The 144,179-nt window shown below is 39.9% G+C and overlaps 3 protein-coding genes and 1 pseudogene across 8 annotated transcripts in view; 3 read left to right on the forward strand and 1 right to left on the reverse strand.

Annotated features, from left to right (window-relative positions):
• Positions 1-815: 815 nt before the first annotated feature.
• On the forward strand, positions 816-24,555 carry LOC124266256 (phosphatidylinositol 5-phosphate 4-kinase type-2 beta-like; the record flags this gene model as incomplete). Its single annotated transcript, XM_046701070.1, is given in 7 exon segments — positions 816-970; positions 3,028-3,174; positions 20,990-21,028; positions 21,724-21,837; positions 23,015-23,100; positions 23,102-23,286; positions 24,024-24,555. Coding segments are annotated over 7 exon segments (902 nt in total), but the record flags the coding sequence as incomplete, so codon positions are not given.
• A 6,424-nt stretch (positions 24,556-30,979) lies between these two features.
• Positions 30,980-86,583, reverse strand: LOC124266257 (phosphatidylinositol 5-phosphate 4-kinase type-2 alpha-like). The gene is given in 13 exon segments (XM_046701071.1): positions 30,980-31,177; positions 31,179-31,223; positions 31,225-31,268; positions 32,000-32,066; positions 32,068-32,154; positions 32,157-32,273; positions 33,444-33,557; positions 34,257-34,295; positions 50,329-50,475; positions 52,370-52,519; positions 56,227-56,323; positions 68,385-68,482; positions 86,287-86,583. Coding segments are annotated over 13 exon segments (1,320 nt in total). The 5' UTR covers positions 86,404-86,583.
• A 26,964-nt stretch (positions 86,584-113,547) lies between these two features.
• Positions 113,548-117,235, forward strand: LOC124266250 (annotated as a pseudogene).
• Positions 117,236-119,304: 2,069 nt separating this feature from the next.
• LOC124266251 overlaps positions 119,305-144,179 on the forward strand; it is a 42,991-nt gene continuing 18,116 nt past the window's right edge. For 2 of the 6 annotated variants that reach the window (XR_006895693.1, XR_006895692.1), the window contains exons 1-6: positions 119,305-119,721; positions 122,211-122,301; positions 127,282-127,370; positions 131,413-132,432; positions 133,792-133,923; positions 139,300-139,427. The gene's annotated coding sequence lies outside the window, so the exon portion shown is untranslated. The other 4 variants (XR_006895694.1, XR_006895695.1, XR_006895696.1 and 1 more) reach the window with 4 other exon arrangements.

A 144,179-nucleotide genomic window follows, 5' to 3' on the forward strand; every position in this document is an offset into this window, starting at 1 on the left:
TCTTTTTTTCACGTATTGGCTAAGAACTCGCACAGGGCTAACTGGCAGCGCTGTTCTATTGATGTGTCTGCCCCCAACGTTAAGGCGAGCGTTACCAGAAAAACAAATGATAAAACAGTTTCATAGCCGGCTTTACGTTCCAGATTAAATATCTTTCTAAAGTATTTTAATTACATCTGTGATTAACGTAAACCATGTGAGCGTCGCGATTTCTACTACCAACGTGTATGTTTAGATCAGTACATCCAGGCGAAGCTGAGTAGTCTAGCGACATTCCACGATTGCATTTGTGGGAATGTAAACATTAGCGGCGTTACCGTGGCCGCTGAAAACTGCGAGTCTGAAATTGGGACATTTGAAAAAGTCAGAAAACATAAAGCGTAATGTTTCCACCAGTGATGTTAGGGTGAGTGAAGCAACTGCAAACCAAGAAACGGGATGCAACGCAGTAGTTTACTGTAGGAGGCTGTACGAGGCGATGACAACTGACATGCATCGTGACGTCGCTTACATTGTGACGTAATGTAAAATGGTTCGATTACGAGGGGGCACGCTAGAATGGCGCAGTGACGGGATAACGTCATTCAATTGTTACGTCATCAAAAAACTATACCTTTATTGTCTGATAATGTATTTTTTTTTCGATTGTTCTAACCGCTAGGCATCTTAGAAGCTACATTATCCTCATGTATGTGTCTGATATCTGTGTTTCCAGCCACTGTTCTTACCCCAAGACCATCTTCTGGTCCAGCAGCCTCAGTCAACAACTGCTGAATTTGCTGTATCTGTAATTAAGATTTATTTAATGTTGACAGAGTTCGCTGACCAAACAGCCCCACTACATCGACCTCACCGGGTAGAAGTGGCTGGGATGTTAATGTCCCAGGACAAGAAGTTCTTTGTAAAATCACTGGTCAGTGAGGAGGTGTGGAGCAAGATGCACCATGTAATTCTTAAACAGTACTACCAGGTGAGTGCACTATACTCAAGCGATGCACATTCTGCATCAACTTCATGCCAGATTTAGTGTTGGGAATTGGTTAAAATCTCATGTAATGGATGATTGGTTCATTACAATCGATCAATCATCAAAATAATTGGTTAGCCGTCGTAATGAAATTGTTAGTGCACATAAAAATAAGGAAAAAACATGTAGTTCTTTTGGGTTTTTTTTGGCAAACTTTCACATCTTTAAAGGATGACTAGTATGTTAGGAACATAAATTTGTTGGAGTCTTTAAGATAAAATTCAATATGACTTGAAACGAGCTTGTAGTGCTTATGAAATGTAACAGACAAAACCAACCTTGTGAAAAATATTGTTAATGAAAACAAGTGTTCCAGAATTGTTTGTGTTCGATTATGAGAAAACATGATCGATTGCTTGGTCATTTAGTCACTGCGACCAATCTTAGATTATTTCAATTAATCGGACCACCACTAACCAGCATGGAAACTGAAGTCTAATGAACAAGTAAAATTCAGGGTGTTACATTTTTGTTGCAATTTTGTGCCTTAGTGTGAATCGAAATGTTTTCTGTAAAAATATCAATTGTTAACAATGATGCTGCTCTCCATTATTGATTTTATTGATAGCTGTCAGAAGATGGTTGTGACTGACAGTTCCACTTAACCCTTCCTTCATATACCAAACCTACCTAGAGACATGAAGGAAATCAACTGAGAACCTATGCAAGTATATAGTCAGAGCAATCTACAGAACCTAGGGGAATTAGTGATAACTTTTACCGTCACTTTGAATAATGCAGGGGACTGGATAGAAGTTTTCAACCTGTAATATTCAGGGCCTAGATTTTGAAGCTCTCTTAGCGCTAAGATAGTAGTAAGTGCCATACAATAAAATTAGCTTACAACTATTTTAGTAGCTAAAGAGAACTTCAAAAAACTGCTGAAACAATAGATCAGGACTATAGATGCAATTAGGTCGCTCAGCCAGGTATGACAACGGACCGTCGACTCACTTTGCATGAAATGCAATGTAAAGCGCCCACGGCACAAGGGGTCATCTCAAATATATTTTATGCTTTTCATGTGTATTGAATATGTCTCTATTGATTGTCTAATCTTTAGCTAATATCCCTATCCTCCAGCCCAACCCTAACTGCCAGTCCAGCAACACCCGTTTGGTTTTGCTTTTTAATGACCCCTCCACCTGTTTCTTTATGATAGCATAGACTCAATGGTATCTACATGCTTAATAGTTTTAGTATTGAAGTTGTTATTTTTTACGTCTGCAATCCTTTATAATGAAGCCTAGTCTAATTTCACAATGGACATTCAAAAAGTGTCATTTGTTATACAATATCATCGAACACTAATTTGCATAAAGCCATGGTCTGCTCCAAATAAGTTGCTTCGGACTTTGAAACCCCCCTCATTGCTCATTTCTGCACTAATATCTCCTCAGTAAAAAATCCTTCTTTACATTCCTACCTCCTCCAGACTGTAGTTAGTAGTTAAACTGAACGTTTAACAGATATGTTTCACTTTCACATATTAACTACCTAAATTGTAGATATAAATGTGAAAAACAGTTATTTTCTATTTCCGACAAGTGCTGAAGCAAGCACCTCCGCCACAACACAATCACACACACACTCACACATATGCACCCATACTTGTGTCCTCACACTCGTTCCCTGGCACACAGGGCAGATGGTCTGTTGTAATATAGAAGTCTATATTGTATAGAAGCCCATGTCACAACTTGGTCTTTATTGTATAGAAGCCCATGTCACAACTTGGTCTTTGTTGTATAGAATCCCATGTCACAACTTGGTCTATATTAATATTGTATAGAAGCCCATGTCACAACTTGGTCTTTATTGTATAGAAGCCCATGTCACAACTTGGTCTTTGTTGTATAGAATCCCATGTCACAACTTGGTCTATATTAATATTGTATAGAAGCCCATGTCACAACTTGGTCTATATTGTATAGAAGCCCATGTCACAACTTGGTCTTTATTGTATTGAAGCCCATGTCACAACTTGGTCTTTGTTTCAGTATATTGTGGAGAAGCATGCCCAGACCCTGTTACCGCAGTACCTGGGTATGTACCGCCTGACGGTGAACGACGTCGAGACCTACATGGTGGTCATGAGGAACATCTTCAGCCCCAGACTAGGAATACACAAAAAGTATGACTTGAAGGTCAGTACATACATATTGATCCTCTTGGCTGGTACAGCTTATTATCTCCTATTAGGAATGCTCATTACTTTATATATGAAATTTGAGTTTTTAGGACCATGATATATACTGTAAAGGCTAAGCAACTTGTTTTGTGTGGAGTTTTTTCCCAATGGAATATCATTTGGAGATATGTGGTGGTGGTGGGTTTGGACGTTGGATTGGTCCAGGGACTGACTTGGTGTACTGGCTAGGTTGGGAAGGTCTTCAGATAATCCTGTTGCCCATGGTTTAATGAGCTCCTGAAATGCAGTGAAGAGTTGTGGTCCCAGCTGTAGCAGAATCTGCTGCAATCATCCTGACTGTCATCATCTGGCAGGATTTTCTTTCCATGATCTTAGGTTTTCACTGAACAGGATTTACCAGCTGCACCTTTGTGTGGATATCTTCCTCATTAATCACACTCATTCAAATAACTGTTTAAGTGCTATTTGGAAAATCAGTGTCACATTCCTGTGATACATGGTCATCCAGAATACCCCAAAAGCGCATTGTCATGTTAGATAAATCTTGTGTTGTGGTTATGTGGATAAACCATTGCTTGAAAACATTTGCTAGATTTCACAGCTAAATTGTCTCCAAGTGAAACTGTTTGTACACTGAGAATCAGGTGTAAAGTAGCATTAATCCCACTTCAGGAAAACAAATCAAATTGATTCTCCTTGACATTGGATTTCTGGATAAAGAAGTTGCTATGGGGAGTTTTACAACAGTAAATAATCCTTTAGTAGGAAGAATAAGCTTGTGTTCCTCAGACTTACCATTACAAAACACACTCTTGTGATAACCTGTTCATGATGTAATGTTAGTCTTACAATCTGTTAATTTTGACTAGTTAAACAAGTGCGATGCCATATTTGTTTGGATATCATGAAGCAATGACCATGAAAATACTGTGTGTGCTATCTCCTTGTGAACTGCCACTTTCACCAATATCTGGTGGACAATAGCTGTAGCAGATAATTTGTGTGGACTTGTCAAAATAGAATTATGTTCGAAAAGAGGGTGTGAAAAATGTATAAGCAATTAAAAATATACAGGAAAGTTGAATCTGACAGTAAAAACAAGATATGGTTAATAGAACCCGGTAGTCTTGTAATTGCAGTGGAAACCTAATCAGGATGTTTGATTGCTTTTCCTCATTCTGGGATCAAAACTTTGCATGTTGAATATCTATCTTGGGTTTTATATAGGTCTCCCAACTAAAAATATATTTTGGTTTATTTGTTGAAATTTTGAAGAAAATGCTTAATTATTTGAAATTTAGACTTACAGCATTGTGTATAATTTGATAATTCTGCATTCATTACATTATATTGGTCCTGTTATATGCAAAATACAGGTCACAAAGCTATACTGTTAGTTTGAATGATACCGATGTAATGACCGTGAATAGGGCAAGTCTGAATTCTAAATTGGGAATTTTTTCCATCTACTGTTTGGTCTTTTTAGACGTCTGCTGAAAACGTGGACAGAAATCTGAACAAGTTTAGATAAATCCTTGCTATCTGGCCGTCTTTTTACTACACTTGTTCCGGGATAGGGGTTTGATTGGGAGTCGTGTTTACTTTCACATCGGAAATACTGAGTGCTTTCAGATGAGTATCCTTGTAATGCTTTCACTTTCTGTCGGAGTGTTTGTGGTGTATCTTGCTGATAGGCTAACACTGTGTTAATCAATGTAAATGAAGTGGCAGGTTCATGAACATGTGATAATGAATACGTGTTTATGGAGGAAATGGGGAAGTCAGGTCATGATGACCTGGCCACAATTTGTGAACTGCGTCGTCATGGATCAGCACAACTTAACACCATCACTCTCCATGGACACCATACAACATCAATAGTGTTTTAGACTGGTCTGTTAGAGCAACAATGGACATGTCCCTAAAATGTCATTTGTGTTGTAATTGTTATCTAAATTAAATAATCTGTATAGAATTTCAGGGGATAAATAAACCATTTTCTCTTCACCAAACGTCAGAGGAGCTTTGTGGTTATTGGTTTGATAATCAGCCAAACTTCAGGTAGAGTGTGTGACCAAATTAGTGTCCACTTCATAAGCTGCAGTGTTGAGTCCTACATAATACAGTCAACAAAGATCCATGTGGCCACCAATTACACCTATTCTTGCTGATATGGGGACTGACTGAGTGTTAATATGCTCAATAGGTCTCATTACTCATGTCTGAATTTGAGAATTTACCTGTTTATGACAGGTGTTTGTGTTCCATAACTTCACTACTGGATTCAGAGATGTGTGGGTGGTAGGGCAGTCATGGGCAAAACCTTAATACAGTTAATCTTTTGTCATTAGGTATGGATTGTTAAAGGTCACATGCAACTAACTTTGCAGATTCTGATACATTTCGTATGGACTTGGTAATGGATTATCAGTGCAACAAATTATCGAAAAATAACGCTTGGAAATTCACACTAAAGTTGAAAAAACGCGACGCGATGCAACACACACACTACACACACACACACATGAAAGGCAGTTGAGGCGATTCACTAATTTCACCCCAGCTAGGGTGAAAAGTGGTTTCAACAGCCGTGCTGCGCTGCTTCAGTGAGTGATTGGGTTCGTGGCTTTGAACCGGAAGGCGACTCGTAAAAACAGCAAGTGATGCGTGCAAGGATTATCGCTGTTGGAGAACAAAAGAGAAGTTGGAGAACAAAAGATGTTTCTTGTGATTACAAGCATCTTTGGTCTGCAGTAATAAAAATACACTGGTCCCATACTTTTTCTTATATATGTTTTCACATCTTGCTTTTTGGGGGTTGGCAGATTTGCAAACCAAGTTTTCAAGAAAGTGTAGCATTAGAAATACTATTTTCTTTGTTTAAAATTGCTCAGCTTGAAAACTGAAATGTTTTAATACATGTCTCTGGAAACAGAAAAATATGTTGATTGTGATAAGCAGTCTCTGTCACAGACAAAACTCAATGTCTGTTTTATTGACACCTATCTGTCTGCCTGCCTGTCTGCTAATGACAATATGCAATACACAACTTCAATCATTGACCACATGCAATTTGAACTTGAAATGTATCCCGCTATACACCATAAACAAAATACATTGATTTATGACTCTGAGTTCTGTCTCTGTCACATTATGTAATTACACAGACAGGCAGGTGTGATACTTGTACACATGACATGTTATTATGTCTGTGGGTTGCAAACAAACAGCATCCATTTTTCTCGTATCACTGGATCGGACGGAAACCGGTGCAAACTCAGATTGTCAGTTTCAAGTCCTGCTTTGTACTTGAACGAACGACAGTTTCCAGCCACGCAGTAGTTCACCATCTCAGTATTTGTTGATTGGATAAAACGCAAATGCAGAAAAAATTATTTACAAGACCCAACATCTCTATATACACACACACAATGAACCCGTGAGGGCATCGGCAAATGAACCAGCCAATGAAAGGCTTCGTTACACTTGAGTGCACACCCACCGCTCTGACTGGGTTCGGTCTCCCGGGTGCTTCGTTTCGAGGGAAGTAAACCCAAGTACCAAATATTGCACTTTTGATTTGCGATTGTACGCTTATAATTTTGTTTATATGTTTTTTCATAATCAGCAATGTATATTACATGTCATGAATAAGTGATAATTGTGTTTTAATTATGTTTGTTTTTTTGGTTTTAAAATACATCTGTTGTTTGTCATGACTAGTCTTTCCCTAAAATTCTTAACAAAAGGACCACATTTTAACTCACATTTTCTGCTATCTGTACACTGTAAGTCAACCATGGTAGGTCAGAAATGTATAGTGAGCATGACATGCTCATGACCATGACCTGGGTTCCTTCTGTATCAACTCCTGGTTGCAGGGAGTATGCATGAAATAGTCCTGCTCATAGTAACCAACATCACGTGAAAGAGGGAAGCATTTGGTGCAGCAGTATCTAAGATGTAACATGCTCTAACTTTTGCCATGTCATAAAAAAATAGCAAGAGTGTTATGCATAAAAATAACAAGTAAGCATTGTCATCAGCTTGTATGTTTCTCAAAGCATGGTCTTAAGGCCAAAATGTATCGATCATGAATGTTTTCAATTTTCACTAACTATTTTCCTCATTTTGCACTCTGTCTTCTGTCTCAATAGATTTTGGAAAAACGTCTTCAGGACAATATGATTTACAGTGCCCTGACCTTCAAGTTCTCTTTTCTTTTGTGACTGAAGTATGTGTGACCTTGACCTCTGTTCATTTGTCAGTGTTTGCATACCATCCCGACCTTGAGTTTGGTTTGGTTCGGCCACTCACCCTCCAAACTGCCATAACTGCCACTGTTGACTGAAACCCTGTAGAAGTATCATCAGTCTTTTAAAGACTTCCTTTCATTTCTTGCTGGGTCAGGTTTTGATCGATGCCATCATACATGGCCGTGTAATTAACGCCAACAGTGGCATTGCTGGTGTACGGTTAATGAAACTTTCAGCTGAGATTGGTTTCAGGGAAGAGGACAGGAAACCTTTTGATGTTTTTTCAGGGTCATTGGGTAGAGGCTTTCTTAGACTCTGTATATGTCTTTCTATTTATCAGCTTGATGAGGTTGAAACTTGACCTGAAATGACTAATGTGTTAGGAAACAGTATCAGCCATGGAGTTAACAAATCTAAAATGGTTTTGTCAAATAATTTTCCAGATTTCACATCTTGCTACTAAAATAGCCTCATACATCATGGTTGATGAATAAAAATGTCTTGAAGATTCTACCTTGTAGAGCAGGAGGAGTTGTGGAACTTGAGTCAGTTTCATGGTCCCTTGGTATGATTGGGATGTGGATGACATCATATCAGTGTTGGAGGAATGGTCGGGCAGCCTTGTGACAGTGTTTGCTTGTGACATTGGAAGCTTGGGTACTATTTCCTTCAAGGCTACAATGTGTTTAGCCCAATTCCAGGGTCCCCTGACATGTTTCTGGAAGTTTTCCAAAAGTGGCGTAAACCTAGACTCAGCTGTAGCGATATTGGTCGTCTTTGAGATGTTCCTTTGTGTTAATAATTTTCACTTTTCTAAATCCCAGAGGATGAGTTGACTTGTTGATGTAACACAGATGTCCCAGGGTAGCAGCTAGACTCATAATACACATTGTCAGAACTCATGGTTACACCTAATGTGATCTGTTAAACAGTGGCTGTCAATGAGGGCGTGGACCACCTCTACATAGGGGTGGAAATAACTTTAAATTGCTAGTGTACTCTGGAACAGTGGCACATGTAAAATCACTTGCCCTGATAACTTTTCCACTATACCGGCCGTTTCTTGTTGACTTTTTAAAATAAACAACATAATTAACATTGGAAAGTCAATTGGACACCGTTACAGTGTGATATCCAAATTTGGTTGCCCGACAGGAAAAAGCACTGGACTCGGACCTCGGGCAACGGGTAATTTCCACCCCTGCTACATCATGGGGAAAATGGTGTTCAGTTCTGTTGAAACATGCTGTTAGTAGTATTATATAAATTGAAACATACAAGGAACGTGGCCCTTTAAAGGTACACGTAATAACCCTGATGTTAGAAGTTCAACATTTGAGGGGCCTCTTGATTCAAATGTAAAAAGTCCAAACTTCAAGGACAAGAGCCACATCTCCTTCCTCCCTCTCCCTCTTTATGTATTACCATCACTTTTCTCCTCTTGCCATGCCACACACACACTACCACGCCACGCCACGCCACGCCACATATAATAATATGGAGCATTGTCAAAGCAATAGTGTTGCCTGCAAACTGAAGCTGCAGAATGCAACCATATTTATGCCATCTTGCACCCAGTGCATGTTCACATTTTCATGGTCAGCTTGAGAACAGAATAATTTTGTTATAATGATGTTCTGATTAATTTTACATTGAGCAGCAGGTGCAACCTGTTTTTGTCTGGTGCAATAAGGTCATGGCCTAAAGTTACGTCAGGTGCAGGTATATTTCATTTCCTTAAATCTCTCTAAAAATGGTGCAGGTCTCAGTCAGGCAGATGGGTTGTACAGGCAAAGATAAAATGGGCATGCCTTTAATATCCCTGAATTCAGGTTTTCATTGAATGCCCTTAATGTAAGCAAATTGACTGAGACTATGGTTCATCATCTTGGTCCTGTATATAGGCCTTGGAATGGATCCTGTCTTGTCAGGGCTACGCGGCACAATACAAGCTTATTGACGCAGACTGATGAGATGCTGTCACTCTTAAGTGTTTTTGAAGACAATGGGGAAAGTTCAATATCCCCATAATGTCATTTCCAGTGCAGTGTGTTATGCATCTTAGCCTTGGGTCAATTTTCTGGGCAGTAAATTGCTCAGACAAGGCAATTGATGGTAACCGATTAGCTATTAACGAGACTTTCAGCAAGGGTTTGGTAGAGATGCAGTGTTAAAGGCCGCTTATTAACATTGTTGATTTACACTGCTCTCGTGTCAGCAGGACATTCAGCCAGTTACTAATGGTAGTTGGACAGAATTTACTGACCTAGTTCAAGGTTATCATATTTGTGGCCTTGTGATACTGGACCCTGTCAACAAGGAAAACTGTTCATATTGTCTTCTTGAAAATATCGGAATTTGTTTGAAGATGGTTTAACAATATGGTACAGTTTTGAAACCCCCAGCTACTGCTAATGAATGAGACAAGTTTTTAAGTTAAGCATGAATATCAAGGTGATGTTATATAAATCAAAATGTAAAATGTTAAATATGTATAGGGTATCTGTCATTCATTCCAATTCTAAGCCAGACCCCAGTACTCAACTTCATTTTGAACACTGCAAAACATGGGTGTACTAATCCCATCTTAACACAATATTAACTAAATCTGGTGCAGGCATCTTTAATGGCTGGTCTAAAAGTGAACTGAAATTTGAAAGACTTATTTATGCCCTCACAATCAAAAACATCTAATAATATTGTACTTTTGACAGTTGGGTATTTATGTATCTGTCATGAGTGACATCCATGAGTGTATGATCAGATCGCCTGGTTACCTGTTCTTTGTATGTAGATGAATGAGTAGATGTCCTTGGTAAACGAATGACCATGCATCTCTGATGAAGGAGCCTGCAGATAAAAAACTGCCATTGTTCATGCTCTAGTGTCGATCAAAGTTTTCTATCAAGAGAATGTGTGTGATAGAAGGTTGTTCAGGGCCACTTCAGCTGTGTCACATCAGTTGATATGTAGCAAGTCTATACCAGACAAACCAATGGTCAGTTGGTTGAAATACAATTTACTCAATGACTCTGAAACAGCGGAGGATAGGATGAACTATACTATAGTTCACTTCAAGAGACTCTGTCAGTGCTACTGTTACATTTTCTGTAACAATTTGACAAAGTTAATTAAATAAATACTTTTCATTTAAATCATCATTGCATTTAAATGAATACATATCTACTTACATTGCTGTATTGAAATAAACTATGAAGTAGCAAAAATTGTGACCAAAAATGAAATTACATTTTCGTAACTTATGAAGTCCCTGATCATTTGGTCATGTGATCTAACTCGTGATGTCTACCTGATTGAGGTCACATCAGTTCCCTTTGTGTTTCAAATATTAACATGTGTTGGAACAGGTGTGTACTGAAGACTGTTGAATAAACACACTCATAGTTTAACAAAAATAAGCCCAGGAAATTGAAATTGAGATAACTGATGATTAAATTGCAGGGTATAGACTCTCTTCGTATCATTTACTTCAGGACTTTAATGAACGGATTTGTTTACTGTCATCAATTTCGTGTCACACCATGTCAAGGAACAAAATGGCGACTTGTGCAGGAATTCTATGTGACCAAGCATTATACAAAACAGCAAGGAAGTCAAATACGTTTTTGATGCAAATATAGGTGAGGTGAAATTGGGTTTTACGTCGTACTTGAGAATATTTCGCTCATATGACGACGTGCATGCGTGTGTATGTGTATGTGCGGCTGCTTGTACTAGCCCAGACTTAAGCTGGTTTTATAGTTCTAGCCCACTGAGATACCATGCCGCAGTGAAGCATGAATACCCCACTCAGACACATTATACTGACTCCGAGCCGACCAGTCCTTGTTGTACCCATTAATGCCGAGCGCCAGGCAGGGACCAACAAGTACCATATTTTAATGTCTTTTGGTATGATGCGGTCGGGGATCGAACCCACGACCTTCCACTCTCCGGGCGGACGCTCTAACCACTACACCACGGAGGCGGTTTGATGCAAATATAGTGATTTTAGGTGTGCTGCTGATGATGTAGCTGTATAGCTAGGATCCTCAAATGAGCATCGACTTTGAAGATTTATGCAAGGGGTCGCTTTATATTTGGTGGTATACGGTACATTTTTTTACGAGAAGACAATGTCTTTAAAATACACTGATCTGAAACCTTGGAAATGCATTCATGTTCTAATGACATTCCATCATTGTAAAACAATGTTGACACACACAGAGGCAGCAATAGCGTATCATTTCCCAACAATCCCATGGATTAGCACTGCAACAAAAGCCCTCATTACCCAAAGCCCCAAGTGCATCAATATGCTGCGTAACTACTCACATGAAGTATGCTCTGTCAGACTAGCAGGAATAACACAGCTTTCATGACAACTCTGGAGTGGAAACCATTGCCCAACTCCCCAAGTATGTCAGTGTACAGAGACCACGGCCTGCCATCATCTATTGCCTGGCTCCCCAAGCATTCTCCATCACCACTGAAGTCTATCCACATATAGTTGCCCACCCCCAGGAACCATGCAGGGAGAGATTGGTTACATTGATGTGTACACAGAGAGCAAGCCATACCACCATCTATTGATTTTGCTACTGCAGGAATATTGAAAGCCGGCGATCAGACCATTTAATTTGCATGGCATGTGTAGCTATGGTGGTGGTATTTCCCACTGTGGGATATGTCTGCTGTTGTTCCATCAGCAGGGAGACTGAACATGTTGAAATATGGCAGGGAATGCAGACTTGTTCTTTCAAGGGTGGAGCAGGGCCTCTCCAGGAATATGTTGAATTTAACAGTTTTGACAGAGTGGGTAATAGCAGGTGGCTAATGTGGTGATAATAGATGGTGATTGTTGGTAGATGGATAATAGCAGGTGGCTGATGTGGTTATAATATATGGTGATTGTTGGCTGGTGGCTAGAATGGTGATAATGCATGGTGATTGTTGGCAGATGGATAATAGCAAGTGGCTAATGTGGTGATAATAGATGGTGATTGTTGGCTGGTGGCTAGAATGGTGATAATGCATGGTGATTGTTGGCAGATGGATAATAGCAAGTGGCTGATGTGGTTATAATATATGGTGATTGTTGGCTGGTGGCTAGAATGGTGATAATGCATGGTGATTGTTGGCAGATGGATAATAGCAGGTGGCTAATGTGGTGATAATAGATGGTGATTGTTGGTAGATGGATAATAGCAGGTGGCTGATGTGGTTATAATATATGGTGATTGTTGGCTGGTGGCTAGAATGGTGATAATATATGGTGATTGTTGGCAGATGGATAATAGCAAGTGGCTAATGTGGTGACAATAGATGGTGATTGTTAGCAGATGGATAATAGCAAGTGGCTAATGTGGTGATAATAGATGGTGATTGTTGGCAGATGGATAATAGCAGGTGGCTAATATGGTGATAATGGATGGTGATTGTTGGCTGGTGGCTAGAATGGTGATAATATATGGTGATTGTTGGCAGATGGATAAAAGCAAGTGGCTAATGTGGTGATAATAGATGGTGATTGTTGGCAGATGGATAATAGCAGGTGGTTAATGTGGTGATAATAGATGGTGATTGTTGGCTGGTGGCTAGAATGGTGATAATATATAGTGATTGTTGGCAGGTGGGTAATAGCTGGTAGCTAATATGGTGATAATGTATGGTGATTGTTGGCAGATGGATAAAAGAGGGTGGCTAATATGGTGGTAATATATGGTGATTGTTGGCTGAAGGATTATGAAAGATGGGTAATTGGTGTTAATATATGGTGACTGTTTGCAGATGGATAAAAGAGGATGGTAATATGGTGGTAATATATGGTGATTGTTGGCAGATGGATAATAGCAGGTGGCTAATATGGTGATTATATATGATGATTGTTGGCTGGTGGCTAGAATGGTGATAATATATAATGATTGTTGGCAGGTGGGTAATAGCTGGTGGCTAATATGGTGATAATGTATGGTGATTGTTGGCAGATGGATTATGGAAGATGGGTAATTGGTGTTAATATATGGTGACTGTTTGCAGATGGATAAAAGAGGATGGTAATATGGTGGTAATATATGGTGATTGTTGGCAGATGGATAAAAGAGGGTGGCTAATATGGTGGTAATATATGGTGATTGTTGGCTGAAGGATTATGGAAGATGGGTAATTGGTGTTAATATATGGTGACTGTTTGCAGATGGATAAAAGAGGATGGTAATATGGTGGTAATATATGGTGATTGTTGGCTGGTGGATTATGGAAGATGGGTAATTAGTGATAATATATGGTGATTGTTGGCAGATGGTGATAGCAGGTGATATGGTGATAATATATGGTGATTGTTGGCAGGTGGGTTAAAACAGGTTGCTAATATAGTGATAATATATGGTGATTGTTGGCAGATGGTGATAGCAGGTGGCTAATATAGTGATAATATATGGTGATTGTTGGCAGGTGGGTTACAAGAGATGGGAAACTGGTTATATTTGATTGTCATCAATTTTGTATTTTTGTATTGATTTTGATAGTGAAACATGTTTGATTTGTTTCTCTTTTCAATGGTGCATCTGTCATTTGTCTCAATGACATTTTGAAATAATGCTTTTTCTTTAACATGGCAAGATTAAGAAATATGATTAATTGATTGGACTTCCATGTCAAGCTTGTACAAAGTGCAAGTAGTCACCCTGATTACCATGCAAAATTTAACAATATGATGTATTGACTTGAGTCTGCTGTAATACCAACAAAACTTTCAGTTACAATTAGATGTTTTTGACCATATCAAAACATAAGGTGGTCTAAGTGTTTGAAAAGTACTGGGTTTGTCATGTTCACTAGACCCAATAGAACAGCATTGTAAGTAGTACTGAGTGAGAGTTATTTGGTATGTATCTAGACCCTGATGGTCTATGCAGTAGGCCTCTACACAGACTGAGTAGATTAGGAGATAAACAGGTTGTTTCGGGTTGCTTCCAGAACATACAAAAACAAACAGAGATGGTAAATCTAGACTCAGTCTCTCTCTGCCAAGTTGTGGAGCTTTATTGGATCCACCTGATACAGAGGAACACTCTGCCTATACTAAACATTGTGCAGCAAGTGTTGTGAGGGAAGTAGCATCCTGCTACGAACCAGATGAGGAGATTGGTCAGATTTTTGGATCAAATTTTCAATCAAGCTGGCAACACATTGCAGGGAGTCTACCTGACAGGTGTTCGGTTCCAATTGTCTACCCCAATATAATGTAGAGTTATCTCGAAAGAGACTTTAAGAGGCGTAAACAATTTCTGAAATGGTAATATATATCTGATAAAAAGTTGTTTATGTTTGTTGTTTATCTCTTTCAACACCAGGCAAGTCGCTGGGCACCATAGACTCACAGGTAGTCATGTTAAACATTATATATTCTTAGTAACCTACCTGTCATATGATTCATTATTAAATCTATCAATTTCACACTGTCTGGAAACACATATTTCATATCAATTCACCATATTTTATTGATATTTTTAAACTATGCAATTTTATTGAATAAACATTTATTGGACACATGCAGGGTCTGCATCTAAACTGTCAAATATGAAAAAAGAACTGTTTCAAGCAAATCTTAAATAAATTAAATATAGGAATAAAAAATATCAACAAAAGTACTTATGAAAGTTGTCAAACATGTGAGTTACAATTTCCATCTTTTTGTGCGACCGTGTAATGTAAGTCCAGTGACATGTCAGGTTTTGTCGCCTTGCTCTCGGACTCGGACTCGATGTTTAATGTGATAATATATGCATGAGAAATGTTTGTATCTGGTTGCAACCTAGTACGAAATGCCCACAAAGTTCTATGTCTTAGGTATAGGTATCGATTTACTTCTTAAAACATTTAGAATAGTGCAGTTTAACCAAAAACTTGTAAAACTAACACTTCTCCTCCACAGGGACAATATCCAGTGCTCAAACATCAAACAATTCTCATGTGTCATTTAAGCAAAACTTCGGAGAGGTTATTCCTGGTGTTTTCTCAGAAAGCTACTGTTTATCGCCATGTGTCATTTAAGCAAAACTTCGGAGAGGTAATTCCTGGTGTTTTCTCAGAAAGCTACTGTTTATCGCCATGTGCCATTTAAGCAAAACTTCGGAGAGGTTATTCCTGGTGTTTTCTCAGAAAGCTACTGTTTATCGCCATGTGTCATTTAAGCAAAACTTCGGAGAGGTAATTCCTGGTGTTTTCTCAGAAAGCTACTGTTTATCGCCATGTGTCATTTATGCAAAACTTCGGAGAGGTAATTCCTGGTGTTTTCTCAGAAAGCTACTGTTTATCGCCATGTGTCATTTAAGCAAAACTTCGGAGAGGTAATTCCTGGTGTTTTCTCAGAAAGCTACTGTTTATCGCCATGTGTCATTTATGCAAAACTCGTCATTTAAGCAAAACTGAGAGGTAATTCCTGGTGAGAAAGCTACTGTTTATCGCCATGTGTCATTTATGCAAAACTTCGGAGAGGTAATTCCTGGTGTTTTCTCAGAAAGCTACTGTTTATCGCCATGTGTCATTTAAGCAAAACTTCGGAGAGGTATTCCTGGTGTTTTCAGAAAAAATCGCTTTATGACAATTTTATCTACATTGGTAAGAGGATATTATGATATTGTACGACTGGCAAAAAACATCACAATTTTCACAGCCTGTGTGCTTAATCTGTGTTTTAATTGTGTAAGCTTATTAAAGACAAAGTTACTCCAGTTGTAATTGTATTATTTGATACTGTCATAGAATAGCTGCATATTTTTTAGGACACTATGTACTTTCACTACATTGGTGAATGTGTAAGACCTGCATTACTTGAGCATTCCTCCAGTGCTGACGCTCCAAGTTAGTTGTGTTTGATGACGTACTGAGCCATGTGGTCAGGCTCACATCATTGGACCATTGTTGCCTCAAATACAAGTCACTGGATTGTCTGGACCAGACAGCTGAGTGTGGTTCTAAACAACAAATACACACACAATGAATCCAAACACTGACATAACATGATATAACTCAAACATTGTACAGAGTCATGTTAAACCCAATTCACTTGCTCTGTCCTAACTCACAGTAGTTGTTGAATTCGGGTATTCATGAGTATGTGTACAGCCTCAGGACCTCCATCACTTGGAGCAGTCTTCAAATTATGCTGACATGCCTTGACACAACGGAAATACTGTAACATGAGGGTTAACGCCAAGTCAATCAATTTGTGGCTATTGATCTGAGTAGGAGTTAGTTGTTGAGCTCATGAGAGTATACAGTCTGACAACTACTTAAGTCTTTCCTCATGGAAGTACAGTACCATGATATTCACATCATGTACAGGACCCAGACCAAATGCACTGTCAGCATAATGCAGTCCATTTGCAACTCTTCATTTGCTTATGATCGACGGATGAGTGTCCATGTAAAATACAAATGAATTAACATAGGCTATGTTGTGCTACTTGTACAGAGACAAACATTAACCCTAGCCTGATTGTTGCTAAATGTTCACCATTTTTGCTGGCCTAAGCAAACTTTCAACACGAGTACACTGACTTGGGCAGCAGGGTTAAGCAAATTTCTATTCGTGTACAGACATTAGTTGTTCTTCAGCAGGTGAATCAGACAAGGCGTGTCTGTTCTGAGTAGACAGGTAATACCTGTGGTCAGAACATAAGCTGACAAAGAGGACTTTGTGTGTATTGATCGAAGCAGAGTCGAAAGGCCAATCCTTAGCCAGGACCCCAAAGCCTCTAGTATCACTGACACTTTCATCCATACAGAGTTTGAATAAAGGGGGCGAGTGTTTGTGTATTAATATTTACATTTTATGTATTTATACAATATCAGAAACATGATACTATTCAGTCTGTTGAAATGGGGTGTGTGTCATCAAATCAGTTGTGTGAATATATTGCATATATCAGTGTCAGGAAGAATGATAGAAGTATTGAAGAGCCTCCAGGGGACCTTGAGATTTGATACTATTGTATTGGGTTATGACAAGGACTCCTTGACTTCCAGGTAGTTAGGGTGGTGGAATTGGGTTTAACGTCGTGTTTGAGAATATTTCGCTCATAAGACGTGCATGCTGTGTATGTGTATGTGCAGCTGCTTGTACTAGCCCAGACTGAAGCTGGTTTTATGGTGCTAGCCCACGGTGATACCATGCCGCAGTGAAGCATGAATACCCCACTCAGACACATTATACTGACACTGAGCTGACCAGTCCTTGATGTACCCATTAATGCCGAGTGCCAGGCAGGGACCAACAAGTACCATATTTTAACGTCTTTTGGTATGACGCGGTCGGGGATCAAACCCGCGACCTTCCGCACTCCGGGCGGACGCCCTAACCACTACACCACGGAGGCGGTCTAGGTAGTTAGGGGCACAGGTGGTCCAAGCAGCAGTGGTACTGTATTCTCTATACAGGGCTGAAATCCAGAGACCAATCCTTGTATCCTCTTGTCTTGGTTCACCTGGGGTGGTGGGGTAGCCTGTTGGTTAAAGCGTTTGCTCATCACACCAAAGACAGGGGTTCGATTCCCCACATGTGTACAATGTGTGAAGCCTATTTCTTGTGTCCCTTGCCGTGATAGTGCTGAAATATTGCTAAAACTAAAAGTGTTGTAAAACTAAACTCACTCACTAACTAACTCTTAGTTCACCCTGATAGTGGTTGTTGATATGTCAGCACTTTATAATGAATAAAGTAATAAAACTTTTCAACACTGTAATATGTTTTGTCACTGCTGATCAAATGTCTTTGTTTCAGTACATCAGAGGTCCATTATATAGATAAACAGATCATATATCGATATCAATAATATCAGGCTAAATTTGTCAATTCTCTTTAACATTTTGTCTTTTTTATATGTATCAATTATCCTCTTGAGTGTCTCAAGAAGTTGATATGTCAATAAATCATTGATCTGGAGATGAAGAAATTGATTAATCATAAAGTAGGGCACTAAGTAGGCAAGTAATGATCTGTTGAACTATCGTGAATAGTTGTGTACCGTAAGATAGTACCATATCAATAGGAATTAATAAATGCCAATAGCTTCATTGAAAGGATGCATAACAATCGTGTCAATGGTTGCAATAAGTGAATAACTTATAAATAGAATTTTGTGAATTTCCAAATGGCCTTGGGGACGATAGGCAGGATGTCAACAACTTCAGATTACAGCTACTTCCATCTGGTTCCAAGAAGCAACAGGGATGAACATTTCAAACTTGCCAAGATTGACAGCAATACTGTATCCTGTTATGTTGATTAATACAATTGTTAAAGGTCACATGCAACCAAAAAATCAAACATAATTAAAACACAATTACAGTGGAAACCGCCTAAGTAAAGACCGCTTAACTAAACAGACCTGATAAGTAAACACTTTTCTTTGGTCCCGGCAAATTTCTTCATGAATTATCACTATTAGAGTCTGGTTAACTAAACTCGGATAAGTAAACAATACCGCTTAACTAAACGTCTCTCACGGTCCCTGGAAGTAAATTACTTAACAAAAGATACTGGATAACTAAATTAGCGATCACCACATAATCCAACATGAGGGGCAGTCGTGTCAGTCTCCAGTCAAACAAACATCCTACTTACAGCTCGCTGGCGTCAAGCAGTTGACAATACACTGACAACTGGAGGCCAGCCCTGATAAGTTGTTCATTGTTACATATGGATACATATACATGCATATGGTAGTCATTTGCAGGTTTTTATAAGTTTGGATAAGTAAAATACCTGATAAGTAAACAATTTTGGCGAGTCCCTTGAAATTTTACTTATCAGGTTTCCACTGTATCACTTATTCATGACATATAATATACATTGCTGGTTATGAAAAAACATATAAACAAAATTATAAGCGTACAATCGCAAATCAAAAGTGCAATATTGTGTACTTCGGTTTACTTCCCAAGAAACGAAGAAGCCGGGATACCGAACCCAGTCAGAGCGGGTGGGTGTGCACTCAAGTGTAACGGCTGGTTCATTAGCAGATGCTCTCACGGCTCATTGTGTGTGTATATATAGAGATGTTGGGTTTTGTAAATACATGCTCATTGTTTGTGTATAACATTTTACAATCAACAGACATCATAACATGTCATGTGTTCAAGTATCACACCTGCCTGTCTGTGTAATTACATAATGTGACAGAGACCGAACTCGGGCCATAAATCAATGCATTTTGTTTATGGTGTATAGCCTGATTGGTGTTAAGTTCAAATTGCATGTGGTCAGTGATAGCAGCTGTGTATTGAATATTGTCATTAGCAGACAGGCAGGCAGACACACAGGTGTCAATAATACAAGACATTGAGTTTTGTCTGTGACAACGCCACATCTATATCACAGTTAGAAATTCTGTCAACGCTAAATAATGACATTGCTTTTAAGCATCGAACTGAGAAAGTGACTCGTAAGAAGAACGCAGGTGAAATAGACAAATGAAATTATATAAACAGTTAATTTACTGTCATAACATATAAAAAGCTCGCGCCTGTGAGATATCAACAAAACATTAGAAAAATAGCTCACACCAAAGCCTTCACTGAGTATTCACCAGACAACCCGCTTCCAGTTGCTAAATCCCTATTTCACCGCGCACCTGCTATGAGCGCAGCCCAGCTGTTGAAACCAGTTTTCCCCCGAAAAGTCAGGGAAACTTAGTGAATTGTTTGAACTCCGATTTCGCATTTTTTTTCATCGCGTTATTTTTCAACTTAATAAGTTGAATTTGCATTTTTGATGATTTTTTTCCGTAAGTCCATACCGAAAGGTATCAGAATCTGCAAAGTTGTGTTTTACGTTGCATGTGACCTTTAAGGTTTAATTACTTTAAAGTTGATTTACTTCTGTTAGGATACTATTTCAATAGTCAGTGTTCACGAATGGTGTTTCAAAGTAACAGGACATTGGGTCCTGTAAGTTTAAGATGTCTGTCTGACCCATTGAAAATTCACAGGACCCATGGAATAAAATTAAACACACATTTCAGATTTAATATTTCTTATAATTGGCTTTGAAATTATTAACAAACAGAAGAAAAGTTAAGATAAAATAAACAGCAAACAAGTGTCACATGTCACATATAACAACTTCAGTCAAAGTCATTGTGAAATATACAGTCGGACACAAATGCCGGTGGGTTGTAGACTTCTATCGGACCATTGGCTTAATCTGCCGGATTTGTCAGAGGGCCAGACACTATTCTCGTAACACTGAATAGTAGTGGGCTACTATTGCCATACAGAGTTGTCTACCTGGGTTTGAATCCTCACCTACTGCAACTTATTCTGAAAACATCCTGGGTGAGCCGCCCAATTTATTACATGGACATAGGCAGAAACTAAAGAGAGGGAGTAACACGCACCAGAGTCACAATATGAAGATCCTATGATAGATTTACACCCACCCCTTATCTACCTGCATCCACTCCACTCCACTCCACCTCGATAAAGGTTATACTCAGTGTATGTTGCTTTGTTGTTTAACAATGCATTTTATTGTTTCATCTGTTTCAGGGTTCTACAGTTGACAGACAAGCAAGTGACAAAGAAAGGGTATGTCATCTTGAAAAGTCCATTCCAGGGCGATCTAGGGTGTTGGGGTAGCCTAGTGGTTAAGCATTTGCTCATCATGCTGAAGACCCCGGGTTTGATTAATCACATGGGTGTGAAACTAAACTCACTCAGTTGTACCTGAGCTTTATTCTACATGAAACTGACACACAGTATATATTACATATTAGCATTGAAGCCCCCTCACTTCGTTGTCATCATGAGAGAGAATAGTGTCACTAGTCGACCTGAATGTTACAGATATGTGTGCGCGGCAAGAGAGAGAGAGAGAGAGCATAAAGAAAATATGCTGGCCGTAAGAGGTGACTTAACCGGCCAAGTGGTCAGGCTTGACTGACACTGAAGAAAAGGGGGTTGCTCCCTCCTGCCTTGTCATTGTACCCTGATTGCATGGATCTTTGCTTACAATATCTATCACTGGATTGTCAGGTCCAGATTTATCTACAGGCCACCATCATTCAACTTGAATTTTGCTGATGTGACAATAAACATGTGCACATACTGTCGAAGTATTTCAATAAATTCACTAGTGTTGTCATATGTATTGACTGTATAAGATGTATGTGTGCCCTCAGTTCTAAAACATATTATCTTCCAGTCATACAGATGTTAACATTATATTCAAATTTGGACACATTTTTATCCATGATTTGATGGTGGTTGTTTATGTTCTACAGCAAAAGAGTCTGCCAACGTTAAAAGATGTGGACTTTGTGAATGATGGCGTCACAATTCAAGTTGGACAAGAAGCCAAGGATAAACTCATGCCGACATTAACAAAAGACGTTGAGGTATTGATACACAGTTGCTCAGATGTGATGACTTATCATAGTATTCCCAACATGTTTGTGCTTGACCATCATGTATTCTGTGGGGAGTCTGAGAAATCTTTGAAAAACAATCTTCCAAGGATGCTTATGATGATGTATGTTCCGTAATATACACTCGCGTAACTTTGATTCGTGGATAAAAGGGAAGTTGCGACGAAATTCATATTTTAAATGCATGATTTCATTTTGTATATGCACTGATTATTTTATTCATTGATTCAGCAAATTGAAAATGCCTAATATTCCACTCGTGAATGACACATTTGTTTACGGAAGCCATTTGCTATCATCACCCATTCGTGTGCCCACAAAATGTGACGTAACCTTGTTTCGTGCATTACGTAGTCGGTTACTTTATACCACTATGTACGACAAAACACTGCAGTAAGTATTGACACCAAGGAAAGCAGACAACGAGAAGTGCGAAGGTTGGAGCTAACGGTATCTTTTTTACTTGAAATTTCGTAAAAATATAATTTGGTAATGGTGGTATTAGTGATCTGGTGCTATTTATCTCAATGCTGGACAATTATATTTAGTGTACTTGCGTGTAATGCAGAGATTCAGAACTTTTTTATCAGCGAGGCGTGGCATTGTATGTACATCAAAAGCGCCATGGACGCGGACGCCAGTCGAGACTTAATTTACGAGCTAGTTAATAATAATATCCTCGCGATCCACGAATCAAGGTTATCCACGAATTTAGGTTACGGTTCTGTATGTCTTGTGGATCTTTTGAGAATCTTCTTCATATTTTACTGAGAAGATAATTTTGTCTTGTCTGATGCTGGAACTTATTTGACCTTGAGTCGGCCGGTATAGTGGAAAAGTGATCAGGGCAAGTGATTTTACATGTGCCACTGTACCGGAGTACACTAGCAGCTTTAAAGTTATTTCCATCCCTGAATACCCCAGAGCATCCTATGCTGCCATTGATTGCTGTCATCGTCTAATGGTAGCTCCATCCAACTGAGATGACTGTAGGTACTAGTCACCTATCTACATATAAAGTATATGTAAAATAAGATTTGTGTCACTGACTCTTTCACCAGGCAGCTTAGTTGGGTAGAAATGAATATTTCATACCTGTTTTCATTTTCCTAGTTGTTAAAGTACAGTTTGAAATCTACTTTTTCAGTTCTTGGCAAGCTTGCACCTAATGGACTACAGTCTCATTGTGGGCATCCACGACCCTGAGAAAGGTGATTCAGATCAGACCGACTTGCCAGCCCCCTGACGATGGGGAGGAGGGGGCAGACGAGGAGGAAGAGAATGGGTTGGAGGAGGAGATGACTGATGGGTATGGAGCCGCCCCACCCCACCGGACAGCCCCCCAACCTGCCACACCCACCCCCTTCACAGGAGAGCTGGACTCCAAGCTGGAGCAGTATGCAATTAAAAGTAGTGAAAGTAAGTTTTAGTTTTGAGGAATCCCAGGGGGACTGGTTTAGAACTTCTACAAACACTGGTGACCCATGAAAATCCAGGTTACAATTGGTCTTCAACCCATACCTGTCTTAAGAGGCTTAATACGGGATTAGGTGGAGAGACTTTCTGAAGTGGTTAACACATGTCATTGTATCCTAATTGGCGTGATTGATGCTTATGCTGTTGATCACTGGAATGTCTGGTCCAGACTCGATTATTTACAGATGCCATATAGCTGGAATATTGCTGAGTGTGGCATTAAACAACAAGCAAACAAACACTGGCCTGTTGTTCGTATTTAAGGAGGGATGACAGTCTGTGCCAACACCAGTCTGTTCCAATTTGACTCTCAGCATTAATTTTAGTATGATTTGATGGTACTATGTGGACTACCAGACCAAAACAATTTTGATGGATTTGGGCTTTCCACAAGTGGATGAACTCAGTGACTGGGATCACATCGGATTGTGAGTGAGTTTACTTTAGCCCAACACTCAGCAATATTCCAGCTATAGGCCAGCAGTCTGTATATTGGATAGAGTGGTCAGACCTAACGTCTGGGCAGATTTTGTCCTGTTGATCGCTGCTCTCCTTGTAAGTCACCACTTCCACCACCACCACATAGCTTGGATATTGTGTTAAGCAACAAACAATGTCATTTCGCCTGAATTCCTCCGATAGCAATTTCAGCTCTCATACGCCATCATCTTCCATTCCAGATCAAGAAATCTATTTCATGGCCCTCATTGATGTCCTGACAAAATACGGTATGAAGAAACGGACTGCACAGGCTGCCAAGACAGTCAAGCACGGGGCAGGGGCAGAAATATCCACGGTCAGGCCTGACCAGTATGCCAAGAGATTTCTGGAATTCATCTCCAAGAGTATCGAGTAAGCACAAGCCTACAAGGTGCACAGTGCACAGCCTCGTCCCAGGGAAGAGTCCTTTTGACTGTAGTACTGCAGATGAACTTACTGTGTAAAGGGTCCAACTGTCCTCTAGGTTGATACCTGTGTATGCATGGTCACCATGAAGGTGTCATATGGATTGAGAGTGTATGGACTTACGGTCTCAGTAGCAGTTATTTCAGTATGTGATATTCTGTTTTCTAAGGTTTTTCATTTTGTGATTATTTAGGTCACATGTTGGTGGAAAGACTTCTTCAGGGACTGGATTTTTTTAAAGTATGAACATTACTTCCTTTGTCATTTGATCTTTGAATTCTTTTAAAACCAGATTCATTTTAGAGTATTCCCTTTTATCCTTGCCATTGTGGTGGTTGACTCCTCCAGGAGAGAAGCAAACACACAGTATCTTCCATGTTCATGTTGTGTGCATTTATGTATTTCAAAACCAACACTCTCATTTCACATGGAATCTTCCTGAATGTAGACGCAAGTACAATATCGTAGTGCCATTTTAAAACTGTCGCATTGCCTTTTAGGTATTTCTGTTTCACCTCCCAAATAATGAATCAGATATCCAAGAACTAGTTATTTCTAATATCTGTCTGTTTTCACCTCTCAGTTTTCATAGGGTTCAGAAATTGTAATATTTTCATTTTTTACATTTTTTCTCGTTTTAAAAATGAAATTATTCTGCAAATGTGCAATGAAAACTGATTGTGTTTTGTTTTTCACGTGACTGTTATCTGATGTTACACATGGATAACTACAATCACAAAACAAACATGAAGTTCCTGTTACGCTATCTTAGACTATGTAATGGTAATGGTTATACAGTTCATAAGGTGACAAAACAAACATGAAGTTCCTGTTACGCTATCTTAGACTATGTAAAGGTAATGGTTATACAGCTCATAAGGTGACTTATATTCAGAAACTCTTGACATTTTGTGTTCGGTACAACTTGATTATGTTTTGTTGTATGGGACCTTGTCCCGAAAGAGCCATGAGGGTGTTCTGCGCTCTGTTCAAAATGGTTATGACAATGGTTTAGATCTGGACCTCCTGCAGAATCACCATGTTTAGAGTTGGCCCTTGATTTGTAATGCACTGAATGTCACCAGTGTGCTGGATCTGTCATGGAGGTTGTATGTGGGAAGGTTTATCCTAAATACTCCTGATGAAGAAGATGTGCAGTTGCCCTGTCTATCATTTTGCAGAGGAATCATGATTCACAAGGTAGAAATGAACCTGGAGAAGACCCAGGAGAATGTTATTCAGTATATTCAGTAGATGAGATCTACAACGTATCATGTCCAGTACTACCCACACTTCTTCCACTTCTGTCGCCATCCTTAATGACACATACACAAGATAAGTTGCCTGTCTAGTAGTACTAGTCACAAGGGCTTTTTTTTCTGTTAAATGTTATATTCATGAGCATAACGTCAGATACCATTGATACAATGGGTTCCTTCCCTTGATAGTTTGCTAGAGTTCTACAAAAATCAAGCTGTGATGAAAGTGTTGTTGTCCTGACAAACACTTTCTACATAATCACAAGTTTGGATGACCCTTGAAAATTATCAACAGAATAGAACCTGTATATTTCATATTTCATTCTTCATAGTTTTTTTTATCATATATGCCAAAACACATTCAATGGAGATGTAATTCCTTTTCTCATTTTTTCTATGATGCTTGCTGACAAAGTCTATTCTTGTCAGTGCTTGTGCTTGAAATTTTGTCATCCTTTTGTCATGAAAACTGTCTTGTAACCTCACTTCACACACAATACGATTGTGGTTACCACTGTTTCAGTCTTAGGTAGACAGATGATATGATCTTTGCAGGAGTATTATTCTTTGTTCTTCTTTTCCTTTCTGTTCATGCACTTGGCTAAGTCTATAACCTTTGATAGACAATGTGCCTGCAGACGCATCCCATACACTTGGAGGCACTCAGGTCAAAGGGAGATAACTCTGTGAAAGACTACATAATAATTGTAACAAAGGCTCAAATGAAGAAAGTGAGAAAATTCAAAGATGTCTTTATTGTGCAACATTGCAATATCTTTGAATTTCTTCAGTTTATGGATTCTCAGTGTATTAATAAACATGTTTTACCAATGTGCTACTGTGAAGTTTGCATTCCTGTCAACACAGGTGAACTGGGGATGGAACTCAATTAGTTCTTGGATTATTAAAGGTGAAATACAAAACCATATTTCAGAGAAGTCTTCTGAGATCTCTGCCATTCTCTACTAAATGGCAGGGCACAATTAAAAGTCTTCATCAATAAACAACCTGCCAGAATGTGTATCTATGTTAACTGATAATCATTATATGAGCTGATGGGCACCAGATTATGTAACAACTTCATTAAGTTGAGGTGCAACCTGAGTTTGCTTCCTTTGAATTATTTCTCACACAAATTTACACTTATCTGGTTACAGCATTCACTGTGTATGTGAGTTTCATTCCCCCATGGATTTATTTGTTGATTGCTGGTGTTACCCGGCATGATGTTGGTGGAATACAGCTAAAGTGGCGTAAAACAATATTAACTCATGTCTGAAGCTAATATGTGTGCATAAACACATCTTGTGAAATTGAAGTATCAATTTGTGATGGCCAGCTTTACCTTTTATTATGATCAACTTTTATTTAATGGTTTAATTAATGGTAGAATTTGGGAAGGGGCTGCATACTTACTTTATGACCAGGGTTAGTAGGAAAAAACATACCTCAACTCGATTTATGTCATGTGATGATACAGGTTCTGAAGACATTAGATAGTGCTCACTGACGACCTTCTTCGATCCAGGTTTGAAGGTACAGAACACATGTAGTGAACTGCTTGGATTGCTCAATGGATTCCCTACTTACCTATACAATCATGTATCGCGGTTCTGTTTAGTTCATTATTACACACTATGAATGTGAGTATATCACAGGATCGCGGAAATTCTTGTATTCACATTTCTGAACAAATTGGTTGAGTTTGTAATGGCCAGAGATCAAAATGTTTCACAGAGACTTCAGTTTTTTCAGTGAATCATGAGAAACGGTCTTCACTATGAATCAGGTATTTGAATGAAATTTGTGACAGTTCTCCTAGACTTGCTTCATGATCATAATTTGACCTGCAGGTTGTCAACTTGTATTTTATAGACCATCAGGTACTTTTGTCAGCTTCATCCTTCAAGCCCAATCAGATACTTCACACCACCTTCAACATTTTGATGCAAAGCCCATTTCTGGTGTCCCCTGCTAATGATATTGCTTGAATATTGCTAAAAGCGGGCAAGCGAGTAAACTCACCCACTCACTCAGCAATTGGATGTCACTTTGTTGGAAAGTCTGAATCAAGTATCATCAGTAAAAGTTTCAGGCTAGTGGAGTAGTAATGTAGAATTATGTCCAAAGCTATTTCCCATTCCAACATTCTCCAGAAGATAGAACAAGGCTTAAAAGTATACCATGAGTCCAACACACAACCACATTTCCAGCCAATGTTTGTCAGTAACCTGTTGGAATGACCTCAGTGACATCCAAATGCTGAGTGAGGAGTGAGTTTACTTTCACACTGCTTTTAGCAATATTCCAGCAATATCATAGCGGGGACACCAGAAATGGGCTTTGCATCAAAATGTTGAAGGTGTGTGAAGTGATCTGATTGGGCTTGAAGGATGAAGCTGACAGAAGTACCTGATGGTCTATAAAAATACAAGTTGACAACCTGCAGGTCAAATTATGATCATGAAGCAAGTCTAGAGAACTGTCACAAATTTCATTCAAATACCTGATTCACAGTGAAGACCGCTTTCATGATTCACTGAAAAACCTGAAGTCTCTGTGAAACATTTTGATCTCTCTGGCCATTACAAACTCAACCAATTTGTTCAGGAAATGTGAATACAAGAATTTCTCATGATCCTGTGATATACTCACATTCATAGTGTGTAATAATGAACTAAACAGACACGATACATGATTGTATAGGTAAGTAGGGAATCCATTGAGCAATCCAAGCAGTTCACTACATGTGTTCTGTACCTTCAAACCTGGATCAAGGTCGCCAGTGAGCACTATCTAATGTCTTCCAGAACCTGTATCATCACATGACATAAATCGAAGTTGAGGTATGTTTTTTCCTACTAACCCTGGTCATAAAGTAAGTATGCAGCCCCCTTCCCAAATTCTACCATTAATTAAACCATTAAATAAAAAGTTGATCATAATAAAAAGGTAAAGCTGGCCATCACACAAATTGATACTCCAATTTCACAAGATGTGTTTATGCACACATATTAGCTTCCAGACATGAGTTAATATTGTTTTACCACTTTTAGCTGTATTCCACCAACATCATGCCAGGTAACACCAGCAATCAACAAATAAATCCATGGGGAATGAAACTCACATACACAGTGAATGCTGTAACCAGATAAGTGTAAATTTGTGTGAGAATAATTCAAAGGAAGCAAACTCAGGTTGCATTCCCTCAACTTAATGAAGTTGTTACATAATCTGGTGCCCATCAGCTCATATAATGATTATCAGTAACATAGATACACATTCTGGCAGGTTGTTTATTGATGAAGACTTTAATTGTGCCCCTGCCATTTAGTAGAGAATGGCAGAGATCTCAGAAGACTTCTCTGAAATATGGTTTTGGATTTCACCTTTAATAATCCAAGAACTAATTGAGTTCCATCCCCAGTTCACCTGTGTTGACAGGAATGCAAGCTTCACAGTAGCACATTGGTAAAACATGTTTATTAATACACTGAGAATCCATAAACTGAAGAAATTCAAAGATATTGCAATGTTGCACAATAAAGACATCTTTGAATTTTCTCACTTTCTTCATTTGAGCCTTTGTTACAATTATTATGTAGTCTTTCACAGAGTTATCTCCCTTTGACCTGATGCCTCCAAGTGTATGGGATCGATACGAGCACATTGTCTATCAAAGGTTATAGACTTAGCCAAGTGCATGAACAGAAAGGAAAGAAGAACAAAGAATAATACTCCTGCAAAGGTCATATCATCTGTCTACCTAAGACTGAAACAGTGGTAACCACAATCGTATTGTGTGTGAAGTGAGGTTACAAGACAGTTTTCATGACAAAAAGGATGACAAAATTTCAAGCACAAGCACTGACAAGAATAGACTTTGTCAACAAACATCATAGAAAAAAATGAGAAAAGGAATTACGCATCTCCATTGAATGTGTTTTGGCATATATGATAAAAAAAATTATGAAGAATGAAATGAAATATACAGGTTCTATTCTGTTGATAATTTTCAAGGGTCATCCAAACTTGTGATTATGTAGAAAGTGTTTGTCAGGACAACAACTCTTTCATCACAGTTTGATTTTTTGAGAACTCTAGCAAACTATCAAGGGAAGGAACCCATTGTATCAATGGTATCTGACGTTATGCTCATGAATATAACATTTAACAGAAAAAGCCCTTGTGACTAGTACTACTAGACAGGCAACTTATCTTGTGTATGTGTCATTAAGGATGGCTTTTACAGAAGTGGAAGAAGTGTGGGTAGTACTGACATGATACGCTGTAGATCTCATCTACTGAATATACTGAATAACATTCTCCTGGTCTCTCCAGGTTCATTTCTACCTTGTGAATCATGATTCCTCTGCAAAATGATAGACAGGGCAACTGCACATCTTCTTCATCAGGAGTATTTAGGATAAACCTTCCCACATACAACCTCCATGACAGATCCAGCACACTGGTGACATTCAGTGCATTACAAATCAAGGCCAACTCTAAACATGGTGATTCTGCAGGAGGTCCAGATCTAAACCATTGTCATAACCATTTTGAACAGAGCGCAGAACACCCTCATGGCTCTTTCGGGACAAGGTCCCATACAACAAAACATAATCAAGTTGTACCGAACACAAAATGTAAAGAGTTTCTGAATGTAAGTCACCTTATGAACTGTATAACCATTACCTTTACATAGTCTAAGATAGCGTGAACAGGAACTTCATGTTTGTTTTGTCACCCATGAGCTGTATAACCATTACCATTACATAGTCTAAGATGTATAGGAACTTCATCAGTTTGTTTTAACAGTATAACAGTCATTACATTGAAAAACAAAACACAATCACCATTTTCATTGCACATTTGTGCAGAATAATTTCATTTTTAAAACGACGAAAAAAATGTAAAAAATGAAAATATTACAATTTCTGAACCCTATGAAAACTGAGAGGTGAAAACAGACAGATATTAGAAATAACTAGTTCTTGGATATCTGATTCATTATTTGGGAGGTGAAACAGAAATACCTAAAAGGCAATGCGAAAGTTTTAAAATGGCACTACGATATTGTACTTGCGTCTACATTCAGGAAGATTCCATGTGAAATGAGAGTGTTGGTTTTGAAATACATAAATGCACACAACATGAACATGGAAGATACTGTGTGTTGCTTCTCTCACGGAGTCAACCACCACAATGGCAAGGATAAAAAGGGGAATACTCTAAAATGAATCTGGTTTTAAAAGAATTCAAAGATCAAATGACAAAGGAAGTAATGTTCATACTTTAAAAAAATCCAGTCCCTGAAGAAGTCTTTCCACCAACATGTGACCTAAATAATCACAAAATGAAAAACCTTAGAAAACAGAATATCACATACTGAAATAACTGCTACTGAGACCGTAAGTCCATACACTCTCAATCCATATGACACCTTCATGGTGACCATGCATACACAGGTATCAACCTAGAGGACAGTTGGACCCTTTACACAGTAAGTTCATCTGCAGTACTACAGTCAAAAGGACTCTTCCCTGGGACGAGGCTGTGCACTGTGCACCTTGTAGGCTTGTGCTTACTCGATACTCTTGAGATGAATTCCAGAAATCTTTGGCATACTGGTCAGGCCTGACCGCGGATATTTCTGCCCCTGCCCCGCGGCTTGACTGTCTTGGCAGCCTGTGCAGTCCGCTTCTTCATACCGTGATTTTGTCAGGACATCAATGAGGGCCATGAAATAGATTTCTTGATCTGGAATGGAAGATGATGGCGTATGAGAGCTGAAATTGCTATCGGAGGAATTCAGGCGAAATGACATTGTTTGTTGCTTAACACAATATCCAGGCTATGTGGTGGTGGTGGAAGTGGTGACTTACAAGGAGAGCAGCGATCAACAGGACAAAATCTGCCCAGCCGTTAGGTCTGACCACTCTATCCAATATACAGACTGCTGGCCTATAGCTGGAATATTGCTGAGTGTTGGGTTAAAGTAAACTCACTCACCATCCTGGATGTGATCCCAGTCTCTGAGTTCATCCACTTGTGGAAAGCCCAAATCCATCAAAATTGTTTTGGTCTGGTAGTCCACATAGTAACCACAAATCATACTAAAATTAATGCTGAGAGTCAAATTGAACAGACTGGTGTTGGCACAGACTGTCATCCCTCCTTAAATACTGCAACAACAGGCCAGTGTTTGTTTGTTTGTTGTTTAATGCCACACTCAGCAATATTCCAGCTATATGGCATCTGTAAATAATCGAAGTCTGACCAGACATTCCAGTGATCAACAGCATAAGCATCAATCTACGCAATTAGGATACAATGACATGTGTTAACCACTTCAGAAAGTCTCTCCACCTAATCCCGCCAGACGTCATTTTAAGACAGGTATGGGTTGAAGACCAATTGTAACCTGGATTTTCATGGGTCACCAGTGTTTGTAGAAGTTCTAAACCAGTCCCCCCTGGGATTCCTCAAACTAAAACTTACTTTCACTACTTTAATTGCATACTGCTCCAGCTTGGAGTCCAGCTCTCCTGTGAAGGGGTGGGTGTGGCAGGTTGGGGCTGTCCGTGGGTGGGACGGCTCCATACCCATCAGTCATCTCCTCCTCCAACCCATTCTCTTCCTCCTCGCCTGCCCCCCCTCCCCATCGCCAGGGGCTGGCAAGTCGGTCTGATCTGAATCACCTTTCTCAGGGTCGCGGATGCCCACAATGAGACTGTAGTCCATTAGGTGCAAGCTTGCCAAGAACTGAAAAAGTAGATTTCAAACTGTACTTTAACAACTAGGAAAATGAAAACAGGTATGAAATATTCATTTCTACCCAACTAAGCTGCCTGGTGAAAGAGTCAGTGACACAAATCTTATTTTACATATACTTTATATGTAGATAGGTGACTAGTACCTACAGTCATCTCAGTTGGATGGAGCTACCATTAGACGATGACAGCAATCAATGGCAGCATAGGATGCTCTGGGGTATTCAGGGATGGAAATAACTTTAAAGCTGCTAGTGTACTCCGGTACAGTGGCACATGTAAAATCACTTGCCCTGATCATTTTTCCACTATACCGGCCGACTCAAGGTCAAATAAGTTCCAGCATCAGACAAGACAAAATTATCTTCTCAGTAAAATATGAAGAAGATTCTCAAAAGATCCACAAGACATACAGAACCGTAACCTAAATTCGTGGATAACCTTGATTCGTGGATCGCGGATATTATTGTGCTAGCTTGTAAATTAAGTCTCGACTGACGTCACGAAGCGGTACTTTTGATGTACATACAATGCCACGCCTCGCTGATAAAAAAGTTCTGAATCTCTGCATTACACGCAAGTACACTAAATATAATTGTCCAGCATTGAGATAAATAGCACCAGATCACTAATACCACCATTACCAAATTTTATTTTTAATGTAAATTTCAAGTAAAAGATACCGCTAGCCCCAACCTTCTCGTGACTTCGCTGTCTGCTTTCCTTGGTGTCAATACTTACTGCAGTGTTTTGTCGCATATAGTGGTATAAAGTAACCGACTACGTAATGCACTAAACAAGGTTACGCCACATTTTGTGGGCAATACCTAATGGGTGATGATAGCAAATGGCTTCCGTAAAACAAATGTGTCATTCACGAGTGGAATATTAGGCATTTTCAATTTGTTGAATCAATGAATAAAATAATCAGTGAGATACAAAATGAAATCATGCATTTAAAATAATATGAATTTCGCGACTTCCCTTTATCCACTTAATCAAAGTTACGAAGTGTATATTACGGAACATACATCATCATAAGCATCCTTGAAGATTGTTTTTCAAAGATTTCAGACTCCCCACAGAATACATGATGGTCAAGCACAAACATGTTGGGAATACTATGATAAGTCATCACATCTGAGCAACTGTGTATCAATACCTCAACGCCTTTTGTTAATGTCGGCATGAGTTTATCCTTGGCTTCTTGTCCAACTTGAATTGTGACGCCATCATTCACAAAGTCCACATCTTTTAACGTTGGCAGACTCTTTTGCTGTAGAACATAAACAACCACCATCAAATCATGGATAAAAATGTGTCCAAATTTGAATATAATGTTAACATCTGTATGACTGGAAGATAATATGTTTTAGAACTGAGGGCACACATACATCTTATAGACAGTCAATTACATATGACAACACTAGTGAATTTATTGAAATACTTCGACAGTATGTGCACATGTTTATTGTCACATCAGCAAAATTCAAGTTGAATGATGGTGGCCTGCAGATAAATCTGGACCTGACAATCCAGTGATAGATATTGTAAGCAAAGATCCATGCAATCAGGGTACAATGACAAGGCAGGAGGGAGCAACCCCCTTTTCTTCAGTGTCAGTCAAGCCTGACCACTTGGCCGGTTAAGTCACCTCTTACGGCCAGCATATTTTCTTTGTGCTCTCTCTCTCTCTCTTGCACGCACGCACACATATCTGTAACATTCAGGTCGACTAGTGACACTATTCTCTCTCATGATGACAACGAAGTGAGGGGGCTTCAATACTAATGTGTAATATATTCTGTGTGTCAGTTTTATGTAGAATAAAGCTCAGGTACAACTGAGTGAGTTTAGTTTCACACCCATGTGATTAATCAAACCCAGGGTCTTCAGCATGATGAGCAAATGCTTAACCACTAGGCTACCCCAACACCCTAGATCGCCCTGGAATGGACTTTTCAAGATGACATACCCTTTCTTTGTCACTTGCTTGTCTGTCAACTGTAGAACCCTGAAACAGATGAAACAATAAAATGCATTGTTAAACAACAAAGCAACATACACTGAGTATAACCTTTATCGAGTGGAGTGGAGTGGAGTGGATGCAGGTAGATAAGGGTGGGTGTTAATCTATCATAGGATCTTCATATTGTGACTCTGGTCGTGTTACTCCCTCTCTTTAGTTTCTGCCTATGTCCATGTAATAAATTGGGCCGGCTCACCAGGATGTTTTCAGAATAAGTTGCAGTAGGTGAGGATTCAAACCCAGGTAGACAACTCTGTATGGCAATAGTAGCCCACACTATTCAGTGTTCGCGAATAGTGTCTGGCCCTCTGACAAATCCGGCAGATTCGCCAATGGTCCGATAGAAGTCTACAACCCACCGCCCCAGTGTCCGACTGTATATTTCACAATGACTTTGACTGAAGTTGTTATATGTGACATGTGACACTTGTTTGCTGTTTATTTTATCTTAACTTTTCTTCTGTTTGTTAATAATTTCAAAGCCAATTATAAGAAATATTAAATCTGAAATGTGTGTTTAATTTTATTCCATGGGTCCTGTGAATTTTCAATGGGTCAGACAGACATCTTAAACTTACAGGACCCAATGTCCTGTTACTTTGAAACACCATTCGTGAACACTGACTATTGAAATAGTATCCTAACAGAAGTAAATCAACTTTAAAGTAATTAAACCTTAAAGGTCACATGCAACGTAAAACACAACTTTGCAGATTCTGATACCTTTCGGTATGGACTTACCGTAAAAAATCATCAAAAATGCAAATTCAACTTATTAAGTTGAAAAATAACGCGATGAAAAAAAACGCGAAATCGGAGTTCAAACAATTCACTAAGTTTCCCGACTTTTCGGGGGAAAACTGGTTTCAACAGCTGGGCTGCGCTCATAGCAGGTGCGCAGTGAAATAGGTTCGCGCAGCTTGGAAGCGGGTTGTCTGGTGAATACTCGGTGAAGGCTTTGGTGTGAGCTATTTTTCTAATGTTTTGTTGATATCTCACAGGCGAAGCTTTTTATATGTTATGACAGTAAATTAACTGTTTATATAATTTCATTTGTCTATTTCACCACACGCTCTTCTTACCCGAGTCACTTTCTCAGTTCGATACTTAAAAGCAATGTCATTATTTAGCTGACAGAATTTCTAACTGTGATATAGATGTGTCGCTGTCACAGACAAAACTCAATGTCTTGTTTTATTGACACCTGTGTGTCTGCCTGCCTGTCTGCTAATGACAATATTCAATACACAGCTGCTATCACTGACCACATGCAATTTGAACTTAACACCAATCAGGCTATACACCATAAACAAAATGCATTGATTTATGGCCCGAAGTTCGGTCTCTGTCACATTATGTAATTACACAGACAGGCAGGTGTGATACTTGAACACATGACATGTTATGATGTCTGTTGATTGTAAAATGTTATACACAAACAATGAGCATGTATTTACAAAACCCAACATCTCTATATACACACACACAATGAGCCGTGAGAGCATCTGCTAATGAACCAGTCGTTACACTTGAGTGCACACCCACCTTCCTGACTGGGTTCGGTATCCCGCTTCTTCGCTTCTTGGGAAGTAAAACCGGTACAATAATATTGCACTTTGATTTTGCGATTGTACGCTTTATAATTTTGTTTATATGTTTTTTCATAACCAGCAATGTATATTATATGTCATGAATAAGTGATACAGTGGAAACCTGATAAGTAAAATTTCAAGGGACTCGCCAAAATTGTTTACTTATCAGGTATTTTACTTATCCAAACTTATAAAAACCTGCAAATGACTACCATATGCATGTATATGTATCCACATGTAACAATGAACAACTTATCAGGGCTGGCCTCCAGTTGTCAGTGTATTGTCAACTGCTTGACGCCAGCGAGCTGTAAGTAGGATGTTTGTTTGACTGGAGACTGACACGACTGCCCCTCATGTTGGATTATGTGGTGATCGCTAATTTAGTTATCCAGTATCTTTTGTTAAGTAATTTACTTCCAGGGACCGTGAGAGACGTTTAGTTAAGCGGTATTGTTTACTTATCCGAGTTTAGTTAACCAGACTCTAATAGTGATAATTCATGAAGAAATTTGCCGGGACCAAAGAAAAGTGTTTACTTATCAGGTCTGTTTAGTTGCTTTGCTCCTTACTTAGGCGGTTTCCACTGTAATTGTGTTTTAATTATGTTTGATTTTTGGTTGCATGTGACCTTTAACAATTGTATTAATCAACATAACAGGATACAGTATTGCTGTCAATCTTGGCAAGTTTGAAATGTTCATCCCTGTTGCTTCTTGGAACCAGATGGAAGTAGCTGTAATCTGAAGTTGTTGACATCCTGCCTATCGTCCCCAAGGCCATTTGGAAATTCACAAAATTCTATTTATAAGTTATTCACTTATTGCAACCATTGACACGATTGTTATGCATCCTTTCAATGAAGCTATTGGCATTTATTAATTCCTATTGATATGGTACTATCTTACAGTACACAACTATTCACGATAGTTCAACAGATCATTACTTGCCTACTTAGTAGCCTACTACTTTATGATTAATCAATTTCTTCATCTCCAGATCAATGATTTATTGACATATCAACTTCTTTGAGACACTCAAGAGGATAATTGATACATATAAAAAGACAAAATGTTAAAGAGAATTGACAAATTTAGCCTGATATTATTGATATCGATATATATGATCTGTTTATCTATATAATGGACCTCTGATGTACTGGAAACAAAGACATTTGATCAGCAGTGACAAAACATATTACAGTGTTGAAAAGTTTTATTACTTTACTCATTATAAAGTGCTGACATATCAACAACCACTATCAGGGTGAACTAAGAGTTAGTTAGTGAGTGAGTTTAGTTTTACAACACTTTTAGCAATATTTCAGCACTATCACGGCAAGGGACACAAGAAATAGGCTTCACACATTGTACACATGTGGGGAATCGAACCCCTGTCTTTGGTGTGATGAGCAAACGCTTTAACCAACAGGCTACCCCACCGCCCCAGGTGAACCAAGACAAGAGGATACAAGGATTGGTCTCTGGATTTCAGCCCTGTATAGAGAATACAGTACCACTGCTGCTTGACCACCTGTGCCCCTAACTACCTAGACCGCACCGCGGGTGTAGTGAGCTAGGCCCGCACCGAGGCGCGGAAGGTCGCGGGTTTGATCCCCGACCGCGTCATACCAAAAGACGTTAAAATATGGTACTTGTTGGTCCCTGCCTGGCACTCGGCATTAATGGGTACATCAAGGACTGGTCAGCTCAGTGTCAGTATAATGTGTCTGAGTGGGCTATTCATGCTTCACTGCGGCATGGTATCACCGTGGGCTAGCACCATAAAACCAGCTTCAGTCTGGGCTAGTACAAGCAGCTGCACATACACATACACACGCATGCACGTCTTATGAGCGAAATATTCTCAAGCACGACGTTAAACCCAATTCCACCACCCTAACTACCTGGAAGTCAAGGAGTCCTTGTCATAACCCAATACAATAGTATCAAATCTCAAGGTCCCCTGGAGGCTCTTCAATACTTCTATCATTCTTCCTGACACTGATATATGCAATATATTCACACAACTGATTTGATGACACACACCCCATTTCAACAGACTGAATAGTATCATGTTTCTGATATTGTATAAATACATAAAATGTAAATATTAATACACAAACACTCACTCTTTATTCAAACTCTGTATGGATGAAAGTGTCAGTGATACTAGAGGCTTTGGGGTCCTGGCTAATGATTGGCCTTCGACTCTGCTCTCATCAATACACACAAAGTCCTCTTTGTCAGCTTATGTTCTGACCACAGGTATTACCTGTCTACTCAGAACAGACACTTTGTCTGATTCACCTGCTGAAGAACAACTAATGTCTGTACACTAATAGAAATTTGCTTAACCCTGCTGCCCAAGTCAGTGTAATTACTGTGTTGAAAGTTTGTTTAGGCCAGCAAAAATGGTGAACATTTAGCAACAATCAGGCTAGGGTTAATATTTGTCTCTGTACAAGTAGCACAACATAGCCTATGTTAATTCATTTGTATTTTACATGGACACTCATCCACGATCATAAGCAAATGAAGAGTTGCAAATGGACTGCATTATGCTGACAGTGCATTTGGTCTGGGTCCTGTACATGATGTGAATATCATGGTACTGTACTTCCATGAGGAAAGACTTAAGTAGTTGTCAGACTGTATACTCTCATGAGCTCAACAACTAACTCCTACTCTGATCAATAGCCACAAATTGATTGACTTGGCGTTAACCCTCATGTTACAGTATTTCCGTTGTGTCAAGGCATGTCAGCATAATTTGAAGACTGCTCCAAGTGATGGAGGTCCTGAGGCTGTACACAGACTCATGAATACCCGAATTCAACAACTACTGTGAGTTAGGACAGAGCAAGTGAATTGGGTTTAACATGACTCTGTACAATGTTTGAGTTATATCATGGTATGTCATTGTTTGGATTCATTGTGTGTGTATTTGTTGTTTAGAACCACACTCAGCTGTCTGGTCCAGACAATCCAGTGACTGGTATTTGAGGCAACAATGGTCCAATGATGTGAGCCTGACCATATGGCTCAGTACGTCATCAAACACAACTAACTTGGAGCGTGAGCACTGGAGGAATGCTCAAGTAATGCAGGTCTTACACATTCACCAATGTAGTGAAAGTACATAGTGTCCTAAAAAATATGCAGCTATTTCTATGACAGTATCAAATAATACAATTACAACTGGAGTAACTTTGTCTTTAATAAGCTTACACAATTAAAACACAGATTAAGCACACAGGCTGTGAAAATTGTGATGTTTTTTGCCAGTCGTACAATATCATAATATCCTCTTACCAATGTAGATAAAATTGTCATAAAACGATTTTTGAAGTAATATATAGTCAGCCACATGCCGATAAACAGTAGCTTTCTGAGAAAACACCAGGAATTACCTCTCCGAAGTTTTGCATAAATGACACATGGCGATAAACAGTAGCTTTCTGAGAAAACATCAGGAATTACCTCTCCGAAGTTTAGCATAAATGACACATGGCGATAAACAGTAGCTTTCTGAGAAAACACCAGGAATTACCTCTCCGAAGTTTTGCTTAAATGACACATGGCGATAAACAGTAGCTTTCTGAGAAAACATCAGGAATTACCTCTCCGAAGTTTTGCATAAATGACACATGCCGATAAACAGTAGCTTTCTGAGAAAACACCAGGAATTACCTCCTTAAGTTTTGCATAAATGACACATGGCGATAAACAGTAGCTTTCTGAGAAAACATCAGGAATTACTCTCCAAGTTTTGCATAAATGACACATGGCGATAAACAGTAGCTTTGAGAAAACACCAGGAATTACCTCCAAGTTTTGCATAAATGACACATGGCGATAAACAGTAGCTTTCTTGAGAAAACACCAGGAATTACCTCTCAAGTTTTGCTTTAAATGACACATGCATGATAAACAGTAGCTTTTCTGAGAAAACACCAGGAATTACCTCTCCGAAGTTTTGCTTAAATGACACATGGCGATAAACAGTAGCTTTCTGAGAAAACACCAGGAATTACCTCTCCGAAGTTTTGCTTAAATGACACATGGCGATAAACAGTAGCTTTCTGAGAAAACATCAGGAATTACCTCTCCGAAGTTTTGCTTAAATGACACATGAGAATTGTTTGATGTTTGAGCACTGGATATTGTCCCTGTGGAGGAGAAGTGTTAGTTTTACAAGTTTTTGGTTAAACTGCACTATTCTAAATGTTTTAAGAAGTAAATCGATACCTATACCTAAGACATAGAACTTTGTGGGCATTTCGTACTAGGTTGCAACCAGATACAAACATTTCTCATGCATATATTATCACATTAAACATCGAGTCCGAGTCCGAGAGCAAGGCGACAAAACCTGACATGTCACTGGACTTACATTACACGGTCGCACAAAAAGATGGAAATTGTAACTCACATGTTTGACAACTTTCATAAGTACTTTTGTTGATATTTTTTATTCCTATATTTAATTTATTTAAGATTTGTTTGAAACAGTTCTTTTTTCATATTTGACAGTTTAGATGCAGACCCTGCATGTGTCCAATAAATGTTTATTCAATAAAATTGCATAGTTTAAAAATATCAATAAAATATGGTGAATTGATATGAAATATGTGTTTCCAGACAGTGTGAAATTGATAGATTTAATAATGAATCATATGACAGGTAGGTTACTAAGAATATATAATGTTTAACATGACTACCTGTGAGTCTATGGTGCCCAGCGACTTGCCTGGTGTTGAAAGAGATAAACAACAAACATAAACAACTTTTTATCAGATATATATGACCATTTCAGAAATTGTTTACGCCTCTTAAAGTCTCTTTCGAGATAACTCTACATTATATTGGGGTAGACAATTGGAACCGAACACCTGTCAGGTAGACTCCCCTGCAATGTGTTGCCAGCTTGATTGAAAATTTGATCCAAAAATCTGACCAATCTCCTCATCTGGTTCGTAGCAGGATGCTACTTCCCTCACAACACTTGCTGCACAATGTTTAGTATAGGCAGAGTGTTCCTCTGTATCAGGTGGATCCAATAAAGCTCCACAACTTGGCAGAGAGAGACTGAGTCTAGATTTACCATCTCTGTTTGTTTTTGTATGTTCTGGAAGCAACCCGAAACAACCTGTTTATCTCCTAATCTACTCAGTCTGTGTAGAGGCCTACTGCATAGATCATCAGGGTCTAGATACATACCAAATAACTCTCACTCAGTACTACTTACAATGCTGTTCTATTGGGTCTAGTGAACATGACAAACCCAGTACTTTTCAAACACTTAGACCACCTTATGTTTGGATATGGTCAAAAACATCTAATTGTAACTGAAAGTTTTGTTGGTATTACAGCAGACTCAAGTCAATACATCATATTGTTAAATTTTGCACGGTAATCAGGGTGACTACTTGCACTTTGTACAAGCTTGACATGGAAGTCCCATCAATTAATCATATTTCTTAATCCTGTCATGTTAAAGAAAAAGCATTATTTCAAAATGTCATTGAGACAAATGACAGATGCACCATTGAAAAGAGAAACAAATCAAACATGTTTCACTATCAAAATCAATACAAAAATACAAAATTGATGACAATCAAATATAACCAGTTTCCCATCTCTTGTAACCCACCTGCCAACAATCACCATATATTATCACTACATTAGCCACCTGCTATCACCATCTGCCAACAATCACCATATATTATCACTATATTAGCAACCTGTTTTAACCCACCTGCCAACAATCACCATATATTATCACCATATCACCTGCTATCACCATCTGCCAACAATCACCATATATTATCACTAATTACCCATCTTCCATAATCCACCAGCCAACAATCACCATATATTACCACCCTCTTTTATCCATCTGCAAACAGTCACCATATATTAACACCAATTACCCATCTTCCATAATCCTTCAGCCACCAATCACCATATATTACCACCATATTAGCCACCCTCTTTTATCCATCTGCCAACAATCACCATATATAATCACCATATTAGCCACCTGCTATTATCCATCTGCCAACAATCACTATATATTACCACCATATTACCATCCTCTTTTATCCATCTGCAAACAGTCACCATATATTAACACCAATTACCCATCTTCCATAATCCTTCAGCTAACAATCACCATATATTACCACCATATTAGCCACCCTCTTTTATCCATCTGCCAACAATCGCCATACATTATCACCATATTAGCTACCAGCTATTACCCACCTGCCAACAATCACTATATATTATCACCATTCTAGCCACCAGCCAACAATCACCATCTATTATCACCACATTAACCACCTGCTATTATCCATCTGCCAACAATCACCATCTATTATCACCACATTAGCCACTTGCTTTTATCCACCTGCCAACAATCACCATATATTATCACCATTCTAGCCACCAGCCAACAATCACCATCTATTATCACCATATTAGCCACCTGCTATTATCCATCTGCCAACAATCACCATCTATTATCACCACATTAGCCACTTGCTTTTATCCACCTGCCAACAATCACCATCTATTATCACCACATTAGCCACTTGCTATTATCCATCTGCCAACAATCACCATATATTATCACCATTCTAGCCACCAGCCAACAATCACCATATACTATCACCACATTAGCCACCTGCTATTATCCATCTGCCAACAATCACCATGCATTATCACCATTCTAGCCACCAGCCAACAATCACCATATATTATAACCACATTAGCCACCTGCTATTATCCATCTACCAACAATCACCATCTATTATCACCACATTAGCCACCTGCTATTACCCACTCTGTCAAACTGTTAAATTCAACATATTCCTGGAGAGGCCCTGCTCCACCCTTGAAAGAACAAGTCTGCATTCCCTGCCATATTTCAACATGTTCAGTCTCCCTGCTGATGGAACAACAGCAGACATATCCCACAGTGGGAAATACCACCACCATAGCTACACATGCCATGCAAATTAAATGGTCTGATCACGGCTTTTCAATATTCCTGCAGTAGCAAAATCAATAGATGGTGGTATGGCTTGCTCTCTGTGTACACATCAATGTAACCAATCTCTCCCTGCATGGTTCCTGGGGGGTGGGCAACTATATGTGGATAGACTTCAGTGGTGATGGAGAATGCTTGGGGAGCCAGGCAATAGATAATGGCAGGCCGTGGTCTCTGTACACTGACATACTTGGGGAGTTGGGCAATGGTTTCCACTCCAGAGTTGTCATGAAAGCTGTGTTATTCCTGCTAGTCTGACAGAGCATACTTCATGTGAGTAGTTTACGCAGCATATTGATGCACTTGGGGCTTTGGGTAATGAGGGCTTTTGTTGCAGTGCTAATCCATGGGATTGTTTGGAAATGATACGCTATTGCTGCCTCTGTGTGTGTCAACATTGTTTTACAATGATGGAATGTCATTAGAACATGAATGCATTTCCAAGGTTTCAGATCAGTGTATATTAAAGACATTGTCTTCTCCTAAAAAAATGTACCGTATAACACCATATCTAAAACGACCCCTTGAATAAATCTTCAAAGTCGATGCTCATTTGAGGATCCTAGCTATACAGCTACATCATCATCACCTAAAATCACTATATTTGCATCAAAAACATATTTGACTTCCTTGATGTTTTGTATGATGCTTGGTCACGTAGAATTCCTGCACAAATTGCCATTTTGTTCCTTGACATGGTGTGACACGAAATTGGTGACAGTAAACAAATCCGTTCATTAAAGTCCTGAAGTAAATGATACGAAGAGAGTCTATTCCCTGTAATATAATCATCAATTATCTCAATTTCGATTTACTGGGCTTATGTTTGTTAAACTATGAGTGTGTTTATTCAACAGTCTTCAGTACACACCTGTTCCAACACATGTTAATATTTGAAACACAAAGGGAACTGATGTGATGTCAACCAGGTAGACATCACGAGTTAGATCACATGACCAAATGATCAGGGACTTCATAAGTTACGAAAATTTCATTTCATTTTTGGTCACAATTTTTGCTACTTCATAGTTTATTTCAATACAGCAATGTAAGTAGATATGTATGCATTTAAATGCAATGATGATTTAAATGAAAAGTACTTATTTAATTAACTTTGTCAAATTGTTACAGAAAATGTAACAGTAGTACTGACAGAGTCTCTTGAAGTGAACTGTAGCTCATCCTATCCTCCGCTGTTTCACAGTCATTGAGTGAAATTGTATTTCAACCGACTGGGTGAGTGAGTGAGTTTAGTTTCACGCCGCACTCAGCAATATTTCAACCAACTGACCATTGGTTTGTCTGGTATAGACTTGCTACATATCAACTGATGTGACACAGCTGAAGTGGCCCTGAACAATCTTCTATCACACACATTCTCTTGATAGAAAACTTTGATTGACACTAGAGCATGAACAATGGCAGTTTTTTATCTGCAGGCTCCTTCATCAGAGATGCATGGTCATTCGTTTACCAAGGACATCTACTCATTCATCTACATACAAAACACAGGTAACCAGGCGATCTGATCATACACTCATGGATGTCACTCATGACAGATACATAAATACCCAACTGTCAAAAGTACAATATTACAAGATGTTTTTGATTGTGAGGGCATAAATAAGTCTTTCAAATTTCAGTTCACTTTTAGACCAGCCATTAAAGATGCCTGCACCAGATTTAGTTAATATTGTGTTAAGATGGGATTAGTACACCCATGTTTTGCAGTGTTCAAAATGAAGTTGAGTACTGGGGTCTGGCTTTAGAATTGGAATGAATGACAGATACCCCATACATATTTAACATTTTACATTTTGATTTATATAACATCACCTTGATCTTCATGCTTAACTTAAAACTTGTCTCATTCATTAGCAGTAGCTGGGGGGTTTCAAAAACTGTACCATATTGTTAAACCATCTTCAAACAAATTCGGATATTTTCAAGAAGACAATATGAACAGTTTTCCTTGTTGACAGGGTCCAGTATCACATGGCCACAAATATGATAACCTTGAACTAGGTCAGTAAATTCTGTCCAACTACCATTAGTAACTGGCTGAATGTCCTGCTGACACGAGAGCAGTGTAAATCAACAATGTTAATACGCTGCCTTTAACACTGCATCTCTACCAAACCCTTGCTGAAAGTCTCGTTAATAGCTAATCGGTTACCATCAATTGCCTTGTCTGAGCAATTTACTGCCCAGAAAATTGACCCAAGGCTAAGATGCATAACACACTGCACTGGAAATGACATTATGGGGATATTGAACTTTCCCCATTGTCTTCAAAAACACTTAAGAGTGACAGCATCTCATCAGTCTAGGGCCAATAAGCTTGTATTGTGTCACAGAGCCCTGACAAGACACAGGATCCATTCCAAGGCCTATATACAGGACCAAGATGATGAACCATAGTCTCAGTCAATTTGCTTACATTAAGGGCATTCAATGAAAACCTGAATTCAGGGATATTAAAGGCATGCCCATTTTATCTTTGCCTGTACAACCCATCTGCCTGACTGAGACCTGCACCGTTTTTAGAGAGATTTAAGGAAATGAAATATACCTGCACCTGACATAACTTTAGGCCATGACCTTATTGCACCAGACAAAAACAGGTTGCTTGATGTAAAATTAATCAGAACATCATTATAACAAAATTATTCTGTTCTCAAGCTGACCATGAAAATTTGAACATGCACTGGGTGCAAGATGGCATAAATATGGTTGCATTCTGCAGCTTCAGTTTGCAGGCAACACTATTGCTTTGACAATGCTCCATATTATTATATGTGGCATGGCGTGGCATGGTAGTGTGTGTGTGGCATGGCAAGAGGAGAAAAGTGATGGTAATACATAAAGAGGGAGAGGGAGGAAGGAGATGTGGCTCTGGTCCTTGAAGTTTGGACCTTTTACATTTGAATCAAGAGGCCCCTCAAATGTTGAACTTCTAACATCAGGGTTATTACCTGTACCTTTAAAGGGCCACGTTCCTTGTATGTTTCAATTTATATAACACTACTAACAGCATGTTTCAACAGAACTGAACACCATTTCCCCAATGATGTAGCAGGGGTGGAAATAACCCATTGCCCGAGGTCCGAGTCCAGTGTTTTTTTCTGTCGGGCAACCAAATTTGTATATCACACTGTAACGGTGTTCAGTTGACTTTCCAATGTTAATTATGTTGTTTATTTTAAAAAGTCAACAAGAAACAGCCGGTATAGTGGAAAAGTTATCAGGGCAAGTGATTTTACATGTGCCACTGTTCCAGAGTACACTAGCAATTTAAAGTTATTTCCACCCCTATGTAGAGGTGGTCCACGCATTTCATTGACAGCCACTGTTTAACAGATCACATTAGGTGTAACCATGAGTTCTGACAATGTGTATTATGAGTCTAGCTGCTACCCTGGGACATCTGTGTTACATCAACAAGTCAACTCATCCTCTGGGATTTAGAAAAGTGAAAATTATTAACACAAAGGAACATCTCAAAGATTCCAATTATATCGCTACAGCTGAGTCTAGGTTTACGCCACTTTTGGAAAACTTCCAGAAACATGTCAGGGGACCCTGAATTGGGCTAAACACATTTGTAGCCTTGAAGGAAATAGTACCCAAGCTTCTAATGTCACAAGCAAACACTGTCACAAGGCTGCCCGACTATTCCTCCAACACTGATATGATGTCATCCACATCCCAATCATACCAAGGGACCATGAAACTGACTCAAGTTCCACAACTCCTCCTGCTCTACAAGGTAGAATCTTCAAGACATTTTTATTCATCAACCATGATGTATGAGGCTATTTTAGTAGCAAAATGTGAAATCTGGAAAATTATTTGACAAAAACCATTTTAGATTTGTTAACTCCATGGCTTATACCTGTTTCCTAACACATTAGTCATTTCAGGTCAAGTTTCAACCTCATCAAGCTGATAAATAGAAAGACATATACAGAGTCTAAGAAAGCCTCTACCCAATGACCCTGAAAACATCAAAGGTTTCCTGTCCTCTTCCCCTGAAACCAATCTCAGCTGAAAGTTTCATTAACCGCATTACACCAGCAATGCCACTGTTGGCGCATTACACGGGCCATGTATGATGGCATCGATCACAAACCCAACCCAGCAAGAAATGAAAGGAAGTCTTTAAAAAGACTGATGATATTTCTACAGGGTTTCAGTCAACAGTGGCAGTTATGGCAGTTTGGAGGGTGAGTGGCCGAACCAAACCAAACTCAAGGTCGGGATGGTATGCAAACACTGACAAATGAACAGAGGTCAAGGTCACACATACATCAGTCACAAAAAGAAAAGAGAACTTGAAGGTCAGGGCACTGTAAATCATATTGTCCTGAAGACGCTTTTCCAAAAATCTATTGAGACAGAAGACAGAGTGCAAAATGAGGAAAATAGTTAGTGAAAATTGAAAAACATTCATGATCGAGCACATTTTGGCCTTAAGACCATGCTTCAAGAAACATACAAGCTGATGACAATGCTTACTTGTTATTTTTATGCATAACTTACTCTTGCTATTTTTTTATGACATGGCTTAAAGTTAGAGCATGTTACATCTTAGATACTGCTGCACCAAATGCTTCCCTCTTTCATCGCGGATGTTGGTTACTATGAGCAGGACTATTTCATGCATACTTCCTGCAACCAGGAGTTGATACAGAAGGAACCCAGGTCATGGTCATGAGCATGTCATGTTTCACTAAACATTTCTGACCTACCATGGTTGACTTACAGTGTACAGATAGCAGAAAATGTGAGTTAAAATGTGGTCCTTTTGTTAAGAATTTTAGGGAAAGACTAGTCATGACAAACAACAGATGTATTTTAAAACCAAAACAAACAACATAATTAAAACACAATTATCACTTATTCATGACATGTAATATACATTGCTGATGCCCTACCACCCACACATCTCTGAATCCAGTAGTGAAGTTATGGAACACAAACACCTGTCATAAACAGGTAAATTCTCAAATTCAGACATGAGTAATGAGACCTATTGAGCATATTAACACTCAGTCAGTCCCCATATCAGCAAGAATAGGTGTAATTGGTGGCCACATGGATCTTTGTTGACCGTATTATGTAGGACTCAACACTGCAGCTTATGAAGTGGACACTAATTTGGTCACACACTCTACCTGAAGTTTGGCTGATTATCAAACCAGTAACCACAAAGCTCCTCTGACGTTTGGTGAAGAGAAAAATGGTTTATTTATCCCCTGAAATTCTATACAGATTATTTAATTTACAACAATTACAACACAAATGACATTTTAGGGACATGTCCATTGTTGCTCTAACAGACCAGTCTAAAACACTATTGATGTTGTATGTGTCCATGGAGAGTGATGGTGTTAAGTTGTGCTGATCCATGACGTGCAGTTCACAAATTGTGGCCAAGGTCATCATGACCTGACTTTCCCCATTTCCTCCATAAACACGTATTCATTATCACATGTTCATGAACCTGCCACTTCATTTACATTGATTAACACAGTGTTAGCCTATCAGCAAGATACACCACAAACACTCCGACAGAAAGTGAAAGCATTACAAGGATACTCATCTGAAAGCACTCAGTATTTCCGATGTGAAAGTAAACACGACTCCCAATCAAACCCCTATCCCGGAACAAGTGTAGTAAAAAGACGGCCAGATAGCAAGGATTTATCTAAACTTGTTCAGATTTCTGTCCACGTTTTCAGCAGACGTCTAAAAAGACCAAACAGTAGATGGAAAAAATTCCCAATTTAGAATTCAGACTTGCCCTATTCATGGTCATTACATCAGTATCGTTCAAACTAACAGTATAGCTTTGTGACCTGTTTTGCATATAACAGGACCAATATAATGAATGCAGAATTATCGAATTATACACAATGCTGTAAGTCTAAATTTTAAATAATAAAGAATTTTCTTCAAAATTTCAACAAATAAACCAAAATATATTTTTAGTTCGGAGACCTATATAAACCCAAGATAGATATTCAACATGCAAAGTTTTGATCCCAGATTGAGGAAAAGCAATCAAACATCCTGATTAGGTTTCCACTGCAATTACAAGACTACCGGGTTCTATTAACCATATCTTGTTTTTACTGTCAGATTCAACTTTCCTGTATATTTTTAATTGCTTATACATTTTTCACACCCTCTTTTCGAACATAATTCTATTTTGACAAGTCCACACAAATTATCTGCTACAGCTATTGTCCACCAGATATTGGTGAAAGTGGCAGTTCACAAGGAGATAGCACACACAGTATTTTCATGGTCATTGCTTCATGATATCCAAACAAATATGGCATCGCACTTGTTTAACTAGTCAAAATTAACAGATTGTAAGACTAACATTACATCATGAACAGGTTATCACAAGAGTGTGTTTTGTAATGGTAAGTCTGAGGAACACAAGCTCATGTCTTCCTACTACAGGGTATTTACTGTTATAAACATCCCCATGGCAACCTCTCTTTATCCAGAAATCCAATGTCAAGGAGAATCAATTTGATTTGCTTTCCTGAAGTGGGGATTAAATGCTACTTTACACCTAAGTCTAGGTGTACAAACAGTTTACTTGAGACAACTTAGCTTAAATCTAGCAAATGTTTTCAAGTAATAGTCATACATAATCACAACACAAGATTTATCTACCATGACAATCTTTTTTTGGTAGATGACTGACTGACTGACTGACTGAGTTTGGTTTTACGCCGCTTTTAGCAATATTCCAGCAACATCACGGCGGGGGACACCAGAAATGGGCTTCACACATTGTTCCCATGTGGGGATTCGAACCCGGGTCTTTGGCGTGACGAGCCAACGCTTTAACCACTAGGCTACCCCACCTCCCCTTTTGGGTAGATGACTTACAGGAATGTGACACTGATTTAAATAGCACTTAAACAGTTATTTGAATAGTGTGATTAATGCAGGAAGATATCCACACAAAGGTGCAGCTGGTAGTGTTCAGTGAAAATCTAAGATCATGGGTAAAGTCCTGCCAGATGATAGTCAGGATGATTGCAGCAGATTCTGCTACAGCTACAGGACACAACTCTTCACTGCATTTCAGGAGCTCATTAAACCACTGGGCAACAGATGACCCTGACCCTTCCCAACCTAGCCGTACCACCAAGTCAGTCCTGGACCAATCCAACGTCCAAACCCACCACTACCACATATCTCCAAATTGATATTCCATTGGGAAATAACTCCACACAAAACAAGTTGCTTTAGCCTCTACAGTATATATCATTGTCCTAAAAACTCAAGTTTCATATATAAAGTAATGAGCATTCAGCCAAGAGGATCAATATGTATGTACTGACCTTCAAGTCATACTTTTTGTGTATTCCTAGTCTGGGGCTGAAGATGTTCCTCATGACCACCATGTAGGTCTCGACGTCGTTCACCGTCAGGCGGTACATACCCAGGTACTGCGGTAACAGGGTCTGGGCATGCTTCTCCACAATATACTGAAACAAAGACCAAGTTGTGACATGGGTTTCTATACAATAAAGACCAAGTTGTGACATGGGCTTCTATACAATAAAGACCAAGTTGTGACATGGGCTTCTATACAATAAAGACCAAGTTATGACATGGGGTTCTATATAACAACAGACATATGCATGTGTGCCAGGTAACGAGTGTGAAGGCACAAGTGTGGGTGCATATGTGTGACTGTCAGTGTGATTGTGTTGTGGCAGGTGCTTGTACTAAAGTACTGTCGGAAATAGAAAATAACTGTTTTTTCACATTTATATCTACAATTTAGGTAGTTAATATGTGAAAGTGTGAAATATCTCTTAAACTAAGTTCGGCCTAACTACAGTCTCAGTGGGAGGGAGATAGGAAATGTTAATGAAGGATTTTACTGAGGAGAGATTAGTGCAGAAATGAGCAATGCAGGTTTTTCAAAATCCGAAGCGACTTATTTGGAGCAGACCATGGCTTTATTCAAATTAGTGTTCGATGATATTGTATAACAAATGACACTTTTTGAATGTCCATTGTGAAATTAGACTTAGCTTCATTATAAACAATAGACGTAAAAAATAACAACTTTAATACTAAAACTATTAAGCATGTAGATATCATTGAGTCTCGCTATCATAAAAAGAAACAGGAAGAAGGGGTTGTCTCTAAAGCAAAACCAAAACGGGTGTTGCTGACGGCAGTTGGGGTCGGGCTGGAGGATAGGGATATTAGCTAAGATTACATATAATCAATAGAGACATATTCAATACACATGAAAAAGCATAAAATATATTTGAGATGACCCCTTGTGCCGTGGGCAGCACATGCATTTCATGCCAAGTGAGTCGACGGTCCGTTGTCATACCTGGCTGAGCGACCTAATTGCCATCTATAGTCTGATCTATTGTTTTCAGCAGCTTTTTCGAAGCTCTCTTAGCACTAAAATAGTTGTAAGCTAATTTTATTGTATGGCACTTACTACTATCTTAGGGCTAAGAGAGCTTCGAAAATCTAGGCCCTGAATATTACAGGTTGAAAACTTCTATCCACAGTCCCCTGCATTATTCAAAGTGATGGTAAAGCTATCACTAATTCCCTAGGTTCTGTAGATTGTCTGACTATACTCATGCATAGGTTCTCAGTTGATTTCCTTCATGTCTCTAGGTAGGTTTGGTATATGAAGGAAGGGTTAAGTGGAACTGTCAGTAACAACCATCTTCTGACAGCTATCAATAAAATCAATAATGGAGAGCAGCATCATTGTTAACAATTGATATTTTTACAGAAAACATTTCGATTCACACTAAGGCACAAAATTGCAACAAAAATGTAACACCCTGAATTTTACTTGTTCATTAGACTTCAGTTTCCATGCTGGTTAGTGGTGGTCCGATTAATTGAAATAATCGAAGATTGGTCGCAGTGACTGAATGACCAAGCAATCGATCATGTTTTCTCATAATCGAAAAAAAAAAATAAAAATAAAATAAATGTTTTCTCATAATCAAACACAAACAATTCTGGAACACTTGTTTTCATTAACAATATTTTTCACAAGGTTGGTTTTGTCTGTTACATTTCATAAGCACTACAAGCTCGTTTCAAGTCATATTGAATTTTATCTTAAAGACTCCAACAAATTTATGTTCCTAACATACTAGTCATCCTTTAAAGATGTGAAAGTTTGCCAAAAAAACCCAAAAGAACTACATGTTTTTCCTTATTTTTATGTGCATTAACAAATTTCATTAATGACGCTAACCAATTATTTTTGATGATTGATCGATTGTAATGAACCAATCATCCATTATGAGATTTTAACCAATTCCCAACACTAAATCTGGTATGAAGTTGATGCAGAATGTGCATCGTTGAGTATAGTGCACTCACCTGGTGATACTGTTTAAGTACATGGTGCATCTGCTCCACCTCCTCACTGACCAGTGTTTTTATAAAGAACTTCTTGTCCTGGGACATTAACATCCGAGCGCCACTTCTACCCGGTGAGTCGATGTAGTGGGGCTGTTTGGTCAGCGAACTCTGTCAACATTAAATAAATCTTAATTACAGATACAGCAAATTCAGCAGTTGTTGACTGAGGCTGCTGGACCAGAAGATGGTCTTGGGGTAAGAATAGTGGCTGGAAACACAGATATCAGACACATACATGAGGATAATGTAGCTTCTAAGATGCCTAGCGGTTAGAACAATCGAACAAAAAATACACTATCAGACAATAAAGGTATAGTTTTTTGATGACGTAACAATTGAATGACGTTATCCCGTCACTGCGCCATTCTAGCGTGCCCCCTCGTAATCGAACCATTTTACATTACGTCACAATGTAAGCGACGTCACGATGCATGTCAGTTGTCATCGCCTCGTACAGCCTCCTACAGTAAACTACTGCGTTGCATCCCGTTTCTTGGTTTGCAGTTGCTTCACTCACCTAACATCACTGGTGGAAACATTACGTTTATGTTTTCTGACTTTTTAAATGTCTCAATTCGACTCGCAAGTTTTCAGCAACACGGTAACGTTCGCAATGTTTACATTCCCACAATGCAATCGTGGAATGTCGCTAGACTACTCAGCTTCGTCTGGATGTACTGATCTAAACATACGTTGGTAGTAGAAATGCGACGTTCACATGGTTTACGTTAATCACAGATGTAATTAAAATACTTTAGAGAAGATATTTAATCTGAACGTAAACCGTCATGAAACTGTTTATCATTTGTTTTTCTGGTAACGTTCGTCTTAACGTAGGGGGGCAGACACATCAATAGAACAGCGCGCCAGTTAGCCCTGTGCGAGGATTCTTAATTTAGGTCACCGACACCGCCGTTTGTTTTCTGCCTTAAATTAATCGTAATTATCCTTAGAAAGTATTAAATTTGGCATCTTAGAAAAGAAATACAGTTCTCTACCACCATGTATAGTGTAATAAAACACACTTTCTCCCTGAACTATTATGAGGATTCGTACTTCTAATTTCACTTTATTTGATTTACTTTTTTGTTTAAAGTGAAATTCATCGGTACGTTTTCACTGCAAACAGACTATAGTCTTTGTCAGTTTGTGCTCAACTGCTTCATCTTGTTATGACTTCTGACTAAATTGCTATTAAACTGATGTATGTACCTGAAAGATCTACAACCACATTTTGAACCAAACTGATCAAAGTTGTAAAAGAATTCAAGAGAATGAGTGAGTGAGTGAATAAGTACTGGAAAAAATCAAGAGTATAGGTATAGTGCTGACAACCATGGTGAACCAAGAGTCAAAGCCACAACCATTGTGGGTTTCAGGCATGGCTGAGGGATGCAACTTTGCAAAGCAAATCATGTCACCTATAAAGACCTGGCCACCCGTGCCCCTGACATGTGGTGTTCTAACTGTTCTAACTGAAACTGTACAATACCAACTTGATGATATTCCATTACAAACAGAGTGAACTAGAAAAGTTTAAAGATGGGCACTTGTTTGATTCCATGATTGGATTTTCTAAAAAGCGAGTTTCAAAAAGCGAGTGCTGCAATTTTCTACTATAGAAAATTCAATTCCATGTTCAAGTATGTTGGCAGTGTAGTACAGAAAGCAGGGGTGGAAATAACCCATTGCCCGACACCCGAGTCCAGTGCTTTTTTCTGTCAGGCAACCAAATTTGTATATCACACTGTACTGGTGTCCAGTTGACTTTCCAATGTTAATTATGTTCTTTATGTAAAAAATCAACAAGAAAACAGCTGGTATAGTGGAAAATTATCAGGGCAAGTGATTTTACATGTGCCACTGTACCGGAGTACACTAGCAATTTTAAAGTTATTTCCACCCCTGAGAAAGTTGTAAAGAACTGGTCAGGGACAAGTAAAAGAGTGTTTAGCACCAGTGTCCTTTGTACGTCTTGAGGCAGTGACTGGCTGTATCATAATCCATATTAATTACATATATTTCAGCTTATTTATTCTTTGCAAGAAACCCTTTGCAAATATCCATTTCATGTTTTCCTTCAAGAACAGGAAGCATCTTAATGATGAGGCTGAAAGGCTCAGCAGTAAAGGTGAAACGGCTTGCAGGTGTTCTGCCCCTGGTTCACCTGCACCAGGCAATCAGGCAATCTACACCTACTGTCTCACCTGTACATATAATCAGAATCAGGAACTCTACTCCAGCTCCCTGTATATACAATCTCCCATCTCAGTCATACTTTGTTGGTGGTAGCACCAGGTACATAGCATCTTCAAGATGATGATCAAGGCATTCAGCAGAAATTTCAAATTTCCCTATAATTTCTACACTAGACTGGACTCACAAGTATTGAGGTGCACCAGCTTCAATCTGAACCAAAGCCAACATTCCTCCTGAAATCAATGCTGAGATGCAGTGCACCCTGGTAACACAAATGAAAGGCCAGTGTAGCAGACATAAACTGAACTGCCACCTTCCCTCGTGAACTCTGGTCCAAACAGTGCACCACAGCTGTGAGCAGTTCTCCAGCTTCACAACTGGGCCCCATGCCATACAGCAAACTCAGCACTAAGATCATCACAACTAACATACTGAAACAGACTTACAACAATCATAGGTCCAAAGTAGCTTTGTGTGAGGAGGCCTTGGGCAGCTCTTTAACAGTTCTTTTCTAAACTATACTTGCAGGTAAACTTGATATGTTGTCTTGTTTTGTCAAGATCTTCTGACAGGAGCAATCTAGGCTTATACTTTGTCAAAGAAGTTTATACAAATACCAATCATAATCATGTAATGAAATTGTCATTCGGGTCATAAACAACACAACCCCTGCCTGCAGAGTTTTGTTGATTGGCAGATTTGCAGGGAGGGTGAGTGAGTGACTGAGTGAGTGACTGAGTGAGTGACTGAGTGAGTGACTGACTGAGTTTGGTTTTACGCCGCTTTTAGCAATATTCCAGCAATATCACGGCGGGGGACACCAGAAATGGGCTTCACTCATTGTACCCATGTGGGGATTCGAACCCGGGTCTTCGGCGTGACGAGCCAACGCTTTAACCATTAGACTACCCCACCGCCCCAAGTGAGTGAGTGAGTCAGTCAGTCAGTCAGTCAGTCAGTGAGTCAGTGAGTGAGTCAGTGAATCAGTGAGTGTTCCTGCCCATCACTGCAACCTTTAAGGAATATATCTAAATCCATGGTAACCAGTGGCAAACAGCATACACAAAGATTCTTGCCAAACTGAACAGTGACATTCAAACATCAAGGCTGCACATTGTAACCACCTGATTCACATTTTAGTCAGCTCTCAAAACAAGCAGGAGCAGCTTATACCAAACAAATACCTTCACATAAGAATTGGTTTCTTGCGACCTATTCGAACACTGATACCCAAAGGTAAAGCTTCGTAGGCATGGACAAATGTGGGTTTACCTGGATTTGATTCCCACAGACAAGCATCGGTTGCCGGGGACCAGTTCTAGCCCCCATTCCTACACACAAAATGTGTTGTGAACTATTCCCTGCCTGTTTTCCCAGATAAACAGGGGTACCTGAGACCAGGAGAACGTACATACATATGTTCGCCCAAGTTAATTTGTTTCAGTCTTTTATCATTTTTTTCAAAATAAAATCAGGTAAGTAAGCTGTAACTGTAACAAGTGACAATAATCTCACAATAAAATGACATTAAGAGATTCATAAAAGGTTCAGCTCAGCAAATAAATTTTCACTAAGAGCACAGAATCAAAACAGTATCAAATTACATGAGGACTCACCATATACTCAAAGTCATCAATCCCAAACCGCTCTCTCAAGTTCTTGAACACAATCGGGCAGTACTCTTTCACTTTGAAGTGACTTGGCATGTTGTCTCTGAAAAACATGTCAATAACATTCATAGTCCTTTTCAGTTTGGGAATTTGGATACAACCTATTTGGCATAAAAGTAATAGAACCAGCAATGTATCAAACATTAGCAATTATCAAAGACAGCTACACATATATTGCCAATACCTTATTTTTGTTTACGTTTCTTTGTTTAGGTTGTTTGTTTTTTAACACAGCACTCAGCAATATTCCTAGCGATATAACGGTGGTCTGTAAATAATTGAAACTGGACCAGACAATCCAATGATCAACAGCATGAGCACTGATCTACACATATGAGATACGATGAAATGTGTCAACCAAGTCAGCAAGCCTGACCACCTGATTCCCTTATGTTCAGAAAATGAGATTAGGATAAGAAAATTACCACCAAGTTTTACAGTAAGGCATTATTCTGTGTTTACAGAAATGTTTCAATTAGCTTGATAAGAGAATGGGAACATTAATAAGAGAATATCCCTAAAACTTGACCGAACTTGTTCCTCCAATTGATGATGATTAACTAACATTTCTGTCTAGGATCCTTCCAAACTCCTAGTTCAAGATATAAGAAGGAGAGTACATATGATCGAATGCCACCAAAACATTTCCAAAGTATTTTCCTAGAACACATGAAAGGCAGCCAATCAAAGATGGGACTGAGAAAGAAATGTTGTTACACCAAACTGCCAATAAATAAAATTACTAAGTACCAACAAGCATGGAGAGTACAAATGTATAGATGTACATAAATACCTTTCTGTTTTAGGTTCATTGACAAAATTTAACTGTCAGTGGAGTCCTGCTCCACAGCCTTTTCACCACAAAGGACTGACTGACTGAGTTTGGTTTTCGCCGGTTTTAGCAATATTCCAGCAACATCACGGCGGGGGACACCAGAAATTGGCTTCACACATTGTGCCCATTTGGGGATTCCAACTCGGGTCTTCGGTGTGAGGAGCCAATGCTTTAACCATTAGGCTACCCCACCACCCCACACCACAAAGGAACAGTGACTGACAGTAAAGGGAGAGCATCTAGACTGTCTGGATAAAATATGAATATGCCAACACAATATCAGGCAGGTCAGACTCTGTACACAATGAAAAGACGAGATCCCAATTATACTTGGTTCTCGGGACAAGTATTTCATCCTGAGACTGAAACCAGCATCTAGGATCCCTGTTAATCTCTGACTGTTAACACAAGGGCCATGCCAATACCTGTACATGCTAGATTTACAACACTCCGCATGATTGGGCTTTCAAATTCCAATGGGTCAAATTCTTCAGGATATTTGCAAAACAATCTGTCACTACAGACCAATCAGAAACCTGACACATGTGCCCTACATCCAGACCATATGTCCTAGCTGTCATGTGGACAGTACAGCACAAGGATGGAAATTAGCAGGAAGAAGAAGAATGGCCAATGGTGGGGAAACCAACAAATTATTAGAGGAGATTATAAACACAGCTAAAATATCCAGGAGATACAGTATTTTTACCACAGTCTTCTTCCGACTTATAATGGGTTCGGGTCATCAGGTTACCAAGACTACAATTGTCCTATTCCAAAGGAACCTGGATCCTGCAGGGATTGGGATAGAGAACTTTGACAATGGGCCATTTTCAGGATTAATTGCCATTTTCTGAATTTAGAATGGGCCACTGCCCTTGTATCAATAGCAAATTTCAAAATTTTAATGGGCCAATTTTTATTCTAATGTGCAAAATGGCCCATGGCCCCTGCCTTACCCAATCCCTCATCCTGGTGTTGTACCTTGCTGATGGTTTTGGCTGGTCATGTGGACAGTCAGTCAGAATCTCTGGAACTGGCAGTTACATAGACTGCTTGTAGCCAATACATACAGTCACATTTGTCTATGTGTCTGTACATCTCCTTTGTCAGTGTTTTACTGCGGGGACTCTCTCTGACTTAAGCCACCAGGCCCAATCCCATGTCGAATACCATTCAAATCAGTCTAGGAAGCAAAGCTATACCTGCTAAAGCTATGTACAAGACATGAGGGCATACAGCTAGTAAGGTTTGTAGATTCAAAAGTTTTTGGCAGACTGGAGATGCAACATTAGATTATGACCATGACCATGATCATATAAGGACCACCATAATGAAATACTGTCTTAAGTACCATTGCATATAGGCATAAGCAACCACTAAGGTTTATGGCAGGTTTTTTCTGTGCTTGATGACTGACTGACTGAGTTATGTTTTACGCCGCTTTTAGCAATATTCCAGCAACATCACGGCAGGGACACCAGAAATGGGCTTCACACATTGTACCCATGTGGGGATTCGAACCCAGGTCTTCGACGTGACGAGCCAACGCTTTAACCACTAGGCTACCCCACCGCCCCCTGTGCTTGATGAGATTGGTGTGGAAGATCAATGCAATGCAAAGAAAAGACTTGATATAGTTGTAAACATGAACAAACATGCAAATAGCCACCAGAAACATGGTCCCAAAAAATGAAAATGGCAACATATATGGATATCATGTGTTAGAATGACTCTTGGAGCAGTTCAAACCCTATATAATGATCACTTATTGCTATTCAGAACAGCTAAGGATTCATTTAATAATTTGTTTTCAAACTGCTTCTTTCACTGATTAACAATTAACAATGAAAACAAATGAAAATTATGTTAGGAGCCATGTTTAGACAAGGCTAAAACATTGCTGGCACAGGCTGCATATGAATATTTCATAATGATGAAAATTAATTTATGTCAAACAATTTTTTAAATAATTTATTCCTTTTCATCAATAGGCTCATTTTCCGCCTCATGACTACAGCCTGTGCATATTGATATCTTCATGTTGTCATGTTTAACAAAACAAACACATATATACATAACATTTATCATTTTCTGACAAAGTTCAACCTTCATCAACCAAGTATTTATCAACTGTTAACAAGATACTGAATAACAGATCCTATAACATGGCATTTGTCAAAAGTCAACACCCTACACAAATTTATTATTACAATTGTAACAGTCAATTTAAGTTAGTTAAGATTTATAGACACATTGGCAACATTTCAGCCAATAATTTTAACAGGATGCAAACAAAGTGCATGATTTATATAACAGTCGATAATATCAAAGTATCAAATATATGGTAGAATACTGTCTGATACGGGGCCATATCTAGCTGATTATTGAAGCAATGGTAAAATGTAAATTGAAAGGTCTGTTTATGCAGGGATGTTATAAAAAGTTTGTTACAAGTGACTTAGACAAGTTAGAGAGTATCAGTCAAGGTACCATTAAAGTTATATACAACCAGTCCAGGTCAGCTTGACCTGACCTTCACCTTGACCACCAGTGAAGAGTTGAAACTTCAAAGTCAAGGCTGAGCCTTAATGTAAATCTTCTGGCCTACTTTAACAGGTCACATGAGAACTGTGCTTGTGTTCTTGAATGACAATAACATTGCTAAGTCTATCAGGTCATGATGACAATTAAATGGGAAGGGAAGGTTCATACCGATCCCGTCTCCAGCTAAAATACTACTGAAGTTTTTGCTCAGAGATTTAGCTGCTTCTGAATGCACAGCCACATAATCGGAAACAGTTGCTTCCCAAAATTGATTTTCCACTTAGCAAGTAATCATAGTATTTCATTGGCACAATAGCTGCTTGACAACCTAATAACTTGGCAATCTAACACCTTGCAGAACAGGACAGAGCAGGATGTTGCTCATTGCTCCAGTTGACCAGGATACTGTACGATCTGGCTTAACATTGTTATTGCTGGCCAGGACAGAGCAGGATGTGACTCACTGCTCCAGTTGACCAGGATACTGTTAGATGTGACTTAATGCTGGCCAGGACAGAGCAGGATGTGACTCATTGCTCCAGTTGATCAGGACACTGTACGATCTGGCTTTACATTGTTAATGCTGGCCAGGACAGAGCAGGATGTGACTCATTGCTCCAGTTGACCAGGATACTGTACGATCTGGCTTAACATTGTTAATGCTGGCCAGGACAGAGCAGGATGTGACTCATTGCTCCAGTTGACCAGGAAACTGTACAATCTGGCTTAACATTGTTAATGCTGGCCAGGACAGAGCAGGATGTTGCTCATTGCTCCAGTTGACCAGGATACTGTACGATCTGGCTTAACATTGTTAATGCTGGCCAGGACAGTGCAGGGTGTGACTCACTGCTCCAGTTGACCAGGATACTGTACAATCTGACTTAATGCTGGCCAGGACAGAGCAGGATGTGACTCACTGCTCCGGTTGACCAGGATACTGTACGATCTTGCTTAACATTGTTAATACTGGCCAGGACAGAGCAGGATGTGACTCACTACTCCAGTTGACCAGGATACTGTACAATCTGACTTAATGCTGGCCAGGACAGAGCAGGATGTGACTCACCGTTCCAGTTGATCAGGATACTGTACGATGTGACTTAAGGCTGGCCAGGACAGAGCAGGATGTGACTCACTGCTCCAGTTGACCAGGATACTGTACGATCTGGCTTAATGCTGGCCAGGACAGAGCAGGATGTGACTCATTGCTCCAGTTGACCAGGATACTGTACGATCTGGCTTAACATTGTTAATGCTGGCCAGGACAGAGCAGGATGTGACTCATTGCTCCAGTTGACCAGGATACTGTACAATCTGGCTTAACATTGTTAATGCTGGCCAGGACAGAGCAGGATGTTGCTCATTGCTCCAGTTGACCAGGATACAATGCGATCTGGCTTAACATTGTTAATGCTGGCCAGGACAGTGCAGGATGTGACTCACTGCTCCAGTTGATCAGGATACTGTACAATCTGACTTAATGCTGGCCAGGACAGAGCAGGATGTGACTCACTGCTCCGGTTGACCAGGATACTGTACAATCTGGCTTAACATTGTTAATGCTGGCCAGGACAGAGCAGGATGTTGCTCATTGCTCCAGTTGACCAGGATAATGTACGATCTGGCTTAACATTGTTAATACTTGCCAGGACAGAGCAGGATGTGACTCACTGCTCCGGTTGACCAGGATACTGTACAATCTGGCTTAACATTGTTAATGCTGGCCAGGACAGAGCAGGATGTTGCTCATTGCTCCAGTTGACCAGGATACTGTACGATCTGGCTTAACATTGTTAATGCTGGCCAGGACAGTGCAGGATGTGACTCACTGCTCCAGTTGACCAGGATACTGTACAATCTGACTTAATGCTGGCCAGGACAGAGCAGGATGTGACTCACTGCTCCGGTTGACCAGGATACTATACAATCTGGCTTAACATTGTTAATGCTGGCCAGGACAGAGCAGGATGTTGCTCATTGCTCCAGTTGACCAGGATAATGTACGATCTGGCTTAACATTGTTAATACTGGCCAGGACAGAGCAGGATGTGACTCACTACTCCAGTTGACCAGGATACTGTACAATCTGACTTAAGGCTGGCCAGGCCAGAGCAGGATGTGACTCACTGCTCCGGTTGACCAGGATACTGTACGATCTGGCTTAATGCTGGCCAGGACAGAGCAGGATGTTGCTCATTGCTCCAGTTGACCAGGATACTGTACGATCTGGCTTAATGCTGGCCAGGACAGAGCAGGATGTGACTCACTGCTCCAGTTGACCAGGATACTGTACGATCTGGCTTAATGCTGGCCAGGACAGAGCAGGATGTGACTCACTGCTCCAGTTGACCAGGATACTGTACGATCTGGCTTAATGCTGGCCAGGACAGAGCAGGATGTGACTCACTGCTCCAGTTGACCAAGATACTGTACGATGTGACTTAATGCTGGCCAGGACAGAGCAGGATGTGACTCATTGCTCCAGTTGACCAGGATACTGTACAATCTGGCTTAACATTGTTAATGCTGGCCAGGACAGAGCAGGATGTTGCTCATTGCTCCAGTTGACCAGGATACTGTACGATCTGGCTTAACATTGTTAATACTGGCCAGGACAGTGCAGGATGTGACTCACTGCTCCAGTTGACCAGGATACTGTACGATCTGGCTTAATGCTGGCCAGGACAGAGCAGGATGTGACTCACTGCTCCAGTTGACCAAGATACTGTACGATGTGACTTAATGCTGGCCAGGACAGAGCAGGATGTGACTCACTGCTCCAGTTGATCAGGATACTGTATGCAGTGATGTGACTTAAGGCTGGCCAGGACAGAGCAGGATGTGACTCACTGCTCCAGTTGATCAGGATACTGTACGATCTGGCTTAACATTGTTAATGCTGGCCAGGACAGAGCAGGATGTGACTCACTGCTCCGGTTGACCAGGATACTGTACAATCTGGCTTAACATTGTTAATGCTGGCCAGGACAGAGCAGGATGTTGCTCATTGCTCCAGTTGACCAGGATACTGTACGATCTGGCTTAACATTGTTAATGCTGGCCAGGACAGTGCAGGATGTGACTCACTGCTCCAGTTGATCAGGATACTGTACGATGTGACTTAATGCTGGCCAGGACAGAGCAGGATGTGACTCACTGCTCCGGTTGACCAGGATACTGTACAATCTGGCTTAACATTGTTAATGCTGGCCAGGACAGAGCAGGATGTTGCTCATTGCTCCAGTTGACCAGGATACTGTACGATCTGGCTTAACATTGTTAATACTGGCCAGGACAGTGCAGGATGTGACTCACTGCTCCAGTTGACCAGGATACTGTACGATCTGGCTTAATGCTGGCCAGGACAGTGCAGGATGTGACTCACTGCTCCAGTTGATCAGGATACTGTACGATGTGACTTAATGCTGGCCAGGACAGAGCAGGATGTGACTCACTGCTCCGGTTGACCAGGATACTGTACAATCTGGCTTAACATTGTTAATGCTGGCCAGGACAGAGCAGGATGTTGCTCATTGCTCCAGTTGACCAGGATACTGTACGATCTGGCTTAACATTGTTAATGCTGGCCAGGACAGTGCAGGATGTGACTCACTGCTCCAGTTGACCAGGATACTGTACGATCTGGCTTAATGCTGGCCAGGACAGAGCAGGATGTGACTCACTGCTCCAGTTGACCAAGATACTGTACGATGTGACTTAATGCTGGCCAGGACAGAGCAGGATGTGACTCACTGCTCCAGTTGATCAGGATACTGTACGATGTGACTTAAGGCTGGCCAGGACAGAGCAGGATGTGACTCACTGCTCCAGTTGATCAGGATACTGTACGATCTGGCTTAACATTGTTAATGCTGGCCAGGACAGAGCAGGATGTGACTCACTGCTCCGGTTGACCAGGATACTGTACAATCTGGCTTAACATTGTTAATGCTGGCCAGGACAGAGCAGGATGTTGCTCATTGCTCCAGTTGACCAGGATACTGTACGATCTGGCTTAACATTGTTAATGCTGGCCAGGACAGTGCAGGATGTGACTCACTGCTCCAGTTGATCAGGATACTGTACGATGTGACTTAATGCTGGCCAGGACAGAGCAGGATGTGACTCACTGCTCCGGTTGACCAGGATACTGTACAATCTGGCTTAACATTGTTAATGCTGGCCAGGACAGAGCAGGATGTTGCTCATTGCTCCAGTTGACCAGGATAATGTACGATCTGGCTTAACATTGTTAATACTGGCCAGGACAGAGCAAGATGTGACTCACTACTCCAGTTGACCAGGATACTGTACGATGTGACTTAATGCTGGCCAGGACAGAGCAGGATGTGACTCACTGCTCCGGTTGACCAGGATACTGTACAATCTGGCTTAACATTGTTAATGCTGGCCAGGACAGAGCAGGATGTTGCTCATTGCTCCAGTTGACCAGGATAATGTACGATCTGGCTTAACATTGTTAATACTGGCCAGGACAGAGCAAGATGTGACTCACTACTCCAGTTGACCAGGATACTGTACAATCTGACTTAAGGCTGGCCAGGCCAGAGTAGGATGTGACTCACTGCTCCGGTTGACCAGGATACTGTACGATCTGGCTTAATGCTGGCCAGGCCAGAGCAGGATGTGACTCACTGCTCCGGTTGACTAGGATACTGTACGATCTGGCTTAATGCTGGCCAGGACAGAGCAGGATGTTGCTCATTGCTCCAGTTGACCAGGATACTGTACGATCTGGCTTAATGCTGGCCAGGACAGAGCAGGATGTGACTCACTGTTCCAGTTGACCAGGATACTGTACGATCTGGCTTAATGCTGGCCAGGACAGAGCAGGATGTTGCTCATTGCTCCAGTTGATCAGGATACTGTACGATCTGGCTTAACATTGTTAATGCTGGCCAGGACAGAGCAGGATGTGACTCACTACTCCAGTTGACCAGGATACTGTACGATCTGGCTTAATGCTGGCCAGGACAGAGCAGGATGTGACTCACTGCTCCAGTTGACCAGGATACTGTATGATCTGGCTTAATGCTGGCCAGGACAGAGCAGGATGTGACTCATTGCTCCAGTTGATCAGGATACTGTACGATGTGACTTAATGCTGGCCAGGACAGAGCAGGATGTGACTCACTGCTCCAGTTGACCAAGATAGTGTAGGATGTGGCTCAGTGAGCAAGGAACTGGGATAGCAGAATATGGCTAAATACCCAAGCTGACTTGGGTTGCAAAACACTGATTAGGACAGTGTTGAACTTAGCTTAAAGCCTGAGCTCACTAGGACAGTGTTGACGTTAGCCTAATGTCTGAGCTGACCAGGACAGTGTTGGATATAGCTTAAAGCCTGGGGTGATAAGGACAATTTTTAGTGTAGCATTAGGACAGTGTTTTGATTATGGCTTAATGCCTGAATTACTAAGACAGTGTTGGGTGTGGCTTAATGCTTGAGCTGATTAGGACAGTGTTGGGTGTGGCTTAATGCCTGACTGACTGACTGACTGAGTTTGGTTTTACGCGGCTTTTAGCAATATTCCAGCAACATCACGGCGGGGGGACACCAGAAATGGGCTTCACTCACTGTACCCATGTGGGGATTCGAACCCAGGTCTTCGGCGTGACGAGTCAACGCTTTAACCACTAGACTACCCCACCGCCCCCTTAATGCCTGAGCTGATTAGGACAGTGTTGGGTGTGACTTAATGCCTGATCTGATTAGGACAGTGTTGGGTGTGGCATAAATCATTCACTACTGTAACCAGGTCTCTCAAATGTTAAGTTCTACTTCTGGCAACAAAGGAAATGGAAAGCACTAGTCACTCCTGATACATAATTATTTAATAAGGAAAATCACAAATGATAATCAAACAATTTATAAATTGATAAATAGAGGTTACTGGGTAAACTATTTATCGAACATATCCTGGCCTGTAACCTGACTGACCTATCATAACCATCACACTTTTATCATTTCGTAACTAGTTGCCAAGAAAACTGATCCAAATAAATGATTAAGAATGTATAACCTTAGTATTCACCTGGATTCCATAACTTTGTGCCAGTTACCAGAATCACTTGATATGTATCCTACGAGCCCTCAGTACAAATGCTATAAGCTAGTACATTGCAGTTTACAAAACACAAAATATTTATCAAGATGTTCCCCCGGAAAAACATTACTGCTAATGAACTAAATGACTATCTGCTTGGTACGAAAAGATCTTCATGAATAACCAACAATTAGTTTCTTGTTCAAGGCTGCATTTTGTTGACACAGGTCTTCATTGATACTCGTGATGTTGATCACTGGATTGTCTGGTCCTGTCTGATTATTTACAGACCACCACCATATAGCTGGAATATTGCTGAGTGGGGCATAAAACAAACAAAAAACAAAACAACATCATAAAGCTTGGGGCATTGAAGGACTCCACAGATTACTGTTGTGAGGAAATGTAGGGGTCACAAACATGAATATATTTTGACATGTTTTTGGTGCATGGAAACATTATATACATCTCCTTGGTGATGATGTTTCAATCTTCAATCTTGATCATGCTACAATTACAAAACTCTACACAATGAACTGTGGCTCCTTAGAAGTCTGGAAGACCCATACCTCATATTCCAGGGTATATTCCATGAATCATACTGTTTATTATGTCCCTATTATTTGTGTGAAAGGATATTTCTCACTGGCTTCATAAACATCATCACTAAGCATTTATGACAAAGTAAATTACTTCGGCCTGTAAGTAAAAATTTTTTTAATTGTGCCTTTACATTTTCTCTATGCATTGGTAATAGGGAGGATTTCAACCCTGGGGTAAAAAGAATAACGACTGTACATCTAAAATGTGTGTTTAGATGCCAGATCTATGTAAGCTCTTTCAACTGTCTGTGACATACTAACATAAACCTCAAGGTCAACAGTTGGGGTGAGTTCAGTAAACAAATCCCCAAAACACTTGTGTTACACTGCAGCCATCTGTCAGTTCCAGCAGTCCAAACATAAAGCTTCGAAGACTATAGAAATGATTTACTTTATTAGCATGGTAACCCATGATTTTACAACAAACCAAAGGCTGGAACATGAACCTGCTGGCACTGGACAAGAAACCCTTTCAAGGACACATATTCCTTGGATTTCACATTTATACATAGAATTACATGAAAGCTTAAATATTACAGCCATTCTGCTCAAAAGAGGTTGCATATTATCATAGATAATTTGTCATGCTATGACTGAGTAAATGTAGCATGATAAAAGAATCAAGTTTTCTTTACTTCTTTTCAGAAGTATGTATACATTAGTTTGTGCCCAAACCATTCCAGTCCACAAGCCCAAATTTGGCCATATGCATCATTTTCAGTAGGTTTTGAAATAAGAATACAAAACACAATTCTCTGTCACTCAGGCTTTGGACCATTCTCTTCCCACAGAGGTTACTCCTGTCATATCTTCCTACATAACCTCTGTTCTAATACGACCCTTTCTTGGTGTCAGCGTTCAAGGCTCGTGATTGGAGACAAGCCGATTTAGTTGTGCAATCAGCGACGTTGTTTCAAAAGTGATCAGTCGCAAGGCCTCGGTAATTTCCGTATGCTTCGGGAAAACTAGAACCTCTTCCCGAGAGCGATGCGCAAACGTTTCTTCTAGACAGAACTCAGTCATGTAATGGCGTATCAATGGCGTCTCCATCGCCCTCGTTGACAACGGACAAGCTAGCCATTAAACGTCTTGTGTGTAACATCAACACAATTCCCCGACAGATGGGGGATATTTGTGGCCCCGCATTTGCTTGTGTTAGTCAAATTGAATCTAAGTCGATGTAACCGTGTTCTTTGCGATCTTTTTGCGCTAGGGAGTTTTTACGAGGACCGGGAAATATGGCCGTATTAGAACAGAGGTTATGTAGGAAGATATGACAGGAGTAACCTCTGTGGGAAGAGAATGGCTTTGGACAAGTGGCTAGCATTGCATACTGTAATATTACATTTCACATGTCATATTTGTTGATGAATAGTTGTGTTTACAATATGTAGTTTCGACAATTCCAAACACGTCACCACACTGTGACATTGTCCATGTCAAATACCCCATAGCTTCACCATGCACATCGCTGTGAGTGTGAGAGAGTGGACAGGTTCAAGAAACCTTTGCAGTCAGAATGAGATACATCTCTCAGAAGAGTACAACTTTGGTGAACCACACGAGTATGGTGCTGCCATACCATGTACCTGATAATCACAGCAGGGGAACCAAAGCATTCAAGTACAAGTAACCTTGTGTAAAATTAATAATGCAATTTTACTTCTAATACTACAAAAAATATGTTAAAGAGCACTGCATGAGAGATGAACTTTGGTAACATAAAAGCATCAGGTATTCCTTAACTTATTTCGAAAAGCATATGAAATTGATGAGAAGCTGAATTTTATCAGATCAAATTGAGAGGACAAACTTGTTCTTGGAATTACCACTGACTGACTGAGTTTAGTTTTACGCCGCTTTTAGCAATATTCCAGCAACATCACGGCAGGGGACACCAGAAATGGGCTTCACACATTGTACCCATGTGGGGATTCGAACCCGGGTCTTCGGCGTGACGAGCCAACGCTTTAACCACTAGGCTACCCCACCGCCCCTCTTGGAATGACCAACTTACAAAACAGCTAAGGTGTGGAACGGGATACTCACTTGTTAAACATGTGGTTGTCAACTCTGATCTTGCTGAAGGCCTTGAAGTCATCGGGCATGAGCATCACACGGAGGTTCACATGGTTCAACTCATTTACCTGAAACAACACATAAAACGTCAGATGATGACAACAACATGTCATACATCAAAAGCAGGGTTTTACACAGACTTTTAAAAAATGGGAGTCATGGTGACTCACAATATTTATTTTGGGGAGTCATTTTTCAATATTTGGGAGTCATGAAAATTGTAATATTTCTTTGTGTTAATCATTCTCAGAATGTAACTATGTATGTCACACCACCAAATGAAACTACAGCATAGTTCAATTCAGACAGCCAGGATTACTGTCACCTCTGAGCTCTCTGGAACAATCTGATAGCTCTGTAAAAGTCAAACTATCATCGAACAATATCATTTTTTGCTTATCAAATCGATTTTATTGAACTGAATTGTGAGGGCCACATAGAAAACTTACGTCAAGTTAACAGTATTTTGAGTGTCATTAAAGGTCACATGCAACGCAAAACACAACTTTTCAGATTCTGATTCCTTTCGGTATGGACTTCCCGAAACAAATCATCAAAAATGCAAATTCATCTTATAAAGTTGAAAAATAACGCGATGAAAAAAACCGAGCGAAATCGGAGTTCAAACCTTTCACTAATTTTCCCCCGACTTTTCGGGGGAAAACTGGTTTCAACAGCTGGGCTGCGCTCATAGTATGTGCGCAGTGAAATAGGTTCGCGCAGCTTGGAAGCGGGTTGTCCGGTGAATACTCGCTGAAGGCTTTGGTGTGAGCTATTTTTCTAATGTTTTGTTGATATCTCACAGGCACGAGCTTTTTATATGTTATGACAGTAAATTCACTGTTTATATAATTTCATTTGTCAATTTCACCACACGTTCTTCTTACCGAGTCACTTTCTCAGTTTGATACTTAAAAGCAATGTCATTATTTAGCGTTGACAAAATTTCTAACTGTGATATAGATATGATCGTTTTGTCACAGACAAAACTCAATGTCTTGTTTTATTGACACCTGTGTGTCTCAACAATTCCTGCCTGTCTGCTAATGACAATATTCAATACACAGCTGCTATCACTGACCACATGCAATTTGAACTTAACACCAATCAGGCTATACACCATAAACAAAATGCATTGATTTATGGCCCGAGTTCGGTCTCTGTCACATTATGTAATTACACAGACAGGCAGGTGTGATACTTGAACAAATGACATGTTATGATGTTTGTTGATTGTAAAATGTTAAACACAAAAAAATGAGCATGTATTTACAAAACCCAACATCTCTATATGTACACACACAATGAGCCGTGGGGCATCTGCAAATGAACCAGCCGTTACACTTGAGTGCACACCCACCCGCTCTCACTAGGTTCGGTATCCCGGCTTCTTCGTTTCTTGGTAAGTAACCCCAAGTACACAATTTTGCACTTTGATTTGCGATTGTACGCTCATAATTTTGTTTATATGTTTTTTCATAACCAGCAATGTATATTATATGTCATGAATAAGTGCTAATTGTGTTTTAATTATGTATGATTTTTGGGGGTTGCATGTGACCTTTAACAAAATTGTTGCGTCAAATACGCAGGAATCAGGCGTCATGTAAAACCCTGCAGATGATGTTAAAGGTCACATGCAACCAAAAAATCAAACATAATTAAAACACAATTATCACTTATTCATGATATATAACATACATTGCTGGTTATGAAAACACATATAAACAAAATTATAAGCGTACAATCGCAAATCAAAAGTGCAAAAGGATCGGAGATTTAACCAGTAGAGATTGTGATCGGAGTCTCTTCCAGTAGAGATTGCGATCGAAGTCTCTACTGGTAGAATCTCCGATCCTACTAGTAGAGATTGCAATCGGAGTCTCTACCAGTAGAGACTCTGATTATATCGAATAACCTATACAATCGCAATCTCTACCAGTAGAAGCTCAAAGCTGATCCTACTAGTAGAGATTGCAATCTAAGTGAATATTTAGAAAAACAAAATTTATTTTCGTATATTGTATAATGACGTCTTCCATTGAAAAGTGCACACTGTTTGTCCAACTTGATGTTTACAAACACTTTGAAAGTAAACATTGTTACTTTGTTTTCATTTATGATTGTTATTGTACATAAATATAACTCTAACCCAAATATATTTCTGGCCGGTCATTTCCCCACCTTCCTGTTTTTGTTGCAGTGTTCACGAATAGCGTCTGACCCTCTGACAATCCGGCAGATTGTCAGACGGTCCGATAGAAGTCTGCAACCTGCCGGCCCCAGTGTCTGACTGTATATTTCATAATGACTTTCACTGAATTTGTTATATATATGACATGTGCTACTTGTTTGCTGTTTATGTTTGTTAATAATTTCAATGCCAATTATAAGGAATATTAAATCTGAAATGTGTGTTTAATTTTATTCTATGGGTCCTGTGCATTTTCAACGGGTCAGACAGACATCTGAAACTACAGGACCCAATGTCCTGTTACTATGAAACACCATTTGTGAACACTGTTGTTGTTGTTATAGTACAGTTATGGGATTACAAAAAAGGCTCGATAAGTAAAGTAATTATTGTTATAAATGGCAGCTAAAGGTAAATATAGAAAAAACTAAGGTATTCGGCTATGTGTGGGTTAATCAAGATGTAGGTTGTAATAACAGTTTTATTTCAAGTTTTAAGGAAAGGTATATTGCTATTGATAACCAGTGTTTCTTTGAAAGTATATCAAGTTATTCCAAACTTAGGTTATATAAATCTGTTAAAAGTGAAATTAAATGTGAGGATTATTTATTGCTAATTAGTGTACCAGTTTACCGTATTGCACTCTGTTAGCTCCGATGCTCTAATCATCAACTGCTAATCGAGGAAAGACGAAAGATCGGCCTAGCAAGGAGCGAAAGATTATGCCATTTTTGCATTGTACCCATTTTTGAGTCTGAATATCACTTCTGCTTAGAATGTAATTTTTATAATAATCTTCGTCAGGCCCTGCTCCCAAAGTATTATTACACTTCTCCATCTCTCCATAAATTTGTACAATTGTTGTTATCTTTGTTGTTTGCCACAGATCAATCTGAGTTTCTACCATTTGAATTGGAAATGGTACTGGTAGAATCTCCGATTGTACCAGTAGAGACCCTGATTGCAATCTCTACTAGTAGGATCGAAGATTCTACCAGTAGAGACTCCGATCGCAATCTCTTCTGGTAGAGACTCCGATCGCAATGTCTACTGGTAGAATCTCCAATGCTACCAGATCGCAATCTCTACCCTGACATATATATAGAGATGTTGGGTTTTGTAAATACATGCTCAGTTTTTGGGTATAACATTTTACAATCAACAGACATCATAACATGTCATGTGTTCAAGTATCACACCTGCCTGTCTGTGTAATTACATAATGTGACAGACACCGAACTCGGGCCATAAATCAATGCATTTTGTTTATGGTGTATAGCCTGATAGGTGTTAAGTTCAAATTGCATGTGGTCAGTGACCGCAGTTGTGTATTGAATATTGTCATTAGCAGACAGGCAGCAGACACACAGGTGTCAATAAAACAAGACATTGAGTTTTGTCTGTGACAACGACACATCTATATCACAGTTAGAAATTCTGTCAACGCTAAATAATGACATTGCTTTTAAGTATCAAACTGAGAAAGTGACTCGGTAAGAAGAACGTGTGGTGAAATTGACAAATGAAATTATATAAACAGTGAATTTACTGTCATAACATATAAAAAGCTCGAGCCTGTGAGATATCAACAAAACATTAGAAAAATAGCTCACATCAAAGCCTTCAGCGAGTATTCACAGGACAACCCGCTTCCAAGTTGCGCGAACCTATTTCACGGCGCACGTGCTATGAGCGCAGCTCAGCTGTTGGAACCACTTGAATTCCCCCCCAAACGCTGGGGGAAAATTAGTGAATCATTTGAACTACGATTTCAGCGGGGTTTTTCGCGTAATTTTTTTTTCATCGTGATTATTTTTTCAACTTTATAAGATGAATTTGCATTTTTGATGATTTGTTTCGGTGAGTCCATACCGAAAGGTATCAGAATCTGAAAAGTTGTATTTTACGTTGCATGTGACCTTTAACAACATATCACAGATTAATTGATGTCAACATCATATCACATATCAGCTGATGTCAACACATCACAGATCAGTTCATGTCAACATCATATCACGGATCAGCTGATGTCAACAACATATCATAGCTCAGTTGATGTCAACAACATATCACAGATCAACTGATGTCAACAACTCATCACAGATCAGCTGATGTCAACATATCACAGATCAGCTCATTTCAACATATCACAGATCAGCTGTCAACAACATATCACAGATCGGTTGATGTCAAAATCACATCACAGATCAGTTGATGTCAACAACACATCTCAGATCAGCTGATGTCAACAACACATCACAGATCAGCTGATGTCAACATATCACAGATCAGCTCATTTCAACATATCACAGATCAGCTGTCAACAACATATCACAGATCGGATGATGTCAACATCACATCTCAGATCAGCTGATGTCAACAACTACAGATCATCTATACTGTATCATGTCTCAGTGAATAACAAACTAAGTGTGTATTGTAAGATCATGATATGTCATCAGAAAGGGTGTATTGAAAGTTTATAGATGTTAGTTGATGAATGTGATGTATATGAAGTGATATGAAGTCATCAGAAGTGTGGACTGAAAGTGTATGGATGTTAGTTGATGATATGAAGTCATCAGAAAGTGTGGACTGAAAGTGTATGGATGTTAGTTGATGATATGAAGTCATCAGAAAGTGTGGACTGAAAGTGTATGGATGTTAGTTGATGATATGAAGTCATCAGAAAGTGTGGACTGAAAGTGTATGGATGTTAGTTAATGACATGAAGTCATCAGAAAGTGTGGACTGAAAGTGTATGGATGTTAGTTGATGATATGAAGTCATCAGAAAGTGTGGACTGAAAGTGTATGGATGTTAGTTGATGATATGAAGTCATCAGAAAGTGTGGACTGAAAGTGTATGGATGTTAGTTGATGATATGAAGTCATCAGAAAGTGTGGACTGAAAGTGTATGGATGTTAGTTGATGATATGAAGTCATCAGAAAGGGTGTATTGAAAGTGTAGTACTAGTGTTCAATAGATGTCATAAAGTTCATACTGAAGGTGTTCATGGAACAAAGTGCCTGTTTACAAAAATAGATGTTTTAGCAGATACATTTTGCTTCATACTAGCATGTATTCTGAAGGCTCTATATATTCTAAACTACTAATGCATGTTGTGGGCAACTGAACAATTCTGATTTGTCAATACTTTCAATGGAAAACCAAACGAAATGGTGTCACCATCACATCAATGAAAGCATATCTAAACATGATCAACATTTAAATCTCAAAGCTTCAAAAGTCTTAAACTGCTCAATATCTACTTAATCAAATCAACACGAATAAAGCCTGTACAAAAGTCTACTTGATCAGACTTGTATTTTGGTATTATTTACATTAGATGTTAATTTAATTAGTGTATGGACTAGTAGTTTTAATCTTACTGACTGACTGAGTTTGGTTTTACGCCGCTTTTAGCAATATTCCAGCAACATCACGGCAGGGGACACCAGAAATAGGCTTCACAAATTGTACCCATGTGGGGATTCGAACCCGGGTCTTCGGCGTGACGAGACAACGCTTTAACCACTGGGCTACCCCACCGCCCCATTTTAATCTTAATGCTAACAGCCATAAGAACTAACATAACAGGGTTCAAACCAGGAGACAATGTTGCAGACAGATCAATATTGACAGCATCACATTTGTTTCAATACACCCAAAGCATCAAATAAAACACTTGAAATTAGTTTTGAAAACTAGGTGGACACATACTTCAGACCTTATTTCAGCATAACTCAAGACTAAATCTTCATGATCCTGTGACCTGAATTCCAGGACCTGTTTCCTTTGCAGGTCCAATCACCCAAAACACCATTGCCCTAATGTAGCAGCCATCCAGATACGGGCAATCTTGAAACACCATCCAATGCCATCACATTTTTCTGGGAAGAATGAGGGAGTGAGTTTTGTTTTACGCCGCACTCAGCAATATTCCCGCTATATGGAGGCTGTCTGAAAATAATTGAATCTGGACCAGACAATCCAGTGATCAACAACAGGAGCATCGATCTGCACAATTGGGAACCGATGACATGTGCCGACCAAGTCAGCGAGCCTGACCACCCGATCTCGTTAGTCGCCTTTTACGACAAGCATTCTGGGAAGAATGTGAATTGGGGTATTGAAAAGGGCAAAGGCTCATTTTTCTCAGCACTCTTCAGAATCATCATCATGACAACAAACAGTACCACCGTATTTGTACATCATCACATCAGTGATCATACCAGTGTTCACGAATAGCGTCTGACCCTCTGACAAATCCGGCAGATTCGCCAACGGTCCGATAGAAATCTTCAACCCGCCGGCCCAAGACTGTATATTTCACAATGACTTTGACTGAAGTTGTTATATGTGACATGTGACACTTGTTTGCTGTTTATAAATCGTATGTTTGTTAATAATTTCAATGCCAATATAAGAAATATTAAATCTTAAATGTGTGTTTAATTTTGTTCTATGGGTCCTGTGAAATTTTCAATGGGTCAGACAGACATCTGAAACTTACAGGACCAAAAGTCCTGTTACTTTGAAACACCATTCGTGAACACTGCATACACAGGAAATACAGACTCAGATATGTGCAAAACCTTTATCCCTAGTATATCTTGCAGCTAGAAACATGGAAACATTTTACTATCAGTGCATTTGTCGGGCCTAATCCAGTGGCTCCTAAATAGACAGCAATCAGTGCTAACTTAAGAGACCAAGCTGCACCGCCCTGCAGGTGTTCATCATTGACAAGCAAGTCGATGTATTATGTACATATTTTCAATAGGCTGTGGCAGCCTCAGCAAGTTTTCCTAGTTTTATTTTTAGGATTCATTGTTAGTGTTTCTTTTGTATAGGTCATGATGACATCACTTTATTAACATGAGTCAAATCATCAGCCACTCATCTGAAACCTTACAGTAACCAAGTAAGCTTAGCTGGTAAAAATGCATCTGATTATTTCAACACTAAAATCTACTGAAAATGATTCGAGAGATCTGCCATTATCAGGGCAAACTTTTTGACAAAGATTGTAACTTGTGATGCTTTTGGTTTACATGAATGACTACATGGCAAAATTTTGGGTTTCATTGATAAAACCTGGCTTCATCTGTTCTACCGGGTCTTCGGCGACGGCGAGCCAACGCTTTATTGAATCTCTTATTGAATTCCTATAAGAACAATCTGCTCTAATAGAAACTACAACTTAATGCAGTCTTTTACCACAGTCTCAACTGGTATCTATAACAGGCTAATACACTATTAGGCAGACAGATTGCCTGACGACTTTGCCAGGGTACAATGTCAGTTTTCCCAAGCTGATGAACTCAGAATAACATAATCATGATAATAACATGAACATCAACGAAAAGGGTTGATGACAGCATTTCATCAATTTTCCTGTTACTGAATATCTGATACATGATCAGATAAAGAGTATTGGCAAAAATATAATATTTTACCAGGACTTGACAAATATATAATTTTCTGGAACTACTATGGGCCTGGGAGACCTCCACTAAAAGTCCATGTCTTTGCCAATATTTTTGGACTGTGTTATATGTACTTGTGCAAACAAAGGCATGTGTTCTACCTGCACTAATGATGCATTCCTTCCGACCCCTGCACTCATCCAACTCTCACATGTTTGAACTAAAAGATGTTATGGCACTAGAACTATTTGTTTAAAATTTCCCTTGTGTGATTGTAATAATGAGTTGAATTCGCAAATACTAAAGATTAAACAAGGACTGAACAAAACTATTTTGATTTTGCAGATATTGAAACTTACGACGACATTAATTAAGGCAGTGTTCGCGAATAGTGTCTGACCCTCTGACAAATCCGGCAGATTTGCCAATGGTCCGATAGAAGTCTACAACCCACCAGCCCCAGTGTCCGACTGTATATTTCACAATGACTTTGACTGAAGTTGTTATATTTGACATGTGACACTTGTTTGCTGTTAATTTTACTTATGTTTGTAAACAATTTCAATGCCAATTATAAGAAATGTTAAATCTGAAATGTGTGTTTAATTTTATTCCAAGGGTCCTGTGAATTTTCAATGGGTCAGACAGACATCTTAAACTTACAGGACCCAATGTCCTGTTACTTTGAAACATCATTCGTGAACACTGTTAAGGTTGATCACATGATTTCATGGAATTTGGAATATAAAGTGAAATTAGAGTTAAGTAGGCATTTTCGCTAAATATTTGCCTCATGACTAGGACTAAAACAAGCACAATACATAAGATGCCATAGGTACAGACGATGCTTGAACAATCAGTTTATGAGATGTGATGTGTTATAACTATGACAGGAACTGATGGAATTACCTCCACAGGGTTCTACACAGACTTTTAAAAATGGGAGTCATGGTGACTCATTTTCAATATTTGGGAGTCATGAAAATTTAATATATCTTTGTGTTTATCATTCTCAGTATGTAACTATGTATGTCACACCACCAAATGAAACTACAGCATAGTTCAATTCAAACAGCCAGGATTACTGTCTCCTCTGAGTTCTCTGGAACAATCTGACAGCTCTATAAAAGTCAAACTATCATCGAACAATATCATTTTTTGCTTATCAAATCGATTTTATTGAACTGAATCGTGAGGGCCACCTATAAAACTTCCGTCAAGCTTGACTCGTATGATAATATTTTGAGAGTCGTTAACAAAATTGTTGCGTCAAATACGCAGGAATCATGTGTCATGTAAAACCCTGCCTCCAACACCGGCAGAAATAACACTGCACCACCTGTAAGCAATAGAACACTGCACCACCTCTAAGCAGAAATAGCACTGCACCACCTCTAAGCAGAAATAACACTGCACCAGACCGTGGAAATAACCTCACACCACCTGTATAGCATGGTGGAAATTATATCACACCACCTGTAAACTAGGAACAATAACACTGCACCACCTGTAAGGATGGTAGAAAAAAGACCGCACCACCTGTAAGCATGGTGGCAATAACACTGCACCACCTGTAAGCATGGTTGAAATAAGACTGCACCACCTGTAAGAATGGTGGAAATAAGACTGCACCACCTGTAAGAATGGTGGAAATAACACTGCACCACCTGTAAGCATGGTTGAAATAAGACTGCACCACCTGTAAGAATGGTGGAAATAAGACTGCACCACCTGTAAGAATGGTGGAAATAAGACTGCACCACCTGTAAATGGTGGAAATAAGACTGCACCACCTGTAAGAATGGTGGAAATAAGACTGCACCACCTGTAAGAATGGTGGAAATAAGACTGCACCACCTGTAAGAATGGTGGAAATAAGACTGCACCACCTGTAAGAATGGTGGAAATAAGACTGCACCACCTGTAAGAATGGTGGAAATAAGACTGCACCACCTGTAAGAATGGTGGAAATAAGACTGCACCACCTGTAAGAATGGTGCACTGCACCTGTAAGAATGGTGGAAATAAGACTGCACCACCTGTAAGAATGGTGGAAATAAGACTGCACCACCTGTAAGAATGGTGGAAATATCACTGCACCACCTGTAAGAATGGTGGAAATAACACTGCACCACCTGTAAGAATGGTGGAAATAAGACTGCACCACCTGTAAGAATGGTGGAAATAAGACTGCACCACCTGTAAGAATGGTGGAAATAACATTGCACCATCTGTAAGCAGAAATAACACTGCACCACCTGTAAGAATGGTGGAAATACGACTGCACCACCTGTAAGAATGGTGGAAATAACATTGCGCCATCTGTAAACAGAAATAACACTGCACCACCTGTAAGAGCGATGGAAATGACACAGCACCACCTGTAAACAGAAATAACACTGCACCATCTGTAAGAATGGCAGAAATAACACTACTCCACCTGTAAGAATGGTGGAGATAACACTGTGTAAGAATATAACACTGCAAAACCTGTAAGCATGTGGTGCACCACCTGTAAAATAACACTGCACCACCTGTAAGAATGGTGGAAATAACACTGCACCACCTGTAAGAATGGCAGAAATAACACTACACCACCTGTAAGAATGGCAGAAATAACACTGCACCACCTGTAAGAATGGTGGAAATAACATCTCATCACCTGTAAGAATGGCAGAAATAAGACTGCACCACCTGTAAAAATGGTGGAAATAACACTGCAAAACCTGTAAGCATTGTGGAAATAACACTGCACCACCTGTAAGAATGGCAGAAATAACACTGCACCACCTGTAAGAATGGTGGAAATAACACTGCACCACCTGTAAGAATGGTGGAAATAACATCTCATCACCTGTAAGAATGGGCTGTAAAAATGGTGGAAATAACACTGCAAAAGAATAACAATGCACCACCTGTAAGAATGGCAGAAATAAACACTGCACCACCTGTAAGAATGGTGGAAATAACACTGCACCACCTGTAAGAATGGTGGAAATAACATGGCAGAAATAACACTGCAAAACCTGTAAGCATTGTGGAAATAACACTGCACCACCTGTAAGAATGGCAGAAATAACACTGCACCATCTGTAAGAATGGTGGAAATAACACTACACCACCTGTAAGAATGGCAGAAATAACATCTCATCACCTGTAAGAATGGCAGAAATAACACTGCACCACCTGTAAGAATGACTCAATCACTTCAGAATCAAGATGACCGACATGTCTGCATGACAGCCTATAAATATTCATTCATCAGACGACCTTTCAAGAAAGAAAGTCAGATGTATATCAAGTGTGCTCTGGTTTTAAACATGTCAACATGACAATAACTGTTTAAAACTCCAAGGTTTTATTTAAACATTTATCAATGACTCTAGATACATTTGAATTCAAAAGATAAGGATGTGGATTTATTTATCATCCAAAATCATTTGTGCAATTATTTCAGTGTGAGAACAGTAACAACAAGTGCCTTGTTAAGTGCCATCTTCAGTGGCAGACATAAGGGAAGTCACTTCACTGATGTCATGCTATGCAAGGCATTGTGATGCAATTTCATCATGTTCATAGTAGCAATACCTCTTGATCTCATCTAAGTAATTCTTCCTCAAGTTCCTGTAGACCTCATGTTTGGTATGATAAAATGCTGCAGTATTAATGGCCATTTGTCAAGCACAAGTAAATATGAACAAGAAGTAAAAATACGGGTCTCGGTGACAGGGATACCTTGAGTGTTCAAGAATAGCATACTGCATCACTTAAAAGCAGATAACCTCCAGAACAGCTGTAACTTGTAACACTGTGTCATGTTATGATACGAGAACCATTGTATATCATGTATATTATCATGATGATTATGACCTGGTAATCCAGGTTTAGTTTTACGCCGCTTTTAGCAATATTCCAGCAATATCACGGCGGGGGACACCAGAAATGGGCTTAACACATTGTGCCCATGTGGGGAATCGAACCCGGGCCTTCGGCGTGACGAGCCAACGCTTTAACCACTAGGCTACCCCACCGGCCCCTGGTAATCACACTATGGCCACAATTTTTAACTTGTTATACCTGTTATTTACACGGAAATATCTGTCAGCAGAGAGAGAAGTAAAGAAGGCAATTCATATTTGTTTTGAGGCTTCCTCTTTCACTACAGGTCAACCAGTATATAAAAACAATACCATGTTTCATGTGGGAGGGGAGAGTGTAACACAGCTGTTGCTTTAGGCATTGCAACCCTGCAGAATGATGCAGCCACACTGTCAGTACTGTCACATACAATCCCTTCAACCCTCAATTTGAAGTCCAATAAAAATCAAAATATCCCACGCACACAAATACACTTCACAGTTTCGAATTCTGCGGGAAATCTCCTGTTTCTGGATACCATCCACTATTATTTTAGACGAAGCTCAAATGCTGGAAATGACCTTTCAAAATAGGCTTCATTGAAAATGTCGCCATTTTTGACACAGTACGAGTGAGTGAGTGAGTGAGTTTGGTTTTCAACGCTTTTAGCAATATTCCAGCAATATCACGGCGGGGGACACCAGAAATGGGCTTAACACATTGTATCCATGTGGGGACACAGTACGAAGTCGCGATGCACAGCGTTATTTGCTGTATGTTTTGAAATGTGAAAATCGGATAATTACTGGGAGTATTGAATTTCAAAAATAGCATATTCATGATCACTGATATCAGTTTTACATGAAATTGCTAATGATAATTCTGAAACGTTGCCGATGAATCTAGAATCAGTTGGGATGTTTTCGAAAATACACTTACATGAACGCCGTAGAGCGCTTTCCGCCATATTGGATAGTGTCTACAAAATCACGTTTCGCGAAGGCCCGTATTGAGACGCCCATTACATTACGTCATATTTCATATTCAGCTTCGAAAAATGCATCACTGAATTCCCCATACATTTTAGAATCAAATTACCAACTGTCTAGATAAAATGAGACGAAACATATTGGGTGTGAAAACGAACGCTGTGCTCGAAAGACTGCGCTGGTTCGAAATGTAAACAAAGACAAATTCCGATTTTACACTGCGTAGCATTTTCTGAATTTTTCAACATTCATAGGTCTATTCATTGCTTGCAATGGCTCAATACCTTTGGAATGTGCATGAAAAGAGTAAATTATAAAAAGATACAATGCAATGATTTGATAATTCATAAGAAATTGTCAAAGTTCCCATGCAGCGTGACGCCATGACTGAAGCAACATCGTATTGGGTTTACGGTGGTTTATTCTTTGAAAGTTTTTTATTGTTTGAATATCTGAATAATATTTACATAAGAAATTGACACATTTAGTGCAGTACATCATATTCTAAACCTTTACACATCTTCCATTGCATACTTATGAAGAGAAATAGCTACATAATCATAAACAAAGAAAATTCTTATCCCAAACAAAATATTCAGGTGTTCTGAAATGTTATATTTCATTTACGTTGCCAAACAGGTGCGTGTGTTGCTCACAAAAAGATATGCAGTCAAACTGTCTAATTGTTCATATATTCAGGACATTATTTAAATGGAAAAATCAGTCATTTTATGTTTAAATTCTGACATAGAAGCCAAGACCTTTCACACAATTAATGGAAATTAGGTGAGATATATATTAATCAGCATACCAATGTCGTCTTTTTCCGACATCGCAAAATGCATAAAACAAGCAATGACGTCAACTACAATGTTGTATTATTTTCAGCAATTTCATTACATTTGAAGATATGGCTAGTACTCTGGTAATAACGATGCAAAATTAGTCAAAATACATCTACACAAACAGGAGAATATGGGAATCTAAGAACTAACTTATACATCGAATAGGGCCATCCAAATCGCTATTACGTGCTTTGACATGTAGTACGTTGTCATCTTTTCTTATAAATTGTGAAACTACCAAATAGTTTGGTTCACTGTGAACAAAAAATAATGAAAGTATAGCGTCCATATCCACAACAAATACTTTCCATGTGATATGAGTTACATTGACCTAGTGTTAAGCATAACAGAGTTTTTCTTAATATCTGTGGCAGACCTATTTCCTCTGAACAAGTCTAGATAAATCCCTGTATGAATCTATGATGTTCAATGATAATCACTTATGTATACATGGACACTAACAAGATATATGATGACACTTGTTATGATGCTGACACACTGATACCTTACTTGACAGTGATATCTACAGATTAGAGATAAGTGACAGTTTGATACTGCAGTTGTTGTGACTGGCCTTGACATGGCCTTATATAATCAGTGTATCTTTGCAGTGACCGACTTATGTCACTTAACCCCAAATGTTACATAATTTTGCATTACACTATTACTCGCCATTCCCAATGGTCATGTTAATATTAAAACTTTCAAACCTTCAAACAAATGCAACTTACACTGGCATTAAAGATATATTTTTTAAACAAAATACATTTCACAACGCAAATTGCTTTGGGAGATTTGCATTCCTACCCATCCATTGGAATAAAAACCTTCATTATCAGAATTGTAGTCAACACTGTGTATAGCACCTAGCATGAACATGGTGAAATAATAGTTTTTGATATGTTATTATGCGCAATAACTTTATTCCTTGCCCGTGGAAGATACTGAACTGTAATATTTTTACAGCAATATCACACTAGTGTAATACCGCTAGACGTAAGACGTCATAATGGTTTACAGTTATGACATCACAATGCTAATACCTCTGTCACACTGCGATTTGTCACACTGTAGGCAATTTCTGTCAATTTCTGTTGAAGAGTAATAAACAGACTATCTAAACTTGCTTCCGTGAGATACCATTTTATCAAACTCATGAAAGATTTAGTACCAAATCATTAACTCATTTGATAAAAATAGTATTACACGTAAGGTAGTTTAGCATGCTTAGTATCCTCTATAAATATTTCGTCAAAATTGTACATTGTAGATTTCCATATCGATGGCAGTCTTGTACAAAACTTACAAGTAACAGTCAGTGAGTTTAGATTTACGCCTCACTCGGCAATATTCCAGCTATATGGTGGCGGTCCGTAATTTGTGTAAATAATCGAGTCTGGACCAGACAGGGAAAGAAACCTTTCAAAACTAGACCTCAGGACCAGTGAGTGGACAACAATTAGTTTGAATTAGTGGCCCTGTCTGTACTTCACTTGTCCAAAATAACATTCGTAGGTTTACTATCACTACAAAATTCACTGGCCAACAGGACCACTGCAAACTTATCATTTAGTGGTGCTGATGTATTTTTACTAGCCAGGGACCACAGGACCAGCGTAAATTTTGCATGATCATCGATCTATGCAATTGGGAACCGATGACATATTTCAACCAAGTCAGTGAGGCTGACCCGATCCTGTTAATTGCCTCTTACAAAAGCATGGGTTACTAAAGATCAATTCTAAGCTGTATCTTCAAGGGTCTACAACTTGTACAAGTTACAGAGCTATATAAATGACTTTACATATAATTTCATAACTGTTCGTATTAGCTTTACATCTGGCATGTATTTGCTCAATAATTGTTGATATAAACAGTGCCAAAAAATAGTGAATTCACTGGTGTGAACTATATTATTTTACATCTATATATTGACAGCTACAATTCCAACCCCATATGTTTGTATGGGTTACCACTAGGGCTGCAATGAATACACTATGTGGCGAATAGGATATGTATCATGAATATTGGGGAGAAAATACGAATAATTATTCACAAATACAATATTGTAGTTAAGTGATTGATGCACAATATAGAATGCCTATGTTGACAGTGTTTATTTGTCACAGCAATAACCAGTGATCTCATGACACTCAGATTTGGTATGTAATAGTTTATAGTTGACAATACAATGTGTGGCCTTGGCAAACTAACATGACTTGCTCTAGTGCAAGGCTAGTGGATGTTCCATTCTTGCATATCTCACTTTGAAAAAGGACACAAGGGTTCAATTAAAGCACACTCCCTTAAAAATTTGTAAATATTTGTTTATATTCGGTTCTGGGGACCACGAATAATGAACTGAATTCATGAAGGGCTTCAGTTTGATTCACCGAATATGCGAGTGAATCATAACAGCTTTAGTTACCACCCTGTCAACACCCAAGTATGTAAAGATCTGGTACACAGGGAGGTGAGATGTCTGACAGTTTGGACTGACTGACTGAGTTTGGTTTTACGCCGCTTTTAGCAATATTCCAGCAACATCACGGCGGGGGACACCAGAAATGGGCTTCACACATTGTGCCCATGTGGGGATTCGAACCCGGGTCTTCGGCGTGACGAGCCAATGCTTTAACCATTAGGCTACCCCACCGCCCCTGACAGTTTGGACCTCCCAACAGTCCAGAAACTCCATCATTGTCTTGTTTGGAGTCCAAACTGCTGCCAAGTTATTTGTGATAATTGATATACCATGCCATCATATGATTCCATGGTACTTACGTTTCCGTGGTATTTTCTAATGACATAATTTCTCACGAGCCACTCGCCAAATCGTGCCACCTATCGATTGTTTACTTTCATCAGTTGATCGGCATGGGTCTGAACAAAAAATGTTCGAACTTATCAATTTGCTAACGGCGTACTTACAGTCATCTACTATTAAAAACTAATGCAACTTTATGTCTAGCACGTAATGCATTTGTTGCGCGATCTTTGCAAACATTTTCTATAAACTTACTCAGATTCAAAGTTTTCCCAACATCGCTCGTCTGCTAGCTGATGGCATCAATAAAAACAATCACGTGACCTAAGGGGGGAATCCCAGCTCTATTTTTTAAACTATAGAAGCCCGATAGGGTCATCTCTTAAGTTGTTTTTTCACTTTTCATTTCACGTATCCCGTATCAACTCTACATATTTTTTATGAACTTGAAATGTGACTACTGCGTTAATTCTACAAAATCGTTAACTGTATTACAATTTATCAACTTCGATATTACTGTAAACCTACATTGACACCCCCAGATTGGCTGTTGACAACCTGTGAGATTGTGACATGTGCTGTGCGCCCGTAATTTTATCTGAAAGAAATACCACAGAAACATATGACGTCACCAGAATTTGTGCACAATGGTCGCCGGTCGTCCGATACGGACAACAATGAACTTCAAAATGACAAAAGTGTTTTATTGACATTAAATGATACAAAGGTATGTCGTCTAACACTATATTATGTTTATATGACTTGGCAATATGAGCGATCATATTCATAGTCGTAAATTTCTTAATACCACGGAAACCTATGACGCGAGGGTATATGAACACATAGATAACACATTCTGATGCATATGAATATTTGTTGATCATTGACATGGACTTCATGCATCATAGTAATGACTTTGTGTCAGAGTAGCCACGCTGCCACAGAGTACTATATACGGTTACTTACAGTTATAATGCAGAAACTATGATAGCAACACTTCATCACTTTAAACTCATTCAACTGTTCAAAGTTTATATTAAAACAATATTCATAATAATAATAATAATAGGCCATTTATATAGCGCCTTTCCACGTCATGAGTAGTATAACTGTATGGAAATGTCAAGAAGTGACTGCTGTAATTATCTTGATCCTTATGAACACATATATTAGCTCCTTATTTTATTTATTAAAATGATAGATTTCATAGTTCATGCAGACATAATCATGAAAATGGGTGTCATCAAAGAAAGAAGTAATAGATATACTAATTACTATTTATACCATTCATCATAAGTAACAAGGTAAGTTTATCGAAACAGGATAACTTAAACCTACTGCAACTCACATAGGTACAAGTGCCATATGTTGCATTTAACAAATAATATTTAGGTAAAACATCAGTTCTGGTGCCAATCAGACTAACTTATAACCATTTGGATCAGAACATAGACCGACAACATAAAATCGGCTTATAATCTTCAAATGAACACTACCGATAAAACTAAACGTGTGCAAGCTTCTGAAAATCTGCTACGCAAAGAGTTCTTCCTTAATATTTATACAAGCAAGTTCACACAACACACAAAGTGGGGCCTGAATTGGGCGATCTGTCATTCTGTAAACACACAACTGAATCATATAGTGGTAAACAAATCTGACAGCAACGCTGTAGGCGTGGTGATGAGGAACAATCGACACACATAACGTTTTACCACCCTCGGGGTGACTGGCAATAACAACAACGTACACAATGCAAACACAATTACGGGCAATTAAGACCTACCGTGTGATTAATTCCCCACATGAACACACTGAGTAGAGGTTCGTTTGCTCGAAACAGTTTCCAGTTCAGAGCGACGGGCTTGAGTTTTTTACTCAATCCTTTCTTAAAGGATGCCATCCTTCTAGATATTGCACAGAGCCGGATTAAAGAGGAAATATATAGATTCACAAATATCCACTGCAATTCGATTGCTATACGTCGTAATTTCCGAACATTTTAGGTTGAATGAGCAGCTAGTGCTGCACGGAGTCTCTGTTTCAGACAATATGGCGGCCTAGCGTATTGGTTACCCACAATCCCAGATTAAAGGGAGATAATCACGAAGTTCGTCTGCTAGATCCACAGACAAGGGTTGGACTGCGCAGCAAACAAATAAACATAATAGCGATATAAAATAGAAACATTCGGTTCATATGAACACTCCGACAACTAGCTATCACGCCACTGGTGGCATATTGCTAACAAATTAATTAACAGAATAATTGCACAGAATAAATATTTCATTTTAATTTCATACTCCCGTTATTGTTCGGCCTCATGCATAATGAGGCGAGACGTTTTTTCCAAAATATAATCATTTATTTATTTGGCAACTGAAATTTTTCAGGTTCCGCACAAACCATGTGCACATAACATGTCAAACTAACAGCCCTTTGAAGATTTTTTGAAAGCATACTGTTACAAATCAGACACCTTTTCAAAGAAGGAAATATATATCTGAAATGCCCTTTTTGTCTTTTTCATACCTAAAACATACACTGACTACGAATTTCAGTTTACAACGCCCAACTATAAATGCAACATTTTTTAAGTTTGGATATTTTTAACAAAACGATTGATTCAGTATTCTACACCACTAGCAGTTACCTACTTTGGGTTTATTCCTTAACAAACTATAGTCATTTCACTCATACCCATACGCACGCACACACATCCCAACCAACCATCCCGTCTTCTTCCAAACCCTGAAATCAAATATGGTGCTCCTTCAGCGCTGTAAAACCCTTTAATGGTGCGTCTGTGTGTGTGTGTGTGTGTGTGTTTCACCCACAGAAAGTTAAACAACAATTACTCGTTCAGTGTTCATGCAACACAATACTTTATTAAACTCTTAGTGATAACTGTATCTGATTTATACTGAGGGAAACAAATAAGGGAACACCACTTCATGGCAGTGTTCCTTTTTTTATTCTCAGATTTCCTGCAGCACTAATCAAAGCTGGTGATGAAAACTGGAAAATATTAAAGGAACGCTTGAATTTTACTGTGTTCCTTTATTTGCTTCTCTCAGTATATATACAGCAAATATAAAGTAGTAGAGTATCAGTTTGAAAGGAAATATATTCGAAACTACTCATTATCATTTTGATGTATGTGGAACGACTTGTAATAGTTTCACATAGGAAAATAGTTTATTGTCAGGGTTGGAGGAAAAGCTTGACTTTATCCGGTGGTGAAGATATACACAAGCGTTTTGTTTCGGTATCTACTGATATTTGTCTCCGGATATATTTGCTAGGATGAGATAGTCCGAGTGTATGCACAAAGAACTTCCTGACAACGGTCGCTCGGTGTTGATTACCGGGAATACATTATGAAACGCAGATTTAGTGTGTGTGGTGAGTGAATATGTTTTTATGCCGCCGTTTGCAATATTCCAGCAATACGGAGGGGACACTAGAAATGGCCTTCAAACATTGTACCCATGTGGAGAATCGAACCCGGGTGTTTGGCGTGACGAGAGGACGCTTTAACCACTATGCTACCCCCACAGTAAGACTAACAACTAGTCTCTGAAATGAACATATTTTACTGAAAAAAGTTCATAGTAAAAAAAATAATAATAATGAAAAGGAGCCCTGAGACTTTCTTCATTTTCAGCCTGAAGCTGAGTAAATCTAGACTTGCCACATTTTCTAGACTTGCGTGGCCTTTCTTGGATATATTTGCTTCAGAGTCTGTACGACAGACTACCCCCACAGTGTGTGGAGTGGGCGTGAGGAGGGGACAGTAGAGTTGCCCCAATTCTCTCCCACTTATCTTCCCACTCATTAAGGACGTTTAGGCATATATGAAACACAACACTATTTGGTTATACGTTTTCAACAAAAGTACTGAACAAAAACAGCCAAATCACAAAATTCCCCCTTTTCAAAACCCTACTATCCGTGCCTAGTAGCAGATGCTCTGGGTCTTTTTATAATTTCTCTTATATCACGAAACACTCATGGACACGGTATTTAGGAATCTAAAGAAGCACAAAATACACCGGAACAGGAAATTAATGTAGACTCATTTAGACATCACTTCACCCGAGGCCAGGCCATTGTATATTGCTGTGTATCATCAAGGCGTTAGGGATCCCATATAGATTTGTGAAGTCTGCTGTACAACGGTATCTGACAATATTATCGTTCTAGGCGGTAAATATCCGGGGCTATGACAAACAGTGTGTGTTTGGTGATCTTCCTCATCTAGTTGTACCAGATGTTAGTCAGCACACCTTTACACACACTCTGGGAGCCTCTCACAGAGATTATGTAAAACAAGGAATCCAAATCCAGCCTAGATTGTTTCGCAAGTTTTGATTACCCCGGCCGATCCTTTTGATACATATTTTTATCCATTGTTTCGTGTTATACCATTCCGTTCTAAGCCATGTTTTTGTTGTGAATATCTTCAAGTGATTTTATTCATGTTAGTGAGTTAGTATGGTTTTACGCCGCTTTTAACAATATTCCAGCAATATCACGACGGGGGACACTAGAAATGGGCTTCACACATTGTACCCATGTGAGGAATCGAACCCGGGTCTTCGGCGTGACGGGCGAACGCTTTAACCATGCACCTGGCTACCCCGCCGCCCTCATGGTAGGAAATCAGTTTGGGTACACGTTTGATCCACGGCCGCATCATACGAAGAGATTACCTTGACGTTACCCTGCTGGCGTTCTGTATTCTAGAGCTGAACAAGCAGTGGTCGTCTCGTAGTCCGTATACTGAGTCTGACTGGGCTAAGCAAGCTAACCTACAGCGTGGTATCTCAGTACGCTATCAATATATCACTGGGTAAGTCCGAACAATGATAAGTACAAACTCGTGTACATGCGTTTTGCTGAATTACATTTTAAACTCCATCTCACCTCACCACGCACGAACAAACAACGGAAACGCAAAAAGAGGCATAAATATTTTAAAAGAAAGCTAAATAAGGGAATCGAGTCCTTGTTACGTTTTAATTCACTAACTAAACTGTTGATTCACAACCTACTCCTGTACATAATTAAATGCGTACTTAGATTGACTGGTTTGGTTCTTTAAGGCACAACACCTTGAATAGCGGATATTAAAACCCTATCACCCCTGGCTATTCTAGATTCGCTTGTTATTCTATATTCGCACCCAGCCGAGGTTTGCCAAGTGTTATCTAGCTTTACTCGTTGCCTGACGGGTCTTCGGCCAGCCGAGGCTCAACCGCCAGTCCCCACCGCCCCAGTCCCCAGGTGTAAACGGGTCCACAAGTTGACCCACCGAGAAATGTAACTTTTTCATGGTATTCGTCCTCTAAAACTACTGCATCAATTAAATTATATGGGATTCAATGAAACTCTCTGTGGTGCTTCTACTATCCTGTTTTGACAAAAGGACATTGACGAACTGCATAAAGTTTCCCCGCCAAAGACAGCTGTATTTCAGATCCCTGAGTAATATCAAATATTCTCCTCGTGTTAATATCACGCAGCCAAACCGCCATATTGCATATGCCGTAAAGCTAATAGTAAAGAGAGAAAAATCGATCCCATTAAAACCATACTAAAATATTGCAGGGCAATAAAATTTCTATTGCAATGTGGACTCGACCATAACATTACGTACGCTATCAAAAGGCTACTAGGTGAGGTGAGGTGAAATTGGGTTTTACGTCGTGCTTGAGAATATTTCGCTCATATGACGACGTGCATGCGTGTGTATGTGTATGTGCGGCTGCTTGTACTAGCCCAGACTTAAGCTGGTTTTATAGTGCTAGCCCACTGAGATACCACGCCGCAGTGAAGCATGAATACTCAGACACAGTATACTGACTCCGAGTCGACCAGTCCTTGTTGTACCCATTAATGCCGAGCGCAAGGCAGGGACCAACAAGTACCATATTTTAACGTATTTTGGTATGACGCGGTGGGGGATCGAACCCGTGACCTTCCGCTCTCCGGGCGGACGCTCTAACCACTACACCACGGATCGAGGCTACTAGGTTGGAGAAGGTCGCGGAAGCACTGCAAATGTTTGGTACAAATTACAAAGTGTTTGTTGTTGTTAAACGCCGCACTCAGCAATATTCCCGCTATATAGCGGCGGTCTGTAAATAATCGAGTCTGGATAAGGCAACCACTGACCAATAGCATGAGCATCGATCTGCAATGACATGCATCAACCAAGTCAGGAGCCTGACCACCCGGTGTCGGTGACAAGCATGGGCTCAAGATCAATCCGAAGCCGGATCTTCACGGGTACCAAATTACAACTGCGATACGTATGTGAAAGATGGCACCATCGACTTACTATGTCCCTTGTATAGGTGGTGTAGTGGTTTGAGTGTCCGACCGGAGAGCGGAAGGTCGCGGGTTCGATCCCCGGCCGCGTCATACCACAAGACGTTAAAATATGGTACTTGTTGTTCCCTGACACAAGGACTGGTCGGCTTCGGGAGTCAGTATTATGCGGTATTCATGGCATGGTATCTCAGTGGGCTAGCACTATAAAACCAGCTTAAGTCTGGGCTAGTACAAGCAGCCGCACATACACACGCATTGTAGTCGTCATATGAGCGAAATATTCTTAAGTACGACGTTAAACCCCATTTCACCTCACCACCCGTGCATACATTCTATTGTCTGGCCGTATATAGTCTAAACCCAATTTTGTAATAAAGTGGTTTTTTAGTACATGTATTGATACATGGCTTGTCAATGTATTTCTTGTTCACTATCGGTTCAAAGAGTTCACAATAAAAACATAATGTTCTCATTTTATTTTTGAATTCAACTCACAATACAATGTCGACATAAACGACCAACATGACCGAAAAAAAAGTTTTTTATTCAAACAATTATCTTTTAGCTGTATGTTACTTTTTGTATCCGCGTGACTGTTTTTAATTAACCGTTATACGCCTCCCTGGAACTCAGATCGACCGTGTACATATATCGGAGTGAGTGTAGTGCGGCAACGAGAAATATTTTCTTCACGTGCCATGGTCTTAGACCAATACACGTCCTTTGATGTAATCCGAAATGAATAAAAGGAAATAATGAAAATATTGAAACAAAGACAGGGAAATCACTTTCGAATGAGTTTCTTCCATGACAGACTTTTGTGAACAAGCCAGAGTCGTGTTTCCCGACACATCCTCATCAGGAAACTGCCTGATGTACACTGTGTACAGGACAGTACCGTCACAGCCACGCAACCAAACAACGTTGTACAGCGTCTTAATAAACAGATGATCCTTAGAATCTGGTGAATCGGTACATGTGTCACACGTTTATTGGTATACAGATTTTTCCTGGGTTTTTTCCGTTCCATCAGTTTAGGTATGTTTAAACGTGTGAATTAGACAGACCGTTTGATTTACTGTTCTGAGATTTCGACTCTAAAGAAACATTTAATCGCTTGTTTTAACTGAATACTCCGTGTTTTTTTACAGAATCCAAAGAGAGACTACAGCTCTTGGGCAGGCGACCAGATTTTTGGGCTATACAATTACGCATTTACCTATTTACGTATTTAGCAATGTTTAGTTCAGTATATTCAGAGGTAAATGTTCAAAATGTGTCTATGCTGATGTCAGCGTTGATATTAATAGAAGGCGACGCAAATATCTGATTACTTATTATAAAATTAAATGCACCTGAGTACTTCTCCTTCACTTCGTTTATTTAACTGTAAAGATGTGTATGTCAACATTTCCACAGTTACATTTTATGGTTTGCCTCAAAACGTAAGAAAATATTTTCTTTATCCGACATCGAACTGGAAATGATAGGGTTGTTTGAGTACGTTACGTGGCTGACTACACGTGTGTGTCGTACCCGTTACGTCGAATGCCGCTCACGACTGCATCCTAAAAACCCGGGTTCGAGTCCCCACATGGGATCAATAAGTGAAGCCCATCTCACTGTCCCACGCCTTGATATTACTAGAATATTGATTGAAGTGGTATAAAATCTTATTAATTCACAAAAGTCGTCAATGGCAGAGAGCTACAGGCGATCAGGAATTCAGTAATGTCTGGCAGAGAGCTACAGGCGATCAGGAATTCAGTAATGTCTGGCAGAGAGCTACAGGCGATCAGGAATTCAGTAATGTCTGGCAGAGAGCTACAGGCGATCAGGAATTCAGTAATGTCTGGCAGAGAGCTACAGGCGATCAGGAATTCAGTAATGTCTGGCAGAGAGCTACAGGCGATCAGGAATTCAGTAATGTCTGGCAGAGAGCTACAGGCGATCAGGAATTCAGTAATGTCTGTTTTCTCATTTTCTTTAGAATGAAGATTGAAGCAAATTAACCGACAGTATCTTATTTTTGACAGCGTCATGGTCACTGATCAGTTAAGGTGTGAAGTTTCGCTGTCAAAACTGGGACTAACAGAATGACCACTGTCAAAACTGGGATAGCTAGCTGTAAGAAGTAAGGGTAATTATGTGAATGGAATCAACTGAGAGAAGTACAGGAGTACAGCTCTATTGGTCTTATATCCATACCAGTAATACAAAAAACGGTCACGAGAAGAGCTGGCAAGTGTACCAAAGATTTGCAAGGAAGACTGACTGACTGACTGAGTTTGGTTTTACGCCGCTTTTAGCACTATTCCAGCAACATCACGGCGGGTGACACCAGAAATGGGCTTCACACATTGTACCTATCTGGGGATTCGAAACCGGGTCTTTGGCGTGACGAGCCAACGCTTTAACCACTAGGCCACCCCACCGCCCCTTGCAAGGAAGAGAGGAGGAAGATTTTGGATGGGTATGAAGAAGCAATACCTCAAGAGATTACAGCCCGACTTCAGATGTATGAGAGTATCTTCACACCTTAACTGATCAGTGACCAAGACGCTGTCTAAAAGTCTGTACAGACAAAGGGCCAAGAAGGTCCCCCGTACTCCAAAAGACGCCCAACAGCTGCAGCTTGAAAGAGAATGGGCTACAGCTTGATGGAGAATGGGCTACAACAGACTAAGGTGAATACTTTCCACTGGTAGATGACAACAGCGGTGCAGTAAGATCATTGTGTTTGGAACTCTCTCTAGTTTATCCAGGTTGTGTCAAAGTGATACTGTTTCAATGGATGGCATTTTAAAGATTTGTCCCAAAATATTTTATCAAGTATATATCATCCTCTCTCATGATAGGTTATATGGTACTTTGCCGGAGCTGTTCCGTCTCCTTCCGGATAAGACCAGTGCCACATACCGTCCAGTAAGCTCACTGTCAAAATTAGGACAACTGGCTAGATCAATTACAGAAGTGTGAAATTTCACTGTCAAAATTGGGGCTGTCAAAATCGGGACTAAACCAAATTAACCTACTTGCAACCAACACGACGGAAGTGTTCTAATTACTGATTTTAACAGATCAAACCTCTCATTTAGTTGAATGTTGTTTATTGCATGACTGCCTCGTGCAGTTCATACACGGGCGGGAGTAGCTTGGTATCCAAGAGGGTAAAATGTCCTCTCGTCACGGTGAAGACCCGGGTTTGATTCCTCTCAGGAGTACAATGTGTGAAGCCCATTTCTGGTGTCTGCCGCCGTGATGTTGCTGGAGTATTGCTGCAGTATTGCTGGAGTATTGCTGCAACCTATGTAAAAGCCAGCTCACACACGCTCATACACGGACGAATCCTGAGTTATCTGATAGCGCCATGAGCATGCTTATGAGCGTGGAATTGTGCGCACTATAAATAGGCACTGTTATTATTATTATTATATACAACACAACTACTAGCATTAACAATGATGTAACTTCAACTTAAAGAGTTTACTAAAAATGTTGGAATACATCTATATTTAATGGAAGCTTGGAATCAGCAAAGGGCAAACTATCATGAAAAGCATTAAATAAATAGAAATATAACGTCACATTACAAAGTTGAGTGGTCCTTTTTTTGCATTCCAATCAAGAAATAATATGATACTCCAATAAACACAAACAAAGTGAAAGTCGATTCTTAACTACACATGGCTGGGAGATTTATGACACCTCTACTGACACATGTATCGACACCTGTGCTAACACCTGTACTGATTGCCGACATATATTACTCAACAATGCACGGCAGGTATGAAGCTGCTGCGAGATATGCCACAGTATGCGAGACAAATACTGTTCCTGTAACTAGCACTAAACGACTATCAATGAAGATCACTCGACAGGGTGTGGACGGGCGGAACATCCCTTGCAACTGAAAAGATTGGATATTTTCTAATGCTGAAATTATATCATCGAAGTTCAATCAAAGTTATACTGTCTTGTCCCCACCAGTGTCAATCTTCCCACACAATGAATCCATACTTGTTTCATATTCATAACACAGGTGTCCTGGCGGGAACTGATACGCGATCAGCTTTTAAAAGGCAGACATACAGATATTTTTATTTACATCCGTATTTACATCTTATACTGTATAGATATGTATACTAAACAAAGTACAGTAAGAATATGAGACACCTCCGCCCTATTAGCTACAGGCCTAGCTCATGTAGGAGGTTATTATTATACACACGTCAACGTCATATCTCGTTACAGAAGGGGCGGTGGGGTAGCCTAGTGGTTAAAGCGTTGGCTCGTCACGCCGACGACCCGGGTTCGATTCCCCACATGGGCACAATGTGTTAAGCCCATTTCTGGTGTCCCCCGCCGTGATATTGCTGGAATATTGCTAAAAAAGCGGCGTAAAACTAAACTCAGTCAGTCAGTCAGTCTCGTTACAGAAAGTCAAATCTCCAAATTCACTTACTTTCAATAAGGAACTATTGGACTATTGTGTCGTGTGGCAGTGTTATCCTTGTAAACGTAAGTCTGTATTTGTACCATTGTTTCCGTTAGGGTCAGGCCGAGCTGTCGGTTATACTGCTTTTGTGCTGTCCACGGCTTTATGGCGTGCTGCCGTTGTAGTTTGAAATATAATGTGGATTCAGGCCAATTCTTAACTTCAAGATTTCTAGTTCACTTACTGTTTCAACTTAGAAATCTACAGTAATGGAAATGGACAGGAAGCTCTGTCTGCATGCAGGCCATCACACCCAAACAAAATGGTTTCCAAGTACGATTGTACACACAGTTATTCATGAAAAAAATGTGAAGATTTATTTCCGAAACCTGGCAAAGTTTGACATGACAATAGCATTTTGGGATATTTTAGGACTGATCCGCGATGGTCCGGGCTAGAATTGATCTTCAGTAACCATGCTTGTCGTAAGAGGCCACTAACGGGATCGGGTGGTCAGGCTCGCTGACTTGGTTGACACAGGTCATCGTATCCCAGTGGCGTAGATTGATGTTCATGATGTTGATCAGTGGATTGTCTGGTCCAGACTCGATTATTTACAGACCGCCGCCATATAACTGGAATATTGCTGAGTGCGGCGCAAGACTAAACTCATTCATTTTGTGACTAAAGTATTCTTTGTAATGTAAAATAATAATCATTTACAGGTTTGGGAATTACATTTGTCCGCTTGTTACTAACATGTGGTCTTTCTTTGTTCAGTTTATATTCAGTTGATTATAACTCTAGTTCCAGTTATATTACAAAGCTTGCACAAAAGCTTTGATCATCACAACTTACTACACCTGTACCTACTAGCTAACTAGTAACAGGAATAATCTACGTCTGCCATTCTCCCTGCTAGTAACTAACCGAGGGTGTTCAGGCCACTTCTACATTTAGTTGGCAGTCATTTATACTCACAAATATTACTATTTAAAAGAAATTTATAAGGCTTATAAATTTATTTATTTACTTATTTATAAGGCTTTTGCATTTCGGGTGATGCGGTATCTTCTTTGTGAACATTGTGACTTTGAAGCCTAAACATGATTTCAATGTAACGTCCTAAAAAATGATACATATACTGACAACCCTATAATCAAGACGTGTACAGGTGTTAGTCTGGGTGTTCGTGATACCCTTGATACCAATTGCTCGGGTTGTTGATTACTGAGTGCAGCGTTAAACAACAAACCAACCAACTATACTCCGCCAGGGGTTATAATCTGTAACGCAAGATTTAGAAAAGGTGGCTAATCTTTACATAATACCAATAATAAAATACGTTATTAGTCTAAACTCATTGTACCGTCTCCGGGGCGCTGATCCCCCCTAAATCCGAGTTAGATCTGTTTCCCAGCAACCAATGGGTGTCGTAAGTAGCGACAAACGGGAGTAGGTCGTTAGATGCGCTGACTTGATTGATTATCGCATCCAGTTACTCCAGTGCTCATTATATCAATCACTGGATTGCCCGGTGCGAATTCAACAATGTACATACCGCGGGAATATCCAATGGGATATAGCGGCGTAAACAACCAAAACAGTGACATCTCTCGAGCGAGTGAGGGAGAGAGAGAGGTCGTGACAAGTGAACGATTTACCCAACAGTGAAGGAATATGATTTTAAGACGCTTTTGGAAATATTTCAGAAATATCAGTGCGGGCGTCACGAAGAAATATTCCTCACACATTGTATCCTTTTTTGGATGTGAACCATTTTGTGGTTTTGTTTGTGTGGTTTATTTTTTATTATTTGTTTGTTTTTTGTTTTTTTTGTGACAAACGAACGCTTTAGCTTCTTGGTTAACCCATCAATGCCTCCACCTGGAGCTCCTTTCACGGGGCGGTGGGGTAGCCTAATGGTTAAAGCGTTGGGTCGTCACGCCGAAGACCCGGGTTCGAATCCCCACATGGGCACAATGTGTGAAGCCCATTTCTGGTGTCCCCCGCCGTGATGTTGCTGGAATATTGCTAAAAGCGGCGTAAAACCAAACTCAGTCAGTCCTTTCACGAAGCACCCTTTGTTAAGGTTAACCTGAACTCCCATTCTTTAACACTGCACTAAGGTTACCTTTGTGACTTACGATCACCTTAGTGCTTTGTGAAAGGAGGCCCTGCACCATTACTGTCAGGAATGTCTGGTCATTCAAAATGAACGTAACTCCGTATATATAAGCCTCGTTAATTGGGACTAAGGAAAAACGTAGCTTCACTGCAGGTCAAATATAACAAACAAGAAATTATTGTGAAGCGCCATGCAATATTTGGTACAAGGGAGGTAACTCCTGTCACCTTCCTGGCTTGTGGAAAGCGCATGCAACGAAGGTCGTGCACGTGAGGTGGTGAGGTGAGGTGAGGTGAAATTTGGTTTTACGTCGTGCTTGAGAATATTTCGCTCATATGACGACGTGCATGCGTGTGTATGTGTATGTGCGGCTGCTTGTACTAGCCCAGACTTAAGCTGGTTTTATAGTGCTAGCCCACTGAGATACCATACCGCAGTGAAGCATGAATACCCCACTCAGACACATTATACTGACTCCGAGCCGACCAGTCCTTGTTGTACCCATTAATGCCGAGCGCCAGGCTAACCCACTACAGGGAGGCGGTCAACAATTGTACCATATTTTAACGTCCAAATTTGGTATGACGTTTGTTGTCGGGGATCGAACTCGCGACCTTCCATCATTTTTAATAACATGCATGTTAACTGCTCTCCGGGCGGACAAATTATTTGCTCGTTTTAACCACTACACGTCGTGCTTGAGGAATATTTCGCTCATATGTAGCATGCGTGTGTATGTGGTCGAACAATTGTTAGTGAAAATGTCCGTGAATTAGTACCAGTCCTTGGTTGTACCCCATTAATGCCGAGCGCCAGGGCGGGGACCTTACCATATTTTAACGTCTTTTGGTATACGATCGGGGATCGAACCCGCGACCTTCCGCTCTCCGGGCGGACGAATAACTTTCAAATGAAATGGTGCCAAATTGGGCAATGGAGGTAATGTCTTGAATTTTATTTTGTATGACGTGCTTTAGCACTCTTTAGATAATGGTATTCTCCTCAATAGTTGAAACTGGACGTTATGATTGTACTCCTCTAAAGGAAGAACATGTTTGCTACTGTAATGATTTTATGAGATGAAACTGAATTCTTTTTGACATTGTAGAGTGAGTGACTTTGATAAGATTCGATTTTTACTCACACAGGCGTCTTTTTAATGCAGCCCAAACCTGCTTTCTTATCGTTCAGCGTCGACATGCCCTTTTTATACTCTTAACTTCACTGTAAATATATATTATATATCCTATATTCCATATAGATGCGACGTTTCGGTGGACACCGTTATCAAGCAAGTAATACATCCTTAAATAGTTCCACTTTAAAAAACGTTAAAATATCATACGTTCAGCGGTAGAATTGTAATGTATCCTACTTCTTATATCCTAGCTAATCATTTTATCGTTTGAAACATCTTGGTATGGTATATTTCCCTTTTATATTGTACATCTTAAATGTGGGTTTTATAATCCGTGTATACAATTCATATTTACAAATACCTTTACAATGTATACTTATTTAATTATCCTATGTACTTTTAATGCACTTTGTGGTAAGCAATATATTGCTATTTTATGTAAATATCTTTTGTCATTTCGTTTTACATCGTCTCTCATAACCCATCTTTGAGTGGCTCGCTGGCTCTATGTTTGTATTTTATATTATGAGGTGAGACGTAAATAAAAATTCTGTCTGTCTGTCTGTAATAATAATAATAATAAGAAGAAGAATACTTTAATTCCTTTCCAGGAATTTGTGTTACATCAGCAGAGCTACTGACACATTAGAGAGATACCAAACATATTTACATAAATTCTTTGCTTTAGGTATCTTCACATTTGTTTAAGAGAGATATGGTACTTGGAATAAAGGATGTACGGGCTCTCTTAGTTTTCACAATTGGAACTTTGTAGCGGCGGCCTGAAGGGAGGAGGTTGTATTCCGAATTTAAGTAGTGAGTTCGGTCAGATATGATTTTGACAGCTTGATTCACGATTTGCCGCTCATATATTGATGATAAACATTCAAATCTGACTCCAGCGATTTTTCTTGCAGTGTTAACAATTTTGTCTATTTTAGAATTGAGATGAATTGAGAGAGACCCGTACCAACAATGGAAGGAAAATGTTAAAATACTCTGAATAAATGCTACATAAAAAGATGACATCACAGATGGGTTAACATTAAAAGATCTCAGTTTACGCATGAGATGAAGACGTTGTTGACACTTTTTGTATAGGGCTTCAGTGTTAGAGTTCCAGTTCATCTTAGAGTCAATGAAGGTTCCCAGATACTTATACTCCGACACTGTCTCAACACATTCACCGTTGATTATCAGTGGAAGCATTTCTGTGGGTTTACTCCGAAAGTCAATTATCAGTTCCTTTGTTCATACTTCCGAGTCCTGAAATGAAATCCATGACGGCGGATAAAACTTTTCGAGAGAGCACACTTCATTTTCACCCGTTTCACGAGAGTGTCAATCGTCATTTAATTTAATAAACCTTCAGGACAAAGGAGGGTGGGGGAGTTGGGAGGTGGTTGCAATCTACGCAGATGGGATGAAATCAACCAAGCCTGCGAGCGTGGCCACCCGATCCCGCTAGTCGTCGCCTTCGACAAGCATGGCGAGCTGCCGATCAGTCTAATTCGGACCTTCACTGGAGTCTCCTTGTCAGGCGTGACTTGTCTGGCTGTGTGTCATCGTGCCTCGATGTCGTGGCGAGCCGATCACGTTGCCGGTGACTGGGTGCATGGCCTGTGTGGTCACGACTTCTGTATTTACCGGGCGACGTGATGCAAGTGCAACATCGCTGGTTTGATCACTCGTGTAATTCCGTGACAACCTGGAATAATCCGTCTTCTTCCGCCCCTTTCCGTAACCGCAGCTCAGCTAGGCTCGGGAATGCATGGTGAAATGCCTGTTTGACAGATAGTGCCAAAATACAGCAGACAATTTGAAATGAAATTAATAACATGGCGTAATTCTCATGCGTTCGTGAATAACATCACATACATATCATTATGTGCAACTAATTCGGATTATTTAGAATTATTACAATTCCCCAATCAAATCTGAACATTTTAAAGTACTTTCAAGACGTAATATTAGTGATATCGACTGACTATACCATGAAAGTTAACATACCGGCAACATAATTGCGAAACGACAATTTCACAAGTTAATCTTCGCTTTGTAACCAATAGGCAGATAGTCAAGATGTGCTATATCTTAAGTATTGGTTCAAGGTCAAGGACAAGAAATAACGCAGTACTGGGTATTGAGCAACCATCTGCACCCCGACAGCACCATCACCATCAGCTATACAGAGACGAGTGCAACTACTGTGTTGATGAGATTCAGATATAAGGTGACGAGTTTCTTTGTCAGCCTGAAGATGAAAGTCTGATAAGATTACAGACCGATTTCTTCAGGTTTGTAATAAATATACATAAATAATGCAGGCTGTACTATACTGGGTTATATGCAATGAATATAAAGCGAACTGTTTTACATTAAAACAATAAAAAATGGTGTTAACAAAGAGAAATCAGTCACTGAACTGCAATATGTTCCATTCCGCCCAGCCCTTTCTGCGATGCTAAAGCCATATATGAAGTGGCCGCCTCCGTGGTGTAGTGGTTAGAGCGTCCGCCCGGAGAGTGGAAGGTCGCGGGTTCGATCCCCGATCGCGTCATACCAAAAGACGTTAAAATATGGTACTTGTTGGTCCCTGTCTGGCGCTCGGCATTAATGGGTACAACAAGGACTGGTCGGCTTGGAGTCAGTATGATGTGTCTGAGTGGGGTATTCATGCTTCACTGCGGCATGGTATCTCAGTGGGCTAGCACTATAAAACCAGCTTCAGTCTGGGCTAGTACAAGCAGCTGCACATACACATACACACGCATGCCCGTCGTCATATAAGCGAAATATTCTCAAGGACGACGTTAAACCCAATTTCACCTCACCTCTACCTATATGAAGTCTATATTTCCCCAGGTTCTGAATCTACCATCTCTCTGGGGCTCCTTTTCAATTTAAGAGGAATTGTTTCAATCAAACTTATATATACTACCCATCAAAAGTTTAGACTCACTTAAAACACTCACTATATGTTATGTATATATATATGGTTACATCGAAGATGAACTTCTCCCCTAACTTGGGGAACCAACTGCAAACCTTATGCAGATGAATTGCATGAGGATCATGCATCATATTGCTGAAAAGCATGTGCAAGTATCATGCATGTGAACAGCTGCGATTTGGTGTAAAGTTTTGTTAAGAATTCACCAATTTTCACTAAGTTTCATCATTTATTGAACTCATGACAATAATCTTTTCAATGTTACGAATTTGTTTTACAATACATCAGTTCATGCGTAAACAGTACCTCTAAACAGTATGGAATATTTTACAAAATCTAGTTTAGAACAGTTGACTGAAGTAAGTGGCTACATTTACACTAGTGAGTCTAAACCTTTGATGGGTAGTATATATTCACTAGGCGTTGGTCTAAAAAGAAACCATCACTATCCTCAGAACGTACACTGTTCGTACTCGACTCTCCACCGACCATGGACATACAGCCTTCCACCACTTCGTCGTCGTCGTGTGAATGGGCCAGACACACACGTTTCCTACTTCGTCAGTTGTCCAAATGACGGCCGTGATCCGAAATCAAAATCATCGGAGCACTTTGAGATAAGAGGCTAACTATGAATCATTTCAAAATATTAAGGGTGGGTAGTTATAGTTTAAAGCGTTCGCTCGTCACGCCGAAGACCCGGGCTCGATTCCCCACATGGGTACAATGTGTGAAGCCCATTTCTGGTGTCCCCTGTCGCGATATTGCTGGAACATTGCTAAAAGCTAAGTGAAACCTCACTCAAAATATAATCGTTCCTAGATAAGCACTGGCGCGGTGGGGTAGCCTAGTTGTGAAAGCGTTCACTCATCACGTCTAAGACCCGAGTTCGAATCCCCACATGGGAACCGGTGGCCCCCCGCTGGAATATTGCTAAACGCGGCGTAAAGGCGTAAGCGTCGTTGACTAATAACCGTCAAATGGAGACATTTAGGCCGAGACGACTGAAACATCCGTGCATCCTGTTCATTGGATGAGGCGTCTATTTTATAGGGCTGGGACGGGTACTCGGGTACTCGAATCCGGGTCGGGTACACCTGGAATCGAGTCCTATTTCTAGGAATCGAGTACCCGGAAAGGGAGAGAACTCTGTAATGACAAGGGCAGATAATAACTTGTCTTTTTCATAATTGACGTAACACACATTTACATCATTGGTATTGTCCGATTAATGAAGGTTATTATTAACGAATGTAATTTATCTACGCATGAGCGGCGGGAACGAAAAGTTCTGTGTTTTAACGAGGAATGTAATACTGATACTCTTTATATTGGTTAAATAGACGTAAATTAAATAGCCTAAGATCTGTTTTAATGTCTTATTGTCATCCTTTCAAGTTTCTATAATAATCTCTGTCAACCCGTGATTGAATATTCAGACAGTTGACAGAAGCGCTGTATTCCTTTCATTTCCGGGTACTCGATTCCGATTCGGGTAAGCACATGCGGGTACTCGATTCCATTTATCCCTACCCGTCCCAGCCCTACTATTTTATGATGATGATAAAGGTCGATTTTCATCTGAATTGGTGCAATATGTCACAGGTTCAAAATTTGTTTTGTCATTAACTTTGCACCATACTCTTCAGCACTATTTGTTGGCGTAAACAGCCCACCATACTTGTGGTCTCGACCAGACTTGTGGTCTGACAGGTACATCCTGGGCTTTGACACATACAGCCCTGCAATTGTTGTGTAGGCAGGTCACAGGACAGTCCTCTATAAAACCCGCACGTACCAGGGGCCCTAGCCTTGCTCCAAGGCTGGACTGGATGCATGACAATAAACACATCACCAGTGCTCGGACTCTGTAGTTCATCCACTAGTTTGTCTCACAGTCGCTGAACAACATTAATTTCGCTACTGCCAAGCCCTTTCCCTACTGCCAAGCCCTCTCTGCAGTGCTAAAGCCCTAAATAAAGCAAGTCTAGATTTCCTCAGGTTCTGAATCTCTGGTCTCCCTGGGGCTCTTTTTCAATGTAAATGGGCTTGTTTGTAACTATCAAAATTATATATATTCAGAGACTAAGCCTTAGTCTATTCCTCCACAAGACACTGGTGGAAAGAAAAGCTGTTTCGTTTTGAACACATTGCATACGTCCTGGGGGAAAGAAGAAACGTCTTTTTTTCCTGATGGTGTGATCTGATCAAGGGACGTAACTCTGCACAGCGACTTGTGTCGGTGTTGCCAGTGACCACTGTTTCAAATCATACTTCCGGGTTCAGTGACCGCTTACTACCACCTATCATCCCTGTATCTGTGCCAGGTTGGATTCCCACTTGGAGCAGTGGAAAAGTTTAACACAATAACGATTCCTCGTGGTATTCATCAGTGGAGCAAGTGCCACTGATAAATACTACGAGGAATCGTTATTGTAGTTTGTTACTAAAAGCCAGTGGTAACATTCAATAAATAGTTCAGTGTAACGACAGAACATTTATATTTTTAAAAAGATTCTCTAAATCCTTTCCCTTTATGTGAAGAAAAACATTTATTGATCATTCATATAATGCTTTGGGAAATAAGATCCTTATCTTTGGGATTTTTTGGTCAGATATTTTTAAAAGATTAGGTTTCTAAAAATGTTTTAAGTACAAAACCTTCGAATTGTCCATAAAAAGAGCTTCGCCAGACATATTGATCTTTAAGCAAGTATCATAATGTTTGTGTATGAAAATATGAAATCATGTAATTCAGTACAGAATTCACGAAATGATCTATGGGAGGTAATCAGCATTATGTCGTTCATTAAAAGTGATGAATTGATTTTGTGATTTTCTCATTTGTTGCAGTATTACGCCAAAATATGAAAATGCGATTGTACATTTTAGCATACAGTGGTTCTCCTCAAGTTTCACCACAGATCATGCAATTTGATTTTTGGTAACGGAGACCAAGTACATTTCTATTTTAACCCCCGATACTTCCGAACTATAAATGCTGAAACGTAAATTTTTACGTAGATTAAAAAACATAGTTTAGATTTTGTGATTTCTTGAATAAATTGAAATAAATAAGAAAGCGCAATACATCGTGCTACGTGTTGACTCGCAAGTTGAAACTAAATAGTTCACCTGGAATCGGAGAACTAGCTGCAAAAGCATTGAGTAACAAAGAAATGTGCTGCGATTAACAATTGTAGTCTAAAATTAACTAAGTTCACAGATCAATAAAATCTTCACAAAACCGTCTTCACTGTGGCTGTTCAAAATAGAGCGGTGAATGAGTGACTTAAGTGTTACGCCGCTTTTGGCAATGTTCCAGCAATATCACGGCGGGGGGACACCAGAAATGGGCTTCACACATTGTACCGATGTGGGGAATCGAACCCAGGTCTTCGGCGTGACGAGCGAACGCTTTAACCATTAGGCCACTCCACCGCCCCCGTAAAATAGAGCGGCAGTACAAATTCAGAGGTAATACGTACGATATATGAGCAGCGATTACAGCAATAACGAGAGTGGTATTTTCCCTCCACCCCCACCCTCTCAGCAACAGTAACACAACTTGCAACTACGGCTAGACAGGGTAGGTGATCATCACGTACAATGCGGGTCGTTTTATATCTTGGGATGTAAAGATTACTGACTATACAGGTACAGCAGGTGAAAGATTGTTGTACAACGTATACCATTGCCTCATAACAATCGAAAATAGACACTAGCCATCAGTCATGCATACAGTGGCTGTACAGGTGACAAGAGAATAGTTTGTACAGGTGGGCTCAGTTTGCCAGCTTCTTGTTGCAGCGATTATAATGGGTAGTGAAATATTGCGCCGCCTTACGCGACAGGGCCCGTGTCCCGGGACAGACAGGAGAAGCTTAGGACAGACACCGGACTGGCTCACGTGATCATACATCAGGTAGCAGAGGAGGTCTGTTTGTTTGTTGTTTAACGCCGCACTCAGAAATATTTCAACTATGTGGCGGTGGCCTGTAAATAATCTGGAAAAGTCTGGAGCAGACAGTCCAGTGATCAAAAGCATGCGCATCGATCTACGCAATTGAAACCGATGACATGTGTCAACCAAGCCTGACCACCCGATCCCGTTAGTCGCCTCTTACGACAAGCATGGGTTACTGAAGAACCGTCCCCCAAGTGTAACCGGATCTTCACAGGTATCGAAAGGGTATTCAAGTACAGTTATTTAGTTATAACAAGGCGGGTCGGCTTGATGTGGGGGAGTCTTCACTTTCGTAAAACCAGGGATAATCTACAGCACGGCGTGTTCTATTCTCCCTGGTAAAACCAAGGAGCGCAGTGCTGACAAATCCTTTCAGTACGAAGTGGGATTCGAACCCGAGATAAGAGGTATCGGATCGCCAAAGGGGCACAACTCTGTATCAAACTGTCTCCTCAGACGACCGGGTGACCCCGTTCCACCTTCCAGTCTGTAAATTAGACATTTTTTTCATTCGAGCGAGAACAGATACATAATGGCCCTAACATCCGCAAACCATGACTGACAAAAACCTCCCAGACTCCATACATTTCCTGTCGCTGTTTGTCTGGATCAATGCTTCCCGAGGACACGAGGAGTTCAGGATTTGTCTTTGTGAGGACAATATAAGTTGTGTGGAATACATTTTCATTATCACCGATATATCTGTTACATCACTTTGCCTGTTACTATGGTTACTTGGTAATTAGAAACCCATTTTATGCTTTCGGGACGTCTAACCCTGTTGCTTCAGTAATCCAATCCGGTGAATGACTGACACACTGAAACTGCCTCCGACACAGGCCAGTGCTTTCCCATGCTTCGGCGAGGTGCGGGCCGGTTTACCGCCAGCTGCCATCCCCAATATTCATTACGCCACAGAAAATAGTCCGTCAATCGCGGGAGGCTCGTTAAACTGATTAACGCCTTACGGTGTATATTGATACATGTCTGTGAATGTAATCTAACACGTTTGATGGAAGGATTACGTCATTACAGCCTGGTTACCCTTGTGCCAGCAGCTTGTCTCGTATTATGTAATGATGCCAGAGGCCAGTTTGACATTTCCTCCTGATTGGTATTATCTTGGGACATGGGCGATTTAACTTGCCTCCAGCAATTAATATGGATACGGTTATGGCGATTTTGATCACCATGAAGACCATTACGACTGCCGGATGTATGGAGGGTGCTCAAGGGGAAGCACATTGGAGGGGCTGTCAGAAGGGGAGGAAGTGTATTATTCCATAACCTCCGAGTTTGAAGGGAAGAAATCTACACACGGGCATTCGACTCGAGACATGGGAATGATTGCGAGGCTGAGCTCCTACAGTCGGAACACCATAAAGTGCGTGTCTGGTCTATGTTAGGGAGACAATCAAGCGGTGACGCAGTCCTATCCTTACAGTCAATACAAAGAGGGGATAATCGATTTAACCTCAAATCCCATCAGCGATTATCCTGGGCATTATATCTCAGTTTAATCCTGATAAACACTCCGGACCCTCTCAGTAAACGCTGAGCTAGCCGGGCAATCACAAGACAGCCACGGGCGTGAGTCAATGAGGGGAGACAGATGATGACGTCACCCTCGTAAACTGGACGTGAAAACGGGACTGGGACCTGTCAAACTCTACACACGCACACACACACACACACACACACACACACACATCGAGATATGTTTATATATAAACATACGTATATACATATATGAATACCACACGGAATGTTCAGATTCTATGGTCATATTACAAGAAGTCAAAATTTGAAATAAGTTCGTGTGTGTATATATACACTCTCTCTCTCGCACACACACACACACCCGTGAAGGTCCGAGTTAGAATATTGATCTTCTATTGAGGTGACTAACGGGATCGGGTGGTCAGGCTCGCTGACTTGGTTGACACATATCATCGTTTCCAATTGCGAAGATCGATGCTCATGCTGTTGATCACTGGATTGTCTGGTCCAGGGTCGATTATTTACAGACCGCCGCCATATAGCTGGTATTTTGCTGAGTGCGGCGTAAAGCTACACTCACTCACTCACACACACATACATACAGATGCATATATATATATGGCGTACAAAGAAGTATACGCAGTTATTTTCCTCGTAGCTTGGCTTAGTCGCTATCATTTACACTTTAAACATAACATATAATTAGAGAATGGAAAACATATGCATGTAAACACATTGTTTTCATCAGATCGTCCAGTCTATCATCCGTAATGGAAAACCAGATACAGAGAGCCGGACCTGACATAACATTATGCAATGGTAACTTCCATCAGCAAAGCAGCCTCAGATCTGGCCTGCGTATCACTTCCCCCTGGCCTCGCAATTCCAGCAATGCATCGTCATCATCATCATCATCATCATCATAATTTCATGTAGATGCTGAAACTCCTACGGGGCGATCGGGTAGCCTAATGGTTAAAACATTGGTTAATCACACGGAAGACCCGGGTTCGATTCCCCACATGGGCACAATATGTGAAGCCCATTTCTGGCGCCCCCCGCCGTAATATTGCTGGAAGCTAGGCAGTCTAGTGATTCCGGGATAGAAACTGATTCATTGAAACCTTTCCTTGACTTGTGGTTAGAAGCGACGTAAAATAGGAGCGGTCTGTCTTCGAGACTTGGTCTGTGAAGGGTTGCATCCATGTTGCATGGCAGGATCCTATTGGTTCGCCATAATCTAGGACCTTGGGAGTCTCAGCACCAAACTGGTGCTCATGTGTCTCACTAGACTAATGCTTAGATTCTGAATATATATATGTTTGATAGTAACAAACAAGCCCATTTAAATCGAAAAGGAGCCCCGGGGATACCAGAGATTCAGAGGAATCTGAGGAAATCTAGACTTGCTTTATTTAGGGCTTTAGCACTGCAGAGAAGGCTTGGCAGTAGAGAAAATAATGTGGTTCAGGGACTGTGAGACAGACTAGTGTTTCACGAACGTGGTAAGGGTGAAAACCTGGAATCACTTTACATTCCATCAGTCTGCCGTTTCAAATGCTGTAATATATTTCATAACGGCGTTAAAACCAACTTGTTCCTTACTCTGTCCCATACCTTATCTGCATATTGATCACACCACCAGCAACGCAGTCCCCTATCTCTAACGTGGATGACGTGTACATCGATAACGCCGGAAGCAGGACGATAAGGCGGAAATGTTCACCATGACACACGTACTTTAGCCACGGGCATTGTTTGCAGAGTACGAAAAAGAACATACTTTGTTAACACTAGATGGTATTAAGCACGCACACGGACACGGACACAGACACACACACACACGTTCGGTCGTTGTAGGTAGATATATAGACTAACGCTAAAGTCTCTGTATATATATAATTTTGATAGTAACAAATAAACCCATTTAATTTGAAAAGGAGCTCCTGTCAGATGGGAAGTTCAGATGCAATCTAGACTTGCTTCATTAAAGGATTTAACTTTGCAGGAATCGCTTGGCAGTAGGGAAAACAATGTGGTTCAGCGACTGTGAGATGGACTAGTAGATATCTTATGTGTCTACCAGTTCAGCGACTGTGAGATAGACTAGTAGATATCTTATGTGTCTACCAGTTCAGCGACTGTGAGATAGACTAGTAGATATCTTATGTGTCTACCAGTTCAGCGACTGTGAGATAGACTAGTAGATATCTTATGTGTCTACCAGTTCAGCGACTGTGAGATAGACTGGTAGATATCTTATGTGTCTACCAGTTCAGCGACTGTGAGATAGACTAGTAGATATCTTATGTGTCTACCAGTTCAGCGACTGTGAGATAGACTAGTAGATATCGTATGTGTCTACCAGTTCAGCGACTGTGAGATAGACTAGTAGATATCTTATGTGTCTACCAGTTCAGCGACTGTGATAGATATAGACTCAGCGAGTAGATATCATAGATATCTTATGTGTCTACCAGTTCAGCGACTGTGAGATAGACTAGTAGATATCTTATGTGTCTACCAGTTCAGCGACTGTGAGATAGACTGATAGATATATTATGTGTCTACCAGTTCAGCGCTATACGCACAACGCTAATGCGCTGTACACTGCAGAACGTGCTAAATATCCACCCAATAGGTATGCACACAGATACGGGAGTGTCCTTGTTATATTGTGTTTACGTGTCAAGAAGAATCACGAAAGCTTGTTTGTAGTTGATCATGTGCATTCAAAATTAGATCCTCAAATAGAATGTGTACTTCTCATTGATTCTTCTCTGAAAATATGCGTCCAGCTACCAACAATCTTAATCGATTCTGACACAAACATGACCACCTGTTGCAGGGCAGTAAAACTGTAAACAGGACTGACTGACTAACAGGAGGATAAGCAAATCACGGCGGGGACACCAGAAATGGGCTGAACACTGTTCATGTGGGGAATCGAAGGCTTCTGTTGAATATTCAACGCTCTAACCACAAGCTACTCCCAGCTTTCATTGTGAACAAAATGCGTGACCATTCTTTAACTACCATTCTTTAACTACAATTCTGACTTTTTTTGAAAAATATTTCAACCCCACATATATTATAGATATTTCCAATAATCCGTCAACAGTTGACATATACAAAGGTTTTTATAACAAAGGATTGTCTGCACAACATCCACGAAATGATGAATATGCACGTGACACATGCTGAACGCTAGAAGGTTTCCCTCGAGGTGCCTTGATCTGATCAGGGGAATTGTGTAATAATAAGTTGCACTTGGATGAACATGGATAACCTCCGCGGAAAAAGAGAGAATTAAGTTTAAGAAATATTGTTATCTGATTTAAAAATTGATATCTGCAAAATAGAAAATATCATTCAAATGGAACCCTTAACATTGTTCCGAGATGAATTTTAAAAAAATCCAAACAATTCTCTCTGGTCTGGGACATAGGTACTTCTGGAGCCAGTTCGTTTTGTTTCACTCAAATGCTTCCTTGCGCATGCTCAGATAGCCACCTAGCGCGAACTACACATTGCTCTGCTTGGTGACATACTCGGTTGACTATTCACAAACAAATAAAATAATTTTAGGTCAGTTGATTAAAAACATGTCATGCTAGTAATAGTGGTCTATAGACATGATGCAGTGTCATGAATATGACTCATACGGGTTTGTAACACTCATTTGCGACCATCTGTGAATCAATTCAGTTAACCCAAACCAAAACAACAGCTTATAGTTGATTACGAATTTGTTCATTTGTATGAGTAAGTCGATGAAAAAGGACTAACATCTTTGGCCTACTCATCCATGTTGCTATAAACAGAGCATCAAATGACGTACTTCCGCCACTCTCACGATCTCCCTCTTCGATTTTGTAAGAGGGCTCTCTTGACACTCGAGCGAACGCACGCTTAGGTAATTCATCGCACGTGCGAAACACTTTGTGCAAAACGAACGCACCATTAGTTTATAGGGGTGGGTATTGCAGAGAATAATTGTATATTGCGATATATTGCGATGCGAAAGCATGTATTGCGATATGTATTGCAATATATTGCATGAAGTATTTTTAAACAAAAAATACTTATAATCGAGTTAATTCTTGATTTATAGAGCAAAAACACAACAAAATCACTAGGCTTGATTAAGCTTCAATAATTACAACTTTTAATCATGATAAAATAAAAATGTGAATTATATTTGGCACAAATGAAACAAGGACATATCCGAACATTTCCGAATGTTACAAAGTTTTCCGTATGCTAGTCAAAATACCGGTTTTCGATCAGCGTATGGCAATACGTATCGATTTCATGTCTGAACCGGTAAATACCGGTAAACCGGTTATATTGCGCAGCCCTATAAGTTTATGTTCCACTTGTATCGTCATGGAGACTACTATCAACAGGGCGGTGGGGTAGCCAGGGGCTCAAGACCCGGGTTCGATTTCCCACATCCCCCATGTGTACAATGTGCAAAGCCCATTTCTGGTCGTCCCCCCGTCGTGATATTGCTGGAATATAACCATACTCACTCACTATCAACTAGACTTGCATAAGTCTATATGGTAATAATTAATAATTTAAATGGTAATTTCTAAAACAAATGAACAATCAAGTAAAAAGGTTGTCCCTCTAACAAACTGGCGTCCTTAGACTGTCCTGTTATCTAGACTTGACTATTTACAGGACAGAATCACTATACATCCATGGGCTTAGCATGCAGTCCAGCCCTGGGGAAAGGCTAACTATTAACGCACAAGCATTGGAGCAAGGCTAACCATCAACGAACAAGCCTTTAACTATCAACACAAGCCTTGGAGCAAGGCTAACTATCAACGTACAAGCCTTGGAGCAAGGCTAACTATCAACGTACAAGCCTTGGAGCAAGGCTAACTATCAATATACAAGCCTTGGAGCAAGGCTAACTATTAATATACAAGCCTTGGAGCAAGGCTAACTATTAATATACAAGCCTTGGAGCAAGGCTAACTATCAACGTACAAGCCTTGGAGCAAGGCTAACTATCAACAATAATACAAGCCTTGGAGCAAGGCTAACTATCAACATACAAGCCTTGGAGCAAGGCTAACTATTAATATACAAGCCTTGGAGCAAGGCTAACTATCAACATACAAGCCTTGGAGCAAGGCTAACTATTAACATGCAAGCCTTGGAGCAAGGCTAACTATCAACGTACAAGCCTTGGAGCAAGGTTAACTATCAACGAACAAGCTTTGTGTCCACTTCCCCATTTTAGCAACTTGTGTTAAGATCAGGTGAGATCTGCACGTTTTTGACACAGAAAGTGCCCATCTATAATTCCGTTATCAAGCACAGGATACATGTTATTGAATCATCCTGGTTCGAGGCGAGGATCCATGACAAACATTCAACACGGAAGTGCTGTTAAACCCGTCTGTTGGCAATAATCAAACATGGCGTTAATGTTAGCTAAATATAAATTCACTGATGTTTAAACATTTTAACATTTTGGGTTACATTGTGTAGAATATTACCTCAAGGGGTGTAGGGATTACGGATCAACTGTAACGTTGTTTAGGGTTTAGGGTTATTCTCTTCCCACAGGGGTTACTCCTGTCATATCTTCCTACGTAACGAAGATATGACAGGAGTAACCTCTGTGGGAAGAGAATGGGTTTAGGGTATGTTCTAGCCTGTCTCACAGTCCGTGAGACGCATTGTTTTATTTTCCGCCCAGCAATGCCAGGCGCGTAGCAAGCCAACTGTTTCGTGTAAGCCCGATAGGTTGCAAAGCTGTACATTTAGATTGTATTGAGGGCTTGCCCACCTTACATTTTCAAAATCACGTGTAAGCCCGGGCTTTTTGTATTGTAGCTACGTCCCTGAATGATAAAACCCTAAATGAAGCAAGTCTAGATTTCCTCAGATTCTGAATCTCCATTATCTCTTGGGCTTCATTTCAAATTGAAAGGCATGATTTCTTTCTATGAAGATAATATGCGTTCTGAGACTAAGCGTTCGTTAGGTATGCTCATTAACAGGTAATGGTGTCGGCAATGACCAAATGTTACATTAACTGAACGGGTGTTGGGGGTCGGGGTTGTGGGGTGGGGGGTTGTGGGGTTATCTAATCTATATGTATATTCTGATACTCACCCAAACAGTCAGTTAATTTAATAGCCCAATATAATTACATAAACACACCTGGAAATGGGTGTTGATTACAAAGACACCTGGCCGTGTGAACAAAAAATCACGAGAAAATATTTGTAAGGTCCTCATGACACTGTCGGTGGAATTAATCAGACAATCAGACAAAATCAATTACCGTCCGCGTCAGGTTTCGTTATCTTTTCATGAGAAATGGATTAGGCATTCTCTTTGTCTCGTGACTCAAGGTAGATTATATGTCTTTGTTAGTCTCCTGGTCACATAACTATTCAACGTTTTTGTCGCATAAAAATACATTCATCATTTCTCTTCATTTATATCCTAACGGTCGTTAAGGTAACGCTGAGTAATACTTGAATTCAAATCGCACGATGTTTGCTGACCAGGCAGGTTTGACCAATGAGATTAAAGTATCACTCCGCGGTGAGTCAGAGGGGTATAAAGGCCCATATCGCCCATGCGGTTGACACAGTCCGCCTGCTCACTTCAGACCATCGACGTCAAAGTGTGAGACAAGTTCGACTAGCTTTCTTCCTTCCCCCACCGGTTCTCAAGTCCTAAGAAATCTAAAACAAAATGGTGAGTAGATTGCTTAATCACATTTGATTCACAAATACTTCATGAAATTCTTGAATTTTATGTACTTTCTAAGAAATTGGCCGAACCGGCACTCCCATCTTTGAATTCAGATGGTTAGTGCGCGCCGAGCGGATGCGTCATAGACATCTGAAAATTACTCATTCCTCCCAGTACCACGTAGTTCATAATAGCGTGGATGGTACCATACACATTAAACATCAACGTAACTTTTTCTTTAAAATACCAAGAAGCAATGCCATAGAATATAGAATCGGCGGGGCTTGGTATCCATTTATATGGCGCCTGTCTGGTGTTTTAGGCAATTATCATAAATTATGGAACAGAATTTCAATCTCCGATAACGTGTTTTTGACAGCGATATTGCGGTGGATATTTAAAGAGGCTGGTTTTGTGATTGTGCGATATTGAGGGATGAATTTCCAAGTGAAGTTTGAGATTTTCAATTTCCTGTCGTCTAAAGTGGAGCATGATTCATTGTGTCAAAGGTCAAATGTCAAGGCAGTCGTGCGTTTTTCCTGCTTCACCACTGGGCGTTATATTAATTATGCCATAAGCTGTCTATCACCGCCGGCTTAGCAATACCGGGATAATGTCACAATGATGCAAAAAGGAAAAGCTTTGTAGCGATAATCGAATATGAATTTTGTTCTGTTTTAAGCAGCAGCGTTCCGCTCAAGTCCTTTGTGTGTTTTTGCCATGTGATGTAAGCACTGACAACAAACAACACCCCCCCACCCCACCCCAATCTCATGCATATCTTTTACATCATTAATCTCACTCTTGAATTGCTTAAATGGCACTATTTTGGGGGGCAAAGATTATTAGTAAAAGCCCAAACTTCACATCTTATCTTGTTTTGGTTTGAGATAATTGATTACATCTATCAAATAAAAAAAAAAATGCAATTGTCTTTCCTGCTATATTTGTTCTGTATCAGTTGGCAGTGCTGGGAAAGAACAGTTGTATACATACAGTTGTATCCATACATCAATCATAAATGCATATATTATATGCATTTATGATTGATGTATGTATACAACTGTTGGCTAGTTGATACAAAGTGAGACCTACAATATGTGCATATAGAAAGTGATAGGTGTGATAATCGTGATAGCCAATAGTGTATATTGTTTTTAACCATGTCACAGACTATAGAATAAATATTCATCCACAGAGGGAGTGTATCTCAGTCCATGTCGGCCAGGCCGGAGTCCAGATTGGAAATGCATGCTGGGAGTTGTACTGTCTGGAGCACGGCATCCAGCCCGACGGTCAGATGCCCTCAGACAAGACCATCGGGGGTGGGGACGACTCCTTCAACACCTTCTTCAGCGAGACTGGAGCAGGGAAACACGTCCCCAGGGCTGTCTTTGTTGACCTGGAACCTACTGTAGTTGGTGAGTGTTTTCCTGTACCAGGAACATGCATTGAGGCCAGTGTGTGGATTGTAAAGTACCGAAGTTCAAAGAGGACCACCACTGAACTGGCCTTTGTTTTGTTTTTTTAAATATATTTTTATGTACAGTAATTTGGCGATGTTTAGTTTCATTTTGTCTCTCTGGTTGAACTGTTCACTCTAACACCTGACTCCCAAAGTTGAGTCATGTCAACATTACTAGTATTCTTTTAAGACAAACACATAAAAAGACACCATTTTTTGTGGTTCAGTTATGTATTTTGGCTTAATCCATTGTCATTGTAGTTTGTTGGATAATTATGCAAAGCAATGTGATTGAGGGCTGCATCTCAGCATGGAATTATTTTAACCACTACTTTGCAACATTTCATGTCATAATTTATTTTTTGATTCTTTTTTTGATACTTCAGTACAGACTATAACCCAGATAAATCAATGGGGTCCCAGTGAAACTTTGTTTTGAATTAGTACGGAGTGGGAAGGAAGTAGTTATAGTTTGAATTTCTCAGTGCTGGCATTGAAGTCACTAAAACTAGCCCCGCTGAGAAACTCGAATCCTGTTTTGCCATGCTGTGATCATCCTTGACGCCTGGGATGGGGACCGCGTGTGTTGACATCACCATATCCTAACGGCCTCGGCTCATTAAGGACTAGTGTTTGTTACGCAAAATAATTCACTTTTAAGGACATTGAATCCATCTGTCTTTGGTTCAGTGATTCTGTTTGACATGGGTTTGTGACTAGGACCTCATGACTTCCATGCTGAAGACAATGCTTAGTCCCTGTTGTTGAATTAGCTATTAAGTGTAATGCAAATACTGTTTAGATTGTCTGCTAATCCATATTGCTCTTTGTTTCAGATGAGGTTCGCACAGGAACTTACCGCCAGTTGTTCCACCCTGAGCAGCTGATTACAGGAAAAGAAGATGCTGCAAACAACTACGCTCGCGGTCACTACACCATCGGTAAGGAGATTGTCGACCTCGTCCTTGACCGTATCAGGAAGTTGGCTGACCAATGCACTGGGCTCCAGGGCTTCCTCATCTTCCACAGCTTCGGTGGCGGTACTGGCTCCGGCTTCACTTCTCTGTTGATGGAGAGACTGTCTGTGGACTATGGCAAGAAATCCAAGCTTGAGTTCGCCGTCTACCCAGCTCCTCAGGTTGCCACTGCTGTCGTAGAGCCCTACAACTCAATTCTCACCACCCACACCACCCTGGAGCACTCAGACTGTGCCTTCATGGTTGACAATGAGGCCATCTACGACATCTGCAGACGCAACCTTGATATTGAACGACCAACCTACACCAACTTGAACCGTCTGATTGGGCAGATTGTCAGCTCCATCACCGCCTCTCTCCGTTTCGATGGTGCCCTGAACGTGGATCTGACGGAGTTCCAGACGAACTTGGTGCCCTACCCACGTATCCATTTCCCTCTGGCTACCTATGCCCCAGTTATCTCTGCGGAGAAGGCCTACCATGAGCAGCTGTCTGTTGCCGAGGTGACCAATGCATGCTTTGAGCCTGCCAATCAGCTGGTCAAGTGTGACCCCCCGACATGGCAAGTACATGGCCTGCTGTATGCTGTACCGTGGTGATGTTGTCCCCAAGGACGTCAATGCTGCCATCGCCACCATCAAGACAAAGAGAACCATCCAGTTCGTTGACTGGTGTCCAACTGGATTCAAGGTCGGCATCAACTACCAGCCACCCACTGTTGTCCCTGGGGGTGACCTGGCCAAGGTCCAGAGAGCTGTCTGTATGTTGAGCAACACTACTGCCATCGCTGAGGCCTGGGCTCGTCTTGACCACAAGTTCGATCTGATGTACGCCAAGCGTGCCTTCGTCCACTGGTACGTGGGTGAGGGTATGGAGGAGGGAGAGTTCTCAGAGGCCCGTGAGGACTTGGCTGCCCTGGAGAAAGACTACGAGGAGGTTGGAGTCGACTCAGTTGAAGCCGAGGGAGAAGAGGAGGGAGAGGAATACTAAACAGCATTAATCGACCAACTTACAGTCCTGGCTACAAAATGTGCAATCAAAACATGTGAAATTAAAATGCATTCATGACCAAACCAACATTAAAGCATTTCAAGAAAATAATTTCTTCTGTGGTTTATAACCAGGATATTTAAGGATGGAGTGAGGTGAATGCCTTTTTAGTCCCTCTTGGCAATATTGTCCGTCCCTGATGGATAGTTATTGAACATGGGTAATTGTTGTTTACTGCTGGTGCAAGAGGTGTTGTAGTCAAGTGGTTAAAGCGCCAGCTCTCCTCGCATAAGAAGTTACTGCGGTTAAAGGGAGATAACCCTATCCATTCTGTACGGACGACTATTGATTGACCACTGTTTAACAACCCCCCAGGTTTAATTCCCCACAAGCGCGCGCGCACACAATATGGTTATTAAACGCGCATATAATTTTTATGAAACTAATTCGAGATGAAACGTATATAAAAGTATTCTCATAAGAACTTCGTTGTCAGTATGACGTGAGCATAGGCGGGTCCAGAGGGGGTGCCCATCCCCCTGTTGTCCTGAAAGTTTCTTAAATGACTATTGAAACTCGTGCTCCCCACCCCCTTTCTCAAAAAGCTGTATCCGCCCCTGGTAAGTAATTTCATAATTTCCTTTATTACATTGACATGGTCCTTTCGAATACATGACAAACACGTTCATATTTAAAAAAAATATACCCCGAAAGAGTCAATTTACGTTTATATCATAGCATGTTTTTTTGTGAATCCCCATCAAATGATACCGGATATTCGCGTCAAGGTGCCCGTTCCACCGGCGGTTCATGTCATTACACACTCGAAGGCAGGTGAATATTAAGGGCTCGATACAGCTTTTTGAGAAGGGGTACATTTTCACCCGTTCTCGCAAGAGTTTCAATGGTCATTTAATACACTTTCAGGACGAAAGGGCGCACCACTGCATCCCCCTCTGGGTCCGCCTATGTGAATTAGAAAAACACTGAGCACGGCTGCCAGTTGTCGAGTGACGTCGACAATCTATTGAAAGCTATGACTAACGTCGAATGACGTCAACAATCTATTGGAAGCTATGACGTCAACAATGTAGCCGGATGTGCGCGTGAAGTGAGCACTATAGTGATATCCGATTATTATGGAATGGAGTATAAATTTTTATACTGTAAAGTATTATAAGTACTGTCGGAAATAGAAAAAAACTGTTTTTAGGCTGTTACTCTGTATCCCTAAAATTTACACAATTGCAAATAGCATATGTCGAAATAACCCACTTCGGCCTAACTGGGCGTTCAGTGGGGTGCGTAATACGATATCCAGAAAAGCATGTTTACTCGTAAAATCGGGCAAAACTTAGAAAAAACCCCGAATAGCTGCTGAAAACAATAGATCAGACTATAGACGGCAATTAGGTCGCTCAGCCAGGTATGACGACGGACCGTCGACTCACCTGGGATGAAATGCACGTGCTGCCTACAAGCACAAGGGGTCATCTGAAATATATTTGTTGCTTTTTCATGTGTGTTGACTATGTCTCATCTATTGATTAACATCTTACGTGTCTTTCTTTCATGAAGTTTATGTTGAGATATGTAAAAGAGTATGATACCCGAAAAACCATAGAAACGCATCGATCGTAGTATATAGGTGGCATGACCACCCGAAGATCGACAGGACTGGATATTATTTGTAAATTGTTATGACGTGCCGTGTACCTCCCCAGTATAATTGCCCTAAAGGATTATCTTATCTTAGCTGATATCTCTATCCCCCAGCCCGACCCAAGGTTTTGCTTTTGAGACTACCCCTCCTATCTGTTTCTTTTTATAGTGACAGTGAGACTGCATGGTAGCTACATTCTTAATAGTTTCAGCATAAAAGTTATTATTTTTTACGTCAGCTATTGTTTATAATGAATCTACGTCTAATTTCAAATTGGGCATTTAAAAAAAAGTGTCATTTGTAATACAATATCGTCGCACACTAATTTGCATAAAGCCATGGTCTGCTCCAAATAAGTCTTTTTGGACTGCATTGCTCATTTCTGCACTAATTTCCCCGCAGTAAAGTCCTTTTTCTCCGTTTCCTATCCCTCTACCACCGAGACTGTAGTTAGGCCGAACTTAATTTAACAGATATTTCACACTTGCACATATCAACTACAAAACTTGTAGAGATAAATGAGGAAGTACAGTTTTTTTCTATTTCCGACAGTACTTATAGTGAAGATATCAACTATAATCTTGATCCTGGAAGCATATTTGTTTGCAATGTTTGTATTGCCTTCTGAGTTAAACTCGTCACGGTATGGCTGAGATATTGCCGATGTGACGTTAAATATTAACTCACTCACTGTGAGTTAAACTTTGCGAAAAACCCTGATGTGCAGTGATTTATATGGTACGAACACCGATCACCCAAGCTGGTGTAATCCATGTGAAACCTTGAAGGCGGGTGCACACCCAGCTTACTCTGTATCCAGTCACTGTCACCAGACATAGTTTTCTGTGAAAAGGAAGGCACTTTCGGTTTGGGGATTTCCCAGAATTACGCCGCCATCTTGGACACAGTTTTCACTGAGGCGATGTTAACGGTAAATATACTTTCCCAAATCCTTATTATACGACAACGTGTACTACATGGATGGCACATGCACGACAGGTTGGATCGGTGTGTGGAACATTTATGAGGAGTTCTTGAATACAGGGAGATAACTCGTCGTTCAGTCATTACTCTCAGCCACTCAGCATCGGAAGTCCATCATCAATCGTTTATTTACGGTAACTGGAAATTTTATAATCAAATCAGTATGTAGATATGATTTCTCAGTTAAACCAAGTTATGGGTTTTAACAGGCAATTTAATTTGTTTGCACAAAATCAGCTACACGGTAACAGGATTGGATTAAAACACTCGCAATACCGTTTGTCGGTTGGGTTAATTTTTTTAGGAACTTTAACCCAAAACATCTTCGCTTCATTGACCATTTATGTACAAATCCACGTAAACTATTGCTTCTTTTTTGGCATTTTTGTCCTGTTTTAACAATTCTTTGTCAGGGTTTTCAGGGATACAAAATAAACTAAGCATTCGTAAGTCTTGGCCAACTAGATTTGTATAATATGTACTAAACCTGAACTAACATAATAACAGCATTTGTTAAGATTTTATAATGTGTCATCTGTCATTTGCTAATCAAAATATTTATGTTTCCATGGAAACAAATCCAAACTATTAAAGTAGAAAAATAGAACGAGTTTAGTGTTTTAGTTAGGATTGACTAAAACTAAAGTATGGCTAGTAAATCAATGTGTTTTGAATATAATAATATAACATTAATAATTTGAACCATTATGTGAACTGGGGTGGTGGGGTAGTCCAGTGGTTAAAGCGTTCGCTCGTCATGCTGAAGACCTGGGTTCGATTCCCCACATGGGTATAATGTGTGAAGCCCATTTCTGGTGTCCCCAGTCGTGATATTGCTGGAATATTGCTACAGGTGGCGTTAAACCATACTCACTCACTCATTATGTGGACCAATGGACAATTGTATCAGATCAGATGTACATTGAACTTGATCCTAAGCAAGGAGTTGTATTGTGGGAATTGATCATTTTCCATCTTATTCTATCCTGGATTGTTGTTTTTGAAGGTAAGTGGAGTTTGCCCACTGCACTGAAAACCTTACTTGATTCCTTACATTGGTATATTGTGTAAAGCCTACTTCAGGCAGCCATGGTAATATTGGGGTTGTAATATGAAAGTTATGATACTTTATGGATAACAACTTCTTGCCTGGCAAGGGTATGAGAATCTATACCGAAATGTCGCATCATATAAAGCGTTGTTATCGATAAAGTATCGTACCAAGCATCATATAAATTTTGTTATCGATAAAGTATCATACCTTAAGGGTATGAGAATCTATACCGAAATGTCGCATCATAAAAGCGTTGTTATCGATAAAGTATCATACCTTAAGGGTATGAGAATCTATACCGAAATGTCGCATCATAAAAACGTTGTTATCGATAAAGTATCATACCTTAAGGGTATGAGAATCTATACCGAAATGTCGCATCATAAAAACGTTGTTATCGATAAAGTATCATACCTTTCTTAGGCCCCCAAAATAAATGTTGTTGTTCCGATTTCCTACATTTCAGAACTAGGTAAGGTAGGTATTTTTTTGGGGTTTTTTGCAAAATATATTTACATCACTCATGTGTCAGAAAATAAATATAATTTATTATGTGGTGAGTAAAATTGTTAGGCTCAGCGGGAATATTTAGGGTCGGTCAGGAAATCGGAACCACAAGCTTTTTTTTTTTAGGCCTTATTATTCATCAGCTTCTAAAATTCCAGTCAAACAGAAAATATTGGAATTATAGTAAAACTGACAAGACCATACTCACTATTTCCCAAGAAAGCATTAATTTGGGCTATGAGGGTTGTCAATTAGTTTTAATATCATGGCTCTAGATAGGGTTACCCTCACCAACTATCCACCTATCACTGGAAACATCACTCTGCAGAGATAGTTACAGAACAGTACTATCTCAGGGTTGAGTGTTATTCAGTTATGGAAAATTGTGTCCAAATGCTTGGTCTTTTGCAGCTTCTGATCAAACTCAGATCATTTCAATTAGTTAAAACACCACTTATACAGATTATGGTGGAACTGTATTTTTTGTTTCCCAGAGCTCATAATGAAGTAATGGGCAAAAATATTGATAAGTTAGCATAGTTGGTGATGACATTGGGTTGGAATAATACAATAGCCTTGTGTGTGTTTATTTTGGTTGGCAAGTGAATGCCTCTCTTTACTGAGATGTTGTCACATGGAAATGATGTTACTGATGAAACAGATAGGAAACAGTTAAAGTAATCCTTTTGTCAACATTTTATTCAAGACAACCTTATTCCACATTTAGGAAGATTTTGATAGGCATCTTTGCATGAATTGGCTTTACACTTATGTTTAAGTGCTCTGGTCAAAGGGAGACAACTCTGGCGACAGTAGTGACTAAATCAAATATAGCTATTCAAGCCATCAAAGTAAGACGATGTTTTGTGTTACAGCTTGATCCAGTTATGAACTCTACACCTGTACGTCTGTAGGAATAGCCTGATCAGGAGTAGACATTTGCCTCAAAGTCAACAGCAAATATCTGTAAGTTTTCACAAATTTGAAGTAAGAGTTCCAGTTGATGATAATATGGTTACAAGTAATGTTATGAGTTTGAAAAGGTTACTAAGATTTCATTGTTAAAAGGACACAAGAAATGGGCTTCACACATTGTGCTTACGTGGGGAATCGAACCTGGGTCTTCAGTGTGACAAATGAATGTTTTAATTACTTGGTTTACTGGATACACCACTGCCTCTGTTGATAGTAGTATTGATACAATAAACTTAGCCCTCCTTATACAACTGCCTCTTAACCCTCCTTACACCACTGCCTCTGTTGATAGTAGTATTGATACAATAAACTTAGCCCTCCTCAGCTATTTCATTGTACATGTGTGCATTTTTCAGCCTTAAAACAACAGAAAACCCCCCAAAAAGTGACTACCTCAGCCAGTTTCTTTTCCGAGTATAGGAAGCTAAACAGACCAACCACAGTTTCGTCCATTTAAAAATAACTATGGTCACATTCAGCTTGTCATGAGTGAGTGAGTTTAGTTTTACGCCACTTTTATCAATATTCCAGCAATATCACAGGGAACTCCAGAAATGGGCTTCACACATTGTACCATATAAAAGGATCCTTTTATATAGTACTAAGACTCCGTCAGTGACAGTATATACCTTGATGGCAGTTTTTAGTGTTACAAGCCCCTGTGCATTGTACCAATGTGGGGAATCGAACCTGAGTTTTTGGCATGACGAGCGAATGCTTTAACCACTAGGCTACCCCACAACACAAGTCATGAATGCTCCCTATGAAAAATGACCGCCTCCGTGGTGTAGTGGTTAGAGCGTCCGCCCGGAGAGCACAAGGTCGCGGGTTCGATCCCCGACCGCGTCATACCAAAAGACATTAAAATATGGTACTTGTTGGTCCCTGCCTGGCGTTCGGCATTAATGGGTACAACAAGGACTGGTCGGCTCGGAGTCAGTATAATGTGTCTGAGTGGGGTATTCATGCTTCACTGCGGCATGGTATCTCAGTGGGCTAGCACTATAAAACCAGCTCCAGTCTGGGCTAGTACAAGCAGCCGCACTTACACATACACACGCATGCACGACGCCATATGAGCGAAATATTCTCAAGCACGACGTGAATCCCAATTTCACCTCACCTCAACCCTATGAAAAATGGTTGTTATTATGACTCAGGTTTGGAGTAGTATAACCTTAAGGTCAGACAACACCAAATCAGAATCCGTATTTTAACAAGCACTTTTCGTCCCAAACCCTCAGTGCAGACTGAATCATCTGACAGTGTGATTGGGTGATTTTGTGTAAGAGTTTTGTGTTTTATAAATGTACATCCATCTAGTAATTAAAACTTTTAGTAATCATGTCTTTTTGTACCTGATGACTTATACTGAATGTGACTACAGGTATTTTCAAGCAGTTGACATTTTGTGTGGAACTGGGGACTGTGAGACAGACTATGTTCAACTATAAATCTATGTCCTGGTGGAAGTTGTGTTTTGTCTGCTGGTTAGTAGTGTTGGGAATTGGTTGAAATCTGATAATTGATGATTGCTTCATTACCAACGAACAATCATCGATAAAAATTGGTTAGCGTCAATTTTCAGAATTTCCTATCCAGTTTGTTATTGCAGATATGTATAACATGATGTAACTTGCTACTATAAAGTGATGTTGATATATCATGAACATAAACCTTCTGGGGTCTTCAAGAAATATTCAGTCATGACTTTTCAGTTAGTGAAGTGAGTTTTCTAAGAATTAAACAAGCTTTCAAGCCCTGACAACTTCGAAGTTATGTTCCATCGTCAAGTGTTTCAAAGACTAAAACAGCAGTTCCAAAATAGTTTGCGTTCGATTATGAGAAAATGTGATCGATTGCTTGGTCGTTTCGTCACTTCGACCAATCTTCGATTATTTCAATTAATGGGAACACCACTACTGGTTCGTGCATAAATCATGCAGAACAGTTTTTGATTCAGATGCTTGATTGGCATTTTAGAAGATGCTGTTTGATGAACATAAAGAATTATCTAGATTTCATCTTCTTTTCATTCATTGATACAACGTTTCGGGGCCTGTTCCGGCCCCATCATGAGGTAAAACTAATGTTACTGTTCAAAGAATAAAAGGAAGATGAAATGCAGAAAATTCTTCATGTTCAGTTTTTGTTTTGTCTATCTGTTTCTCTTCAGTGTATATATTTGTCATTTCTATCATCTTGTCACATGATGCAATTTGTAGTATCTGAGATGTTTTCCTTCTTGCACCGGGTGCAACCTAAGATAAAGACCTAGTTGCACCAACCAAATTCCAGTTGCAACATAGTGTGTTAAAACTTCAGAGGTTTTGGTGCACATAAACATATTTCCGTCATGTACCCATGAAACCATAGCAACACAAACGCAGCTGATCCCTGTTTACAAGAGCTGAGACGTGTCTATAAATAGCAATGTTTCATTGCCACAGCTATTCAAAGTTTAGGAGAAAAATGAGCTGACATATATATGCTTATAATGTTAGATTTATTGTTGATTTATTTCTCAAAAATTTACTTGCACCTTGTGCAAGTTAGACTCATAACTAGGTTGCCCTTTGTAATATTGCGTTGCACAAGTGCAAGTAACAAAGTACTAAATTGAGCCCTGACTATCAACGATGATTTGTTCCACATGATATTAGTACTATCCAGAACGATATTGCCGGTGTAGAGTGAGGGAATGAGTATGGTTTTACGCCGCTTTTAGCAATATTCCAGCAATATCACGGCAGGGGACAACAGAAATAGGCTTCACACATTGTACCCATGTGGGGATTCGAACCCGGGGGGCCCGCGAAGATCCGGGGTAGAATAGGTCTTCAGCAACCCATGCTTGCCATACAAGGCGACTATGCTTGTCGTAAGAGGCGACTTACAGGATCGGGTGGTCAGGCTCGCTGACTTGGTTGACACATGTCATCGGTTCCCAATTGCGCAGATCGATGCTCATGCTGTTGATCACTGGATTGTCTGGTCTAGACTCGATTATTTACAGACCGCCGCCATATAGCTGGAATATTGCTGAGTGTGGCGTAAAACTAAACTCACTCACTAACTCGAACCCGGGTTTTCGGTATGATGAGTGTCGTCTTCTTTTTTCCTCCAGGGACGGTCGGGTAGTCTAGTGGTTAAAGTGTTTGTTCTTCATAATGAAGACCTGGGTTTGATTTCCAGTAAGGTACAATGTGTCAGGTGTTCTTGGCTGTGGTATTATTGGAGTACTACAGCAGATAACTAAACTCACTCAGTGTTATTACTCCACCTCTTATTCCTCCTTCCACGCCAGACCTGTGAAGATTAAAAGGTTAAAATTGATCTTCAGCAAACTATGCTTGTCGTAAGAAGCAACTAACGAGATCGGGTGGTCAGGCGCATTGACTCTTTTGACACGTCATCATATCCCAGTTGCGTAAAACAATGCTCATGCTGTTGATCACTGAATTGTCTGGTCCAGACTCGATTATTTACAGACCGCCGCCATATTGCTGGAATATTGCTGAGTGCAGCGTTTAACAACAAACAAACCAATTGTATTCCTCCAGGAATGTTGGGTAGCCTTGTGGTTAAAGTATTTGTTCTTCATGCAGAAGACCTGGGTTTAATTCCCAACATGGGTACAAAGCATCAAGCCAATTTTTAGTGCCCCTTCCCATGATATTACTGGAGTATCTCACTCATATTCCTCCTGTTCTTGTTCATCCTCCACCTCTTCCTCCGCCACTTCCTGCTGCTGCTGCTACTGTTATGAGAGAGGGGCGGTGGGGTAGCCTAGTGGTTAAAGCGTTGGCTCGTCACGCCGAATTTGTAAGTTGTAATATCATATTGTTTAAGTGATAGTTATTTGTGGTTTAAAGTTTTGAGTGTGGGTTTTGGCTTGCATCTCGCATCATATATGTTCAATGGCAATAGTATTTGTAGCGGCACGCCTTTTTGATAGAGCTTCAGAGTTGCCTCCCTTGACTGGCTTTTTTTTGTTTTGACTTCTGGGTCTTGTCACGTCGTGTGTTTTCCACGTGGTTCCATGGCGTTTTGAGAGAATAATGATGGAGCCTAGCTTGCTAGAATGCTCGAGAACTGTGTAAGAGCTCTATAAAGGCTGGTTGTTGAGTAGTGCGACATGGAATTATTCACATGATTGGATTTATCTGTCTGCATCTGTCTGCCATCATCAAGTTGTTCAACGTGCTTGTCTATTCAACTACTGTCATTGCAGGGGTGGAAATAACTTGAAAGTTGCTAGTGTACTCCGGTACAGTGGCACATGTAAAATCACTTGCCCTGATAATTTTTCCACTAAACCAGTTATTTCTTGTTGATTTTTTAAATAAACAACATAATTAACATTGGAAAGACAACTGGACACCGGTACAGTGTGATATACAAATTTGCTTGCCCAACAGAAAAAAACACTGGACTCGGATGTTGGGCAATGGGTTATTTCCACCCCTGCATTGTATATTGTTAATCTATATGTCGTTTTAGTCACGATATGGCTGAAATATTGCAAAAGTGACTTTAAATATTAACTCACTCACTCACTACTGTCATTGTAAACAACCTTCAATCAGTATATTTGTTCTCACTGTAAATGTCAAAACTCTGGTAAGATAATATTTTATATTTGTGACCAAATATATTAGATTTGTGACTCAATTGCATTGTACTAGAAATCTGTATGGTCATTCATTGTAGTTTGCTCATTGTTTGTTCAATATATTATTGAATATTGTAGACTTGTCTGTGTTCTATTTTGCTGGTTCAAATGGGACTTTTAAACCTTTTGTCACGGCAATTTATTAACCAGAACACTACCAGCACTATCACCACTTCTCTACAGGGTTCAATTCCTGCATTGAGTTTGTGAATGACCAATGAATAACGAAGCAGTTTATATTCTATTTTGAAAAGTAATTAATTGAATTTTCACTAATCATCATTGGTTGTTTGTAGATTCAACTTGACGAGGGGACTTGTCCGTAACCATGGTAATGGCTGCTGGACCAGGCTGGCCCAAGATGCAGAATTGGCACAAACATTGGGTACACATTTTGTTTGCTCAGCAGAATGGTTGGGTGTTTTTAACAAAGGCTGTAATGACTTGAAAGAAATTCCATATTGATTTTATTAGGTCTTCAGACGAAAGTCTGGAAGACCTACTGTTATTATCCGAATATTATTCTTTTTCTTCTTCTTCTTCTTCTTCTTCTTATTATTTGTACAATTTTTGTGACAGCTCTCCTGACCTAACCACAGGGCCGATTTTCATGAAACTTTCAGAGGTGATAGCCTGTGTGCTGAAATTGATACACAGTCGAAAAAATCCAGACTTCCGGCTTCCGGTAAGGGCAGAGAACCCACAATGTCAAAATATTTCAAACTTTTTCAACGTCTATATCTCCAATACTATTAGAGATAAATTGACCAAATTTTCACTAAATGTAGACAACAACCTTCCCCATGGATTCAACCCATAGTCGAAGTTTCGCGGCAGAATAAATTTTCCGCAATTTTGAAAAACTGAAATTTTTGCCGATTTCCTCGCTTTGACGGTGCCTGTCTTTAAAATCTTCTTCTCCAGAACGGCATATAGTACAATCCGTTCGATATATCATTTTAAAACCCACACTCGGACTACTTAAACCCTTCAAGGCATATTGATATCTTGAATAGTTTAAGAGTTATCGCCCTTGGAAGTCAGTGATTTTTTAAGACGCATTTTTATAGGGTTAAGAAAGAGGTCACGACTCTCGCAAGGAAAATCAATGAATTCCATCTTCCATAGTATCAAACTGTAGGTAATTGGATGGGAAACATTTTTGCTTCACATCATGGTTATGAAAAAATCAATAATAACGTCACCATTACGACGCGAAAACACAGCCTTCAGCGATTTAAGCAAATTTCTGCACCTTTTGACGGTGCCTCTGTTTAACAATCCTCTGCTCCTGAACGGCAAATAGTACACTAGTGTTCTATATATCGTTTTAAAGCCCACACTCCGGACTACTTAGGTTGTTGAATGCATATCGATATCTTGAATAGTGTCGGAGTTATTGCCCTTGGAAGTTGGTCAATTTTTGGCCAAACGCATTTTTATAGGGTTCACAGCTCTGCGAAAACACAATGGATTTTCTTTTTGAAGGTACCAAACTGTAGACAATAAAATGTGGAACAATTTTGCGTCACATTATCATTATGTAAAAGTCAATAGTTACGCCACAATTACGCCACAAACAGTGAGGGACATTAGGATTTCGCATTTTTTCAGTTGTGAGATAGCTGGAGGAAGTGTCGTAAAATCTAGCACCACTGCCCGTGTCCTGGTTTTCCAGTGCCCACAGAAATAGTTCCCTCTTTAACAGTTCGTAACTCTGTTGTTCATAGGTCTACATTCAAAAGAATTAGTGTTCTGGAATTGCCAGGATGTGATCTCTCCAGCAGTCTGCAACATGTACCAGTAATCTCTCTTATAGTATATGTTTTTCTGCAGTTTGTGAATTTTCCGTTTGTGTCAGCAGCATTGAATCAATGCCAAATTAATCTCAGGTTGGAACCCCGGCCTTTAACCGCACCACAGTAATTTTTTAAAGGTTGGGTTGAGTTGAGTTGGGCTTTACGTTGCTTTATTCCAGCCAGCCATATAGTGATAAGAACAAGTCTGCATTAGTACACATGGTAAGTACAGAGTCAAAATGAGTTTTATTTAAAAAAACATCTATTCATTACGTTGTCATTTAAAAACAGAAAAAGTCACAGTACAATCCCGTTCGATATATCATTTTAAAACCCACACTCCGGACTACTTAAACCCTTCAAGGCATATTGATATCTTGAATAGTTTAAGAGTTATCGCCCTTGGAAGTCAGTGATTTTTTTAAGACGCATTTTTATAGGGTTAAGAAAGAGGTCACGACTCTGCGGAAAATCAATGAATTCCATCTTCCATAGTATCAAACTGTAGGTAATTGGATGGGAAACATTTTTGCTTCACATCATGGTTATGAAAAAATCAATAATAACGTCACCATTACGACGCAAACACAGCCTTCGCGATTTCGCAAATTTCTGCACCTTTTTGACGGTGCCTCTGTTTAACAATCCTCTGCTCCTGAACGGCAAATAGTACACTAGTGTTCTATATATCGTTTTAAAGCCCACACTCCGGACTACTTAGGTTGTTGAATGCATATCGATATCTTGAATAGTGTCGGAGTTATTGCCCTTGGAAGTTGGTCAATTTTTGGCCAAACGCATTTTTATAGGGTTCACAGCTCTGCGAAAACACAATGGATTTTCTTTTTGAAGGTACCAAACTGTAGACAATAAAATGTGGAACAATTTTGCGTCACATTATCATTATGTAAAAGTCAATAGTTACGCCACAATTACGCCACAAACAGTGAGGGACATTAGGATTTCGCATTTTTTCAGTTGTGAGATAGCTGGAGGAAGTGTCGTAAAATCTAGCACCACTGCCCGTGTCCTGGTTTTCCAGTGCCCACAGAAATAGTTCCCTCTTTAACAGTTCGTAACTCTGTTGTTCATAGGTCTACATTCAAAAGAATTAGTGTTCTGGAATTGCCAGGATGTGATCTCTCCAGCAGTCTGCAACATGTACCAGTAATCTCTCTTATAGTATATGTTTTTCTGCAGTTTGTGAATTTTCCGTTTGTGTCAGCAGCATTGAATCAATGCCAAATTAATCTCAGGTTGGAACCCCGGCCTTTAACCGCACCACAGTAATTTTTTAAAGGTTGGGTTGAGTTGAGTTGGGCTTTACGTTGCTTTATTCCAGCCAGCCATATAGTGATAAGAACAAGTCTGCATTAGTACACATGGTAAGTACAGAGTCAAAATGAGTTTTATTTAAAAAAACATCTATTCATTACGTTGTCATTTAAAAACAGAAAAAGTCATAGCACTAAATTTAAAAGCAGGCAGTTTGTTAGTCACATCACACAGTTGCAATTTATAATACAGATAAACTTCCCTCAGGTTGTTCACTATCAGATGGCTCCACGCGGAAGAACATATATCTCCTATAAAGGGACTACCACTGCAAAGCGTGGTCCACGTGCAGATATGGGAGACGATGTCAATTTCAACGGCAGATGTAATTGACAATGACAAGGAGCTGTCAAATCTGAGTTGGAACGTCATCCAATGCCCAAAGAAATAGCGTTACATCGGCATTATCCTTCAAAAGTGCAGTATTTGCACATACGTGTATCGTCAGATAGCTAGGATCACGCGGCGATTCCAGAACACTAATCGTTTGGACCGTAGGCCCAAGGACGGCTGAGCTACAGACAGTTAAAGAAAGAACTATATCTTCGATGGGAACTACTTAAAAGGTACATGACCCCCGCGACCCCGGCTCCATTTCACCGATCCGCTCTCGTGTCAAAAACGTGTTCTGCCTGGGTTTAGGAAGGTTTCTAGCCCTTCAATACACTTCAAACACCCGTAACTCCGAGGGTTAAAATTGACGCTCCAGCTGGCGTCCAAAGAAACAGTACAAGTGAAGGTAGTCACGGAGGGGTGTATGGGGGAAGTCTGAAGACCGCCAGTATTGCCCAAGAGGCAATCCTAGTTAATATTGATATGTCTTGATAATTTTACACATAAATTACATCATATAGGCCTAACAGTTGAGAATAGAAACCAATGATATTTGTGGATCATCGGTGGAAAAATGTTAGAGGTCAGAAAAATAATATTTCAGGGCTCGATTTAAGAGACGTTAACCTACTTGCACCAGGTGCAACCTGAGATAAAAACCTAGTTGCACCAGCAAAATTCCAGTTGCACTGCTTTTATGGCAATATGTAATGAATGGAATATGCTATTGAATTATTTAGATGTTTTATTCAGAAGTTTACCCACTCACAACTTGACCTGCACCTTGTGCAAGTTAGACTAATAACTACGTTGCAATTTGTAATATTGGCTAGCATCAGTGCAAGTAACAAAGCACTAAATCGAGCCCTGTATTTATATCACAGCAAGAGTGTTCTATTTAGTTGACCTTTTGTTATGATCAGAAATACTTTCAAATTTGTCATTGTTCATATTCTTCAGTTTCTAGGATTGGTTTCCAACAACAAAATCTGACATTACCGTTGGCACCTGGCTTCAAAGCAAGTACAGTGATGTCAGGTCCATAGAAGTCCATCGTGACATGTGTTGCCATGCTGTTAGCTCACAGTGATTATCCAGGGATTCATCGTCAGGCTGAATCCACCACAAGAATTGGTTCAGAGAGTTAGAACAGTTTGAACAGCTGAGAGGAAACTTTGCCAGGTAATGGAGGAATTCAATGCCAGTAGCTCTTTGGAAGAGGAGGTTGGCAATGATGGAGGAGTATATAATCAGGATGAGACAGTGCCACCTGGCGATGACATTGGTGACAGTAACAATGAGGTGGTACCACCTGGTGAAGAAGAGAATCAGGGTCTGCACACTAGTCCACCTTCTCTGTCAGAGGAACTGTCTACTCCATCCATTCCATCCATGGAATCAGAACTAGCTCCAAGCCACCAGCAACTCCATGTAACAGAATCCAATAGTTCATCAATCTATATGAGAAGCCTCATTGAGCAAGAAGGTAGGAATGCATCTGACAATGTGACAATATCAACATCAGAAGGTCAACAAGAAGCACCAGAATCTCAGGATTCCCCCGAAGAGGATGCAGAACAGCTGCAGGGGCAACAACCATTGAATTTACAGTCAGCACACAGGGGTGAAATATCACTTCATGCAGAACAAAATATTTATAATGAATATCATAACATGAGGCTTATAATGGAATCTGGGTTTGGACAGTCAAGTCCTGTTGGACAAGTTCCTCCTGCTGCAGGCTGGCATCTTTCAGAGAGAAACTTCAACATGGAACAGATTGTCAGAATATGGGAAAGGACTGATCTGTATAGTCAAAACCAACTACTAAATAGCTTTTTGGAGTACTCCTTGTACAGACCAAACATAGTCCAGAGAGGTGGACATCTAGCATTGTTAAACATGCTGAATGCCATTACTGGTGAAAATAGTGGGGACACACATGCACTTCGGGATGCAGTACATGGTGTTCTACTGAATGTAAGTATATCCCTCTGTGATAGATGTTACGGCCTAAACCTACAGCTTTATTTGACTGACCCATTATTTCACTTGTGCCTCAAATGTTTTTATGTAACAACTATTAACAGCTGCTATACTAATGTTTACCACTTGGCAAAAGGTTTTCTCACAATATCTTCGCTGGAACCATTTTTACCGACAAATTTGACAAACGTTGTAACTGACATCACCTATTCACCACTCGAAGGATAAATATTTTTTGTTTGAAGTATATTTTTGTTATTCAAGAAAAAGATTAGTGGATGCTTCCCACTCATGTGAGTTTATATTTGTTCGTTTGTTGTGTAAGGCCACACGCAGCAATATTCCTTAGGGACCAGAGGCCCAGATAAGCTGCGTATCCGGGTAAAATACGCATAGAAAATTTCCATTTACGCTTTGAAAAATAATTGTTGCATACCAATTACGCATTGAAAATGTTAAATACACATAAAGTTTAAAACAAATGCATACGGAATATATTTGTAAAAATCGCTTGCGTAGTGAAAAAGACATCGATTGCTATCAAGTTGTACTGTTAGTATAGGACTAGTGTTGTACTGTCAGTATAGGATGAGTGATTTTTTATGAAATCATTTCCATTATATTTAAGTTGGTTTTGATTAGGTATGGCATAAGGCAGAACATACCTGCTTTGTAAACTTACTCAATGACGTAATACTTAGGTGAGTAAAATGACTGGAATATGCACATATTTGAAAGCAGTGGGTAACGGAAAATGAAATACCCACTCAACATTTATAATACCCACTCCCAAAAAGTACAGTGGGTACAGTACCCACATGAAATAAATCTTATCTGGAGCTCTGCTTAGGGACCGTTCATAATTTGTGGCTTGTGGGGTGATGATGATTTTGAGGGGGTCATCCATTTTGTAGTGGGGTTATCAATTTTGTACACATGTACCGCCAGCAGTTTTGTACATAGAAAATATGGGGAAAGGTGTGTGTGTGTGTGTGTGTGTAATTGATTTTGTTCATGACATGCAGGGGGGTCACTTACATAAATTTTAGTCAGGGGGGATGTCATTCATGTTGCACATGCTTCTCCATAAACATCATCATCAGCCCCCTCTAGCCATAGATTGTGAACGGCCCCTTAATTTGTCATTATAGTCCGTTTGGCTCAAAATCGGACTATTGTATTTCTTAATAAAATATTTGAATGTTCTTGTGTTTAGAATACAAAAACATGTGACTTTGAGTGCACGTGTTTGTTGACACGATATCACTGCTGACATCGTATGTCTTTATGAGCTACATTGCTGTATGGTAAATATTTAAATAACTACATCTTTTTGGTCTTCTATTCTTCCAGAATCAGGATTTCCTGGTACCGTCAAACGGTCACTTCAGGTTGGGTCATGAATACTCCTCAGTAAAGTGCTGTAACCAAAGGACACTCAGGTGCTCTCTACCAAACAGGGATTTTGACTTCATCAGAAAAACGGTAAGTGTCAACGTTTTGACTATTAGTGAGTGAACAAGCGACTGAGCGAGTGTGTTCTTGGGTGGTGTTCTTGGGTTGGGAGGTGTGTACTTGGATGGGTGAGTGGGTGAATGAATGGGTGTGTTCTTGGGTTGGTAGGTGTGTACTTGGATGGGTTTGTGAGTGAATGAATGGGTGTGTTCTTGGGTTGGTAGGTGTGTACTTGGATGGACGGGTGGGTGAATGAATGGGTGTGTTCTTGGTTGGTAGGTGTGTGCTTGGATGGGTGAATGGGTGAATGAATGGGTGTGTTCTTGGGTTGGTAGGTGTGTACTTGGATGGGTGAATGGGTGAATGAATGGGTGTGTTCTTGGGTTGGTAGGTGTGTTCTTGGGTTGGTAGGGTGTGTTCTTGGGTGGGTGAGTGGGTGAATGAATGGGTGTGTTCTTGGGTTGGTAGGTGTGTTCTTGGGTTGGTAGATGTGTTCTTGGGTTGGTTGGTGTGTTCTTGGGTTGGTAGGTGTGTTCTTGTGTGGGTGAATGGGTGTGTTCTTGGGTTGGTAGGTGTGTTCTTGGGTTGGTAGGTGTTTTCTTGGGTTGGTAGGTGTGTTCTTGGGTGGGTGAATGGGTGTGTTCTTGGGTTGGTAGGTGTGTTCTTGGGTTGGTAGGTGTGTCCTTGGGTTGGTTGGTGTGTTCTTTGATTGGTAGGTGTGTTCTTGGGTTGGTAGGTGTGTTCTTGGGTTGGTTGGTGTGTTCTTGGGTTGGTAGGTGTGTTCTTGGGTTGGTTGGTGTGTTCTTGGGTTGGTTGGTGTGTCCTTGGGTTGGTAGGTGTGTTCTTGGGTGGGTGAATGGGTGTGTTCTTGGGTTGGTTGGTGTGTCCTTGGGTTGGTTGGTGTGTTCTTGGGTTGGTAGGTGTGTTCTTGGGTTGGTAGGTGTGTCCTTTGGTTGGTTAGTGTGGCCTTTGGGTTGGTAGGTGTGTCCTTGGGTTGGTTGGTGTGTTCTTGGATTGGTAGGTGTGTTCTTGGGTTGGTTGGTGTGTTCTTGGGTGGGTGAGTGAATGTGTATATTCTTTGGTGGTCAAGTGAGTGAGTGAGGGTTCTTGTGTTGGTGGGTGAGTGAATGAGTGAGTGAGTGTGTGGTGTCTTAGGTGAGGGAAGGAGTGTGGGTGGGATTTAACACCACTTTTAATAGTATTCTCTTGTATCATCACATCTCTGCTAAGCATGAGAGGTAAGCCCCAGGTTTTTCAGGTCTCAGATTTTCACCTCTGAAATCTTGGATCAAAGACAGTCTACTGTTATGTGTTGACTCCCAGGTTGATTCTAAAAGTTAACCCAGAATCAACCGTAAAAGAACTAAGTGTGAAACAAACAAAACCAAAAAGAATGTTAATTTTTTAAAATTTTATTGACATTTACATTCTAAAATTAACTAAGTTTACATGTTTATACAAATCACTAAGTAACAATCAGTGCGTCAGTACAGAATAGAGTGGCAAATCACAATTTAGAGGTAATATTAAACAAGAGCAGCGATACCAGCAGTAGAGATGGCAATGGCAATACTCACCTCTCAGCAGCAGTAATCCAACTTGCAACCAAGGCTATAGTCCGTTTGATTTCATTTGACTTCATTGAAATTTCACTGCACTTGTTGATTACCTGGCTGTTCTACCAGCAAGTAGTCCCCCTTCGAAATAAATAGCGAAAAATGACAACCAAATAATGATCATTGTTAAACAACATTTTTATTCAGGTGTCCAAAATTATGAGACAAATCATCAGAGTTTGGCTGTTGATTTCATGTTACTGTGCAAAATTTGGTTTTGTTGCAATTATTAGATTTTGTGTTAGTGAGCAATTCATTGGTATCAAATGAAATCAAACGGACTATAGCACTGAATAATGATCATCACACAAGATGCTGGTCTAGCTTGAGATGTCATGTGAGATGAGGCAATGTGGTCCTCTCCTTATGTAACCTATAAAAAGATATTAGAACCTTTTACAATACTCTCAAAGGCAGATGATTCTGGAATCAGCTCCTTGTAGCACTTTCCTGATCTGTCTTTCTAAAACTAGTACAAGTCTAAATATAGCCACAGACCACCACAGACTATCCACATGTACACACTTGGAACATTGTTACATAATGAATAATACTAAAGCACACTTTTGCCCTGAACTATTATAGTTAAAGTACGAGAACGCTTGCGAAAGTGTGCTTTATTACACTATACATGGTGGTAGAGCGAACTGTATTTCTTTTCCAAGATGCCAAATTTAATACTTTCAAAGGATAATTACGATTAATTTAAGGCAGAAAACAAACGACTGTGTCGGTGACCTAAATTAAGAATGCTCGCACAGGGCTAACTGGCGCGCTGAGCTATTGATGTGTCTGCCCCCTACGTTAAGACGAATGTTACCAGAAAAAAACAAATGATAACAGTTTGATGACGGTTTACGTTCGGATTAAATATCTTCTCTGAATTATTTTACTTACATCTGTCATTAACGTAAACCATATGGGGCAATATGAACGTCGCATTTCTACTAAAAACGTAAGTTTAGATCAGTACATTCAGATGAAGCTGAGTAGTCAAGCGACATTCCACGATTGCATTGTGGGAATGTAAACATTGCGAATGTTATTGTGTCGCTGAAAAATTGTGAGTCGAATTGACACATTTTAACTGTCGTAAAACATAAATGTAATGTTTCCACTAGTGTTGTTAGCTGCGTGAAGCAACTGCAAACCAAGAAACGGGATGCAACGGAGTAGTTTACTGTAGGAGACCGTACGAGGCGATGACAACTGACATGCAACGTGACGTCGCTTACATTGTGACGTAATGTAAAATGGTTTGATTACGAGGGGGCAGACTAGAATGGCGCAGTGACAGGATAACGTCATTCAATTGCTACGTCATCAAAAAACTATACCTTTATTGTCTGATAATGTATTTTTTGGTCGATTGTTCTAACCGCTAGGCATCTTAGAAAAGGTAATAATATATATCCGTCAAACTGTCACTTTATGATATATATAATAAATATGTATCAAGTCAAGTGCATTGTATCTGACAGATCTTTATAATGATGTACAAGTTCACCTATGAATCATGCTGTTGTCATGTTATATTGTTGTGCCTCTTAAGAGGATATGTTACAGCATCAGTACATCTCCAATATTATTAATATTCTTCAGCTGTTGTAAGAATCAAGGTCAGGGTATTTGTGAGCCGTCTTCTCTTTTGTATCATATCTTTTCCATTTCCTTTCACATGCTTTTTAAAAATAGGGTAAGTGGGTTGATTTTATCTCTTTTTTTCACTTTTTTTTTCTGAGAATGTCTTCAAGGATACAATATCATGTTGTTACAATGCCTTGTGATGAAACATTAAAAATTTCTATATCAAATCATTATTCATGTTATTTATTTGCAGGTTTTGTTAGTGAGAGCCCATTATGCCAACTGAATGCAATCCATTTTTATGATGAAAATGATAGGTTGAAATGCACTCCAGTCATTATTTTGATTTGGTTAAAACAAGATTTAGGGTTGGGGGTGTTAGGATAGGGTCGGTCAGGAAACCGGAAACAGACTTTGCTTAAAGAAGAATCTGAACCAAAAAGACAACTTTTGATATATTGTGAAGGATATTCTAAAAGTCACCTTCCGTGATTAAAATTGAACAAAAGGTTTGTAAAATAGCAATGAAAACACAAAAAACATACTCGTATTTCCGCCTTTTACGGAAACACCCGACAGTTAATGAGCAGAGGGGGTATCACGTGACATGACGTCATCTGTGCCTGTTGCTGATGGCTGCCTCTGATTTTACCTCACAACTTAACAGTGTCCATGGATTCTGAAGCAGTAAAAGATGTTCCTGATGTCATTTCTGAAATGGATGTTAGACTGTATCAATACAATCCGATTTTACATCTTGCAAGTCAATCTTCCAGAGAAGATGAAGAAGAAGAATCAAGCGAAACGGAGGCACCGCTTGAGTTCAAAATAAAGTTTAATATATACCATATCATTTGACAGCAAAATGTGATACAGTTCCAACCAGCAAACCCACCCCTATAAGTATATGACCAGTCCCTAAGAATTATATTTTTTGCAATGTGATTGCAGTTACTTTTGTGTCAAATGGGTGACTGTAGAGTGTCTGGGATTTAAAAACACAATAATTATGCTTAAGACGGGGAAAATAGAAATTTTCTGCTATAAAAATTACAATGGAATTATTTTGTTGAAAAAAAAATTAGGACCCTAGTTCTCATTAATAACATAGCAAGTCTCCATACAAGATCCCAGCCTGGTTTAGCAGAGATAATATTCAAGATGCAGATAAGTTATTCCCCGAAAACTGGTGAATTATAAAATACTTGTCAGGACAATGTATGTTTCCCCAGTGTTTGGTTATGGAAATAGTTATGGTACTCGGCCATAGCCTTAGAATGGCATCTTGTCAGCCAATGTGAACACTGAACAACTTGCACGGCACACACTACTGACAAATAGCGAGTCTGATGCCAACGTGCGTAATTGGACAAAATGGAAAACAATGAAAGCAACAAGTACTTCATGATTTGATTGTATCCGGCAATGTTTCGGGTAGTCTGCAGCATTTAGGGCTCCAAACCCCAAAGAACGTCATAGCGAAACATTTTCAAGCTCATGTGAATCTCTTACTGATTTTGATATCTACCTGTATCTCATGGGAACTGCAGCGGGGGCAATTCGACTGGCAATCGTACTTGATTTAATTTATGTTAAAAATACCACTGACAGTAAGCTGTAACAGGGAATGATGGAGTATAGATGAATCTTGTGGGTAATTCTTCCTTCTTTAGCCTAGCTGTGGGATTTGTATGCCCCATGTGTGCTTGTCTCTTCATATGCATCCGACTTGGAATGATCAGACCATTTCTGTCTGTCTCTTTACTTGGAAAAGGGAAGAAATGGTGGCTTTCGATTGTTCGATGATTCCGTGCATCCCCAGGCAACAGAATACACCATCGTACCATTTACAAAAACGACAGAAACAACATGATTTGTACTACTGTAGCGCTTTGTCTTGGCAATATGGCGGACTCCAGGTACATTTGACGTCACGAGCGCAAAGGTCACGTGGGTTCCAGCGAAATATGCATAATGGCCGAAGCTGAGATTTACAGAAACTGTTTTCGCGATTAAAACATAATTATACATAATTTTTAATTGAAAATTTGGGAATTTGTTTCTGATGACTTTATCTTTCACCCAGCAAATTATTGCAATTCACTCGTATTCTCCTTTAAGTTTTGCCTTATGTCTCAGCTGGGTTAAACCTTGTGACTGTATTCTGAAGTTGTGAGTGAAAATGTTGTCTTGTTCCTCACAGTACTGCGTCCGTGATTGGTGTGGCGAGCAGATGATAGTTCCCTTCCTGTGTGGCAGCAAGCAGTATCGTCCAGCCTTTGGGACTGACCTGGGCGGGGGAGGTCCAGGTGTTCCTGCCAGTCATCCAAGGTATCTATCTTCCTCCACTCTACATCCGACCGGACTTTCAGGTCCCCATCAGTTAACAAAAGAAGTGACTTAAGATGATTGGCTTGCTCAATCTCAATAACTTATTTGTTTGAATGTATCAATGTTCCTAATAACTGGGGGCGGTGGGGTAGCCTAGTGGTTAAAGCGTTGGCTCGTCCCGCCGAAGGCCCGGGTTCGATTCCCCACATGGGCACAATGTGTTAAGCCCATTTCTGGTGTCCCCCGCCGTGATATTGCTGGAATATTGCTAAAAGCGGCGTAAAACTAGACTCAGTCAGTCAGTCCTAATAACTGCTTGTCGTAAGAAGCGACTAACTGGATCGGGTGGTCAGACTCACTCACTTGGTTGACACATGTGATGCTCATGATGTTGATCACTGGATTGTGTGGTCCAGGCTTGATTATTTACAGACTGCCGCACTAAGAGCGGTGTAAAACCAAACTCACTCACTCACTCACAGACTGCCGCCATATTGCAATTGGGAACCGATGACCTAGGCCAACCAAGTCAGCGAGCCTGACCACCCGATCTCGTTAGTCACCTCTTACCATGGGTTACTGAAGATCAATTTTACCAGGATCTTCTCGGGTCATGATCATCCTTAATTGTACTACACCGAATATAGGTATCTGGTTTACAATACAAGAAACATGGGTTACTACTGTCTTGTGCAACTCTAACCTGAAGCTCATGGTCCTCATTCTTGTTGCACTGTGGAGTTATATTCCCATCTGAGTATTGTCCATCCTGCACACTCCGGCGCAGTGATGACTTAGCATAACATCACTGCCACAGGCTTATTTGCATATCACGTTACCAGACTTTTCTCTTGTTTTTTTAATAGTGTTGGGAATTGGTCAAAGTCTCATAATTGATGATTGGTTTATTACAACCGATCAATCATCGAAAATAATTGGTTAGCGTCATAAATGAAATTTGTTAATGCACATAAACATATGGAAAAAACATGTAGTTGTTTTGTTTTTTTGGCAAAATTTCACATCTTTAAAGGATGACTAGTGTGTCAGGAACATAAATTTCTTGGACTCTTTAAGATAAATTCAATATGACTTGAAACGAGCTTGTAGTGCTTATGAAATGTAACAGACAAAACCAACCTTGTGAAAAATATTGGTTATGAAAACAAGTGTTTCGGAATTGTTTGTGTTCGATTATGAGAAGACATGATCGATTGCTTGGTCGTTTAGTTACTACGACCAATCTTCGATTATTTCAATTAATCGGACCACCACTAGTTTGTAAACGAACACGCATATTCGTAATAAGAAGAGACTGGCCTTACTTAAGCTTTTCGGCCCGCTCTTCACAATGTTTGACACTGTTCCATATATATTCTTCCACAACTGCAACAGCAAGGTCTATGACAGTACATATTTAGATATCAAATTGGTTGCATCGTTCGCTCTCCGTCAGCTTCGATGACAGCATGTGGAGCCGTACAACCTATGTAAACAAAGGATCGCTATGCAAATCGAAATAGTGTCTCATGTTTTAGGATATTTTCTCAGTGAAACTAAACCATTCTATCAAAGATGTTTAATTAGATGTGTAGACTCGTCAAAAATAAAAGAGTTACGAATTATGTACATTATATTGAATGGACAGTGCAAGATGTGACGAATCGTCACATCTTTCTGGCCTGTGGCAGAGGTACTATGCTGGCTGGCCGCATGGAACTCTGGGTAGGAGAGTGTACATTGACCTTCTAGATTTAAACAACATTCCTACGTTTTCATTATACATGAAGGACATACTTACCAAATAAACACCAGCATGCCATGAAGATGTTGAAAATAGAATGATATTGCGGTGAACTTCGCCAAAGTAAACTGACAACGATCAGCTGCCTTTGCGCGCGATAATTGTGCGCATGTCCGGATATGGCCAAATGAGGCGATCTGGCATGTGTTTGAAAGCAAATTGTCGGGAATTATACAATTTTGACAGTTTTGTGGGAAAATATCAAATGTAATGCAATTCGGATAACTGATGACTTTATACCTAAAATCATTGATCTTTTCATTTTCAATTGCGATTTACGTAATATTTCATTCCGTTGATCGATGCACAATCAAACAATATATAAGATTATATGTGTCACTAGCTCAATCTTGATCTTTTATGAAATTAATGTTCCCGAAATGATAGTTTCTAAGTTGGATACATATTACCAATATGAATTATGTACTAAATTTGCCAAGGAAACAATTAGTTGACATTTTGTTGGTTCCTTACGTTGAAACAACGTTGACAACTAAACGAATCTCGACTAACTTTCTTTGGTCGCATGATAAACGTTGAATCAACGTTTATGACAGGTTGATCAACCAAACAACCAAAAGTCAATGTTGTCCATCCTGCTACAGGTGGAACACTTTCACTAACCTTCAGCATATTACCCTGTATCAAAAACCTGTTCAAATATATTAGACCTGTCGACCTAATCTTTGGAGGGTCTAAAGTGGAAACCCACACTTTTTTTTTGTGATCAAAACAGTGCATACAAATAATACCCTCCATGTTTATTTTATAGAAAATGTGATTAAGTTCACCAACTTAAATGAAATGATTCAAAACAAATTTTTGGTCCCAACAAATCACAGGCCAAGGGATGACAACAGAATTTGTTGGGCAGGTTCCAGTCATAATATCAAGATGGCTACACGGGCTGGCATATTGGACAAAATATTTAGTAACAACGACATTATTATTGCAACATGTTATGTTTTGTTTAACTCAGTGTTTTTAAAGAATTGTCTGTTTAACACATTAGTCTTGTAACTATTAAAATTTTCATGTTGTTGTTTTTGCTCAGTTTTAGTGTTATTTAAATCGAGAAATGCATGAAGGTTTGACGGAACAGTTTTCAGAAAAGGGTGCATTTCTCTCTTTTTATCCCACCGGCATGTAATGTGGTGGGGTATAGTCGTCGTCTCGTCCGTCCGTCCGTGGGTCCGTGATCATTTTGTTTCCGGAGCATAACTCAAAGACCGTTCGATATTTTTCAACAAAACTTGGTAGATATGTGAAACATAACCTAAGGTGGTGCCTTTTGCTATTTACAGATTATTGTCATTTTTATTTTTCTCGTTTTCCATGGAAACGTTTTGGACTTAGTCTTAAAGAAAGGTGGGCTTCGTTTCCGGAGCATAACTCAAAAACCGTTCAATATTTTTCAACAAGACTTTTCTCGTAGCATTGGTACCTGCTATACTGTAACATTGGAGGTACGAATGCTACGAGAAAAGTTACGAGATCTTAGGCCTACGACAGCTTTGTGAAACGGGGCCCAGAGCCTTAAGTGGTGCCTTTTGCTATTTGCAGATTTTTGTCATTTATTTTTGTCATGATTTCCATGGAAACGATTTGCACTTAGTCTAAAATCAAGCTGGACTTTAAAGGTCACATGCAACGTAAAACACAACTTTGCAGATTCTGATACCTTTCGGTATGGACTTACCGAAACAAATCGTCAAAAATGCAAATTCAACTTATAAAGTTGAAAAATAACGCGATGAAAAAAAACGTGCGAAATCGGAGTTCAAACGTTTCACTAATTTTCCCCCGACTTTTCGGGGGAAAACTGGTTTCAACAGCTGGGCTGCGCTCATAGCATGTGCGCAGTGAAATAAGTTCGCGCAGCTTGGAAGCGGGTTGTCCGGTGAATACTCGCTGAAGGCTTTGGTGTGAGCTATTTTTCTAATGTTTTGTTGATATCTCACAGGCGCGAGCTTTTTATATGTTAACTGTTTATATAATTTCATTTGTCTTTTTCACCACACGCTCTTCTTACCGAGTCACTTTCTCAGTTGGATACTTAAAAGCAATGTCATTATTTAGCGTTGACAGAATTTTTTAACTGTGATATAGATCTGTCGTTGTCACAGACAAAACTCAATGTCTTGTTTTATTGACACCTGTGTGTCTGCCTGCCTGTCTGCTAATGACAATATTCAATAAACAGCTGCTATCACTGACCACATGCAATTTGAACTTAACACCAATCAGGCTATACACCATAAACAAAATGCATTGATTTATGGCCCGAGTTCGGTCTCTGTCACATTACGTTATTACACAGACATGCAGGTGTGATACTTGAACACATGACATGTTATGATGTCTGTTGATTGTAAAATGTTATACCCAAAAAATGAGCATGTATTTACAAAACCCAACATCTCTATATGTACACACACAATGAGCCTTGAGGGCATCTGCAAATGAACCAGCCGTTACACTTGAGTGCACACCCACCCGCTCTGACTGGGTTTGGTATACCAGCTGCTTCGTTTCTTGGGAAGTAAACCCAAGTACACAATATTGCACTTTTGATTTGCGATTGTACGCTTATAATTTTGTTTATATGTTTTTTCATAACCAGCAATGTATATTATATGTCATGAATAAGTGATAATTGTGTTTTAATTATGCTTGATTTTTTGGTTGCATGTGACCTTTAAGTAACTGTCAGATGATTTGTTCTTTCAAAGATGTGGGGGCCGGGGGGATATGTCATCTTCTGATGACTCATGTTAAAAATGTTTGTTACAAATTCTTTTCAGTTGCATGTTTTATAGACTCTTAAATTCATGAGATTTGTTGGTATTTTAGATTTATTACCCCAATTATGTGAGGAAGACAGTGTGCTGATTATTCCAAGTAGAATCCGTCTCAGTCCAGTTTATATAGAATCTGTCTCGGTCCAG

The sequence above is a fragment of the Haliotis rubra genome, unplaced genomic scaffold, assembly GCF_003918875.1.
Source record: "Haliotis rubra isolate DU_JTF1 unplaced genomic scaffold, ASM391887v1 Scf1241, whole genome shotgun sequence".
NCBI lineage: Eukaryota > Metazoa > Mollusca > Gastropoda > Lepetellida > Haliotidae > Haliotis > Haliotis rubra.